Raw genomic sequence first — 144179 nt, forward strand, 5'->3', positions numbered from 1 at the left:
TGGTTCCTTAACTAAGTCGGCCTTATTCGCCGACTGTGTGTGGTATTGTGCAGTGTTGAACAATTTATTTTGATTAATTGTGGTAAATTATTTTTAAAAAAGTGCAGAATGAAGATGGACTTTGCGGATATCCACGAATCTCGAGACTATATATTCGAGACCGGAGTGATCCAATTCCAAAAATTCGTCACTAATTAACCGATAATGCTACATTTTCAAGAATCATTTTAAACCGGGAGTGATCCAATTCAAAAAGTGCGTCACTAATTAACCGATAATGCTACATTTTCAAGAATCATTTTAAACCCGGAGTGATCCAATTCAAAAAGTGCGTCACTAATTAACCGATAATGCTACATTTTCAAGAATCATTTTAAACCCGGAGTGATCCAATTCAAAAAGTGCGTCACTAATTAACCGATCATGCTACATTTTCAAGAATCATTTTGATTGGTTGTTACAGTAGAAAATCGACGAAAATAGACGAACGTCTTAAGACTTTGCTTAAGTTGCGACTGTGAATACGGCCCTTATTGTCTTCATTTACTAAAAATTTGAATTATACAGTAAAATATTACTTGATAAGTAAACATTTCTAATAGAATATTTTTATTACTATATTATTGAACTAAGAATAAAATTAGAGATGGAAAAATGCACCTATTTGAGGTGCATCTTTGTTTAGTTCCAAGTCCTAGTGAAAAAGCAAACTTTCGGGGAGAATCTAGGGTTCCCTATATCCACCTTCTACTCTCCTTAAAAGAAGCAAACAAGTTTATTGGCTCGTAAAATGCCGCGAAGCAAACGAACGATCCGGTTGTATAAGGCAACTTTATAGCCAGTTCTTGTCGAGATTATTTCAGTTTTAGGATCGTATAGCGCATTGTGCGTTAGGTAATATCTAGTTGTTTTTAAATCAAGGCAAATTGGACGGGTAGGAAGGTGTAGAAAATATAAAATCTGTAAAGTAGCCATAGGGAAGCAGCAAGTGGTAAGAGCAGTCTCGTAACTCGTTCGCGAGTGGAGTAGTTTTTCTTTTTGCAGTCGAGGTAGACTTTTTTCTCAGTCCCGATCCGTCGTTATCCGTTGGCTCTCCGCATAACTCGAGGCAGATTCTAGTTGAGGCGCAGATTTATTAGCGATAGAGCAGTTCGATAGGCAGTCGTGCATCACCACGCCCAGTCCCTGGTGCCCGAGCATGCAGCACACACCTGGTACACCTCGATGCAACGATGTGCAACAACACCCCGGCGAGAGAAACGCAACGTAATGCAAGCTGCTTCAATGCTATGGCCTCCAATGCATCGACCGATATCTCTCGCCGCTGGGCCCAAACGTGCAACCGAACGAACCTAACCTCCAAGTTTCTGCAATTTTCTTTTTCCTATTCTTCTTTTTAATTATTTATCGCGAAATATGTTCTCTTCCTTGGAGGTACGAATTGACACGCTTGAAATTATTTCATAGCACTTAGGTTTCATTAAAGTGAGGTGTTAGGAAGGGGTAAGGCGAGGGTTGAAAATTCGTTCAGAATCGAGGCGCTAATTAGAAGGAAATCGAGTGCGAACGAGCGAGCTTATCGAGTATGATCAGGCCGCCACCGCCGAGTACATCGCGAAAGAGATAAAGAGCCAGAGAATCTGTGTCAGAGGTTGCTTATGCCTCGGATTTATGGGTTTGATTACCAGCCGCGCCATACGTGCCGCGATTTTGTATGGTTAAATCGTGATCGTCCACGCCTCCTATCTCTTTCTCTTTCTCCACCCTCTACGGTGTTCACCCCTTGCCCGATCTCAAGTATAAAGTTATCGCATTCTCGGCCTGGTAAGTGTCCATTGTCTACTTTCAGGCCTGCATTATTCCTCGTGCCCGCGTCTCGGGCCACTCTTGCAACTTACCTGCGATGTAATTTCACTTTTACAGCCGCGTCGGATTGACCGACGATAATCTCGATACGCCTCCCATCTTCTACTTCTTCTTCTCCTCCTCCTTCACTGTTTGAGTTGCGATCGTTCGACGAAACCTTCCGACGATTCCTCGCTCGGTTTAATGAAATCGTGTTCGTTCGGTGTAGGCTTAGCTTTTTACGTAAGCCTCACCGCGGGAAGAAGTGTGCCGAGTGCAAAGGGTTAATTTTCGACGCGAACCAGTCATCGTGGGACGGGGGGAATATTGGGTAACGGTAAATATTAATACCGGCACACCGGACCGAAAGAAGAATTAATCTCGCATCGACGCGGGGACCCTGGGACCCCGGGAGGTTCGTGCGTTACGAAACAAGTGGGTCACCGTGCGATTGAATTTTTCAGCAACGCGTACTTACGCGTCGATCTTATCGATCATCCGATCTACCGGTCGGTGTTAATTTAAATAAAACGAGAATCCGTGTTCTCTTTACACAAAATTTGATTTGAAGTATGCGGGTACCCGAAGAGTGGATCGGGAATTTTTTAGATTCAGGGGGATTTTGAAAATTTTTGAGGTGGAGAAATTTTCGGGATTTTGCTCGACCCGACCCGGTCCATTATTACCCGACCCTACCTGACTCGAATTCTCGGGTACTCGACACCCCTATCCATCGACAAACGATGACAAATCATTGTACACGACCAAGAAATGAGAAAAACAGTGTCGGTCCGTGGATAGACAGCAGCAACGAGAGACCACAAGTACTAAACCGAAGCGAAAGGGCTGTGGGCCCGAGGAAGGGCGATCGAGGAGGTAAGGCAGGCAAGATGGAGCGTGAATGAGGCGCTAACGACCAGTGATTACCGAGCTGCAGTGTACACGTAAAAGCGCGTACGAGACGTGGTCGAAGCACGGGGAGGAGGATGTGTAACCGTGCGTGTGGCACCAAATAATCGAGCGTGTAGGTGAGGATGTCCATCAATCCTGGACGGCAGGACCTCCCGCGACGTTTCTCATCTTCTCGCCAACGAACGTCCGCCGTCTGCCCGACACCGTCCACCGTCCCATGGACTTCTGCTTTGCCCACGTTTCGACAGAGTCCGGCCCTCAAGATTGATGCACCCTGGCGTAACGGTGGATCGCGCGGACCACGGAGAGAACGCGACAGTGGGATATCGGTTAAAAATCAACGTAGAACACCGTCCACAGAAGGGTTAGAAAGAAAAATTCTGTGCTAATTATCCTGCTCGGTGGCCTCGAACCGAGTCGAGATAACAAGGCTACACCGTAAGAACGGGTTAAAAGCATCTCGCATCTTCTCAACACCTCATCTCTCACGGGCAAGAAGCGTTGATGATGTTTGAAAACTGGTCGGCTCATTAGTATGTGAAGGGTGGGTGCCACCTACTGGGCGGGGCAGCGGGTCATTGAAACAATGGTGTTGTGACTAGACATCATCGAGCTGGTAGGCCACGTGGAGCAGAGAGTCTGATCGATTCCATCCCGATGATCGATCGATCCGCCATCATTCCACCCCCGTACTCTTTCTACTTCTTCCCTCGAACCATCGAAAATCATGAAAATGAAGATTTTAATTATTCCCGACTATCGTTTGTGAGGTGGAGTCATTAATTCGTAGGGAGACGCGGGGGGGAGACAGAAGCGGTGGATATAAATCAGACGTAGGTAGGATGGTTTTTTAAAATCGAAGCAGGAAGCATCGTTTATTCGATCGATCGCTAATAGATCTCCACCGCGAGAGGATCATTAATTATGCCGTAATACACGTCGAGGATGCGAGCCCATTCTTTTTTCACTTTCGCGTGTCAGCGAAACGAGTCGAAGCCGGGAACGAGTTCAGGTAAACTGGACGGCATTCGAGGTTGGTCCACGGGGCCCTAGCCCTTTCCTCCTGCTCCTTCGAGAAAAGGGTACACCAGAGAGTGCCAGTCATATATTAGAGAACCGTTGGGGACACCTAACAAGCTGGCAGGACACGTTTCCCAGAATCATGGGTACCTGCTGCTGCTGCTGTTGTTGCTGCCGCGCCGCGTCGTTGCGAACAACCCTCTGACTATTTTTCCCCCCTCCTTTATTTTTATTATATCTCGTCTCTTCTTCGCGCCGTACGTTATTTCACGCGTCAACGATTATTTTTCTTCGACCCCCGACCTCGATGCATCATCGACCTCGCGAACGCTGATCCGAACGAATCCGGTCGATCTTTCGGAAAATTTGTCCGGGTGGAAAAGAAAATAAGGACAAAACCCGGGCGGTAAATCCGGGACTGATTAAAGAAGGTCGGGTTAAAGGATGCCCGATACGGGCTGGCCGGTTAAGCAGCAGTCTCTAATCGTAAAAGGAATAGAGGAGCGTGTGAATCGTTTCGAGAGTAATAGTGTTATCAGACGCGAGTCGTGTAGGACACGATGTGTTTCTGATACCAGGACAACGCGCTACCTGAGCCGAAGAGAAGTCCTCGAACGGTTGTCCATTCCGAACAAAATCAACTAACTCGATTTACATTATTTTTCTTCTTTTTATTGTAGATCCTGGAAATGATAGCGTTAATTATAAATTATTTAGTCGTGGGAGGAAATATTGAATTTATTGAAAATTTGCACTGTTCGAAGATCGTTCACGGATTTCTCTGTCGCAGACGGTCCCTACTAAATTCGAAAGCCCGTACAAGTTATCGCGATCGTTTCGTTTAATTAAGACTCGTTTTTATTTCTGTTAAACTCGTCGGGGTATTTTAGGAACTCGCTCCCGCACTGGGATTCCTAATTTATTAACCCAAGCGGAAAATTGCGGGAAAATTGTGTCGGAGAGAAAAACAGCAGAAAATTTCAAATACTACTTTAAGAAATCATAAACTAAATCATTTGAAATGATTTTAGCGTTGAAACATGCAAACTGACATTAGAGGAGAGCACATATTTCTTCTTGTTAATAATAATAATAATTCCAGAACACGTTTAGGCGATGTAAAAGAAAACTACCGGATTAATAATCGCGTCGATGAGCCACCTGGAGAACGGTTGCTCCAGCTACCAGATAATTAGGCTTTCCAGAAATTATTTATCAAATAATTTCTAATTCAAGTCCATTTTATGAAATATAAAAGAAAATTGATAGGTACACAGGTTTTTTGCTAGCCACAAAAGGTGTCTGTTAGGATGGTAATGGAATTATCGGTTGGGACACGTTGTACCAGGTTGATTGACTTGACGGGTGTACAATGGGAAACGTCAATAACAATTGCCTCGATCGCTTCCTTATTTGTAATCGAACGATACTCGCGAGGCCCGTTCCCGAATTATTCCCAAACGTGATCGTCGGCTTTCACGTCCTTCACACCTACCGGGATGAATGTTAATGCGCGCTTAGCTGGAACGTCAGAACCGGCATAGAAATTGTACTGCCACACACGTTGATCGAAAGTATGCTACGGAATTTTTCCTAGATTACCATCGAATGAAATTTCTTCGTTGCAAACGATTCGAACGCTTGCGTGACTATTTACTTGGACATGTAGAATTGCGATCAAATCAGGCTTTTATAGGGAAAATGATGATATAGGGGAAGGAATTATCAGAAATTTTAATTTTTAAATAGGGTAACGTGTACAATTGTTGATCCATATAGAATGATTGATTCCTAGAATGGCAGACCATGAAGAGAACCACAATATTAATTTAATTTTCTATCTAATATTATTTTCTTTCGTTTAAAAATAATATTCTTCTATTATTTTAGTCATGATTAACCCAGGCTCCACTGTTCAAGGGTTAAACAATAAAATATAATTAATAATAATTGTATAGGTAACCCTGTTAAAGGGTTAAAAGGGTTCTGAGCAAAGTTTTGATCGATGACAACATAGAGGCCGAATAGAAACAAAGCAAGAAAGTAGTAGGGTGGTTGAGGGGAGGGAAGAAAGGGTTGGACGAGTCGTAGGGGTCAAGGGTAAGGCATTCCACGAGTTGACACTCGTAGCTGGCCCGAATGTTTCGGATGGTTTTCTTTCCTCTTCGACCTTTTGTCCCCTTTCGGTTGCATCCTCGTCCACGCTGGCTACGGGTTCCAGCTGGATCCAACACGGCGTGTTATGGGCTCGGGTTCAGGCACAGGCACAGTCACAGTCTCAGGCACAACCTCCGAGCAGAGGAGAACCGTGCTGTACTACGGTTCGTGTTCTCGGTTCTTGGAATCGCTAATTAGTGTCCTCCTTGTTTTATTCCCGTGCCGCTCGTCCCTCTGCCTGAAAATCCTTGTCCACACGCTGCCCACGACGATGCTCCTCTCATCCCCTTCGTCGAACCTCGCAGCCAATCTTCGATTGACACGTACCATGACGATTTCATCTGTTTCGCAACCGGCTGTATCTTTTTTCAACCCTTTGTCCTTTTCAGTAGATAAACTCGATAAACGTGGCAACACGAGGGTCGATCAAACGATTCCGCAGAAAATCCTTGGAAAACGAGAGCTCGATCCTCGGAGGCGTTAATTACCAAGGATTTCTTTTTCTTCACCCAACTCGAAGATCGCGCTTGTTCTCAGCTATTCGGAGAATGCCATACGTTCTCGTAACGAGTCGAGATCGAAAGCGTCGAAGGTTTATCGATTTCTTTAACGAATATCTCGGATGCCTTACACTTCTTTACGAACCTTCACACCTCGGACGTATATCGAGGCATCTTCGCCTGCCGATTTGATCCAGCGACTGGATCCCCGCGGCGAAACGGGCCCCTTTCTCGGAATCACTAATTAGTGTCCTTCTCGCTTTCTTCCTTTCCAATCAGCGGCGAAGGGACCAGTCGTCGAATCCGATTCGAAGCAACGCGATTCCTTCACCAGACAGACTGTCGCCCCTGTCCCTACACAGGAACCTTCTTCTTCTTTTTTAAATCATCGATTAATTTATGAATCGATTCAGTGTTTTATATTAAATAATTTGAAGAAAGCGATGAGACACTTTGGAAAAGAGGTTGCCGAAGTGGACGAGGGACATCCTCGGTGGTAGAAGCGCGTGTCGTGCGACAGCCCGAGGAATATCTGCACGTCCTTTGGCAGCAATAAGAACGGCACACGGAATAAAGGAGAAACGTGACCGGCGCTCCTCGCAATTTACGTCAAAAGCGGCGTCGTGGATTCCCGCATACCGAATAACGACGTCGTCGAGAATAATGTCGCCTATGTAGATTCGATCCCGATAGGAAAATACCACGCCGGTATCTCTCGCAGCAGTGCCACGTAGAGAGGCGAAAAAAAGATGGAAAGAAAAAGGAATAAAGGAAAGAAACGGGCGAAACGAACGGAACAGGGTGTTCTTCCACCGGTCAACGAGCTGTTGCAAGATGAAATGAGTGGATAAAGAAAAGGTTCTCCTCTGAGTTCTTCCTTCTCGAATCTCACGCTAATTCGGTTGATTATTCGTTTATCGAGAAACCTTAACCCGAACGGTTTACGTTTCATCCCTTTCGATGGATAATGACAATTTCCCGTCATTGAAGGATTCTAACGAGCGCGGTTTTACCTGTTGCACCGGAGCCGGAGGTCCTGCGGTTGTCGAAAGGATTCAGCAACAACAGCCAGCACAATGCGCCGCCGCGGTTGCGTCCCGGCAACGGATAGCAGTTTTTTGCCCAATTGAATTGAATGTAAAACACGGCCTTACATCAATCTGAGCCGCGAGGCTGAGTGACCAGAGTGATTTAAGTATCTCGGCCTGGCCGCGCTCTTTAGAGCTTTCGTGGAGAAAGAGGACTCCGGGGGCCGGCGTCAAGATTCACCGAGCCTCCCCGTACTCCTTTCGGTATTTCCAGAGAAACACCAACGGATAACTCGGTTCTTCTTCTTCTTCGTCTTCTTCTTCTTCGTGGGTCGTTCAACTTCTTTTACCCAGCGACGGAAGAAAATTCTCGAATAACGTTCAAAGATTCATGCGTTAGATTGAGAGAAGTTAGAGGAAGGATTTAAAATAGTGTCAGAAATGGTTGAATTGTATTATGTTTGGTGGAAGTAGGCAGAGACCACCGTGTTCGTTAACGCGACGAACCGAGTCAATCCATCAGTCTCGTTCCTTCCGATCGCCTAAAACTCGTGTTCTTATACCGCGACCGGGTTCAAGAATAACGTCCACTTCGACAGGGACACGTATCGTTCGGACGCACGTAGAATTTATAGTCGGACGGAGCCGTTCGATTCTTCTTCCATAACCGCGGCCAGCATCTGGAGCGTTTTATGATAATTGGCTGGGTGGTTTGCCGGCACCGGCCGCCACCGCCTTTTGCTCTCGTATGATAGATTTTTTGCCCTACGACCCGGCATCCGCCGTGAATATCAACGATAGCCTCGCCGATTTTCGCCGAAAGTATTATTCCGTCTTTCGTCGAACTATCCCAACTCTTTTATCTTTGTACATCGTTGGAGAAAGATACATTTGTTTCTTGTTTGGTCGAAAATCTTGATTAGACCTGTGATTTTGTCTAAATACCCGGGTAATTACAGGGATAGAGTATTCGAGTAAAACGTATCCGGATATTTTTCGTTGTCCCGGGTATCTCTCATTTTCCCGGGTACCCCTCATTTTCCCGGGTACCCGAATACTCGTATCATAAAAATCGAAGCAAATTCAGATGGCGTTCGCTGCTCGCGTAAATCACCCGGCCTCGTGGCAAATGCGGCACGTAAAACTCGAGGCTCACGGCGTTGATGCTCTAACGCAGCGTTCCACGGTGACAAACTCCACCAGGCGAACAACATTCCCCGTCCTCGATTCTTTCTTTTCCCCGTGGAAGAACGCGCGCCATTGTTCTTCGAATTCCTTCCCCTTCGATCCCTCCTCGTTTCGCCCCCATCTATTTGTCGTCCGCTTCCCTAATATCGCCGTTTAAAAGAAGCCCGATGCATCGAAATCGGGGTAACGATTAACCTCTTTCGGAATACCGACGTACCCGTAGCGTGTATACCACCTATGCGGCAACATTCGACGGCAATTTAAGCTTCCATCGAGAGGCTGGGGCGCACGCAATGCGCCGGTGGTTCGTCAAGAGTACCGGGCCTCGCGAGGGGTGAAACAAAGTGGAAAGAGGTTTGGCCAATGATCAAACGCGATGTTTCGTCGCGTGCGCTCGCGCGATTCGCAATCGTTGCCCGTACACGTACGGCTACACCGGTGGACACACGTACGGCAGGAGGCCGGTGGACAGGGGAGAACGGTGTGAGTAAAGGTGGATACCACGGGACAGAGCCAGGTATATACCTTTGCTATACCAAACCGTTGTCTTAAGGCTACCATATATTACGTCTGATGCCGTGGGTCTCGCAGCTCCCTATCCTCCTCCCACCTGCGCTCACATCTCCGGATCGTTCCTCCTCTCGTGTTCACTTCCGAGATAGACGAAGAGAGCCGAGATAGAACGAGGGGGGTAAAGGCAAGCTCAGCCGAGAGGAGAGTGGCTCGAAGAGGTCCCACAGGCCCCGTGTCGTCGCGGGCATTCCTGGAGCTGATTTTATTTGTAGGATGTCAAGCAGTCAGAGGCACCGAGGGACCAACTGAGGGACGCAGAATGCCAGCCTGGGACTTGGGGGATAGGGAGGGACGGAGAGAGAGAGAGAGAGAGTGGGACAGGTTCGAGGAGGGTGAGTCGAAAAGAGGCGGAGAGGGAGAGACAGTGAGGAGCAGTGCACCGGGCATGGGACCCGGATCGGACCCAGACCGGACAGCACCAAACGGCAATTAATTCCCCTACGGATTTATCGTGTCCAAGTCCGAGTTCGCCGATCGGAGCTCGCGGATCCTATTACCTTCGCGGGCCTCGATCATTTTTACCCGCCAGCACACTGGCAACAGCAGCATCCTAGCTGCCAATCATTTCGACGCTTCCTCGAGGAAAGCGAACGAATTTTCCGAATCCCTCTCCCGGAGATTCCCAACGGAATTTCGCGTTTCCTTAAACGGCCTGGGTCAGCAGGCCAGGATACCCGGTGCGATAACGTTTCGTTTTATGATACGCGTATCCGTGTCTCCGTACGTGGACGGAATCTGTGCCGCGTCCTCTTGGCTCCTGTCAAACGGCAGCGGAGCTGCTCGAAACTCGGCAACATAGTCGGCTCATCGTCCTGTGTCATCGAGTTAATTAACCAAAACGTATTACGAAGGGGGAGGGTCGAACGCGGAGGACGGCTCGAAATTCCTCGCCGAGGTTGGAGAGAACGATCGGACGTCGCTAGACACGGCTACCGTCTTTGATTATCGAGCAGAAGCATTTTTCTTGGCGAAGATGCGGCCGCGTAGATAAGGGTGACCGAGGATGGCTGTCGAGATTCGACGTTACCCCGTCTAAATATCGAGACCCACTAATTTCACTTGTGCGTGGGCAGGGTTAGATTAGAAAGTTTCCAAAATCTTCCAAATCACAGTGTGTCGTTTCGGCAATCTAGCGGGACAAAGATATTGCACCAAAGAAATACTAATTATCGTTAGTTTTATTTGTGGATTTGTTAATATTTATTTTTATTTTTATTTTTAACACAGTACATCTCGAAAACTAAAGCAGTTAGCCCTATAAGACCTATACAATTTTTTGTTCAGTATAAAAAATACTATCAAAAACCATCGTCAAAGGCGGCCAAGTTATCGGAATCGTGCCGCATCGTCGTTGATCGCGACGGGAAAAATTAGTCTGCTCGCAGGGCGTACGTCCATCGAGAGCCGTAATGGTTCGTGGATTCTCGTCACGACCATAGATCGTTGGGTGCCGTGGTAGCCGGGACTGCCCGCTGGGCGTCCCAACACTATCGCTCCCGGATCAGCCACGAATTTCAGAAGCTACCAACTTATATATATCCGCGCCGTTTATGTATGTTTATGCCTGTGTGCGGCCCAGTGTTTACGGACCCCCTGCTGTACACGGCCGCGGCTCTCGCGCTCTTCCATCGCGAAAAGAAGCGAACGAAAGGGTTGTGTATCCTCTCGGTACCCGGGCGGTGTCGATGTTCCAACGGCGGGAAAAACGCGTAATAATTTGCGGCTTGTCTGTCCGTTGCCTTTCGTTCGCTAATCAATTTCAGTACATTGATTGATCATCGTGGCTACACCTTTTTTTATTCCCTTCCCATTTCCCTCCTCTCGGTCCGTTTCACCTTCATTGTTTATCGATCCGTGATCGATTCCCTGGCTGATCAATCGAATGGAAATTTCGTTCGAATGTACTCGTTTTGTTCGTTTATTTTATTTCTTTCTTTTCTTTTTTTCTCGTTCATTCGGCTTGCGATGATTTATGGCGGGGATATGTAAAGCAGCGCTTCGTCGAACGGTTAACCGAGTCGATTACACGCGCTGTCTCGCTACGCGGCCTCGTTTTTCGACGCTGATTTTTATGATAAATTAATCCGCGTTTCGAAACACGGCCGGTCCGGCTCGATCGTCGATAAACGAGTCGTTTAGAATTCGGAGGGAAAGAAATTCCTTACAAAATGCTCCTTTTGAACAATCGCGGGATCGAGTGGTTTCTAAACGCCTACACGAGACGAGATTTAATTACTTGACCAGTTTATTAATACTTAATGTGTCCTGCTGCTCGTCCTCCTCGTCGAAACGTTTTAAAAGCGTATCCTTCGAGGGGGAAGGAATAAAAAGGAAGTCACGATGAAACCCGCCTTTACGACACTGTCGGAATGGCTGGTTCGGCCCTTTTTACGCGCGGATTTTTAATTGAATTAAACGATGATAAATAATTGGACGGCAGGAGAATGGTGGATTTTTCTGGACTCTGCATGCGAGTCTGTTTTTTCATCCGAACCTGGATTTCTATTTTACTTGGACGTGTTCCATTTTCTAGTAAGGTAAAAGCGCCAATAGTTCATCAGTTAAGAAAATTTTTTTCCGTAAATAACAATCAACGTTTGCTTCTTTATTAAATAGAGAGACTCTATATTATCCGAATTTTATTAATCGCGTCAGAAGTTGATCCTACCGCCAATGATGTTTTTTGAGGTTCAGTTAATTATTAATTATTTTTCGCGTTTTCCTGAAAAACGGTCAACTACTGATACCAGGTGAATTACTGGTGCCTTGGTCACCTTAGCGGTCTTCTAGAAAATCGAAGGAATTTCAGGGGTGTTTGGCGACCCCTATCGAGGGATCGAAGATTCGAATGGGAAAGGAGGCGGTTCGTGGTCCGCGAAGAGAGAGGAAGAGAGAAAGGGGGCCCAAGGCCCATTTATCATACAGGAAACAATAGGAACTGGCAAAACACGTGCTTCGCGCGCGCTCCGCAAAACCAGCCGAGGCGCAGCCCTAGAGAGAAAGAGGGAGATTCGAGAGGAGAGGGACCAGATACATAATACGCCGAGGTAGAAAACAGGCGAAAAAGAAGAGCCTGGACCACGAGTCTCTACGAGAGAGAGAGAGAGAGAGCGCGGGGCCAACAGGGTGACCGGTCCTCCCTTCATTTGTTAAAACAATATAACAATTCATTTTTGTCACATCCACTGTCGAAGAGCTTTTATTGTGACGGGGAGCCCCTCGGAATTGTTTCACCGCTGGCCAAACTATTGTCAACCGAGCGTGTTCAGGGCCGGACGAATATCTGAAAACAAGTCGTCCCTTCATCTTTCAGAACATTCGTCAACCCTGTTTAATTTTTTCATTTTTCCAACACGAATAATTCAATGAATAATTCAATCGTATTTTTTAAACACTGGTTTCCTAAACTTTTAACATACATTTTTGAAAGTTTCGATTCGAAACCTGTAAGATTTGATATTTTTTAAACAAAAAATTTTGGTCCCCTAAGACGAAGTGCTGCCTGGAGGTTTAACGAAGTTGCCGTAAAGGAAATAAAAATGAAAGAAAAATTCTAATGCAACGAATGGAGGGCATAATAGAATCTTCGGGGAAGCAACAGAACCGTGTTGCTGAAAGTTTAAAGCGTGACGATAGATTCGCAGCGAGGAACGCCATTATGGATGAAGCGAACTGAGGCCGGTCTTCCTGGTCCGCCGCCATAAGTTAGCTGCCACCGGGTTGAACCCAGGCCGCATGAGAGATACTCGCGGCAGCGCATTATTTACATATTTATACATTAAACGCTCGTCCCCTGAACACCGGGCCGGCCGTGGAGAAAGAGAAGCGATCCTCGGGGATCCCTTGTCGCCCCTTTCGGGGGATACGAATCGGCGAAATTTGTGCGGTGAGCAAGTCGATTCCGCATGCGAGTTTCGTCGATAAAATTCTCGCCAGGTTCCCTTCGCGCGTCCACCTCCACCTCCAGGCTGGAAGGAACGAATAAACGAGCTCTGTTTCGACGCCGCTGTCGCGTGGAAAAGTGGAATTTTATCTTCGACAGGGGGGCATAAGTTCGGCAAGTAACAGGATAGGAGAGGACGTGGAACCGGTGCGTTATTAAATTACTGGCCAACGGGTGTTTCTCTTCCACTCCTCCGTCCGTGTGCGGTTTTGGCAGAGGCGCGGAATTTATCTCGCGGATCCAATTGCAGCTTAGAATCTTTCTCTGGTAAACGTAGCCGAGCGAGAGAGAGAGAGAGGAATAAAAATGAAGTTCGATCAGGTTGAATGGCGAAGCTACGGGGACAGTTTTAACCTGGTCTCGTTTCACGATGCGTTCGAATGGGGAAGCGTGAGCTTGCGATATCGCGGGCTGGAAAGAAAAGCGTTTCCGACGTGTTTCATGCAGGAAAGATAACGGGGGCTTACGGTCACGTGAAACGCGTCAGAAGGAAGTATGAAGATTTATCGCGGGCGGGATCGGTGCTCCGCTACCTCAAACCCGCGCGGCCGGCCGCGCACGAGCGATCGATAATTCCTTGCTCGTTTGCTCCCGCGGCCTAACGCAAGCTTGCAAAGCCCGTTTCGAACGCGATAAAGTCGTTAACGCGCATTATCGCCGGCCAACGTTTCCCAAGGCCAACGGGAACGCTGAATAATACAACGTTCGCTTTATGGATCGACCCGGTGAGCTTTCGCCGCCTGGTAAACAGGCCTAATGCTCCTCGTCTTCTTTAAAGCTGGATCCAAAATTTAAATGGAACGTAGGGGTAACGGTAGAAATTAGCGTCGAGGAGGCTGGCCCGAGCGAAAGTGACGCATAATTTACATGGCTGTCGACGTGCATCCTCGAGCGATAAAACTCGGTCCCCTGGTAAAGCGATCCACGTTGATTTCGTATGCGATCCGCGGGGGCCCGTCAAAACGCGCCGACTATGTCGCGGGATCCTCCCAATAAAACACGCCACTCTCCACGATCCACAGAGATATACAGTCCTCCTGCAAAGTATCACTGTTATCCTTTCGATTTTCCTTCTAAATTGGGACCTTCTTCTTTCTTACTTCACGATTATTCACAGTTGGCTGATTTCTCTCATCTTCACGGTAGAGGAGTAATGAAATCGTAGGTCCTTTCTTGTAGCTAGACGGTAGACAGACGTTACCAGGTCGTAACTCTGTCCAACATTCTCGTTAACATACTTTCGGCCAGGACTGTATGCCCGGTCGAGTATAGAGCGGGCCAGCAGCCTTCTATGAGTAGCTTTTCGACGCTGGAATTCCTCGCGAGGCATCACAAAGGAGCCGCTGCTGGCCCGTTTCTCTCTCGCGACCGTACCAGTTCTGGATCCCCATTTTCGACGCGGCGCCATTTTGGTGAACCGCTTCGTAACGGCGAGTTGCTCTTCTCGGTGTTGCAGGAGAGAAATTTCGTACTCCGTATCCCGGCATAATTATGCAAAAACATGGAGGGGGCGAGGGAAGGGAGCAGCGTTGAAATCGGTCGAGATCAAAACAACGCGGACGGGTCGGACAAATTGTTGGATTTATGGATCGACGACGGGGCGAGAGAGGCCTCTTTCCAGCTCGATCCACCCCGTGGTTATCGTCAAAATCTCCGTAGCTTCCGAGAAGGAGACGAGCGGGAAGCAGAGGGCCGTACGGGAGGACGAAAAAAGCGGAACCGGCTACGAATGTAAAGGCCCTCCAACTCTTGCGATCTCCTAACGCTGTTCCTTTAGAAGGAGAATATTTTTACTTTTCCAAGCAGTTTCGGAATAATCGAGAGGCGCTGCATCAACGAAGCGGATGGGTGCCGTTTCGGGCCGAAAACGCCGCGGTTAGATTTCTATTCGCGATTAGGACGCGTATATACGCGTTCTCCGGCTACGTGACGTGAATGCTCGTCAGACGTGTGCCTCTCGTTGAACGCACGGAATATCGGGTTTCTGGCCTCTAACGACACCATCTGTTCCGTATCCGTGGGCCATTTAACCCACGCCCTGGCGAGCTTCGAATAATTTCTTTCATCGTCGACGATAACGCCGTGTAGATTTCCGCTTCGAAGTAGTCGGTTTACAAATAAGCGCGTTGAATCCGCGACGCGACGCCTTCCGCTTGGACGTCTTCGATTCTGTCAGCGAGAGGCAGGGTCACGGCAGGGACAATGGTAATTACAAGCGGGCCCATTAGGGCAATGCGTCGCTCCGCATGGGGCAGGTGTTTTTAGCCCGTTCTCCCACACGGGATCGACAGCGATGGCTATGAAGATTCCTCGAGATCGATCGAATCCTCCCACATCCTCAGTCAATATGTTAATAATTATTTTATAGACGAGACACTTAAAGTTATTTTTTCTCTACTGCTAGCGATTCTTTCTTACGCGATTACACAATTCCACTTCTGACTCTGATTCGTAATCTTATTCCGATGGAAAAGTGTTCTGATACTGTTTCTAAAAGGTCGCAAGTCTGATTTTGTAAGTGGCGGGAATGAGGATTAGGACCAGTAGGAATTCTTGGATCTTACTGAGGTTCGAGTTTACCTATTCTAACCAAAACTTGAAAAGTAAAAACATTTTCTTAGACTATAACGGTACCCAACACAATGATAAAAACACTCCTATGGATTTTGGGAAACGTTAGGCATTGATGGACTTAGGTTATTAGAATGGAAAATCAATCGTGGCGGTTGGAAGGTTTAGGATTTGGTAGCTTGGATTGGTTCACAGACATCGCTCGACCCGCGAGACGCATCGCGCGCGGTGCCCAGAGGGTGATTCAGCGAATAGTCGACGAGTTTGAGCGAGGAGCGCACCGTGGCCGGCGGCGTGCAAGTCTTATGAGGTCTTAAGGGCCGTTTCTCGCGCATTGTTTCAGACCCCCGCGGGGCCGTAGCCTCGCGAGTCATCCGGGAAAATTAGTTCGTCCGCGGGGGTTCCTTGTTACGACGGAGGCGCCCTTTCCTCCTCTTCCTCCTTCCACTCCTCCTTGCCGGGCCTATCAAGACATGTGCGTGCGACACGTGAGAATCTTTTTACGAACCGCTATCCACCGACCGCATTTCGTCTCTTTACACCTACGGGGGACAATCGATTCTTTGATTATTGCGTTTGAAGTACCCCCCTACTTCTCCCTCCCCACGGGTATTCGAAGATCCGTGTTGGGAATTCTTTTTACCAATTTGATTATTAGAGGATCTGATCTGATTCGATCTTTATTATACTTGATTCAATTATTAGATTCGGGAACCCGAATATCCCTTTCAAATCTTAATAATTGACACTCTTTTTCTTTAATTTTCCAAGTTTTCTGACTTTAGAAAAATGTCCCAACTTTAGGAATTCCTAATTTTACTCGTAGGTTTAGATTTAAAACAATTCCTCCTCACTTTTTCCTCCTCTGAATGAAATACATTCGGTGAAAGTTGGTACCGGCGTTAGAAAGGCCCGCTGGTGTATCTCCGATCAAACTTTCGGCTTGTCCGACTTGTAATTTGACCGTTTAAGCTACGTCTCCTGCGGAGTGAGATCGGTCTCCACGTTTTCAAAGTCATTCCTCTAGCCTCGACTTGTTACGTAACACATTATACCTCTGTTTCTGAAACAACACCCTAATCGTGCACAAACACATTCGAGTATTCTTCCTTGAAAATCCGACGGCGAGCAGTTACCGAACCGACGGGACAGGTCGAGATGAATTATCCTCGACGAAACAAAGAAACACTTGTTTCATCGGCTGGAACCCGGCAAAATACCCGTGTACATGATTATACTTTTTAATGATTCCAATTGACGAATCCAAAGGCCGAGGGGAAAGAGTTGGAGAAGCGACGGTTTAGCCGTGAGGGAAATAAAGCGACACTTGTTTCGTCGCGTCGAGCGGAGGAAGTGGAATGGCCGTACAAGTTACACGCGATAATTACGATTGAAAAGCGCGTTTCGAGGGCCTCGCGAGGCGTGAACGACACGAATAGGGCGTTGATTTGACGACACTCCCATAGGGTCTGCTCGAGACAAGCCGCATGCATAATGCATCGCGAGCCTTTGCGTTTATGCATTGTTCTTTGACACCGAATGCTCTAACGAACGCGTGCTTCCTCGTCTTTTAAAACCACCCGATCCCTTCTCAGACGAATTACAAGAGAATGCACCTTTCTACGCCCGCATTTTCAAGAAAATCACGATCGATCATCCCCTTTCGACGATTCGACCGAGAAGAAAGTACAAATCCGAGGGCGATTTAACAGAAAACATGGAATTTCAAGGAGGACAAAGCCGAGGATCGATCCATCACTGTACCATTGGCAGAGACGATCCGTTAACCGATCGAAGAAGCGTCATTTCTTCGTCTGTTATTATTTCCTGTGCAACCAGGAGCAGCTTATCCCCCCAGGAAGAGGACACCGTCTCGCAGATGGAAGCGGATAAAACGTTGTCTAGGCGATCGAATCTAATTAATTCGCGGCGATTACTAATTGGACGTCTCGCGAGGCTCGATTACCCGTGATCCATGGCGGTTGGATAGAACGCTTTGACCTCTGCGCTTGAAATATCTCCAATTACGGGTCGGCGTTCTGTGTCGGCGAGTTAAAATGCTTGCAAGGTGCCGCCCGTTCTTCTTCTTCTCCTTGCGTCCTCTTAGCCGTACCCTGTGTCAACGAGAGCGTACGACCGGCGAGAGGAAAAGTATCGACGGGAAGAAACAGCCCCTATGGGGCTGCGCTTTTCGTAGCTGGTTTATCGAGGGAACGGTAAGCAATCGGACCGATCGATCGATGCGGTAGCGATGGCGAATGCTGTGCTCACCTACCAGAACATCCCTACCGGCTACTGGCTCTCTCTCCTAAGCCAGATACGCCATCTTCTTCAAAGGGGAGAGCCCGTTCGTACGAAGTCAAGGCTCGATCTGATATCACGAGCCGCCTCCATCGGCTATCCTGCCGATTCTTTCCCTTCCTCTCGCTCCCTTCACGCTTCGCGGACTCTGTCCGACTCGCCCACGGGGTCGGATGCCCGTGATTTTTCGCGGGCAGTCGAGAAAACGCGAGTTACTCCGTGCTGTCGGAAGTTCAGGGTGTTCGGGTCCCGGACCGACCCATCCATCGTTCGGGTGTCCACTCGGCTCGTTAGCGATTCCGCATCAGTTGTCCCTGTTCCCTCGATCTCTCGTCTTTTTTAGTGGACCCACGAGCGAGGCTAGCCGAGCCGCGGGCTCCCCTTGACGCGGGACCACCCCGTCTACCCGACAGGTATCCCCGTCTGTCACGTGACCTGTCACGGATCCTACCCCGTGAGACGCGGCCCGTACCCCCTGCCCACCTCCTCGAGGCGCTAAACGCGCATAACTTTTTCCCTTCCACGTGGGAAAGAAGCAGGTCCCGACTGGCCCTCTCCCTAAGCTCTGACAAGCTCTTGAAATCCGACGCTGAGGTGAAGGGAATTTTCGGATTCCAAGAGGTGTACACTTTCGAGACTCGTCGTCGGAGGTGGACCCGGCTGGCGGCACTTACGAGCTGCGAAAGGGAGCAGCGTCGCGGGTAATTGATTCGTCAGTGCGGTACGTTTACACCGTTTTAAGTAAGGCGCGTTCAGGTTCGCTGCAGACGAGTAGCGACAGTCGGAGTCCTGGTTGGAAGCTGTAAACTGACTGCGGGGAATATTTACGCGGCTCGTAACGGAGACGGGCAGACATCATCGGTTATTGCGCGCGTAACCGGTTACACGTCCGTACCATTCGAAGCGACGTGGCTGCAGCATCGCGGCGCTCAAGGTCTTCGATTTCCCATATTTCCTCCTTCTGCTACGGCCCCGGCGACACCGTGGCCCGTTGGAAATAACAGCGAAATAAATTTGATTTCGTCCCGGCGCGGTAGTACGTTACACGTGTTGGATCCAACCGATACCATCTTCGCCCGGTGTATCGATTTCACAAAAGCCTCCTCTCCTCTCGCCTCGATGCCCCCCCCCCTGGACTTTCGTCCTTTCCTTCCTGTCGACGAGCCATCGAATTACCCGCCTCTCCATCGATAACGAATTTCTTGATCGTTCCTGCATGCTTACATCGAAAAAAGTTCTCTGTTTAATTGGCGTTTGATGTTTGACGCCTTCCAAGCTGATATCGCGCACTCGGCAATTTCGGCTTCCGAAAACGTTTCGCTAGGAGTTGCTTTCTTCGTCGGGCAACAAGAACAGCGGTCCCTAAGAAAGGCAGTGGTTGCCGGAACGCATGTCCTCCGGTTGTTCGACCATTTGCTCGCATCCCGTGTGGTCCGTCGATGTCCCCATTGTTTCTGAACCTGGTCGTCCGTATTCAAATTCGCTCGTTTCGAATTGGGTCCGTCCCTCCGCGACGCAAACAGCAGCAGCAGCAGCAGCAACCCGGTCGCTGAAGGAGTAGGACGGAGGAGAGCCTCCGTATTACGAGCGGGCGAAACACAGCTCAGGGAGCGTGTTCGAGAGGAGAAAGAAGCGTGATGCACGGTGTAACACTGCCGGTGTACAGAGAGAGGGCTTGGATAGGAAGAAGGAGGAGGGAGGGAGGGGGAGAAAGACGACGACTGGAATAAAATATTCACAGCCGCGGCCCGAGCGGGGCCTTAATTGCGATCAGACGCGATCTCGGATTCCAACGGCCGGTGGGCCCACGAACCGAAGCTAAGAAGTCCCCTCGACTTCGTCCCCTCCCTTCTCTCTTTCCTCTTCTTCGAACCGTGCTGAAGCTGCTGCCGCCGCCTCCACCTCCGCCTCCTCCTCCTCTTCTTCTTCTTTCAGCGACGATGCAGCTGCTTCTCGTGGTTTTCGTTGCCCTCTCGGCTACTCCCCACGGCCACTACCGTGTCTCGACTCCTGTTTATCCTGTTACAATGAGATGTATCGACCTGTTCCTACCGGCCTCTCCGCAGGATTATTTAATTAGCTAGGCGATAGATTCAGCCAGGGATCGAGGATTTTCAGCACGGGTCCACGGGCCCGGCGAAACGACGGGGGACCAAGGTGATTTCGTGACACCGCTGACCGGAAGACGAAGACGGAGACTGCTCGTGGGAACGAAGCGAGCGATGATGCAAGAGAAAATTAGTTGATAGGATAACGAAACGGAAGTCGCTAACAGCGATGCTGACGTAAATGTGACAAAATAGGGCACTACCAGACGTTAAATCCGAGATCTCTTCAGGTTGACTGTTCTTGCTCTTCGGAGCCTGATAGGATCTCCGCAAGATTGTTACGTTGAATACACCGTTGCATAACTCGAAATACAGTGGTACCTCGGTATAATACGACCTTAATCCGTTCCTGATGTTTGGACTTATGCCGAATAGGACGTATACCAAACCAACCTTTCCCATAAGAAGTAATGTACAAATGATTAATCCGTTCTTATGTAAAAAAAATCCTATTGATTTTTCTCCTATTTGAATTTTTCCTCTTGAGATAAATATCGAGCAAAATTTGTCACGTCCAAACAAGACGTATACTGAGGTACCACTGTACCCGCGATTAGGTTAATATTTCAGCACAAGGCGGGCTGCATTGTCTTAGTAAAAATCTACTCTTGAAAGTTACCAAATCGAATCGCTGGATAGGATACTGCAAGAAGTTGTTAGGGAAGTGGTGTGCGTCAGGCCACATAGGAAGCTGCTTCCGCATAACTGGCGCGTACACGCGTCTGGGCCAAAGGAGTCCAGTGTGGATCCTGGGAATCTCGTATTTTTTTCCCCTCCTCGCCGCTTTCTCTCCATCCGTTTCTTCGGCTCGTTGGCGGATGTGAACGCGACGATAAGGCCCGGGGCACCGGCGTACATACGTGCGTGACTCTTCTCTCGTCTCTTTCTTCTCCGCTCACCCAACACACAATCCTCCTTCTCCCTTTTTCCTTCTCTTCTAACAGCTCGGATGCATTGTTCCGCGCGATCTCCCGCGTACCTACACACCACGTATATTACATTGTTTCTCGGACTGGAATTCGTTTCGAGCCCGTTACCAACCAGGACTCTGCTAACCCTTTATAGTATTTAATTATTTATTTCAAACGAAATCCATTGCGATGATTGAGTATTATACTTTCTAACAGAGCGTCATGGGTAGAGGTTAGGCTTGCTTTTCGCCTTCGCCGCCAGGGGGACACTAGCGACATCCGCGCCCGCCTTTCTCGCAAGTAGTCGTTCAACTATTCATCCACTGACTCGAAGTATCTCGCTCTTAAGGCACGGCAAGTTAAGCAGAATTCCCTTCCGGTTCTCTGTCCTTCTTCGGAGCCTGGCGCGGATGGGATTTAGGGCGTCGAGGCGAAACGATTCGCGCGGACAGGGCCGATATGCTAACGCGTTGTCATCGATAAAGCAATTTATCTGTTAGTCGTTGGACTACCGTTAGCGAGCAGCTGTGGCCAGTTCCATCCGTGTCTAGATTCGAGGCACCGATGTCTCAAGCATCCAGCAGCATTCTTGAGCCTGCCTAGTCCTCGTGTGCTCCCTGGCTAAAATAAATCGTCCGATGTAGCCTATAGCCCGAGATCGGAGCGTGCGTGCAGTGGCGAGATTGAAATTTGAAAAATTCCTCGCCGTAGAAGGAGAGCCCCTCTGTTTTATCGTCTAGCCTAGCCTGCCTCTCCACTGGCAGGTTCCGTTTAATTGGAATCTCTTGGTTTCTCTCTGGTTTACTTTGAACCAGATTAAGAAAGCCCTTTATTTAAAAAAATGAATCACCAATCCTTGTTTTCATAGCGTGCAAGAATCTATTCAGCCATCTAACGGCACAAACGTATCTGTTTCAAGTCCTCGAGAGGAACGTCGTCCAGGACAGCGCGGAGTCCCGATGAGTTATCTTTCCGGTACACTGTTAAATAACTCGCGCAAAGTGGAACAGGGGGGAAGGTGTCGAAACCGAAGGAAAGGTCAAAAGGGTTTCTAAAGATTCCGTGAACGTGGTAACGGAATGGAAAAGCGGTCCTCCGGCCTCATCTCCGCGATGGTTCGGCTGCTTTCCTCTTGGCGAGTACACGCGCGCAATAGAGGAGAGACACGCGTGACGAGAAGCCGCGGAGGTGGCGAAGCGTCGCGGAGACCAGATAAAAATCTCCTAGTCTCGCGGTGTGACCAGAATTCCATTATTTTCACCGTGGAATAACCTGCTTCTTTTACGAGAGTGTCATTCGTGGATGGTTGTACATTTCAATAAGCACGGGCCAATTACAGTTGGCGCTCGCTAATTCCCCGTTTCATCAAATTCCTTGTTTTTCCATTCGATAATCTCCCATTTCTTTACTCGATAATTCCCCTGTTTTCCCATTCGATAATTCTTCATTTGCCTACTCGATAATTCCCCATTCAAAGGTCTAGTCTACTATAATTTCCTTAATTTTCTTCACCTAAAAGACACGTATGTTTACCTACTACAAGTTTAAGCCTTTCCCCTTAAGCAAACTCGAAGCTAACAAGATTCTAATGGTTAGGGATTCAGAAACTTGTTGTCACAGCTTCATAAACAACACTTTCGTAACACGGAATTCGAATCAACTCCCAGATAAACTAAAATATGTTAAATTAAATTCTTCTTTTTTCCTAACGAATCTGTGGATAACAGAACTGGCTTTTAATGGTGGAACGGTTAAATCAAGGAAAAGCCTCGTGCAGTTTATCAGTCGCGATCTCACGCGAATTGATATATTCATATACTGTGCATTGTGTTTTATCAGCGGACGCGATGGACGGAAGTGTCACGCTATCATCGTCACCGTGCGATTGCACGCTTGCGAATGAATCGCGGCTCTCTCGTGGAAGAAAAAGAAAATTTCTTTCGTGTCGGATCGATCTGGTTTCGCAAGACGTAGGCAGGATCGCGTACGAGTGTCAGCGTGTGGCACGCTGGAAACAGACGTTTCGTGGAACGAGATTAGCATAATTCCAAGGAAATCATCCGCTACAGCTGGCCCAACGGAGTCCACGGTTTTATGTAAAATCTCGAAGAAACCGTTCGTGGAACATCAAAAGGCAGCGCGACGCGATCGCTCAGGCGAATCACGTACAGTCTCCACGGATTTCCACGGATGTTCCTCGTTAGGAGAGGATTTCGGAAACCTGGCTTCTACGAGCATCGGTATGCGTCGGACCGCGCGCATTATGTCATACCGCGCGGACGATTCTTCAGTCTATCACCTGATAATGTTCGAATCCCCATGGGCATCTTGATCGAACCTCCTTCCATTAACATCTTTTGTCAGAAATGCAATGCTCCTCTGTATACCTTGTGTCTTTGGTCTGGCGAGTGATGGATTCGATCGTTAGAACAACTTCCCTAATAGTTAGGTTATGTTGCGTGGCGTCGTTGATAGAAATGGTATCAAACGCGAGGAATTGGACGAAGAAAGCAAAGGATGATGAAAAAGGGAATAAATCCAAAGAGCAGGCTGCCCATTTTCATGCGCACGTATCTCCAGTGAGGTGTGAAGACGTTATTCAAAATGTACAGCCATTAACCATTGGCATCCTACGGAACTGCCGTCCCTGAATTAACAAGTACTCAATGTGCGCCCGTACATCACACGAGGTGTCAGCCAATTCAGAGAATCGTTTCCCCCGATCTCAGAAGCCATTCACGATGCGACCCGTCGCGATTAACATTTCAAATATTCACCGGACGGGAACGGAGCTACTTGGACCTTTTTATTTCGAACAGGCATTAACTCGCCCTTCTCGATACCTCGGATTTTTCATATTTTTCCATTTACTCGATGCTCGTTTAACGGCGTTTCGTTAATTAAGTATGGAAAAAAAAATTTTATAGGTTATACGAAATTTTCTGACGCGCTAATTTCAAGCACTCGGAATCAGTCTCTCGTTTTTCTTCTGGTTCGGCAAGAAAGGCAAATGACGAGCATTCGTGTCATCGCCGTAGCTAGATACCGTGTTAATTGCGTTCACAAATCATTCGAAACATCGGTAGTTTTCGTCCCCCTGGCGGGACACGCGGAAACGAGGGCATTCGTGGCAGTAGATGTATCTCGTATCTGATCAGACATGCTTCGGTTTGCTCGCCAGTAGATTTACGATCGTCTTTCGACGTGGCTAAGCGCGGCCACTCCTAAGTAAGTAGATTAATTCTCTCCTGGTTAGACTGGTAGATTCAGCAACAACTACCTCGAAGAGATTGATTACTTTCCAAGCGGACTGCAGGTTTGGTTAAAGTCGAAGTCCATCGAATTTTCCTGTGCTGCACTTTCGAATTTCCCAAGGATTCGATGCAACAGCATCGCGGTGTACGATTGGACCGGAATGCAAAGGGTTGCAAGGGAGTCTAAATCAAAAGAGTCCCGATAACAGGAAAGTGGTGGAAGAGGAGGAGGAGGAGGAGGAGGAGAGGGTGCGTGCTCGTTAGACCCCGCTGGTCCGTGTCCAGCGATAAGTGCGAACAAGTGTGCGGCTGTCAGAGCTTCTCGCTCCATAGAAGCCACGGGCTAAAAGGGAAAAAGGAGGAGAAAAAAGGACGGGGGTGGGTGAGGTAGGGACACGGAGGTCGAAGCGCAGCGGGAGAGGGCTGCAGCAGTCTTTCGAGCGTCACGAACAAAACAAAGCTCGGGCTACGTTCACACAACACAAACGCATGCACCCAGAGAAAGAGAGAGAGAGAGAGTGGCGAGGCTAGCAGACGAACGGACAGACGGACAGACGGATGGACGGAGAAACACAGGAGGAACGAGCAATGGCCATGGGGGAAGGAGAGAGAGAAAAATGAGTCGCGGGGAGGGGAAGGAGAGAAGGTTGAGTAAAAGGTTTCCACGGAGGGAAACACAGGGGCGACGCGCGATGCCAGGAGGAGGTGCTCGTCGACACGCGATGTAGCATGTTCTCGGCGCGATGCAGCAGGATTGGTTGGCCAGCGACCTGGGCGTCCATGGAAGCACGCCTCCGATTGGCCCCCGGCCTCGCTAACAAGCCTGCTTTCCAACAGACGAAATAATAAACCGCCAGCAGCCCTCCTCTCATTTTTGATCCTCTATTTTCTACCTGCCTGCCTTCTCTTCTGCCTCCTCTTCTTCTTCTTCTTCGTTCCTTGCGCTCTACCATTTCCCTCCGTCGCCCCCGCGACAGGGCTCGGCCGATGATAAAATATAACGTGGCCAACCCTCGCGCGAGCCACGAGTCTCCTGATCCCCCGATCCTACCGAACGTGCCTCCTCCACGCGATTGGAGAACGATTCCTGGAACCAACACGGGCCTGTTCCACGGATCCTCGCATCCCTTGCACCTTCGAGCTAGCTTACCGACCGACCCATGGGAACAAACCAGTTTCGGACCAATGCTTTTCGATTTTCACTCGGTAGAATCAAAGACTGAGACTCAACCATGCATAGACGTCATCCTAAGTCATCCTTCTACAAACCACGGATGAAATCCTCAGGTGCTGAGCTAATCTTCTTCAGAGATACCTACCTATTCACCCGATCAAGTCCCAGGCACTTGACGAGGTCAGTTTTATCCAAGGACCTCGATGTCGTACAACTCAATCGTCTGGAATACACGCTAAAAGTGCCCGTACACGGGGTCGGGTTAACGAATGTAAAATTCCATAGATGGTTTAATCTGGGAATCAGGGCCAGAGGTTCGTTTAATCGCGCATAAAACATCGGCATCGATCTCACTGGCTAGGCGCAAGCCCGCGCTGTTTTCGGGCAGCATTCCAAATGAGCTCTCCTGACACTCACTTACACCCGGAATTAGTTCTTAGCTATCTGGCGAATCGCGTGCCTACCTTAATGGCTATTCGCTGCTGTTAGAAGTTGCATGTAAAGTTGTTTGTAAAAAGGCCACGCGGCTACGGTGTACGGCCGCGTACGTGTGCCCACATGTCTGACGTCGTTAAACACACACACACCGACAGAATGTGTAGGCACAGAACCCCGCGGCACTCGCATCGTTTCCATTAATCAGCTTCCAGATCGTATCTGCCGCTCGAAAAAGTACATTTAAAAAGGAAAACACAACTCCACGAATTAGCCTTCTTTTCTGATGCATTCGAAATCGAGGAAGCAAAGCCGAACCACTATCGTGCATTTCTGTGCAGGAACTTTTCAGAGTGTATTTGTTTTTCAGATTGATACAATCGCTTTTCGCTCGTTTCCATCATCTGAATTCATGTTCTCGGGCATCTGGACAGGTTTATCAAGAAAATTTCGTTGAATTATTAAGTGCGATCAAGCTTTCAATTTTGAGAATTCATGCGTGGAATGATTAATGAGCCTTGTAGCAGTCATTAATGAGTGTTTTTGGTTCATTTAGGAATTATTAAATGGATTTGGGGGTTAAGGCTCAACAGGAGCGACAGTAGCGCCTCTAGCGGAGTGAAACGTGAGACAATAATTCTAACGAGACAATAATTCTAAGAGACTTGTATTAATTATGATATTTACATCCAGGAAAAGTATACTTATAGATTTACAAAGCAGGTTTAGGCAAAATTATAGAAAGTTCTGCTTCCTTGCCTCAGAAATCTTTAACCTACAAAATTGCTAATTTTTTGTCTCCATATTGGAGAGACAAAGATCGCCAAAGTTTCCCAATTTCCCTACAGGAGGCCCCAACATCGATCCTAACCCGAACATTACAATTATCAGAACTTTCAGAGTGATTCCATCGTTCGTTTCTTTTTCCCAACATCCTGCAACAGGGTTTTTGAATTTATTCAACGTTGACGGATCGTTTTCGACGTGTTGGTTCGTGGTTAGGCAGGAAAGCGAATAATTTGAAACGTGTTAGTCAGCTCGTTATCGTTTCCCCGATCGACGGGCGGGCATCGTCGTTGGTCGTGTGGAAATCACGTACGGGCATCCTTCCCACTTATGCTTTTTAATTGTAAAGTAATTTCTGGTTTCATCAGCGTCTCGCTTACCTCCCTTCGTACCGGAGAAACCTGCGTTTCCTACTCCATCGATTTTATCGCGATCTTTTGTTCGCTTTTGTAGCGTCCCGATATTTCAAGCGTTCTTAAACCGCCGCGACCGATTTCGGTTCACGCGCCGTTTACAGCCGTGCAATCGAGCAAAATCCACAGGGTGTCTATTCGAAATTCTGAAAATTAATGTAGCATTTAAATTATGAGAATTTCCGAACGGAACACGTACTAGTTAATTATCCTCTTTTTATTCGCGACGGAAAAGTGGATGTCGACTTTCACGCTCGCCGCGGACGAATTAGCCGCTTGTCAGCGCGAGACCGCCTCGAATCCGCGGTTCAATTGTTCCTCGATTTCACACGCGGTCGCGAAATCCATCGCGGTTTTTTCATTCCTTTCGTTTGTTTCATAAGCGACGGTAACTAATTCACGCGTTGAAACCTGTACGTCGTTGCATTTCCACGCGAGCTTGTTAAGGATCTCCTCGAGAATTCCTTCCCTCCGCCGCGCGCGGCGATTGTAAACAAGCCTTAATCAGCTGGACACGAGTCGTTAAGATTAGGACCGGTTCGTGGATCAGCAGTTTAACACCAAGACTCATCGGACCGATCTTTCGATCGATCTTTCTACGCAATTTCTTCAGCGCTTTGCTTCGGTTAAATATGCAAAATTTGTACACTTACCGGGCCCCGTATCTTTTTGTCCGAAGCTTCGAGGGAATGAAATATCGTTCGGTTAATGGACGATATAATAATTAACCGTTTTGGCCCACGCCTCTACGGAGGATATACGGTTCATCTCTCACCTGGTCCGGCTTAGCGAACGATTTTTGAACGCATTTCGAGGCCCCCCCTGCTGAGAAGCTGTTTCATTTTCAGGGAAGCTCCATTAGCCTCGCGAACAATTATCCCCTCTTTCCTTTCCCGGGAACGATGACGAGGAAAATGCAAATTAACCGAGGTATTTTCTGAAAAGTGCGACAATGGTCTATTGATTGGAAGAAAAAAAATAATGTTCCTTCTGCGCCACCTAACCACGCACTCGGAGGAAGGTATAAAAAGAAGAAGAGGAAGAGGAAGATTCGATCGACGAACAGAGGGGGGGAGGGTGCATCTTCGACGTTGGGGTATTAGCATAAAGCTAATATGCCACGCGAGGGGGACAATGCGTTATTAGAGGAGGCAAGGAGAATGGGCCACCGGCTCCGCCGACAGATCCCTCCTCGTGATACGTCACGGACCACGCATATGCTCTATTTAACATAATATAATTGACCACACGCGATTCAATGGATTCCCTATAAGAAACAAACGGTATTGTTTGCCTTCGCCTTTTCAGGCAGCTCGATTAGCCGTTGCCTGCGAAGTTGAAGCTGAAAATTTACTTCATTTTCCAAGTAAATTGCGTACTTTTAACGAGAAAAAGGAAGAGAAGTTGAAATTTCAAGAAAACAGAAGTAAATCGCTAGGATCTTGAAGTTTGCTGACTGAAAGAAAATAAGAAGAAGAAGAAGAAAAAGAAGAAGAAGAAGAGTGTCGGGAATGATAATGAGAGATTGGCTCGGCGTGATAATCGGCGCGTCTCTCTTCCTTCGCCGCGTACACACAGGTGGGTGTACACTCATACACACCTGGCTTTTTAACGCTTCTCAGAGACGAGCTGCCGGACCCCCCGGCGTGTTAACGGAACCCAATTGTCCGTCAGTTTCGAGGGGGCGAGGAGAGACGGTGTTCCTTGAAATCGTCCTTCTGAACGATTTAACCTCGCCGGCTCAACGAATTTCGAAATACGTTCGATGGAAAACGAATTCGAGGAGTTTAATTATCAGAAACAAGTGTTTCCAATCGATCCGAGGCTTACTTTCTCGATTTATTGCACCCTTTTGCCTCCCTTCGGACGCTCGTCCGCATTACTGTCGCTGCATACATCAAGCGAGAGCGGAGAGGCTGAGCGGTTGACAAGCGCGGACCAAGAAGGAAGGCAGCGTCGAAAGAAGAAGAAGAAGAAGAAGAAGAAGAAGAAGAAGAAGAAACGCGAGGTAAGGGAATGCCCGTTGGGTAGACGGAGGAGGCCAGAAGGAGGCAAAGGTAGAAATGTGGCCCGGTAGAGCCGTGTCCTTAATTGACAGGCCGTGGTCCCGTGTCCTTCGGCTTCGTGGCAGGACCTCGTTAGCGAGGGGCCCCACGAAACGGAGAAGAAACGAGACAGAAGGACTGGATGGCAGTCAGAATGCCATCTGCAGGTATACAGGATCTACCAGGCCGAACAGAGAGACGTCTCTAAATTAGTCGGGACACATTATCCTCGATAACGTGCCGCTACCACCGGTCCAGGCCGTGAATCGGGGAATCGATCGTCCCCGGAATCGAAGCCGCGTGTGCAGCTAATCGTCGTAAATTCAATTACTATACCTCCTCGTCCCCTTTTGACGAGTCGAGGAATCGTTCTACGCGTAGACGCTCGTTAGGATGCCCTTACTCTTTCATCATTCCTAACTATAAAACCTCCCCGTGCAGCCGGGTAATAACAACCGATGCAAAGTGCATTAGCATAAGTTTCTGGATAATAAGGAAGCTGGAGCGAGAAAAGATGGCCTGCTTATCGGGTAGATCCATGACACTGAAAAATCACGTTCCGTTCCTAGGTGTGGTATATTTAGACGTAGGGTGCACGTGGAGCTGATCGGTAGGCTGAAACGAAGTAATTACCGTCGAGCGGGATAAACGGCAGCGAATAGCTCGCGAAACTGCTTTATACTTCCTTATTTCTCTCCTCCGTGCATGCCCGAGTAGTGATTAAACGTTGAACCTTGAATTAAGATTGGGGCTTTCTCCATGGTCCGCCGTCCGTGAGTTAGAAAACGTATTATATTAACCTTCTCACTTCTTTAGGAAAAGGTGTAGTTCTTAAACTGTTGTTCAAAATTAAATTAAAATTGCGGCTCTCTCCAGGGCCCGCGGTTTTGGGGCTCTCTCCATGGTCCGCCGTTCGTTTGTTGAACGCATTTTTCCGGAAGTATTCAGAAATATGATTGCGCACGAGTGTCTGGAAGCTTTTTAGCTAAATAAAGTTAGCTCCGGAGCGTGTAGAACGCGTGTAGACGCGTATCCGTGTCTTACGGAAGGTGGAATGCGGCGAGCACTTAGGCGAGGTGAAGCATTGCCGCATAGCTCGGCTGGTTCTTGCGATCATCGCTCAGCAGCCTAATTACAGGACGATTACTGAATCAACACCTGCTTCCCTGAAGGCCGACTACGCGGTTCGTTCCCATAGTCGACGTTGAAATATGTATTTGATGCGCGACGAATCGCTCGGCTAACAAAACTTGCTGCCGGAACCGGAAGCGGGTCACGTCTGCGGGATTGGACGTTCTTCCAATTACTCCTAGCGACCGATTTCAATTGCTAAAGGGTTGCCATAAATATTTTATGAATCTTACCATTCGCTTCTTATCGAACTTCCGTGGGAGGTACGTCCCTCTCCTGTCTGATTCTTTAATAATAATTCGAAAACAGGTTTATCGAGCAGGGTTATCAAGAAAATGACCCAGTAGCCGTTTGCGTATTCGGGAGAAGGCGCGCTGTCCAATATATTACAATTTGTCCGGGAAACATCGGTGTTCCTTGAAGCCCCCCGCGGCTCCAAGGACCTCCTCCATCGCTTTCCGTATTCGATGCGTCATATCTTTTACCTGGCCAAAGGTCCTCGCGATCGAAACGTTTGTAAAACCCAGCCTCGATGATTTGTAACATGCTTCGAACGTCGTTAGAAGAAGAAACGAAAATGCCCAATTATAGTCGTTTATTTTCGTTTAATTTCCTTCGGAGGAGGAGCGCGCGTTCGAAATTTTTCCAGTAGCAAACATTCGGTCCTCCTCGTTGAACAGAGATTAATATTCCTTCGTAATCTGAAGGATCTTTATCGGCCAATTATACGGGGTGTGTCCGTCCGAGGTTCGAAGAACTACCTGACAGGATCGTGGCTGACCCGTGTAAAGTGGAAACTTTATTTTCCCGTTCCTGGCCCGAGGATTCTTACCTGGACATTTCGCGGCGTGTTCTTTTCGGGAAAACGTCCAGCAGGGAGATTTAGGTGCGGTCGTAGACGTCGTCGATCCTGCCCTGACGACACCTCTTCCCCATCCACATTTTTCCTGGATCTTCCTCTCCCCCGATCGATTTTCGCGTTTAAACATCAGACTTTTTAACGCGACAAATCGTCGACGAGGTTAATCGACGGATTTAATCGATCGTTCAAACGTGGATCCTCTGAGCGCGGGGGCCGGAAGATGAGGAACGTCGAGGACGCGCTGGATGCTCGTAAATGTCGTCTACCTGGAAATCTCCCGTTAGGAATGCCTTAAAACAATGCGACGACGGTGACATTCCTCCCCCTGTGCGCGCAGGGGACGTTTCTCACGACCCCTGTCCTTCCCAGATGGCGACCGCGTGATTTGTGCTCGAGATCGACGAGAAATATGTTCAGGATCTTTTTTTCTGAAACTCGAAACGAAAGGAAACGAACGACCAGGTTCCTCCGCGTTGATTTTTCATCCCCCGGACCTGGTTGACGGATCCCGCCAGCTCGTGGACGCTTATTTCTCCCGCCTCTCTCGCTCGCTGAGTAGCGATCCACTCGGCGTTCGTCTTTTTCCATGGGTTGTTGGTCAGGGTTCAACGTCGAGGGCTCGGAATAGTTCGAAGTATCGCTGCGGAACGGGAGGAGCCTGCGGGAAGAAAGGGGGTGGCTCGGCCACCGAAACGAATGATAATGCGGGGGATATCGTATTAAAATCTGGCGCTACCTAGAGGCCGGCCCCGCAACGAGCGTTGGGCGCCAAAATAGATGGACCTCGTTACAAATGGAATGGAGTTTATAATCAGTATCTCTGCGGTGGCATCTGTGCCCCCCCCCCCTCGAAAGAGGCTGCTAGCGACAAGGATGAAACGCCGGCCCGCAGAAGGGACGAAGGAGCTTGGTATCGAAGGCTGTGCCCGTTGGAAAGAGTAGAGGAGCTGTCGGTGCTTCTCTCCCTCTTGGTTCTGGTTCCTCGGTTCTCCGTACTCGTTTATATCTCTCTAACTGGTGCCCTCTCTGGGTCCCCTCCCTGTTTTCCTCCGTGGCCACGCTGCTGCCACCTGCACACGAGAAACAAGTCCAACAATAAGATTATAATGGCTCGTGGGAATGCGTCGTATTTATCATTGCCCATTGTTTACCAGCGTCAGGTCTCACTTTTTTAAATTGAACTGGTCCCTTCGGTCTGCCTCCTTCGAAAGGTCCGCGCTCCGTGGCCCCTCTTTGGTTGCCCAGGATCTTCCGTGCGGAACGGAAGCGTAGACACTCGGCGACACCGATGACCCGGGACTGATCCCGAAGCGTCAATCAGCAGGGCAGTTCGGTTCAATTAAATTCAATCTCCTATCCGCGTGCCATGGATCAGGTCGGTGTTCCTAGATCCTCCGGCGGAAGGAGAATCGATAGCCCTGAAGAGGAGCATCGAGGAGGAGAAGGAAAGATAGGCGCATCCTTCGGCGTATTTGCATGCCGTCTGCGAGGAGTAAGTTCGAAGGGGGCGTGGGGATCCTCTCCATTGGTTCACCATCCGAGTAATGGTCGCTTGCATTAGCTACTCCGCGAGGGTCCGCCGGGCCCCGTAGGCAAACGAGAGACCCCGATAATTCCTCCCGCGGACTCTACGGGCCCGCTCTTCCCTCCCAGTCCCTCGCATCTAGTTGCCTCTTCCTACTCTCTCTCTCTCTCTCTGGTTGTTGTTGTTGTTTCTACTCCCATCGGTATGTAACGTAGCCTCGACTACGCCTACCGTCCTGTATCGCAGAAACTACGCCTACGTGTTTGCCTGTTTCTCTTTTTCGACGCCTTCACCTTCACCGACAGGTGAGTTCGCTTTGGATCAGGAATTTTCGGAAAATAAAAATGCATCGTGGTTCGCGAAAGATGTTTATTCATTAGATACAGAAGAGCGAGGGGTGCGGATTGTTGTCAGGGTGTAGGCTCGGTTAGGGTGAAGGATCAGTTCGAATTCCAACCGCTGTCATTGCGGACGAAAATTCGGTTCACGGTCGCGCAAGCTTGCTAATTAGTCGAGCTGGCTCGGCCAAATGACTCGGTGGTCCCACGAACGGTCCCATATGCCGACCTCGTTCGGGGTTAGATTAAAATCTTTGCTTCCGTCTCGTTCCATTTCACCGAACCTCTCTCTCTCTCTGTTGGTCACACTAGCTACGTAGACGCTTGCGTGCGTTCACGAGACTCTGGATATGCGTTTTGTGATCCAGATCGAGGGGATCGTTATCTATGCTGGCCCGAGTTGGCCCCGGTTATGCTTGGCTCGTCGCAGAAAACCGTCTCACCTGGTTCCTCCTCCAGGAACGCCCTCCTCACGAACGATCTCTCGTCATTTTATGTCCTTCCTGGACGCGTCCACGCGTCCTCCTACGGAAGTGCTCTTCCTTCTTTTTTGCCGATCGAACGAACCGTCTCTCCCTCTTTTGCACGCACCGCGGCCGTCTCGTCCAGGCCCATTCTCGTCACGATTCCGTTGACGTCTCAATTACCTCCACGATTCCGTTGATTTACACGTACGAACCGATCGGGACATCGAAAGCATCGCTTGTGCGGATGATCTCCTCTCCTCGGGATGCCTGCTATAGAGAGTGTATTTTTTTATCGAGCGCAGTCCTGCAGCGTGGCAGGACATCGTTCCTCTTTTTACGCGAAACACGATCCACCTTGGAAGCCTATAGTTAACGCTCCTAAAAGACCGATCGCGATCGACGTATTCAAATTCGACACCCCGGGTGTATCGCGGGCGTGAGAGCGGCCCTTCGAGTCGTTCAACCTTCGCTCGGACTGCAACTGGAAAGCTTGGTTCTCGAGTCTTGGAAATTTTCAAAAGAAAGGGAAGAAAAGATGGGGATCGATTCGCAGGAGGCGCGAGCGGGCTCGAAGGGAGCCTTGAGTAGGTACCATTATGCAAATTCGTAGTCAATACCTAATACAAGATAATCACAATGATTATACGTCCCAATCTCCCTTCTCACGGGCCCGCGCGTCTTCCTCCACACACGTACACACACGTCCCTATCGTCTTTTTTCCACAGCACACGCTTATCCTTTTCACCCTCTCGCCTCGGTGTCTGGATCGAAGTTGCGAGTGCCTCGATCGCCCCTGGCGGGCTCTCGTGGCAAAAATGCATCGCTGCTTATCGTACAATATGCTCGCGATGCACCTGGAGAGAGGGTGAGGGACTGGAATCTCGTGAAACCTACCCGGCGTCTCAGAAGTACTTTGACCTTCTGATGATTTTTTCTGTTCCTGATTAGAAATTCGGGTTGGACCAAATGCAGTCAAGTTGGAATAGTCTTCGGCAACGTGTAGAGCCAAAGAAACACCAGATAACACGCCAGGAACAGGCTTGATCCTAAATAAGGGTCGATGCGGGCAGGTCCCGGGGGTTCCAGCAACAGACTGTTAAGCCTCGACGAAAAAAGAGGGTGGTACTTCTCGAACACAGTGTACGCCGAGCGGAAAGATATGCCTGCATCGCGCTTACCCCCGGGTGGCGCGTAATATTACGTGCCTGCCTCCCCGTGTGTGTCTTACGGGAGAAGTCGAGCATTCTGTTGGTTCGCTGGTGTTTTCGTAAGCAAGCACACGGGTACCGGAGTTGTTCGCTCTACGCCGCGATGGGAGCCCGCGGCCAATTGGAAATTGTCCCTAATAACAGGGGAACAGGCTGGACCGTCCACTCCTATCGCGGGGTGGATTGCTCCGCTCTGATCCGTTTTGATCCACTCGCTTCTACCGCATACCTCGGTGAAACGTACTCTTACTCCGGGCTGATGTTCCGACTAAATCCAACATCGCTTTCCGCCACTAATTCTTGATAATAATTCTTGAAATAACCGTGTCGACGTGCCAGGACATCTGGGAGGACTCGATACAGGGATAAGGAAAGGAGGAAGCGACGGTGCCGCGTGTGTTCCTTAATGAAACGTCGCGACAAAAACCAGCCACCCTGGTAATGTATTCGCGGCGGAAGTAGGCCGATGGGGTTGGGGAACCTGCGGTACCGAACGGCCAACGAGCCCTTCGGCTAAGACCGTTACTAATTAACGCACACGAGTCTACCTTGTGTCCCACGATCCTACCACTCTCTCCTTTCCTACGTGATTTATCGATCGACGTCGCTTCGAAGCGTGCCTTCGCTTATTTTCCTCCTGTCTCCGTGGATCCTTCGACGTCGCCTAACGTCACCCGATTCATCGAACTGAGTACACCTACCTTAGGACCGATTGAGCGTTTAAGTGTCGCGTCGTTTTAATCGATTTCTCAATTAGCCTGTTTAAAATTATAATTATTCCCAGGTCGGGGACCGTTTCTCCTTTCCCCCTGGTGCCGTTCATCGTTTTTCATCGTCCCTGTTCTTTTTCCCCCGCGCGCGCGCGCACGGCTGACGGCCGGTGTTGCGCGAATTGCCGCGGTAGCGAGACCAGACACAATTCCGTTGCGGCGCGCGGGAATAAGAGAGAAAGAGGATCGGTGGAGGAGACGCGTGCACGAGTGCGTGATATCGCGGACACGCATCTGAGATCCCGCGCCGTGATATCGAGCACGCATATTACGAGGCCCACGGAGCAGATGCTAACTTCGGTTGAACCCGAGCCGCTGCCTCCGTTCCCGGTCGTTGCTTCGACGCGTCGAGAAAGAGGCACGCTAGGAAAGGCGCGCGGAGAACAACGGGAGTGAAAGAGAGGAGTAGAGAGTTTTCGAGCTGCCCCGCGGGAACCCGGCAGCCTGGACTTCCTCCTTTGCTTTCGTTTCGGCCTGCTAACCGACGCGACGTCTTTCCTCTTGCGTTTCTACACAACTTCCATTATTTCGTTGTTCCTCCGTGTAATTCGATTTGCTTGCGATTCCTCGGGTGTGCCTGATTCCCATTCGCCGGGAGTTTCCACCTTGTCCCGCGAATAGTTTCCTCCTCGATTTGCATGCTTCGCGAACGCTTCGATCCTTAAATTAATCGGCACGTGATCGGTGGCTTAAATTTTTCTGCCTCGAATGCTTTTTTTTGCTTCGAGTCTAACGTTTACTTAGCATAAGAGCGTTGGCGTGTAAATTAAGAATTCAATTGCGCACCGGGACGATTCGCAGCTGCGCTCGTAAACTCGAAGTGGAAAGCGTTCGGTAGAACGCGTGGAAAAAGTCTGGAACACAGGATCGGCGAGGAAAAATGCACGCGAACAGGACCGTGTCCGTGTTCTAGCTCCGAGGAACCCGCAGCCCTTGCCCGTTCGCGAGTATTGTGTTACTCGAACCCTCCTATTAACTCTCGCTCGTGGTTCTATCTCGGAGAAAATCATAAACGCAGGGTGTAAAATCAAGATACATACGTGGCTACGTTCTCGTACCGGATCGCGAGGAATTTTTTACCGGTTTGTCAGATTTCAGCCCCGCAGTTTAGACCGGTAATTTATTTAAGAACGTGCTGAAATCGCACGCCCTCGATACACGCTTATTACTACCGGTTAATGAGCAGAAAGAAACACGTTTGCTCACTCCGAACAGAGATAAAGTTGATAAATTAAACCGTTTCTGATAAGCGGCTACGACTAACCGTAAGAATTGCAAGAATCTTGTATCACTTTTAAAGGGCGAAAAAAGGATAATTATGTACTGAGAAGGGATTTCGTTGATTTTAATGATCTTGACATTTATATATTAGGAAAAATTTATGAAGAGAGACAAAAGGGTCAATTGGCCCTTAAATAGGGGTAAAGATTTTTTGTTTCCTCATCTTACAATTATGATTGCGTCCCCGATAAGAGTCCTTGAAATGGACAAGATGGAGCCTGCTTCAATTACCAAAAAAAGTCCTAAAAGGCAAGCGTGGCAGTAAGAAAAGATTACAAAGCGATTTGCCAATCACGGTTGACGAGGCGTTAAAACGCCTGGCATACCTGGACGACAAATGCTCGTGAAGGGTGTAACGGAAAGACAAAAGGTGGTAAGTTAAGGAGGCAGGAAGAATCTCCTTGTTCAGCTACGATCGTATATTTAGCCGGTCGGTGCGGCTCGTTGCGGCGGGCCTGCGGAGGCATTCGCGGAATGAAGGCGTCCGGGGGCTTAAATCCTTTTCGTTGGAAATAAAAAGCGGCATCCTAAAGGGACACGGTCCTAACTCACTGCCAATGCCGCGGTTCGGTCTCCGGGGAGGGTAAGAGGGTGGAACGAGTGCGAAAATAATCGTCAGCTTTGTTGCGAGCCGCCTACACATGCGTCGACACGCTCCACGCGCGCTGCCTGCCTCGCGCTCTCCTCTTTTTCTCATCGGCCATCAGCTAGCTGCTGACGTCGTAATCCATCAACGAGCAACTAGGGATTTAATTAAACATCGCGTGGCGCTAACCGCGATCACGTAGCTCCTTTTATAAATCAGAAACGTTCCTGGAATTTCCTTCTTGCAAGGACTCGTTTGTACGCTTTCGTGAGAAGTAGCTTACCCTTCGCGACCCTTATTCCAACGTCCTCACCCCTTGAAATATACGGGTCAACGCGAAGGTATCATGGCGTACAACAATCGATTTCATTGTAATTTCGAAAGGTGTGTGTGGGTGCGAACAATAGCGTTCAAAATCGTCGAAAGTGTGCGCGGCTTGATTACCCTGGCAATTATCGTTAGCATAAATTAAGCATCGTGTCCGTTTGCCGGCTGAGCCAATTACGGAGGAAAAGCAAGTCGTCATGTAAGCAGACGACTTTGAAATTGAAAATTAACCCGTGGAATCCTTCAGCCTCGTTCTTTATCTCGCGAGCCTTTCCTACTCCGACCTACGATTTCCACAGAACGGACGCGCAATTATTAATTGCCGTAATTACGCAAGCTATCCGAGACTCTCGACGTTGCTAAATTGCCGAACAGCCGAGCGAACGGCGAGGAAATCCTGTTTAGATTTCGCGACGTAACCGTCCAAGCTAAACCGAAACATCGACCGAGCTGTTCTTTTGCAAGCATCTTTTTTTCAAAAGTTTCTAGAACGATACTAGAAAATTCGGGTATCCGAATGGTCCTAAAACCAGAAAGCGTTTTGGTACGTGAGATGGCGATGGGTCAGGTTCCCATCGCGGCCGGTCGAGCACGAAATCAGCGAGGGAAGATCGCTGTTAGTCGCTGGACGTGTTCGACTCGGCTGCTGAGAGTAGCTGAAGAGAAGAGAAGACAGGACAGGGTTCTGGCCGGTAAGTGACGTTTCTGAGAAGCTTGCGAACGTCGCGCAGGCTTGCCGAGCGGCAGCGCGAGACACTCGGACAATCGTTCTCTAAAATCTCTCACGGTTTTGCCCCCTTCTACCTTCGCGGTTCGCCTCCCCCCCATCATTATTCCCGCATCACCCACGCCCGACGGCCATTCTTGGCCCGTGGACAGGAAAGACGTAGCTCCGTTTCACGAACGGAGAAAGAGAATATCTCGGTAGAAGGAAAGAGCTTAAGGGGGCCGAAAGCTGCGCGAATTATCAGTCGCGTGTGATCGCCGGCCAAGCGAGTCGGTCCCCGACAAAGACTCTCTGGCCATCCATAATTCAAGCAATCCGGTCATTGTGTGTCCCAGCGCGGGCGCCCAGGCGCCGATTGCCTCTTTAGCCAACCACCAAACCCTCTTCGCGCCCCTGCGCGCACCGCTTCTGACAACACCTGCGAAACAGCCTCTTCTCCTCTTCTTACGTGTTAATTCTGATACACACACGATGGCCCGCGGCTACAGGCCCTGGCTCCTCTTCAAGTCCCCGACACTTGTATACTTCTACACTATTTGCCTTGTATCCTTTTTTAGCTAGCTTTAGTCTGATGAAGATTCGCGGGCGATCACGTACGGAATAATCGTTTATTTTCTTCTTCTGTGTCGCTTCACGCTTTCGACAGAGCGAGAAAGCGTCGGCACCGATTGAAATGAAGCAATTAGAAAATTACCATACGTAATACCGGCTGTTTCCGAAAGCAGTAAGTAAAGGAGAGGCGCACGCACGTTCGAAGGCAAACGCTATCTGATAGGGACGTTTCCTCGCGTTTAAGCAGAGGCATGCAACACCCGTGTGTTTTGTGCTTATACGCTAGTGTTTGCGCTGTGCTGTGTGCATTCTTCTTTGCGTGGCACAACGCGTCTACACGGAGCCGACCGACTCTCTCATTAAGGATAACCAACGTCTCCACCGCCATTGAGTTTTCACCCTTTCGCGGGTTCAAGGTCCTTCACTCGGTTTCTCTCCTTCCGATATGCTTGCTCGTAAAAAACTCGCATACTCGTTTTCTATCGTTAAGGATCCAAACACCTAATGATAGATATGGTAATCTCCTTTGTTCCCATTGGAAACGTTCTTTTTTCTTATTTTACTATGGACATCCCCCTTTTCCTCCTTTTTAGCCCCGCTCCACTATTGCCTTATTAAACCATTACCATTCTCCATGTTTATTAAATTTTGTATCCTTCATTTTCTTTTAGACTGTTTTTAATAGGCGTTGTTCTTATTTTATTTATTCCTATTTGGCCCTTTAATTATGGGGACCTTTTCCATTTTCTATTTTCCTCATTTTTGATTTATCAGTAAAATTTGTCAATTATCCGCAATATCCTTTTCTTAATCACGGCTCGGTCATAGAAAAATCAATTATTCCTCATCAAAGAAGCACGAAGGAAACTCGGACGAGAACGTCGAAGCGGTGCCTCTTCCCCGGAAGTCCCCTCTTCTATTCCCTTGTTGTAGCTCGTCCAAAATCCTTTTGTATTATAATAGCGGGTCCGGGGATATTTAAACCGCGTGCGGGCCGGTCTGTATTCAAAGCAGCCTTAAACTAATTTGAATAAGGAATAAAGTGCCTTTTTCGAAGTGATATAAGTGAGGGAGCCAGGTGAGGCCCCTCTCGGCCGCTGTTTATCTAATCTTGTCGTGCCATGTAAGGCGGGATGGGACAGGCAGCTCTTAAAAAGTCCCAGCCACCGACGTTATTATTTAAATCAGCTCCACCACTCTTCTTTTCTTCCTCTTTTCTCGGCCAACAGCGCGATGACACTAGCTTCTTTCGGCGACCTCGATACCGAGGAATATCGAGCAATCGAACGACTCCGCTGGACAATGAGAGACCTTCGAGTGGATCGTCGCTCTCGATTACAGTCTTTCTCTCTGTAAAATTTATTTGCATTTTTATGACGTATCCTGATCAAATCGACCAGCCTGTAAAATGAACGACTCGTTGTTCGAGCTCGATGAGAATTAAAATGACAGGAACTCCTCTTTGAGAAGTAAAGCTGTAAAACCCCAATGAAAATCGAGTCTTACGCTTTTCTATTCACTCTTCGTCAAACTTCTACGCGATGCAAGGCAGTGCGATGAAAAAAAAAGAACTTAACTATGCGGTTAGATAGGGACGTGCGATAAAGCTAATGGAAACACGTGCCAATAATATATACGCGCCGAGTAGAATGGAAAAACGTGAAACGCGCGAGTAATGCCTGGATATCTTTCTTTCCGTGAAAATGCATCGCTGACGTTCAATCTCCGATCTCAAACTTTGTTTCAATAAGAAGTGGACGTAGGAGTGGGTTGGGGAAAGGCGTCCAGTCGGACCTGACGCTATTGTCCGCGGTTTAGAAGGAGGAACAGGTGAGGAAACCGTATTAATATGGAAACGATGGACAGGTTGAACGATTTTGTTGATTCAGGCAACCGCAGAGCCGTGGTTACGGCCATTGCGGTCATCCTGTTGGCACCTCGATCTCTTCTTCGTCCTTCTTTATATTTCTATTGAAGCAAATTATATCAGTGATTTCTGACGAGGGGTGGGGGACAGGTGACCTCTCCTTTTTAACCCCTCCTGCTCGCGCTACTGGTTTTAGGAATTAGTTTGATAAAAAGCTGGTCGAAGCTCATCGATCATCGGTGGTGGTCGGTGGGTAAGGGTAGAATGGGAGTAAGGGGGCGGTTTGAAAAATGCCCTGTGGCCGCGTAATCGAGCACGAGCTTGCTCGTCGTCGACGTGGACGAGGACGCTGGCCTACATCGTCGTCGTAGGCCTGGTGGTTGGTGAGCACGCGATCTGATAAACGTAGACGTGGCTCTCGTGCCGAAATAAACCGTCGCGCTTTACATAATGCGCGTCCAGAGGGAGAAAAGAGAGACGACGAGGGAAAACGTGCGGCCGGTCGTCGGGCCGGGTCGAGCGTGGTGTACGTCCGTTTCCGTGCGCGATTGCGCGCTCACTCGATAAGTCATCCTCTCTCGACTGGCGAGCAAAGAAATCAAACAAGAGAGCCAGCCGAGAAAGGCGGCAAGCTCTGCACGAGCCTCGTAACTGCTGCTTTTGTTGCTTCCTCGTTAACCGTATGGAAGCCACCCCTTTGCACGAAACCCGATTGCTCGATACCGATCGTTCCGCGACGGAAGCGGCAAAGTAACGATGCGACGATCGAAGTGACTCGACGATTCGTTTATCAACTTCGTATTAGCTTCGTTTTTCTAGGCGTAGCGAGGGGTGAAGCTTTACTCTTTGAAGCTTTTACGTTTCGAATAGGAAAATAGGAAAATTAAGCTTTATGATAGCGATATGGACGATCTGAAAATTCGAATTATGATAGATTCGGGTTGGGTAATGGTCAGACCGGGTCGGATATTGAGGGGACCAGGTCGGATAATGGTCAGACCGGGTCGGGTATTGGTGGGACCAGGTCGGGTATTGGTGAGACCAGGTCCAGTAATGGTGGGACCAGGTCAGGGCGGAATTTAAAAAATTTCTCCGCTACTTGAATTTTAAGGATCCCATCCAAACTCAAAAAACTCCCCGACCTAAATTTTCGGGTACCCACCCACCCCTAGATATCCAGCTACGAAAGCTCGCTAGTGTTTACGAAAATACTGGACGTAATGGAAATAAAAAGAGGAAGAAATGGAAGCCACCGGGTCGGTAGCGTGTTCGAGGAGCGTTTAAATGTTGCTGCCTCGAGAGAGCCGGGAAGGACCCCTGGAACGAGCTAATTATGAAATTATGATAATTCCCGCGTGGTGGCCGTTCCAGCTCGACGCTCGCCACCTTGTTCTCGCAGTTTCTCCACTTCCCTGTCGATTTTACCATCTGTTTCTCTTTTTCTTTCCTTCCCGTGTCATCGAAAACTGCCTACTTATGCAGCCCAACAATGTTTCTATAAATCCTCCGAATTATTAATACATATTACCTAATTGCCGCAATCGTCGGTTATGCTTCCATTTATCATTTCTTCCAGGACGTTGTATTCGAACATTTTTGGTATCTATCAATCTTGTGTAACGTTGCGTGGGCATGAAATTTTATTTGAAAAGATCTTTCTCATTGCTTTTCGAAAAAGTGCGAATCATCGAAGGGGTTGAATAATGGCGAGGCGAGTCCGGTAGCCAGGGTTACGTTTTCGCGTATCATCCTTCCGGGGGAAAAAATTAGTAGGTTCGAGTAATCGGCCACTTTGGACGTTGTTTTCGAGCCGCGGTTAGATAGGCCATCTCATGAATGGTAATTGCCCGCGGAATCGTAAGAAGCGTGCGCCCGCTTGAAACGTATCTGATAAGGACTTCGGAAAGTCGGAATCCACGGGTTCGTTAAGAGTTATTGCATTGTTCTGTTCAATTCGCGACTGAAACCGACCGACGCAACAGCGAGACCAGCACGGCTTCGTTCGCGTGACCGTCGGTCGCGGCTGGCTAGCTTCAACGCGCCATCCTGACTTCTTCAAACTCTTATCCTTCCTCCTCCGCCCAGGCCGCCATTACTGCCTTTCCAGACAATCCTCGCGTTTTACGCCATTTCCTCTGTTACTTCTTCGCGCATATTTTTACGAAGCAAACTTTCAGTTAGCCTAATCGTAGCCTTCTGAAAAGCTAAGTTCTATCTATATGGTTCGGTCGAAAGACATCAGCCAGCGTGTTCGTTCGCGTGCGGCTGTACGAGGAGACAGGTGGCTGAGAAAATCGACCGATAGTTCGAGGCGGAATTCGAGAGGACGTCGAGCACTTCGGGTGGGCAAAACGTGAGCATTAGCCCGGCCGATTACGTATTTAAATGCGGTTCCGGTGATCAGCTGCTGCTGCCTGCTCTTCCACAATCATTTTCATCCTGTAGCCCGGCGGCGACCACGCGAACGTGATCAATTTTGATGGAAGCCCTGTGATATTGTTTCAACTGAAATTCGTCCGAGTTTCATTTCGTTTTCTTCGAATCGTCACCTTTTATCACCTGGTCAGATTTAGGATCGCGATCGTTTTTACGAGGGTTACGAGAATATTTTAGCAGCGAAAGTGACCGAACGACACGAATTTGAGAATGGCTACGGACAACCGACGCGACGATACATATCGATCCGGTGTCATACAACGATCTTCCGTACGATCGATGGTAAACGGGCTATCGGGCTGCGATCGCAGAAGGGTTCGTTTCGTCCGGATAAACATCGAAATCGCACGGCGAGCCGCGAGTTAACAACCGTAATGACCGTCTTGATCCTCGTGTCCCTCGTTACTCACGGTTGATCGACGATCCTGCTTTTTAACAGTGTCCAGTAAATTGCTTCCCTTTTTTTTTTTACTTACGTTGATTTCCCGCCTCATCTGCTTTGGATCTCGTTAACGACGCTTCCCTGTTGCGCTCACCAGGCGACAACTGCACCTCGAGGAATGTTCGAATTGAACCTAAGAATTTTCTTGGTAATCGGGTGCCCGAGTACCCGAATACTTGGATTGTTACCCGGATATTTACAATTTTTCGAGTAATCTCTGTTTTTAATGATATATCTCATTGTCCCGAATATTTCCTGGGTACTCGGGTACTCGAACTCAATTCCTTCATCCCTATACTATATGCATACACCAATGTACTACAATTTTAGTCAGCATCCCTTTCGACAGAGCCGTTAAGAAGCAAATAAAACCAGCTAAAGTACCAGTAGTTAGAAAGCAGGTTACAATGCGCGGTACAAAATCGTTTACACGGCCGTGTAAAAAGAGTCGGACAACACCGTAGGAGATACAGAAGAAGCGTTTCAGAAGGGCGAGGCGAGGATCCCGTCGAAGGCTTAGACAAGCGGTACTCGCGTTCTGAAACAGGGATCCGGGCGCGTATCTGCATTGACAGGCCGTATAGGAAGAAGCGTGGAGCTGCTGGTGAATTGTCCCCGCGATGGGTGGAGGCCGGTCGAATAGGTGCAGCAACAAACAGCGAGCGACATGCGAAAGAGCGCGGTACGGACAGAGAGGTTTGTTTCTTTGTTCAGGAAGGCGGGAAAGAGAGAGGCGACGGCCGATTGTGCGACGCGTTGATAATTTTAAAACAAAGCCCAGCCGGCCAGCCGGGCATTGTGCAAAAATCACGGGGAAACAGGGAAAAAGGAAGGCTAAAAGAGGGGCGGTCTGCGGGGAGAGGTGGAGGATCTCGTTCGTTCGTTTGTTCGTTCGTTCGTTGGCAAACGACACGAAGCGCGTGCCGATGGAGTGGGTGGCTTTTATCTCGCATTAACGAAATCCCAAGCTGGCCTCGATCGACTAATCGACCGTGTCGACGCCAGAGATTCCCTGAAAAGCTTTCTCGTCGAGTGAAAAGAAGAAAAAAATAAAACGCCTGTCGATGATATGCCTATGCTTACGGTTCACGAATTCTCTGCCTCTGACGCCTGTCCTTCCCTCTGCCTCTCACGGTTCATCGGTGCCTTTCGAATTGTCTCGGAGGCAAAAGGTTTCGTTGGAAAATTGAATAAATTAAACTGGGACATCTCGGGCGATCGAAGGATCTCGAAGTCCTGGACGTGGGAGAAGAACGGGTAGGCGCCGTTTTCGTTCTGCAACGAAACATTGCAAATCACAGCGGCGCGTACAGCGATGCATGTCATAATGAACGGCTGGCGACTTTTTGTTTCGGTCCCGTCGGCCGGAAATATCGGCCATTTTGAATTTTCAATTTTCAACGCTCTAGTAAGCCCCTTCGGCACTCGCAGCCACCCCTTGCCTCCTCCTCCCGGCCCGCCAGCATCGCCAAATGCACGCACACCCGACGAAACATCGTCGCCTCGCGACGCCTCGATCGAAATTGCACAGCTTCGGTTCACTTTTCTTTTTCTAAAGGCTGGTAATTAGGAGTACAACGTGTCCAGGTTGCTGGAAATTCATTTGAAACGTCCACTCGCACGTTTCTTTCCATTTCGATTTCAACTTCCACGAGGAATTCATTTCGTGGCTGGACGATTTTTATGAGCGATCCGAGAGATACGCGGTGTTAAATATTCCCCAGGCTTCGATCGCTCCTGTTCGCTCGAGATAATTGTTTTCTTCGCCGATTCGCAGTGGTTTCTTATATTTCTAGATGATTTCCCTTCGTGCCGATCGACGGAGGCTCGTTAGAGGCTGCGAGTTTGTCGAGGCGACGCAGGTGTATCCTCGCGCACAGCTGGGTGAACGACACCTGCGGAGGCGCTTCAGGCCGGGAAATTATGGCGCGTAGCCGTGGTTCGCGTGTAATATTTATTGCCAGCCCGTTATCGCCGAATCGTCGCTATTTATTCGACCCGTTAGTCTGCCCTGGTCGCAGGGCGTGTTAACCGCGGGTATCGAGTAGCTCGCGGTTCCGTGGCCTCCGGGTCGCAGCAGTGGATGAATGCGAAGAAAATTTCGCTACCGAAATTTTGCTGAATTCGAAAGAAACCACGTGCCCTCGTTAAGGTTGCCTGGCGTGCCCTGAAATCTCTGGTCCCGTCCCATCGAGGGAAAAGGCACCCGTTCCATGAAATTCAGTTCTAAAAAATTCAACCACGTCCTCTTTTAATGGAAGACCAGTTGCAGTCGTTTGTTTCATTGATGCTTCAGCAGTAGCCTTTCCACGAGCCTTCCCGTTGATTCACGTCGACATTCGCTAGATTCCAGTTAACGGTTTATCTCGATCGCGGACATACGTCTCAATTCTCGCGTGCGATGATTTATAACTCCTGCCCGCTGCGTTTCGCAGCGTTCTAGCCAGGAAAACCCACGGACTTTTGTCCGCGAGGTATTTCTTTTCTTTCTCTTCGAGGTTCCCGGGTGTTTCGAAACGCGAACGCCTCGGGCGACTTCGTGCTCGGCCCTGGTAGCGAAAGGGTTAAACGGGGAATAATAAAAAAGCACGAGACACGTTCGGCCACGTCAGCAGATAATCGTGAATTATCTAGAAGGTAAGCTGAAAGCAGATAAACGGTGATGTGTGGCGATGTGGTGGGGAGTTCGCGTGTCGAGCGCTTATGCGCCCTCGGTTTTATCTAGATGCTTATCCGGCCGGTTTATCGGTAATTTATCTGAACGGGCATTAGTTTTTGCCGGCAGATGGCGTGCAGGCCGTTCGCGAATCTAAATTATTCATTATGTGGAGCAATCCTTCGCTACCGACCTCGCTGGCGCCCTCTACCTGGCCCCGATCTCTGGACTCTCTTTAAGGTCCGCGCTTTAATCGCGGACGCTTCTGTTCTTCTTTGAACCTCGCGATTAAGGTGCAGCTGATTTTTTTTTTATAAAAATGATGCTAATAACTTCGAACACAGTGACACATCGATAAGGAACCCTTTCGTGTAATTATACATCATTTCCCTTGGCCCTTCGAGGACTTAAATCATCGGGCCTGCAATTCCTTCGTGCAAAGCTCGAAGTCGCGTGAACTCGCGACGTTTATTAATTACCCCAACGGTGAAATTACGATCCGGGATCGATCGAAACGTAAGGGAAATATGAAAGGACCTATGGATATCTTAATTTTGCCCTTTCACAGGGTTTAACAGGTAGGCGTTTCGCGATCAATCGACGGATTTATTACATTATGCATTCGAACGCGATTAGATGGCCGGCGCGGATAAAAAAGGGAACGATTAATAATTAATTATCCGTCGATTATCGGATGATCGATGTCCAGCGTTATCGATGAAGTCGTCATTGAAAACTCGTTTTCCATTTTTTTACTGCCTGGACACGTTCGTCGATCTTATCTCTGCTTAATTATTCACGATGAAAGATCGATGCGAAACGAGGATTTTTTTCGTTATAACCGATCGTTTTCTTGGAATTTCAATGGGAATCAAATATTGACAGAACGGTCGAGCGAGGAGAGGGCAAGATTTTCATAAACGCCCACGGAGGAGGAAGATTCGCGATGCGGGGCGGAGGGTGGGCACAGCCCGTCGTCCTCGTGAAAGAAATATACGCGTATCGGCCGGTCGATCTAGCGGCCGCGTGCAAGATAATTATTCACGTTTAGATAACGAACGGGCAGCGATGATATCGAGCGGAGGCGTCCATTAGCGGGGCTAAGCGTCGGCCCGAGCAAAGGTGTATATCTATTTATCATCAGATAACGCGGCGGCGAATTATCTCGAAAACTCGCCTCGAACGGCTCGATACCGCTCGCGTGTCGGGGAAAGCACGCGCGCTCCTGGTGGTCGCCTCGCTTTTTTCCCCCCCTTCTAGTTTCGCCTTTCTGAAAATTTCGTCGAACGCCTTAGAACAATGGAGTTCAAATCGCTTCGGGCGTACAGAAAGGATTTTCTCGAGAGAAGCGTCATTGGGGAAAGGGAAAGCGAGCGGATCCCTTTTTTTCCACCGCAAATCCGGAATTCCGAACACGAGAACCTGTCGTCGCCGATTAGTCGCATTGTCTCGCGAGCATTGGCGCCTACCCCGTCCGGGCAGGGCCGGCTTTTTTGCCGGGCAGCGGTCAGACATAGGCAAAGGGACCGTGAAGGTCTAACCCTAAACTCGTGTTCCCTTCCCCCCCCCTGCTTTCCTTTTTTTTCTTCTTTTATTGCTTCGCCAACCTCGAAGACAATGGATCTTGCACCTTGCACGCGATTCTACATCGACCCCCTTCGGCGCGCTGGAAAATAACCAGAACGGAACTTGTATACGTTTCTGCAACAATGGGGTAGAAAACGGGACGAGTCTAATTTTTCAAAGAACCCCTTAAAAATTTCAAGAGTTTCAACTTGATCGCTTTTCTTCGCCGATCGACCGATGGATTAGGCGAATAAAGAGGCTGGGCGTATCGCGAGGAATTAATACCAACTATTAGGGGGTGAAATGTTCGAGCGACGGTCGAAGGGGGTGGTGAAAATAAAAAGCGGCTAAGAATATCGGGCCGCGGTAGCGACCACGAAATCTCGGATAGGCTTGCGAAATAGCCTAACCGTGGTCGGGTAGGACCGTTCCCGTAATGCGAGGCTCTCTCACGGAAAGCTACGGCGCGGCGCGGAGCTCACTTCCGGCCTTGGTAACCGATTATATACGTGTAGCCGACGTGCAGAAGGACGAAGTCGAAGAGAATCAGCCGTTTAAACACGAGCCGGTAAGCTTCCACGGGGCTTGTCCAGTGGCCGGGATCACGCTAACCCCTCGTTAAGTCATAACTTACCCCCACCTACGCCACTTGCACCAGCGGTTTCTTATTTATAACCCGTTGCACGGCTAGACTAATTAAATATTAATTGCATAAACCGTGAATTACAAGTGCTCTTAGAGGCAGACTTTTCGATGTTGGTCTTCAAAGTAACAAGTCGGTTGATGTCTTAAGAGGGAATCGAGGGGGTTAATCGCGTTAAAATCTTTGGGGAATAAAGAAAATTGAACGTTTCCAACGGGAGAGGAATGGCGTTCTAAGCAAATCCCGAGCAAAGTTTCTCCCCTTATTTTCCATGGCGAATCAACGCCGACGGCGGGCAAACGACTGTGACCAGGCTCGTTCACGGGTTATTAAATTCCTACGCGAGTACGGAATACGCGAGATCCGCGTTCGTGTTCGCGAACCCTCGTACCTCTTCTTTCTTCTTTTCCTCTCTGTTGCCCTCGGTGGTGGTAGCCGCGGGCGCTATGCAAACTATTCGACGCTTAAGCGGTGCGGTTGCCAATTATCCTGCGTACTGTTTCGTCTACCGTGTGTGCCGGGTATCAGTTTGATCTACTCGGTGTTTCATGATGCCTGGTTAACGTCTGTGTCCTGTATGATGAATAGAAAACGTCTTATTCCTCTCTAATTAGTGATACATTGTATCAAGGTGCGCTGCCCGTTCAAATGGGAGTTAGGGAATGAGAAGAAACAAGGAAACGACTTTAGTAGTATTTATTTGGTATTTACCTTCCCGGCATTGCGAACGGATTACTTACACTCTTTTTCATGCGATATTTTACAATAATTACCTTTTTACCTGCGTTTAACTTTGGTATTCTTAAGGAATTAGTTTTTCTCCTTCGTACGATATGTTACAGTAATTTTGTGCAGTTTATGTATTTGCTAGAAGTGTGGGAGAAGTCGAAAATTTCGGGCCGGGTCGGGTTGGGTTAGGTCGGGTACTCGGAAGTATAGATAGGCGAGTTGAACCGAACCGATACGAATTAAGTCGAATCGACCCGAATCGCCCCGAATCAACCTTAAGCGAACAATACCGACCCGAATCAACCCGATATTTTCGAGTCTTGCATACTTGCAACATTTGCTCTTTGTTACTGCTTATCTTTTACCATCGCAGCGTATGATAATAATATTTCTCAAGAACGATCGAGAAGCAAGCGTTCGTTTGTTAGAAACACAGACGGTTCGTCGAAGGCCGCGTTTCCTCTCGGTGCCTTGGCGGTAATTTATTTGCAATTACAGGTTACAACAATTACCCTTCCGTAGCCCGCGGCCCGTTGAATAATTCGAGAGACAACCGCGCGTCCGCTTATCTCTTCGACTCCCCTTTCGCCGGATCGGCCTCAATTAACTAAACGAAGATCCGTCGCCGATAAACAAAAGTCGCGCTAATTAATTAATCCGCTCCACCCCACCGCCGCGTTTCCCCGGTAATTTTCTTCGAATATAATAATTGTTCGATCGCGAAGTTTCCCCTTGACAGTGACGGCGACCAACAACGATCGAAATCTTTTTCTCCGTTTACCTCGGATCGTGCGAAAATTCGCGAGGGTCTGAATATTCACGAAACCCTTTCTTCCTCGTGACTTCCTTCTTTTTATTCCCTCCCCTCCTCCCCCCGATCCCTCTTGTCGAAGGTCGGGCAAGAAATCGAGATAGAGAGAGAGAAGGTTCCCACCTCGACTCGACAAACTGCAAAGCGAACAAAAGCGTGCAGTGAAATAAAAAGTGAGAAAGATAGAGGGCGAAGCAAAGCGGTGGTGGTTGGGGGATTTTAACAAGAATTTCGCTTCGAGCTCGCAAAGAGACGAGCCGAGGATCGAGGGGGCAGAGGAGATGTCTGCCCCGAGAAAGAGCTCTCGTTCTCTCCCTCCCACGCGGCCAAGGGTGGCTAACCCATCATTATCGACAATTTATCAATAGCCAATAATATTATATTAAAGCGGTGGCGGCGGCGGTCTGCGTTGCCGCAGCGCCGTGGAAACCGCACGCCTCAAAATCGCGAACTCCACTCGCATCTTCGTTTGCGCAAACGCTATTTTTCCATTTTTCCATCGTTAATAATTCCTTGGTGTTGGCGACGAAAAGGGTGGGTCATCGTCTGGATAAAAGAGATTTTTATAGAAGTTTAAAGAAGATTGGATTAGCATCTAACGGGGGGGAAGGATGATACAAAAATGAGTCGGTTAACTCTCACCGGCACGCTCCGACAGTATTCTAGTCATTACGATATTTACCGAAGCCTTAAAGAGCCCGTAACCCAGCCACCGTCGCGCCTTGAACGACCCTACGGTTTTGCATGTAATATGCAAAATTCGCTTCTGTTTGCCCAGACGAGAATTTTTTAATCTCGATAATTCTATGCCTTTGCTCGCTTCTTTTCCCGTAAGATCGCCTGTTTTGTTCATTTATAAAAGTTTCAAATATACAGGGGTAATGGGAGGTGTGCAGGAATTTGAAAATATCGGGTCGGATTTTCGTAAATCTGTAGTTTTCGAAAACCTGAGAGGAACTGAGCTGAGCCGACGCGACACGACACGATACGGACACGACGATTACCCGATCCAAGTCGATCCGATCCGACTCCACCCGACCCTACTCGACCCCAGTATTTCCGCGCAGTTCAAATAATCAGTAGTAAAATCAGTGTCCTCTGACAGATTACATTTTTAAAAAATTCTTAATCCGAAGCGACGTGGACACGCGTGGTGATCCGAAAAATTGAAAAGATAGAAATCGAACGAGGGAAAGAGAATAGCGGCGTTGTCTGCGGGTGCCTTAATTTACAAGAGCGATCGCGATCGCGCCGATAACCGCTCTTGTCGGGGATATAATTTAGCGGTAGTCCGCTTCCACGGACGATCTCTCCAATCAACCACTTAGTCCGACGATGTATTTACGAGGTGTTTTGTAATTTCCTCTAATTCGACCGACTGTGTGCGGCAGCACGCGACTTTCCGTTGCGCCCAACCGAATCCTATTCCTTAGATCTGGTCTGCACAACTCGATCTACCATAGGGCAAACACAGTAGTTGTATCATGAAACTTACTAACAAATTGCTATTCCCTTTTATTAAACGGTCGAGTACTATGTATAGAGCCTACGTTAGAGAGCCTTATGTCGCGTTATGCTTTTACAGACAAGCCGATTTGTCTTCTTTAGAGCAACCGAGCGGCGGAACGATACGATCTGGCGATAGATCTTCATTTGATGATCGCTCGGATCACGATAAGTATCGAGATCTCCTGGATAGTTGGCTCGATGGATGAGGCTTCCGTGGGTTTTGGAAATTTCACCGTGAACGAGATTACAGTTCAGATCGATAGAGATACTTCCGTTGATACATCTGAATACAAAGTTCGCCGATAGAATGAGCATTCCTGAAACGATGCGATTCCATTTTAGAGGTGTTAATTTACGAGTACATAGAAAGGGGAAGGTGGTACAAGGAGTATGCGAGTAAAATTGAACTGGGAGGACGGAGCGGGATAAAGAAACACGGGTTCCACGGGTTGGATGGTTGATACATATCCGGGGATACATGGAGGCCGAAAGGGAGACTGGTAGACCGCGTGTCTGAAAGGATGCTAACTAGATGCTCGACCCCGAAAAAAGGGTCCCGATCTGGCTGCCTCGCTCGTTCCTTCCTTCCTTTCGTCCCCTCGAGCCCCCTGTTGCTCTTCCTGTTCCTCTTTCACGGCGGCTGGCCGAGGGCCTGCACCAGAGATTAAAAAGTTAATGGGGGGGCGTGCTGTGGGGGCGTGCAACGTGTACGCGGTGCCGGGATTTATGTCCGCACCACCGAGATATCGTTCTTCTCCCAACGCCAATAGGCACTGACTCCTTCGAAATCTCTCCCTCGGTGCCGACACCGAACGACACCCTAACTCACCCTCCGATACTTCCTCCGCAGGGCTGTCGCGATTTCTTGAGAAATTTTCATTTTTCCTCCGCTGATTCTGCATCGAAAGTTAGAAAAATCGTGACGAAGCGATTCAACCAATAGCCCTATCGAATCGAGCCGAGCGTCTTCCGGGATTTTCAACGTCACGATCTCGAAACAGCTCGCGATGCACGAAATCGATCTCGTTCGTTGTAAAAAACCGTCCGTCTGGCAGATACCGAGCGACCGACCTCCGTTGGATAGAGAGTTAATCGCTCTAGTCTGACTTGCATTTGATTTTTTCCCCTTTTAATTGCCGATAATTTATATTATATACAGGGAAATATTAGATTCGTGCGAAAACGTATTAAAATCGGGCTCGGGGATGGAAGATGGAGCACGGGGAGAGGTCGCGAAGGGGATCCGAGCCATCGAAGGCCTGTAATTATTGCCAAATATGAACACCGCGGCCCATAAGATTAATTTTTGCGCGAGATTGATGCCGAGGGATCGAAGGGTATCGACTGACGGAACGTTCGATGGAACAGGAGGGGGGTGAGTTTCAAGGGGGTCACAGGGAAAGGCATCTTCTCAGGGCCCCGATCGATTCCGCCTCTCTTAACAAGATTCCATCCTTCCGTCACTGCTGCAGCGAATAATAACCCTTCGATGAACCAAAGAAAATTGCTGCGGCCCGGAAGGAAGCTTCCTAATTAACGAATCAATGCCATCAGACGATTCGCTTTCGTTTGATATCAAAATCGAGCCTCGCCGATCGATCGATCGTACCGTGATGCAAAGGTGGCTCCAGCGAGGCGCGCTTTACCGGCTTTAATTACCGGGAACCGTGAGAATTTCAAGCTGCACGACGGCCACCGCCGGAGATTGAAGTCTCGAGGCTCGAAGTGGGCCAGACGGCGAATCTAGGTGGGAAAAAATGAAAATAAAAAATGTAAAAGTACAGCCAGTTTTAAAATTAAAAAAGAAAATTTTTAACTGGGATATTTGTGTCAGTTGCAAAATTGATTTTTGTCTCGCTAGATTGGCCAAACGTCACACTGTGCGACGTAACGAATTTTCGGCAATGGAGTTTCTCGTTGAAAATCCTCTTTTTAGCAGAGAGCCGAAGAGAAAGAAAAGAAGGTGGCGGAAAATCGGTGAGTCCCGTCTGACATTCCAGTCGCGCATCGTTGCCTGCGATGACCCTTGTCCATGAATTACACGGTTGACCATTAAGACAAAAGCCGACCTCTGCCATAACTCTCAATAGATTTATAGTAGCCGTGCACGGGCAGCGAAGGAAAAGGAGCCGGCGTTATAATCCTTCTGCTGTGTCCTCCCCGGTACCCGTTTCGTTTCGTTTCGTCCCCTTTCGCGATATAGAAAAGGAAGCTGGTATACAGGGAACACGGTGAGGAAAGAAGAGGAGACACGAAGATGGCCTCGGCGTTTATGCGCACGAACGCGATACATTAGCATCGAGAGACAGAAAGCGCAGAAAACGCGGACTGGTGTGCGCCAGTGTCCACACCGGGTCGAGCTATATACGAAAGAACCACGCGGGCAATAAATATTCCCTTATTTACGGGCGTAGGTCCTGCCGGGCAGCGGGGATAAATCCAACAAAATGCCCGTTTAATTAACACCTTATTTATCGGCACGTCCGATTGGCGTTGCGTCTGACAAAACACCAGTGCTGCGAAGTGCCATTTCGTCCCGAAAGAACATCGAGCGAACTCGAGAGCTTGACACAAAGAAACGCGAACTGTGCAACCCTGTGCCCGCGGAGGGGTTGGTTAACAGTGGGAATAATTTCGAGGGCACTCGTCGAAACTGAAGCGAGTGCTCTTTGTATCCGATTGGAAATTTATTTCTCGTACTGCCCCTTGTACGCGCAGAATAATCGCTGACGGTTCACGGGGTTGTTCGAAGGCGGTTCAGGAAATTAGAAGCTCGTTAAACGATCGCGGCGGTGAAGAGTTTAAAAAACAGCCCCTTCTGCTCCCGTTTTTACCGGGCCGCTCAGGTGCCAGTTTTCTCAAAGATTCAGCTGCTGTCGATGTCTTCCTCTTCTTCTTCTTGCCCAGTTCTAAGGGCTACTACCGGGTGGTAAGGTACACCGGGACACGAAAAAGGCTCGGTAACACCTGCTTTACAAAAGGCAGAGAACGCGAACACCTTCCTTCCCTCGCGCCTCTTGCGGTAGAAAAGAAGCTCGAATTGTTTGAGAAATCTAATTAGGAATGTGAAATTATCCGCCCGATCGAAGCCTGGATATTTACTCGAAACCGACTCCACGCGCAAACGTTTGCCGAAAGTCTTGGCCCGCGTACGCGAGGATAATTTGTTCGGGCCTCTGGCTGGAATTATGCATTAGCAGAAGGAAAGGGAGCATCGATCGAGAGAACGAAAACGGTGTACACGGCTCCCAACTCCCCGAGGATCGTCCCTGTCCAGAAAACCGACTGGATTACACCTGCGCAGCTGCCCGACCGGGCAGGTGAATCCTCGGCTCACCTGAGCACCGTAGGTTCCGCGCACACAAACCTCGCCACCACGTACGTTGACACGTGTAATGAAAAATACCTGGCCGGGCGAGGCAACGGGGAAAAGTGTCTTCGAGGACACGCCGGGCAGGTGATATCAATTGTACGAATTATGCTTGATTGACTTATGACGTCCGCCGGGCATCGATGCGGACTTTACACGCGAGTGAAATTCATTTCTCAACTAACGTCCTTAGATTTATAGCGATTTAAGTTCGGTTTATTTCGGGAGGGATCGGACGGGGAGGCCTCTAAATTTCCGCGCGCAGCTGTGGCCCAATTTTTTTCTCGATCGGCAAATAAAAACTCTCGTATCGATCTATAATTTGGCGCCGGACTACTCGGACCCGGCTCGGTTCGTCGCAGCCACGAGCCTCTTCTTGGTCCGCGCTTATAGTGGGCAATCTTTGTAATTATAGAGCAGCCGCGCGTCCCATTAGCTCGGTACCCCCGGTGCAAAGGCGGTCGCGAAAGAAGAACGAAGAGAAGCCGAAGAACCTCAACGTCGCCCACTTTCCTTCCCGAGTAGTATAGCGTTATTTCATTTTCCTCTTCTTCGGGCCTGAAACGCGTACGGGCAGCCATAGCGGAAGTCGGTTGTAAACCGGTGCTAAGGCCGCGCTAGTAAAAATCGTGTAAAACAGGAGGTTGCGGGTTTACAGCTATGCCAATGAGAGCTTTCATCGCAACGGAGGTGTTCCTCTTGGCGAAAGTACTCGTTACCTTCTTCCCTAATGTCTTATTCCGACCCGAGGGTCCTTCGAGCGTACCGAGTTAAGTATCATTGAACGAATTCAGAAAATCTGAAAGAGTCGAATCGAGGAATGGAAAGGATTCGAATTCGAGTGTCCTCGACAGCGGGATCAGTTATGGGGCCCTGTAATTCATTGGTTCCGCTGCAGGTGTTTTCGCTCCTTTGACGCGTCCGGTTGTAAAAGAACTATTAAATCGCGATTTTATGCCCGATCACCGACTCGTGCCCGAACCTGCCTCGTCCTGATAGTCTTGATCGTTTCGTACGTGGTTTTTAATTAACGACAGCCCTCGCGCCCTTCGCGCTATCTTAATTCATCCGCGTCCTCGGATCAGCCCTTCCAGAAGAATTTCCAGCGGATAGACCTTAGGTGACTGGAATTATTTTCAGCGAGTTCTTCTCTTTCCGAAGAAACAAAACGAGTCGCGTGGCCAGCGAGCAGGTGCGTCTGCGGACGCGTGCTTCGTGTATCGACCTTAATTATTCCTCCAGACGCCACGGATTCCGTAGGTTTCTGTAAAATTTCAGAATCGCAGAAAAACTGTTCTCTGCTTTGAGCTGATTATCGCACACGATCGAGAGATTGCCAACAACTGGGTCGATCCGAAAAAAAAGAAAGGTGACGACAACGCCAATTACTCAGCGACGTTTCAGGTGGCCGAGATATTCATCCATTTTCCTCGAACGAGAGATTTGCTTGGTCGTTAGTCCGGAAGAGAATCGAATAGGCAGACTTTTCCGGTGGCGAGAGACGTTCACCTGCCTCACGGTCGACTTTACATTTATTTCCTAATCGGTCGAAAGTTCGCACCTGCTTTTCACAGACTTTCAAACCGTCTCCCTCTCTGTCGGTTCCTCGGTTCTGCCAGACGCGTCTCGATTAAACCGGTGATCGTTGAAGCTCAATTAACGAGAGCGAAGCGAAAACGTACCGGGTCCCTTTCACGGTTAATCGATTTATCGGGCTCGCGTGATCGTCCGGGATGATACATAATTAATCGTTCCGAGAGAAACTACGAGCACGTCGTTGCGCTGGTGTATTTACATGATAATCAGTTGGAATTACGTTTCATTTTGGCTCGGATGGAAAATGGATAAACTTTGTCGGTTTACTGGCTCGCCAGTACGATCATACTCGATATTTCCTTCCTTCCAGGTTAATACGATCGGTTCATTATTTCAGAACACTTACGTATGATAATTTAAATTGTCTGTGAAAGAATTTGCAAATTTTCAATATAATACTCTTGGAACATTTATGGATCTTCAATTTTCAATGGTACTTTTGTTAAAGGGTATTTATTTGATAATTCAAATTGCAGGAGTACAAAATACTTCTGTAATATTCAATGGTACTTTCGCTAAAGAGCATTTAGGTTGGGTTAAATTGAGTTAGGTTAGGTTTTCAGTAGTAACGCCCTCTAGAAGATGGTGGCGTCCTCAGCGAGAAGGTTAGGCAGTGACTAAAAAGTCGCAGTGACTATAGATAGTAGAAGACTGGACATGCCTTTGTTCTCAAAGAGTCGTAAATTTGTAAATTTTGTAAATTTGTAAATTTTGGTCGTAAACCAAAAGCAGACCCCTGGCGTCCAAATACCTTTGCACGGGGCTCAAGTAAAAACCGACACAGGGTGCGACCCCCGGTGTCGGCCACATACTAGGCATCCGAGATGGGCACCTGTGTGCCAGAGTAATACACATAAGGTTGCGGAGGCCTTCTTTAGCGCCAGTGTCGGTCGCCGTGGGGTTATAGTCAGTAGGAATCTGACACTCTCCCAGGGATCAGTGGGAGAGTGTCCAAAGATCCTTTTCTATTTTTTCTAATTTACAATTTTGCAAAAGGAAGAAAGAGAAAGGATCAGAGTGACGCGTTCTCCGATCCATTAACCGTACCTGTTACTTGGCCGCGGCATCAGTAATTAGTTCAGCTGCAGCTAACGGAGACGCGTGCCCAGTGCTGCTGCTGCTGTTGCTTTGGCTGCTGCACCTGTCGCTCCTGAACGTTGAACGCCTTCATAAATACGATCCACGTAGCATCGAGGAGCGTACAAGTGGTACCGGCGACAGAGAGGCACGATAAAAAGCCGCTATTAAGCTCGATTCCAGACGTCCGGCCCGCCTGTAAATATACACGCCGTTGCAGTTTAAGTTTGATTTAGGAACCACCGTCGACTCTCTCTTTCGTCTCGTTGCATCTGTAGATATATTTTTCGATTTTTTCTTCGTTAACTCTGAAAAAATGGGAGAAAGTGTGGGCGTGTTCATCAGCTTGAAAATAATGTAAATATATCATTTTTCTAATGCAAGAAGTTTCTAAAAAGTTTCCAGATTATTCTTAATTTGCAACAGTAGAAATTCTGAACGACAGAGTAGCATAGAATAAAATGCTCAAAGTAGAATAGAATAAATTTATCGCGTTGTTTAATTCGGCACGCAATAGTTACAATTTATTTAGATCGGTATCGTTTATTTTTCGATTTATATTTTCCGCTCGCTACCTTGCAATTATAATCTGGCATTAATGCTGGTTTAAAAGTGTTTAATTGTATTACATTATAATTGTACCAGCCCCTCGATGTTTCGAGTTGCTACCAACAATGGTCTCGATTTCAAGGCAAATTGCTGAATTAATTTTGCAACTATGGTGTTTATCCGTTGCGCATCGAGGAATAATAAAAAGGAAAGGTATTCTGCATAGAACGGAGGCGTAGGATCGATCGTTTTCTCGAATTCGCAGGTGTTCCGCTGCTGGCGAATCGTAGTCGGTCCTCGGCCCGGCTGCAACTATCGCGACGGCGACGACGACGACGACGACGACGACGACGACGACGGTGCATAGTCGGCGCAGCACGATAAATCTCGGCCACGATAGCTATCTCTGTGACTATGCGAGCGGGGCAGACGGTTTCCTCGTTGGGGACGAGCACGGGACCGTGTGTCGAAGCGCAATCGCAGATTCGAGATCCTCGAGAAACGAGGGAGCCCCTGGAATTTCGATAGCTCCAGACTTCCGCGTGCCTCCGCTTCCTCCGTGGAATTTATTTCAGCTCCCCCTGTTTCACGCTTCTTCCTTTGTCTTTTATTATCTTCGCGTATCGTGCGAATCACTTTTCCTCGTTTAGATGATTCTATGGTTGAAATTCATGGAGCTAGGAAGAGCATTCGGGTACCCGAGCCTCGGGTAACTACTCGATACTTCTACCATAGTTTTATTATTTTTACCAAGTCAATCTTGCACAATTATCTTCTATGACCGTTCGCAGGATATAGGTCAGCTCTCTTTTACTTTCCCTAGTAATTATTGATAAGGATTTGAGAAAAGTTAAAACAGTGTTGTCGCCTCGGTGGTTAGAAAAGAGGGGAAGCAGAGGGAGAGCGAGCCGATCGAAAATGAAGGTCCGGCACGCGACAAGAAGCAAGCTGCAATCGTGAGCGCAAGCTGCAGCCTCTCGAATGGGATCGTGCGAATCGTGTGGAACGCGAGCAAGCTATCATTACCCGGATAATCACGGTCGTTTGCTCGAAATGTTCTAATTGAGAGCCGATATCGGCCGGCTGTGTGTATAAATGCAAAACACGATGTTAACCCACCTTTGCTCGATCCATTGCCCGCTCAGTTTCGTTAATTAAACACCGACGAATTTGCACGTTTCGTTACGAAACTCCATTATCGAATAATAATCGAAGAACTATTAGTTAAAAAGAAAACGTCTGACTCTTTATCCGTATGAACGTACGTCGAAACATTTTGGCGAAGGAAGAAATATACACGCAACGAGAGAGAGAAAGAGTCGAGGGTTAACGATTATTGCCCAGTAAATAACCCCGATCCACCTGTGTACCGAGCGCTTGTAAAACCGACAGAACGTTCCATTGTTTTACGCAGATGATCGTAAAGCATAACGAGGCCGCGGCGATCTCCTCGTCTCTTCCACGAATTTCACCGAGTTACAAGCTTCCACGTCCGCCTTACAGTTATATCCAAGATAGAGCCGCGTCGGACATCGTGGCAGACGTATACCAGGAGATATTCCATTAGTCAAGTTTGAAAATGAAAGGCGCGCAATGAAAAGTATCCTATAAACAATAAAGATTCCCACGGGGTAAGGATCTCGATAGAGGGTGTTACGGGGGAGGTTTTTCTCTGGCGATCGCGGAGAAAGAGCTCAAAGCAATATTATTTAACCGTTAAAGTCAGTCCTCGTTAGGTTGCGGCCGATAGAGGCGTGGGTCGTGTCGTCGTATATTAGTTCGGATACGCCTCCTTCAGGATCGAGGGGGTGATGGCACACGAGATTAATAGCCAACGGGTCAAGTACGCCTGTATATAGACGCGAATTACCTTGGAAAGTTACCGGGCTGGCCAGTCCAGCCCGTTTCGTTACCGATCGAAAATTTTCAAGCTCCTCCGAGTCGACGCGACGGACAATGAATCGTAACAGGGCTCCGGATTTACAAACTCTTCGTTCCCTGTCAATTGTCGAGTTACGTTATGTTTGCACTCCGAGGCACGATGGAACGATATCGTTAAGAGACCGATCAGATTTTTTCCCCGATAACATCTACCCGCGGCAACGCCGACGGAGTAATTGCACGATACTTTATATATTACGCCAAGTAATCGCCGCGACTGTATGCACATTTATGTAACTCGTCGAGCGAACAATGAGGCACGATTAAGATCGCCGCGTAGCGACCGGGATCGTTTCTGAATTGTATTATCCGCTCGCGTTAACGAAACTAGAGCCCATCGTGGGTCGCGTAATTAACGAGGATCGTACGCAGTCAATTTTCCACTGTGAAGAAAATTTACTCGAGTTTAACTGGGGTGAGTGATAGGGAGGTAATGTAGGCGTTTAGTGGAGGGGAGAGTTTCGTCTCCTCGGATTTGGGTCGGGTCGGATAATTATCGGGCCGAGTCGAGTCGAATTTAGGTGGCCATTGGGACGGGTCGAATCGGGTCGGGTAATCGTCGGGTCGAGTCCAATTAAGTCGAGTCTTGGGAGATCCCAAATGTTACACAAACTTTCAGGATCCCCACCCAAATTTTCGAGTATTCGCACACCCTTACTCTTCACCCAACTACCCCCTTAAGGGAGAAACATAGAAACTGAATCGCGACAGGTGGAAAGGTAGGAAGGAAATAGTAAGGCAAGCTCGTGCACCTCGCGAAAATCGTATTTAACAGCATGACCGTTCGCAGTAGCGTAAATTTATCGAGTGGACGTATCGTGGAGCGGGATCGTAACATTTATTTTCGCGTCGACACGCACGATCGACCGGCACCCTCGCGATGACTTCACGGGCGGGTCGGGAAACTGCTGGTAGGAGAGAAAAAGACAAGGTCCGCTCACGTCGCTATAATAGAAAATTATTCACGCATTACTCAGAGTCGTTCGATTAGCTTCGATTGTCTTGTAAACGCGTCCACGCCGGTCTGTGTTTTCCACCGAGGAAATTTACGATCCTCCTCGAAAAGAAATCTCCCGCCGCGGCGGACAATTTAGAAACGTATTCGTGATTTACGAGCCACGCGATCGACGCGTCCGTCTTGTAATTATGTAATCGCGTTTGCAGCTGCTGCGACGACACGAAGAAGGGACTCGTTGCGAGTAGGATGTTACTGTGAAATTATTGCGCTTTGGTGTATTTCTTTCCCCCCCACGATTAATTTAATTAGTCGAACCGCGTAAACATTCCGCGGGAAAGGATCTATAGGCTCATTGTGCACGGCGTAGATTTCATCGAGGATCTTTTGTATGATCATTAATATTATTGTTATTTGTAGTTACACGGTCGATAATTAGAACTTTGTTATTACGACAGAATTGCGTGCGTTTTAATTCTCGGTTACAAAGCGTACGAGCGTGTTCCACATCTATAATATGAGAAAACAGTGGTTAGAAATCAATTTCTTCGGCAAACAATAGATGATCGGCTTCCGTAACTCTTTTCCGCCCCTATATTTAAAAAATACGAGCAAATCCTAGGACGACTCGCCGCGATCGTTCTAATCCCAGCCGCCTAAAACGAGCACGGACCGTGGACGCGATTAGAAAAAGATGTACGAGCGTGCAGAAAATCCTAACACGATTCCGGAGACACGTACAGAAGGGGGGCGGGCGACGAGGTCGGGCAGCAGTAAATTGTCGAACGTTGGCCCCATCCCCAGCCGCCTAGTCCAGTTCCTGGACGCGTCGTGCTGGACAAATGCCCGGATACCAACGGTGGAAGTAATGCGTCTTAACGGCGCTACTCTGCAAGGCGTTACCAGCCTAGCATGGAGTTCCTGCAGGAGATCGTTTAATGCTTCTTGCGCGACGACTAAATGCCGCCAGCCAGCTTCTGCCCTTCCCGTTCCGTCGAGCTTTTTCCTCCCAGGAACAACCTATTATTTACCGTGACTCTCCGTGAAGAATATCTAAGCCCCGAAGGAAGGGAAAAGGAGAGGGCAAGTTTTCACGAAACGGAAGAGAAATTCGAAGCTGAAACCGCGTCGATTACGATTACATTAAGGCCAGATTTCTCCGGATCGGATTAGCCTGGCTGGATTATAGGAGAGATAGAGAGAGGAGCTGGGAGGACCCCTGGCGCGAAACAACAAGCAGTCAGAAAAATGGATGGGCTGCTAACCGTGCCACACATGGAGCCAGCTCGGTTATTTTACCTTTTACCTGACCGTCCCGCGGCGCGAGCCGCGCACCGCGCAACGCGGCTTTTAATAAGAAGCATTCTTAATTACGTTTTCACCTGTGTCGTCGTTGCGCGATCGAGTGTCGAATCGCGAAGACGGTACGGAGTACGCCTCGGGAAAGGTCCAACGCGGCGTCCGCTTGCATCACGCCAGCGATGACTCACTGTAGCGGATTTTTACACTCTTGTGTAACTGGAAATGTGTAAACTACGATTTAACTGCGCTCCAAGTTCACCGATCTAACGATTTCTAGTATGGTTTTTTCACCTACTCGAAGAGGGCTAATAGGAGCGCGGAGGAGGCAGGATAACTGGTCGATCACACGATCGCTTTCCTCGGGGTACAATGGAAATTCCGAGCGTAAAATGTCGATGTTCCAGACGTCAGAAGCCGGCGTGTCTGTATAAGAGCCGGTGTCACGGGGCACCGTGACACCATGATACTCGAGAAAGCCAGCTCGAAGAGAAGTTCTCGTGGTCCTCCCTCTCCTCCACGTTTCTCACTCGCCCGATACACCGTGTAGCAGAGTCCACCGCGTGATTCCTCTAAAGATCCCTGTAAGCGGCCAGTCATGCCGCTCTCATCAATCTTGTTCGATTATTCCATGATGGGCGAAAAAGAGAGCCGCGAACGGGCAGCGAGAGCAGGACAGACGAAACAAAAGGAAGGCACGAGGTGGGTCGTTATAAATGGTGAGGCGATTTGATTTCTATTAGGCGACGTATTGTTCGCTCCTCGCGGGAGACTACGATCCCGCCGGCCATTAATGAATTTGTGCTCGATGCTGAAAAATCCGCCTCCTATTATCCTGCTGAACGATTTACTTATCTTTTTCGACGATGCTCTGTCTAACGTTTTACTCCGTTTAATTTTCCCCTGTGGTATTTGCGCTCGTTTCTAGTTGGAAGTTTCCTTTGGACGACTATATTCGATTCGATGAAAGTTAAACAACTTTCTTGGGCTTGGTCGGCGCACGGCGAGGGCGTTGACGGGAGGTGGACCATCGCAAACACTCCTCGAAGTGTCAGTCTCGCGGATAATTTACGTCGTGGCTTTATGGGGGCCTAACTAGCGGGTAGACTCCCGGCTGCCGATAACCCTTGTCCGACACCTACGTCCACCTCCCGACGGTTCCTCGCGCCGAAGACTTTATAAACTCCGAAGCTGGTACACACTCCTTGCAAAGTACTTGCCAGTTCCATGGAGATTCCTCGTTACGCGGCTAGACGCAAACGCGGTGGCGAGAGTCGATTAGAAGGTCGGATTCCGTTATAAAGGAGAATCGAGTGGAGGCTGGGGGTAACAATAGGGGAGATTAGGGGTGCTCGAACGGATTCCTGGTCGCCGGGTATTCACGTAACAGGATCAAATCTACGCGGACGAGAAGAAGAACGGTCGGTGGAAGGCGAAATTATAGGTGGCGGTGATCCGAAGAGTAAACAGGATAGCTCGGCGTTCCGTAGCAGGCCAATTCATGCAGGAAATCGGTTTCCCAGTCTCTCCTGTTCCCTATTCTCCTTCCTTCCTGTCTGCGCCTTCTTCTCTTCGCGTGTCACTCGGTCCAAGCGGTTTCACGGGGCCATTGTTAATTTTTTCCCCTCGAGAAGATCGCTACTACCCCTCCTACGACACTCGAGATCTCGTTTGCAAACAAGATTTTCCGCTTCTTTTGCGCTTTGTAACCATCGAAATCGTTCTGCAATCGTTAGAAATGCATACGGTGATCGGGAATCAGGTTATAGGGTGTACCTACGATGTTCTTCGAGCCCTACAAGTTCTACTATTTTATGGTAGTATTGGTATTTTAGGTTTTACACTTTCGCTCTAGGAACATTACACATAATCAATTTTTATTTTTATTAATTCTATGTCCTTTTATAATTACCTTTTGGTCGTTTCTTTTTTTATTCATTATCAATTCTATACTGCCCAGAGAGTCAACGGTCGAGAATCCGCGGTCGAGTTAGCTTAACTTCGCTGATCGTACGGCTACCGATAAAGCTAACTCGTCGGCCGTTGACTTGCGATTACTAATTACTCGGTTTACTTGAATGTACGTAAACGAACAATCTGTTAATATTTAGCATGGGAATGAAGGAAGACAGGAAGTAAGCACGATGGTTATCCACGAGACAGCTCGACAAGCGCAAACATTCGAAATATCTGAATAATTCAGTGCGATCGCCGCGGCGTTTAAATGGCCGAACGGGCTAGAGGTTAATAAAAGCACTTTATCCAGCCTTGTAATCGTAATTCCAACCCCAATTAACCGGCAGTCCCTGCTGTTTATATTCCCAAGATGAATCGAGCGTGGCGCGCGAGCGCAAGGCGGGACAACGACCGTGAAGAAAACCTATTACAATCGTCGAACGATTAGCCCGATCGTTTTTTGGCTGGCCCATCGAGGCGGAATCACGAGGAGGGCATTCACTGGCTTTATGAGGCAACAATGACTGGTCATCCACGGGCATTCGGGGATACCCTTCCTTCCTCCTCCTCCTCACCCGCCCTCCGCCAACACTCGACTCTCTCTCGACTCGGTTGGCCGCTCGTACCAGCGATGATTAACACGCGCGCCTACCTTATTCGATCCCGGCGCATATGAGCTGCCAGAATCGAACGATTCGGTAACGGGAGGGCGCCGATAATTGCCGTTATTAAAGTATCTGCCCTATGCGCCCCGGACCCCCTGCCTTTCTTAACTAGTCGACCGTGATTTGTGCGATTTATTATTCGCCAACTGCCCGCTCACCTTTCCTCTTCTCCTTGATTGTCAACGGTACCAACCCAGCCTCCTTTACAATTTCATTCGAAACAGACGTTTCCGTAGAAAATCCATGCGCGATCGTCGACTGCTTCGTCATCCTGTCGATGATTTCTCGAAGCGCCGCGCCGTCAGCTCGAAATTTCCTTATCGGCCGATCTTATCGGCCGAGGAATTGGATTAACAGGATCAGCCGTTGATGCGATTAATCCGGCGGACGTGTATCGTGGCCGATCGAACGACGCGCTTCCCTCTCGATCAAAGAAAAAAAGAACGACGACGCGGTTATATGACGCGGAGAAGGAAGGCGCAGGGTGGAACGAAAGAGGAGGCGAATATTCGAGGGGGGGCAGATTAAAAAGAATGAAACGAGAGTGGCGGGAAAAGGATTCGACTGGGTGGATGAAGGGAGGTGCCAGGAGGAGAGTAGAGTGCCGATCGAGAGGCACGATCTGCCCGCTCGAAAATCGAGCATCGAGGGCGTCGATGGCTCGCCTCGCTGCTTCATGATCAACCTGCAATTAAATCGACCAACTGAATTTCGACGGTGCACGCCGTTTGCTCGATAATTTGCGCCCGCGGACGTTTGTAGATAATTAAACGATAAACTCTTTGCCATCCCTCCGCGCGGACCGTTCCACCCTCTCTGTCTCGTTACGCAACCTACCACCTACAACTAGTAGGTCCCCTGTTCTTTGGTGAAATTCATAGGAACCGAAAGATTTAACGCGGTACTTTGATGAGTTTCGAATAAAAGAATAAGAAAAGACTTTTGTTTCCCGCGAGGAAGAAATGTCCAGGGGGGAGGTCAGTCGACGGGGCGTAGGGGGAGGCATAGGAGGTGGATCAGCATCGTTATTAATGGGTACGATTACTTGGCGAAACTCGCGCCTTTGTACGCCAGCCTACTCCTCCACCTCCTCCTTCTTCTATACGTATAACCCTTTGCCTCTCTCTGCCACCTCCGTCGCCTCCACCTCTGCCAGGACCCATAATACCCACACGAGAGAACATTCTTCTTTTACACCTGTACAAGCCCTTCTCTAACTTATGCATGGGATCCTCCCACAGAAACAATGCACCCGCTGTTCTTCCTTTTTCCTACCATTTCACTCCCCTCTAGTTCGATCAGTTCCATCCACCACCGTCGCTCCTGCTGCTAATTGAGGCTGTTCTGCTGGTTCAGAATCTCTTTTACACCTTTTCGGCCCAACTAAACGATCCTTTCAATTGCTTCAAAGCAAATTGTCCTCGATAACGTTTTATTAATTCTTTGATAAATAGATTGTAGTTAAGAGTGTACTGGTCCGCCGAAATTCGGGCGGACTCGAATGGGTTCGGAAGAATTTGGGCGGAGTCAGAACAGTTCGGACGGGTTCGGAAAAATTCGAGTGGCCTCAGGCGACCTCGGAAAAATTCGGGTGGGCTCGGACGCTTTGGACCTAACCTAGGCAAACATTCATAAGGGTCGGGTACCCGCCGATTTGACACGATTTCCCGGGTACCCGCCGATCCGACTCGATTTCCCGGGTACCCGCCCATCTGTAATTATAATTTTTTATTTTCCAAACATTTATAAATCATCTAAGATATATTAATAGCGTTTCTTCGAACACTTCTCCTCGAATCAGTAGCAAGATTGCAGCAACGTTTTCCGGCGGATCGCGATCGAAGAAATTCTAGTTAGAGGCAACAACGAATTAACTGTGCTTTAAGTGGCCGCGCGCCGGGGCGGTGGGTTTCGTGGAAACGTAGCGCGGAAATCTGGCCGAGTTAACTCGTTTCCCAGCGGACGACGCTTCGTCTTGGAAGTGCGTGACACGTTAAACAACGTTGCGTGCCGGCAACAATAATCAGGACACCAAGATCGCCAAGAGCTAAAGCCTCGACTCTCGGACGTGTCCATTCCGCTTCAATTTCAAGCCCCCGATTCCATTTCGCTTGCAACTGAATTTTCCACTCGGCATTGAATTAATCAAAGAACCTTCGCGTCCGTTGCATCCGAGAAAGATGATATCACGCTCGATGAGGCCGTCGTTCCCGATAGATTGACCAGTGGAAGCTGTCGGTCCTATAAATCCGTTCGATTGATTTCTCCTTCCTTATTTGCTCTGGACAACCTCGAAATCCCTCAGTTTCACACTCGACGTGAGATTGACCCCTCGTGCTTGACCCACGCTGCAGGATACGAGAACAGGGACATGGATTACCCGGTCGTTCGTTCGTCGGACAGGCTGTTTCTCGATTCAGCCGAATTTTCGTACCGTATATAGAGGTTTACAGCGATCGCTCTAGCTGCGGGGATTTCGTGAATGCGTCACTTTAGCCAACTGACGTGGAAACTAGCGCCTGTTCGATTTTCTTCCAGTAATAAAATCTAAGAGAGATTACGTCTGGTCAATCTTTCAACCTGTCCGGCTCGAACTTTTACACAGTCAGCAGCTCTCGATCCCCTCGAATCTTTCTTAGCATTTTCACTCACCCCTTCTCCCCGGGTGCAAACGAGTCATTACACTCCCTGCAATTTCTATGCAAAATGTAAAGAACAATTTTAGCTGCAAAAGTGTTTAAAAATGAATTAAGAGACTTTTATTAACCTGGGGTGTGTCTGCACCCCTGCACACGGAGGAAGGTTAAACGACGGCGTTTATTCGGTGGATTGGGTTCTTTTGAAATGACCACGATTAAAGGATGCTTTTTTTCTGGAGGCAGCTGTGGCGAACCGCGAGGGATTAAAGCGAAAATCTCGTTGACTCGGAGGTGAAGCGAAGCAAGATGATCTTTGCGGAGAAAAGGGAGGCGCTCGTGAGAAAGAGAGAGGTGCCCCGTCCCGTGGAGGCAGAAACGGGATTACGCGAAATCCCGGTCACTTTTCTAGAAAACGTATATCTTGCCCGGGATACGATTATCCGAGCCAGCCTCTTCCTTTCGATTTCGATTTCGATTTCTCTGCCCTCCCCTTTACCCTCGTCTATTCGCCACTCTGTTGAGCCCGGATCGTTCAAACAGTCATTTGCTAGCCAGCTGCCGGCGACTCGGTTTAACCTCGCCTCCTCTGCTCTCGAAAGCTATCCGGATTTAATACGCCGTGAAACGAGGAGCCTTCTTCGGGCAGAATTTTTCGATGCAACCCCTTGTAAAACGCCTGTTCGTGTCCTAGCACTCTGAGTAATTCCAATGATTGTAGAATTATTTAATGTTTCTTTAAAGGTACTTAAATTTCTTTACACGAGGGTGTAATTTTACTGTATGAAAGAAAAAAACTTTGGTTACATAAGTAGGATAACAGTTATTAACCCTTTTCCTAAGAAAGGGGATGGTATAATATGATAAACTATAATTTTGTTGGGGCTAAGAAAGGTAATTATATTTTACAGGGACATTATATTATAGTTGAATGTATAATTTTTAAACAAAGAGTTTCATGTATTGGAAGAATAATTTTTAAAGGAACTGTGTAAAATTTATAAAATGAAAATAATATGAATTACATTAGAATTGTGGCTCTCTCCATAGTCCGCTGTTCGAGGGTTGATAAACACATTATATTATATTTCTAACTTTCTTTACAAAAAGAGTCAAGTATATTACTTTGGGGTGTGTTTATACCCCAATCGGAATCGAATTTCAAAATTCCAATTATACGATAATAATAATTAAAATTTAAATTCTCATAAATTTTTAGGAGAACATAAAATTCTCCAAAAACCTAATATTATTAAATTAGCATATCTACTCTAAACTTGATTCAAATTGACTCTACTAAAAAGTATTATATAAAAAGAATCTTGAAAAACGATTCAACTCGTTCTAAATGTTACAGCATTGAAATAAACGTATCTACAATTTTAAACGAGTCGCGAATGTTAGCGAAATCCATGGAGGATAGTGAAGTAATGGTGGTTCGTTCGCATCGCGATATCTCGTTCGGAAGCTCCTTATTTCCCGGCGTCTGGTCCGGATATCGATAGCTATCTGCTGCCAGGAGGGAATTTATTTGCTTTCGCGAAAGCCGGCGTGCCTTTGATTTACAGGTAAACACCTCGCCTCGCCGCCGATAAGACTTAATTAAGTCGCGCCTGTTAATTAATAAGAGAAGCCCGTTCGAAGTGATCGTCGCGTTGCGCGGTATCCGATTGTAAATTCCTCTTCTTCCCTTTCGCTAACAAAAATAGAAGGGGAAAAAATTTGCAGGCAACAGGTCGGAAGGGATGCTCCTTCAACTATAATCCGATGCACCAACTAGAAATGTTAATGCGTGAATTATCGTTTAATTTATTTTAAGTTAAAACCTTTTTTTACAATGATATCTTACAATGTCGCTTTATACATTCGAAATAATATCGCCACGATACACCTCCTCTGTCCTACTCGTCGATCCTTCTATCGACGACCATATCTGTCCCCAAACTTTCCCCTCTTCTCCTCTTAAAAATCATTTATACCTATGCGGCTGTATACCCGTGTGTATGTTTGTGTGTCTGTCTCGGTTCGTGTGTTTTATACAGTCTACACGCTACTCCCTAATAATACTATTATTAGAATAACCTCCCCCTCCGTTCCCTCTCGCGTTCTTCTCGTTCCTGAATGCGGGGGTGGTTGTTCGCGAATTCCTCGCCAGAAAGCATCCCCTTCCGGCTGGGTCGTAGTCCGTCGTCCCGTTCGTCTAGCTTCTCAGTCTTTTTCGGGAAAAGTCACCCCTACCGCGAGTTCCCCGGGGCCGGCTCGATCGATCGTCGATCCTCTGCCGCCGGTTCAGTTTCGAAACCGTGACGTCCAAAGGCAGGAAGGGTTTTCAAGTTTGAAGGAAAAATTTTGTCCGACGGAAAATGTGAATTTTTTAAGGCGGAGGATCGAGGATCGAGATCGCAACCCTTTACCGAAGCGATCGAACCGATTCAACCCCTCTGCCCTCCCCGCCCCCAATTCCCCCTCCCTTAAAAACACCCTAAACATCGAAAAAAGAAAGGATCACAATGTGGTCTGGACTCGTGTTAACGACCGCGGCCGAGTCAATCCGCGATTAATTAATTAATTAGAACGATTAATGAATAATCGGCGATCGGCCGATCGGCGACGACGATAATAGTAATAAGAATAATAATGATAATCGTCATTTACGGCTATTAACCTTTTCGCTCGCGATAAATCGTTTTAATTACCATCGCTCGACTATCTAGATGCAAATCTTACGATGCGCAATTAACCGCTAATTTATGCACAATCACTTTTACTCCTCTCACCCGGCGCTTAGCCAGCCGTCCTCCACGCCGTTTCTATTTATTTATAATATTTATAATATTTATATTTCCATGTGTGTGTGTGTGTATATATATATATTTATTTCTGTTTATTTATATTCATTCATATAGATTTTGTTCATTTATATATTTATATACTATCATTACAATGATAACGGTACACAATCTCGAAGATACAAAATTTACAACGCCTTCCTCCGTAGCCGAATATCTCGTTTCGTTTTCACTTTATCCTCCTCCGTTCTGCATTTCTGGCTTGCTCCTTAGCTCGCGCCTCTCCCCTGTCCCTCCACCCGTGACCTCCTCCCGCGACAGGACGATCGACCCGATCTGGATTCACCGGAAACTCGATATAATTTACGGATTTACGCTACGTGGTTTTACATTTACTTGTCCGCTGGCTATCCTCTAACCGGTACGACACACGACGCCGCGACGTCTTCTCTCCCTCCACCCTCGAATAAATTAAACACCCCCGCCTGGTCCCGTTCAACGCAAACGCGAGCTACCCGCCTCACTTTACGTTAAACGCGACGGGGGGAAACACGAACGAATCCATCTCGAAGGGAGGCTGAAAAGATCGGCGCGGTTTGATAAAAGATTTTGAAAATTGCACGATGTCTCTCGATTCACATTTAAGACTAACGCGACTGCTCTCCGAAGATCGATTCCGATTCGCGAGGGTTTCATACCCTTTTCTTTCTTTGTTTTCGAATAACCGGTCAACCGATTATGTTCCTAATTTATTCGCTGATAAAGCACCCTGTGAGAAAGAATCGTCCTCGAAGGCTCCGCGTCGAAACAGGGACGGAGGGCGCGCACCGACGTGCCTCACCCTCCCCACATTCACACGTACACGCACATAATATAAACTCTTGCATTTAACCGTATAAGTGTATCTATATGTACAGGCGCGTATAATAAGACTCGATACAAGTTAGCTGACTTCGTTTGTACTTGGGGCCTGGGCTCGATGGCCCTACGATGAAACTTTACATATTTACAGCGACGCGAGACCGCAACAACAGGAGAACAGAAACAGAGAATAGAAACTAGAAGGGCAGACCTGTATGTGTATATGTGTAAGAAAGAAAGAGAGGAAAAAGGGAAAGAAAAAAAGAAATGGTGTGTTCTCAGGGTATACTTCCCTGTTCTCGAAAACCGTCTCCCTTTGTCGCTAGGAGAGAAAGAGAGGAGTTCGACTTCTTTTAAGTTTACGATAGAACAAGAGTGGTGGGCTGCGTCCTGAGCTGCTGATCACTCGCGATTCATGTGTACTCCGATCGCCAACCGGTCTGAAATCACAGAAGAAAAAAAATCCATTGTCTCCCTCTGTGGACAGTATCGACCCCTTCGCAAGAACGTCCGAGTCGTGCACTATTTCCTCGGTAAAAGTTTGCAAGATAGTTGGAGGGATTTTGCAGATTGGGTACTTACCATCGCATTCGTCGTGGCGGCCAACTGGAGACCCTGAAGACTCGTCATGTGGTGGGAATGGGAATGCGAATGCGAGTGGGGGTGGATCGGGGGCGGCGCCGGTGGTGCGAAGCCTTGATGAAGACCTCCGGCCACGCCGACGCCCGTGTGGTACATGTAGTGCTGCATCGCCGGGTGCATCGTGTGGTGATGCTGCGACGTGCCTGTAAAAACAATTGGATCACTCCTTTTGAGTATCTCCCGAAGAAACCTCTATTTAACCCTTGAGCCTGGGTCAGTTATGACCCCAACTTAATAATTTTCAAAGGCACCATATAAAATTTAGAAAATGAAAGTGATATGAAATACGAAAAAATTTTAATTGGGGCTATCTCCATGGTCCGCCGTCCTAATAATCTACCCTAAGTGTCTATAGGCGCTGGGGGCAGCTGGAAAGAATTAAATACCCAAGGGGGCTGTGGAACAGGATCAATAGGACCTGCAGTCCTTCCAAGTGAATTCTTTCCAGCTCTCAATGGAGCGTTCAAAGATTTTTGAATCTATGTCTGAAAGAGGTAGAGAAAGTTGGAGATTGAACTTACTCATTGGTGAACCGAAGCCCGAGTGGAATGGCTTGTTATCGAGATCGAGATGACCACTGGCCTTGATCATATCGCCCATCACGCCGCCGAGGCCTAGGCAGCCGCCGGCCTTCTTCTTCTTGCTCTTCGACGAGAGCTTCCTGTTCCTCGTCTGAATGCCCTCCTTCTTCATCGTGAGCGGCCGGTTCACCTGCAAGAGTCGTAGCCAACAATTCGTTGAGTTGAACGGTATATACCTAACGCGGCTTCCGATCAGTCGGCATAAACGATTAAAACGTTTCACGGGCAGACGTTCGAACAAGCGCGTCGAGTAATCAGGCTCTGTTTAATAACATCGAGCTGCGTTAACGAGGAGGGGAGATTCGAGCGTTAGACGATCGCTGTTCAACGGGTAATTAAGCGGTTTACACAGACTCGCGCGGCTGGCCAATTTGCATGCAAATGAATAACAAGGAAAAGTTGGAGATTCACGGTTTTTCTCCCATGTCGAAAATGCTCGTCCGCTCTGCCAGACGGAACGGTAATTAATCCCCCGGATTCCTGGTAGTCTACGAGACTCTCCGCACTTAACGAATCGACAGGGCAATTTTCGTGCCGCTGCGTCACCGTTGCGAACTCTCAATCTAATATTCGTAGCCGCCTAATGGGGAAGAGAAGCGCGTTTGGTACCCTGGAGACCTTAAGTTGGGTCGGCGGCCGCCAGGTGTCCGCGAGGCTCTGGCGATTCTCACTGGTGGTCGATCGTCGTACGATTAGTATTAATATAGCTTCCGAAAATCTAGTACGCTGGGGTGGGGGTCTAGTATTTCTAAACGAAATTCAACCTCAAGGAATTTCCTTCCCCTCCTAAGAGCCCTACACCCCAGTTTAACCTAGCTTCTTCCCATACTTAACTAAATGAAAAATTGAAAATTGGAAAACTGAACTTGAAACGGGTTGCAATAAAAATAAAAATACTTCGTTGTCCCTACAAGGGAAGACAGAAAGAACGGAATTCGGCGAGAAGGCGAGTTTCGCGCACAAAGGGTCCGACGACACAACAGGGGTCGGGCATAATTCGACAAATTCGAGCAATTGCGTAATTCCGAAAAGTGTCGTTGACCGTCTGGACGCGTTGGCTTGGGTGGCGGTCGAGAGGAAGAGAAGAGCGCGAGTCCCCCGGGGTCTGGGGAGGAGGACGAGGGAGGATGATGCCTCGGCCGCCACCTCCAGAGGCTCGTTCGCGCATCCCGCAATACCAGGAACCTTTTCCTTAAGTTGGCAGTTGCGTCACGTCGCGGCAACTACAAAGCGTACGCCTCCTCCGCCCCCTCCTTGCATTTCCTCCTCCTCCTCGCTGATGCACACCACACTTGCATACCTACTTATTTCGTACTTAACCCATCGTACGCGCGCTCCTTTCATTCGGCCCGATGCTAATTTAAATTCTTCTACTAATCTGTATGTTTATGAAATTGTTCAATTAATTGGCTGGATCGATTGATCGGACGATTGGAAAGGATAAACTGCGATCGCGCAAGGCGATAGATCAACCGCGGCACATAGTTTGAAGAGTGATTTGACATTCAGGTTGGATCGCGGAGATGCACCGTGAATCACGGACAATGAGGCGGCCCCATGAATAAACAAAGGATTATTAAACGCGCATCAACTACGTACACGCACGATTGGAACTTCCTTCTGCTTTCCTTTCATCGTGGCACCTACTACCAGAACCTAAGCCAAAGACCAAGTCAATTTGTAGTTTAATGTTACTCGTGCTGTGCCTTCTAATTTCAACGCCACTCGTAGGTTAAAAAATGAAATTTTGCAGTAGAGAACGGTGGTCCACGCGTGGTTCCTTTGGCAAGGATTAAAATAGGAAGAAGCGCGAAAAGGCACAGTACGTATTTTACAAACGAGTGGACGGATGAAGCTTAATGAGCTCGCGAAAGCTCGATTTGAATACAATACGAACGCGGCTTTAATAGGAACCACAGAGGGACCTGTTGGTGTCCGAAACTGTGCGAGGTGCAAAAACAAAAGAGAATCGAACGAACAGAGGAAGAAAGGGACTCTAACCGATGAGTGAGAGAGAGGTAGAAGAAGGGTTGCCCGGGAGATTCGAATGCAGATTGATGTGGTCACACACGATGCAACCGCACACCGATTGCATACGAAATCGAAGGACCGCAGAACACGAACCAGCCAGGTGGGGTCAATGAATGAAAGATTGGAGACAAACCACGCTCGTTCGAGTTTCCTTGCTCGATCTGCAGGCGGATCGTAATCGATACGGACGATTCCCTGAATTCGACCTGTTTGATCGGTTCACATGTAGAGATTCATTTTTTCGTTTATCTAATTTTAAGTCTCGCTATTAGGATTGAAAAGTAGAAATGAAAAATGATTACAGTTTATAGTATAAGAAATTTCGGGTACCCGACCCGACTAAATGATTACCCGGGTTGAGTTGAGTCTACCCGACACGATCCAACGCAATCTGTCGCGACCTAACTCAATAGTAATTCGATCCGACGGTAATTTGATCTGATACAACCCGCCTCAATGGTAACTCGATCCAATACGACCCGACCTGACTGTAATTCGATCCGACGCGACCCGACCCGATGGTAACTCGATCCGACGCGACCCGACCCGATGGTAATTTGATCCGAAGCGATCCGATTCGTCAGTAATTCGATTCGACGCGATAGTAATTCGATCCGATGGTAATTTGATCCGACGCGACCCGACTCAATGGTAACTCGATCCGATACGATCCGACTCGATCATTACCCGACCCTACCCAGGTCAAGGCCGGGTACCCGCACACCCCTAGAAAAATATGAAAAATTTTACTTTTCATTACTCTTCGATTAGAACGAAATTGTGTTAATTTCAATATCCACACCGATGTTCTAGATATAAACGTATGTACGGCGAGTTAATCTACGAGTAGATTTATAAATTCGCGTGTGTGGGAGTGGAAAGGATGGAGAAGGGCGAGAGGAGGTACGCACAGAGGCAGGGGAATGTCTCGTCCAACGGTTCATCAGGGGCATATCAATTGGCGCGAGCGGCCCTTTGCGTTTCTTCTTCTTCGTAACACGATTTTACAACTTCCTCGCAACACACCCGATGCCGACTGTTCGACGAACCGAGTGAGCGCGCTTTCGCAATCCGTGACGCATCGCGGGATCGAACCGTGATTTATCTGCGAGTTTAACTGTACGAACGTGACCGGCGTGCCGAATAAAAAGGAAGTGTGAGAACCTTCGCGAGGATTATTCAAATTTCCAGAGGACGTATTCCTCGTATTTACACCTTTAATCGTCCCGTATACAAAAGAAGTCTCTTGAAACTTTCTCGATGGAACCACATCGAAACTGTAGAATCCATTTGTGGAAGCCCGAGTAATTTCCTTTACCAGTCGTCCTCGCAGAAGCAGATGCATCTGCCGGTAAGCCGTGTGCCTAAAATTATATTTCCCTTATCGCACGATCGTTGCCCGCGTGCGCCTTTCCAAGCGGCGACCACCGATCGAGATCCATATCGGAAAACACAGTGCGGGGCTCTGTTTAGAAATTCCCTGAGTTCGTTCGCTCTCATCTCCCGCCATTATACTTTTCCATTTTAAATTTAAATCTTCCCCGACTCGCTTTCCTAGCCGCGCGGACCTTGTTTAACGGGTCGCGTCTATTATTCGTTTTCGCGTCGAACGAACCAACGGACACCTCCTTTCCCTCCTTTTGTCCCGGATTTTTACACGAAACGTCCGCGCGATCATCGTCCGGCGATGCGGGGAACCGTGTAACGCTAGAAGGTCGACGTTTCAGGTGCCTCCGGCTGGAATCTAACAATGTACCGAGATGCACGAAACGCAAAGTCCTTCTACGAATCGTTCGCGCGGACAACGTCTCCGATTACGACGGGATCAATCGAACGTCGATAAAGTGGATAAAACGAAATTCCTCGGGGAAGGTTGAACGAAAATTGAAAAGGTAACGCGGGAGGATGGGTACCCATCGCGACGGTTCGGTTCGAGGAATTCGTACGGTGACCCCGGGAACCCGACAGTTCGGGCGACGCGGCGATTAGCATATTTCGAGCACCCGGTAGCTCAGCTCCGAGCACGAATAATCCGTGTATTTTCGAACTAGCCTGGCCCCGTGTTCGTGCGCGAGTTCGAGCATGGACGCTATCGGTCTGCTCTATCTTAACGACGCCAGATCTGTCGTTCTGTGTCTCCCCTGTTCCTGCCTCCGCCCTCCTTTCTCTTTCCCCGGTCCGGCATCTATCTCGGACCCGAGAGACAGCCTCGTAGCCGAGCTACCCGATCTGGTGGCAGGTACAAGAGAAACTGCCGGAGACGTTGCTCTCGAAATGATTGATCTTTGCTCGGTTCCACGGTTACATACTTGGTAGCTGATCGATTTTTCTGTCCGCCCGTCGCGTTCCTTTCTTTTCCATCTGCTCGGTGATCGCTTTAATTTACCAACGATGCTGTTTTCTCTCCGGGTATTAGACATTTTTTTTCTACCGTGACGACAAAGGTCCTTGAACGGTCCAGGGGTTCGAGGTTCGCGTCGACTAATCCTAAAGCGAGTCGGTATCGTCCGATTGTTCGGTCATCGACTATTTCGAGCTGGCATGCTTTACCCGGGACGAAGAAAAGATATTCGGACAGACGCGGTGCCCGAGACTGTAACGTGTCGGCTTAACGTCAGCGAAGACAGTCGCCTATTCCATCCTCTCCGGTCCGCTTACCCACACGCGCCCGCGCCCTCGTCCTGACACACGTCGCGGACCAACGACGGATGTTGTGCGATTATTATAATTTCGAGAAGGAAGGCGCGGAGGCAAGTTTGCGAAACGATTGCTATTAAATATACAAAGTGTAAAATGGTTTGGGTAAGCTGGGAACGATAGGATGGCGTGCACTCGCGAGCAGGGTAGCCGAATTTATTCCCCCCGGAGCGAGTAACCGCGTCCCCGTGTCGCTAGGCATTCGACGACGCCCGGCGACGGAAGGGAGCCGTACGCTTAATTAATGATTACCAGGAAACGTGTCTGGGGTCCGGCCTTTATGCCCGGCATTAACCACCATGGTGTTCTTGCGGGTATCTTGCACACGGTGTTCCTGGCCGTGCGCCATCCCCCATGGTCCTCCTCTACCTCTGCTTACCTTCTCCTACAGATCCACACTCGGATAAACGTCGACGTGCACGAGAAAACGCGAATTAAGTCCGGCAACTTGTCGTTCGTTTAATAGATCACCTGTTTCACTTCGTTCTCTATCAAATTCATGGAAAATAAAGTCGTTGCTGATGGAGATTAATCAATTAAAAGGTGTGCGGGTATCCGAAAATTCAACCCCACCCGACTCGGCGCTACGCGACCCAACCCCCACCCATCCTTATCCAACGCGACTCCACTTTTTCCTACTCGACCCTACCCGACCCTACCCGACCCTACTCGAGCCTCGAGTACCCCCACAACCCTATACCCCACCTATTAGATTCTAATGAAACTAACCACGTCCCATCTCCCTAATTCGAATCTGGACCACTCGAAAGAGAGGCACGCATCTACGAAGAAAATCGGAAATAAAACGCAAGGAGCTGCGCGAAGCGACGGTGGCGAGCATTGCGATGAGATAAACGTAGAGATAAACTGGAAGGAGGGAAAAAAGCCGCGTAAATTCAGACGGACGATTTGCTCGGGGATCGAGCTCATTGAGGGACGCGCGTGCATCGATGCAGGGGGAGGGGGCGAGGAGGTAGAGGACAGTGGGCCTCATTGTCCCCTCGTGACAACGGGAAAAGAGAAACAGAAAGACTTCTGTGACGGGGAGCAAGCGTAACGAGTGTTCAACGGAGAAATCGCGAGCCAATTAGCGCAAGCCGCAAATGAATCGTCCACTTCGTCCGCCTCTCTGCCCCCTTTTCACTCTCCTTATCGAGATCATAAGAGGGAGATCGCACGCTGGAAATCAAGATAGCACGGCCAGACGCACTCGCGGTTAACTTTTCAGCGAGTGACTATTTTTGTCGCGCGATCGCGGATCGGAGGATTTTTTAGCAAATTGTTCGTCACGTTAACACCCTCGCGCAAAAATCAGGCTAAACGACCCACGCCTTTTCAATAGACTCTTGGAGGGGAAAAAAATCACAGCACAAAGCAAGAATTCCCCGCAGAAGAACAGACGCAACGCGTTCCTCGTCTATTAAGGTCGACGCCCACGCGCCGCTAGTCTGGCGAAGATTTCCGCCTCGACTGCACGTCGCGGCGCTCCGTTGGAAGGCCGGCAGCCGCGCGATCTCCTTGTTCCTACGTGAAATACCGAGTTCCTGAGAAAAACTCGTCTACCGACAGGATTTCCTCTCTACGTCGCTGCTCTTCCGCCGCTTCCTGTGTCACACGCCGTTGAGCACGCTCCACCTACTCGTCGCGTACTCGTGTCCTGGGGGATACCGAGCGACAAAGCTCTTCGCACGTCCGGCGACGCGTGGAACACCCTAATTGTTGGCGCAACACATCCTCGAGTACTCTCATTGACCCCCCCGCCGAGTGATTCCCTTCGGGAAACGCGGATAAATTTCTCGCGCAATGGTAAAATTTGTTGGAACTAGATTTCTCCGAGAGAAGGAGATGAAAAAGGACGGAGGAGAGATCGGTTCCATGCTGGAGCGCCGACAATGGATTTCGAGAGGCCGTCAGCGACAATGGCAATCCGATATTGCTGCGACGATCGGTGGCTTCGACGGTGGCCAAAGAAACGACCTTTTGCCTCTGCTATTTACCGACCAAGAGCTTTTATTATGTGGATCTGGTATCCGTCGTTTAATACCGTGCCCTCTCCTTTGTCGGTGTCTCCCTTTTCAGAAACATTGTATCGGGTGGCCTAGCGCAAACGATCTTCCACCTTCCTTTCTCCCTTGCTTTCAATAGCGGTCTACTTCCTCCGATCACGATCGTCCCTCCTCGAAACGGAAGTATCCAGGAACGTCTCCGCGTATCTCTTTCGAGTCGGGTTAGTTTGAATGAGAAATAGAGAAACTCTCGGGAGGCTTGTCCGCGAGGAACGAAACGAAGGCTGGCCGATCGATCGATCGACGGTTACGTGGACGATTATTAATGATCGATTACTTACGTTGTGTAGCTTGTAGTAGAGGCCGCACGCGTTGCAAACTGGCTCGCCGGCCTGATTCCTCCGCCAGAGCGTGGTGGTCGCGGTTTTGCAGTTGGCGCAGCTGGTGCCCGCCCGTCTCGCCGCACTCTGCAGCGACAGTTTTGGAAAAGAAAAGAAACAGATATCACACCCGTAATCGGAACGATCGTACCAATTACGATAATTTACAAGATTAATGGAAAATATAACGGGTGTCCCAATTTCATTTCGGCTACTGGACACTGCTGGGTTTCCGAGAAGGATCGAGCACGAGAAAAAGAATCTGGGTCGAGTGTTCGAACACGGGATCGCGGTCCAGGAATTCCTTACGGTCGACCAGCTTCCAGAATCAAGAAGCCACAAACCGAGACGGGATCGCGTGAAATCGGCCGCCCTTAATCCCCGTTCCCGAGGGATCCCGCTGGAAACGTGAGCCCGTGTTCTTACCTGTGCACCGAGAGCCCCCTATTCTACCTCAGAAAACGGTCTACACCTGTTTCGTGTAGCCGCGTTCTCGGTTAGCAAACACGCTCGACGAGAGCCCCCTCTTCGCCCTAATATTAATCTTGAGTCCTTAAAAATTTTCTTTGCCAGTCGACGACGATTTAAAGATTCCGAACGTTACATTTAGCTCGCTTTTTATTCGTGGACCACTCGAACCCCCGGTCGGAAGGGGGTTGGAAAGAGAGCATACCTGGCTGACGCGTATTGTCGGCGAGTGTACAAGGGGGCTAATGGAAAAGCGATTGAAAGCTGTTTGAGCGAAAACGAAATATCGACAGGACCGAAATTGCACCCCCTTTGTGTCTTCCGTCGGTGGCCGACGTCACAATACGTCTCGAGCGCGTGTCCACGAATATAAAGTGTCCTTGCAACTGTTTTTCTCTTTTCTTCCCTGCGTATTCCCCGAGTATCTTCCTGTTTCTCGAGAGTGCTCTCGAACCGGGCGCCCCCCTTTTGTCGTGCTCACAATGACACGATTCCCGGTGCAGTTACGAAATTTTTGCCTGGCTGCTTCCGATTCAGAAAGAAAAAAAAAGAAACTGATGGGACAAAGGGAATGCAGAATTTTTCACTGTTTACATGGCCGCCGGAGGTGAGGGAGAGGAGAGGGCGCGGGAAGAAAGAGGAGAAAAGGAAGAGAAAGACGAGGGTGGTTGGACGCGGTATGTAATCATGCCTTATCTCACGGATCTTATCGAGGACTGGCGCGTAGCAAAAGGGGTCTTCAGGGTTCTCGGGTGCCCCCGAGGAACCCCTTCGCGTGGAATCAATACACGGAGAGCCACCTCATCAATATAGAGGCTGCTATCTGCTCTAGATCTTTGACACCCTCGTCGTCCAGCCTTTCACCTTCGCGGCCCGGGGGTCGAACGGGGTGGAGCGGCCTGAAAATCGTCCGCGACCGGCCAGCTTCCTCGCCCTAATGGTTATTAAACGAGGGAGAAACGAATTTCTCACCGACGTTCCTCGTTATCGATCCGCGACAAACAGAAACCCAACGCGATTACACGTTTCGAATGTCTCTCTATTAGGGGAGGGAGGACGGATACCCGAAAATATTATTGGTACTGGTCATTACCGAACCCGACTCGATCATTACCCGATCCTACGTGATCCAACCTGATTCAGTAATTCTTTGACCCAACTAAATTATTACCCGACCCGATGCCCGGGTACCCGACCCGGTTTGATACCCGGGTACCCGAATTTTCCCTCACTCCTCTACTCTCTATTTTTATACTTATATGTATTTTATTATAAATTGTCCGTGTGGTTTGGCGAAGGCGACTGGACGAGGGTTCGGTCGGAAAGAGGGAAAGGGGCGAGAAGACCGACAGGAAATAAAAGCACGATTCCGAGCACGGGTGGAAGCGACTCGCATCTCCTCGTGGACAGAGAGAGAGAGAGAGAAAGATCAGGGAGCAAAATAAAATGAAATCCACGGAGAGGAGACGGTCGAGAGGAGAACGGAGAAAGAGAGACAAAGTGACGTGGGCTCGAGGGACGAGCAAAACGAGATAATAAGGGAACAAGACCGGCAGAAAAATCGAATTGAAATAAAAGAAGGACCGCTGAGGGGGATGGGGATAAAAGGAAGGAGAAGAGGAACGTAGATGGCCACGAACTTCAGAAATGTCATATCCGTCAGTGTCCACGGTTCTGTGCCTTCTGAAGGCAACCGGTTCCCGACCACCTAGCGGACCAAGTATTGTCCCCCACCTCGAAAACACCGATTACACGGCCAATCGATGAATTTCTTCGGGTTTAGAAACATTGAAATATTATGTTAAATTAGCGCTGCTTTCTATGAACAACGGGTAAAGATAAACGCAGGGAGTTTGTATATACGAACACCGGTCGGCCGTTTAATCGAGAAGCAATTCGGGCTCGACCAAGCGGTATCCACCACGCGGATATTTCAACGATCTAATCGCCCAGCAATGCGTGCACGGCTGTCCCGGTTGACCACTCGAACGATCCATGGATCCCTTTCTCGGAAGATCCCTTAACACTCTCCGACTGCCACCGATCAAAAACGATCCTGCTATATTATACTATCCGTGCTATTCAAACAGAATTTAATTTATTATTTTTTCTTTGTATTTAAATTGTAATAGAGTTATAGGAGTAGAGGAAGGAGGTGCAGTGTCGCTGTCGACGATCGCGACTCCTAACTGTACTCGATAAATTTCCTCGTTCGATCTCCTCTGCCATTCCGGCCATTAATCACCGAATCGAGCTAATTAATAACGCTTAATAGCCTGACGAACGCATCTTGCGCAGCGTGTGCCCCGCTTCGGCTCGATATCGGTAGCTAACCACCGAGCCACTTCCTTTTCCTCTCGTTATCGTCCCGCTTATCGCGTTAACGGTTCGATACCGAAGGCTCAGCGGCGATAGATGATTTTTCGTTTAATCATCGTATTGGAACATTTGGAGAACGTTAGAACGGTGATTAGAAACTTTGCTCGAGCAAAGTGGATGGAAAATTACGCGAAGGTTCTCGTTTGATTATATTTATCGGGCTGTATCGCGGACCAGCCGCATCGGCATACGAGCAATTTGTATCCCGATGAGAACAATGTTTGTATCGGGCTTGTATCGGCGTACTCCCTTCGCTTCTAGTCACGATTTAGTCAAGGATACACGGAGATCGTTATCGGGTCTACGCTCGTAAAACGATCGTTTACTCGTGGAGTACGGAACCGGCCGGAAAAGTCCCGAGATCTCGACTCCGCTCCGTTCTCGGTAATCCCCCGATTTACAACGATTCCCTTTGAAAACAATGGGTGGGGCATCGATTCGATGCACGGTACCCTTACCCAGGACGACACGATTCTTTGCGTTCGGGCAAGGATTTTGTTTTAATGCCAGAGGGGCCATCGATGATCCTTGCTACCAAATTTCTTTCAGCCTTGCAATTTAGAAACGAAATGGTAATGGTATGTGGATCTTAATTACTGGGGGATGCGAGTACCCGTGTGTGTGTTAAGGCTAGCCGAGACAGTGGGGCTACCCAGTTGAACCCGTTCAATTTTACTCGACCCGACCCGACGCTGAAATTTCGGGTACCCGTCTGACCCGGCTCGATATTCCGGGTACTTATCTGGCCCCTTACAATTTTACCCAAGCTTTAACTGCTGGGTACCCGTCTACCCCACTTACCACCTATCTACATAAAAAATCCCTAGATCTAGTGTCGCCATCTGATCATTCTCTGTCTTAATTAACTTCGAGTCAAATATGTTTACCAGATACCGATATTCCCGTTGACAATTTCCAAAATCCTGAAGTGTCCCGTGGAAACCTGTTCACCAGCAGCAATTATCGTCCATCGGGGAGCAGTCGCGCGGCGTGTACGGGCTGGCAAAGCGGATTCGGGACGAGTTCGATACAGTTGGAGCGTGCGAGGCTGTCGTACGCCTACCTAGCCACTACTCGGTCGCGCGTTGCGCTTTATATATGCAACCGCAGGCCGCATAATATAACGCACCGATGCGGTGCGGTGCGGTGCGGTGCAGAGCGTGCGCGCTTGTGACTGTGACAAGCAGTGGTACCACATTCCTAACACTAGCGCGCACTCGACCCACTCTCTTTCTCTCTCTCTTTTACTTCGCCTCCCCTTTTGTTTCTCCTCTCGTCCTGATAGAGAAGGATACGAACGACGAAAGGGTCCGTGCAAAGAATTCTTGTGAACGGTCTGCCTTGACCGGGTCAGCGTTCTGATTAACGATCCCCCGAGGGTGGCTGACAACAGCTGCCACGAATTCCATTCGAACGACAATTTTCAATATTATTTTATTTAAAGCAAGAAATCGGTGATGGATAAATGGGTCGAGCACTACCCTAGCAGCCGCAGGACGACACCGTTGTAATTGGCTCGGTGTTAATATCGCGGCAATTTGCCTGCTCCTTCGGTTTATTCCTCGATAACGGTGATAACCCTTGGCTGCAACCGCCTACCTCAAGGACGACGCGCAGCTTTTCCAGGAATCGTGGAAAGTAAGGTCGCGGTGGCCGTACGCTTCCATCCGGAGGTTAGCATCTCGACGCGAGTGAATGCCGCTTGTCAAAGTTTACAACGCGTAAATCCCTCGATAAATTCGTGCCCGATTTACGAAGCGTTCTCTGAACATTGTACCACCGTTAGGTGAGACAGCGATTCAAAAGAGTAGCCAATCTATATGATAAACAGCCCAGTTACGCGAATCGTTCCGAGACGAATACGCGGGTCAATGTCACAGATCCAAAGGAAAGAAAGGGGCTCGGATTAAGCCGGAAGGATGAGTCTGAAATCGAGACGAACGGCGAATAATTTTCTATCCAGCAGCCGATGGATGGATCGATTTACTCGACCCCTTAACTCTTGATTACTGTTCGAAACCGGTAGAACGTATCGGGAAGAAAAAAATGAATAATAATAACGAAGGCACCTAATGAACCGTACAGAGAGGGTGAAAATAGAGCAAGAACGATTTCCTCGGTTTCAGGGTGGTGGGAAATTTTCATGGGAAGCCTTCTCTCGTGGTGGATTCAATTAATTCCTTAATTACTTTCTATGAAAATAAATGAACAAGGTAGAGAGGGATTTATAGGACAGGGTAGTGTTAGTGCTCGTTTAATGGCAACGGGCACGCCGTTTTCTACGGTTCGTTGCTATTCTAGACGATAACCGACGAGATGAGACATTGAACAGACCTTGGTAGGCTAAGGCAACCTTTCACTCATCTTCCATCCTCATGGAATCGCGCGATTTTCACCGTGCCACGCCATTCCTTCGCGATCGGCTATCTGCCTTTCTAATAACCGTTACCACCTCGATCCGTCATCGCGATTTCTCTGAATCATCGCGCGCGTCAGCGTTTACGTCGACGCGGACCGAGCGGAAAATAGGAAAATCTTCGCGTCACTTTCCAACGCGAATAGTGACATAACATTGACGCGGGTATCTTAGGAGTTGGGAGTGCGGGTAAACTTTCGAGGTGTCGCCCGACCCGAGTACTACCCGAGTCCTACCCGAGTACTACCCGGGTATTACCCGAAAATTTCAGCATCCCACACCCTTATTTAGAAGATGTCGTTCCTGTCGACCAAGTGGAAAGCTTATTAGCGAAAAACTTCTACAAGCTTTTTGCTTGGACATAGGTAACAAGCGACTAAGGTAGCTGGTTTCTTGGAACAAAAGCTGCACAAAGCAGCAGGACTGGTCCCCGAGAGTTGAGGCGAGGCAGAGAGAGAGAGAGAGAGATGGAAAAGTATGAACCGTTCGAACGGAGTCACGGGGACACGGTGAATTTATTTAAATTGCGAGCAATGTTCCAGCGTGTTCAGCAGCTTCTTCTGGGCCGGCGCGATCGAAATCGAGCAAAAGAAGCAACAAAGCGTAGCGGATCGCCAGTTTATATAAGGCGGGGAGAAGTCGAACGGTGGGTCGTTCCGTGGGACAACGCCACCGAACCACCTCCGCCACCGGATCCTTCTTTCTTCTTCTTCCTCTTTTTACTCCTCTTCTCCTTTCCCTCCTCTTTATTCCTTCACCGATACACGCCACCTTTTTCTTCCCTTTTCGCAAAGCTCCGTGGCTCCGCTTAAACGATATCTCCAACACACCCCCCCCGCTCGTGAGAATTCGTCCCCGGCTTAGAATAGCGAAGATTTTTCACCGTCTAAATTCCCATCAACTTACGCGATTTCAGGGTTACAAGTGTATTATCCTCGTGCACGAAGCGTCCAACGCGAGCGGGTAACGGTAGCAAGGATTTTTGTAAACGGTTCCTCGGTGTAGCATCGTTAAATAGATACCCAGAAGCCATCGAGCCGGTTTCCGGCTTACGCGTGGTGGCCACCGCTTGATTACACCGCTCTAGAATGTATCCGCCTCGTGTAAGTACTGCTGCCCGGCTCACGGCCGATTATTAATCGGACCTTGACGCGGAACTAACAATTACGCGTTCGATTTTTCGTCAAGAACTCGTCGAGCCCTGCCCGAAACGATCCTGGCCGACGAGCTTTCGAGGATCGGGTGGAACGAAGGAAATTGCCACGTAGCAGCAACGGCCTACGTAACGGTACACGCGCGTCTCAGGCAACGAAATAAAGCAACCTGGTAATTAGTTGTACGGAATTCTCACAGCGATAACGAGACGCCTCCTTGCTAATTGCGATCCATTTCGAATCCCCGACGCTTCCTAATTCCTATAGCGACACACGCCGGTAACAAAGGAAAGGCGTTGCTGAAATTCCTGCGGCAGCGAGATGAAAGCAGCGCGAAATAAAGTGGCGTATTTACACGAACACTTTCCTTGCCCTGTAAATTGCACTGTAAATCGTGCCCCTGTTATTTGGTCGCGAACAGAGAGAACCGGGGAGAGCGAGGTTTATGGCGCGACTTATGATTTACGGTACGATAGTTGAAAACGAGTCTCACGGATCGAAGGACGTTTAAATTACTGTATCTTCCATTTGCTAGACAATGGGTTAATAACAATGTGTCTCGACTTGAGGAATCCACTTGAAATTTCTTTCAAATTCTACTGGAAGTTCGAAAACTTCCCTGGAATTTCAAACGATTCCAAATTCCAAGGGTTCTAGGTAGCGTAACGAAAGGACGTCGTAGGAGCGTAGTGGCGCGGCCAGTCGGAGCGCAATTAAGGTCAGCTGTTTATGCAGTCAACGAGGTGACACGAGATTCATTATAGTTTTCCCGAGACGGCGAGAGTTCGCGCGAAGCTCGTTCAGCTGCCTAAACAAACATAAAGCTGGCCAGGTTCGTTAATTATTACGCCAGCAGGAAACGGCTGGCACGATCGAGCGGATTGCCACAATGGTGTAGTTACACCAGGATGCGTTCAAATGCATCTCGTTGCATGCGCGTGTATATGGGACAGGCATTAAGGTCGCATACTAAACTCGATATTAATTTTCACTCGGGAATCAGCAAATTGTTTCGGCCTGTTTCGAAGGAAAAATTAAAGAAAGATTGCTTATTAATCGGATCCCCGATTTCTCAAAACCGCGTTTAAAGTTCCGAAGGCTTTCTCTCCGCGAATGAAACAGCGTGGGCAGTGAATTACGAGGTGAAAGGTTCTTTAAGGGTGTCAACGCGAGAACACGAGCTGCATTTATACGGGAAGGAGTATGAAAAATTAGCAGCACCGTTTTTCTATTTCGAAGGAACAAGAAATAGCGGGATAACGTAGCTGGAAGAGTAGGAGGTTCTTGGTAGCAGCGTTCCCGATGTAAATGCTGAAAAAGAAACAGGGGGGCCAAGGAAAGGGTGAATTATGGCGGGCCACCCCTTCTACGCGCGTACAATGCATAAAGCACGCGTTTCACGTGTGCGTGCCCGTTCCCGTGCTCGCGATTCACCTCTCGAACGCTCGATTTATGGCTCTGCCCGACAGGGGCTGCTCGCAAACGCATGGGAGCCACCTATGCTTTCTCCTCTTCCACCTTCCTCGGCTTCTCGTTCTTTCGGCAATTGCTGCGCCCTACACATCGCTACAAATAACCTCGCAAATTGCTCGAATCTTTGTACTTCCTTAACGATTCTTTAGAAATTAATAGAGGTGAGGGGGGGTGGGAACGAGATCTGGAAAATTTCTCCAGGATATAAATTTGTAATTTTGGGATGCGAATATTACCCGACTCAATCCAACTTAATCTCCATTAAACCCGGGTACCCGCCCGCCCCTAAAAATGAGAAACATCGCCCCCCCCCCCAACTATTCCACAAAGCGGATACGTCTATTATTTTTATTCTCGTTGAAAGAATAGATACGAGAGGGAAAATCTTTCGCTTTCCACAAGGATAGCTATCTATAATTCAAGGCGTTACAAGTAAACGCTCGCGACACGACATAAATCTCCGACGGCTCGATCTTTCAACAGCGAACTTGGTTCGACGCGGATTTCCACGTATTCCCAGTCCACCTTCCTTCCACCTTGATCTTTTCCAGCGAGGAGCAGGTGGAGCTTGCGCAACTAAATTCCAACCGATATTCCAGGGAAAGCTTTCTTTCTCTCCAATACGTAAACCCTTCGGAAACACCCTTGGGAAGAGGAAACAGGGAACGATGGAAAAATTTCCGAGACGTTGAATCCAAGGTTGCGAATACTGTTAACCTCTACCCAGCACCGCCCACTACACGCGGGTTTTTTTAAAATTCAACCTCTTCCGAACAACCGACACGATGGGGCGAGCTATTTGAATAGATAGCTAGCCGTTTCACCGGCGGCGAAATTAGAATATTGAGATCGAACGAATTGTGAAGTGACTGCACCGGTGATTACAAAGTGAAATTCACGGATCACTGTCCCCGCTTGAAATTCTCTTTGAATTGCAAACAAATAGACCGGGGCCACGGGGAAAGCCTTTAACCCTCGTACGTTCTCTATTTCTAGCTATTCCAACGATTCTTTTTATTTCTCCCAGTCGCCTTAGAATTCGATCGATGCAAACGTCAACGTCCTACCATCGTCTCGTTTGAGAATCCGAGATCACGCATTCTCCGCATGTGGGTGATATTTTAGTCATAAGCGACACTCGTGGATACGGATCGAATTCGTCAGCGATCGGCTCGAGACTCTTACCTGGGGAAACGAGCTGAGCGTTCGCGCACGCCAGTCAGCGCGCTAATGATCGGTAAAATCGCGGCTCATTGAAACGCATGAAATTATATAGGCGGCTCGGGATAATTGCGATTCCGCCGACCCGTAATCTGCAGTTAGATAATATACGATAGGAGAGGACGGCTGCCAGGCTGGCCACGATTACCATACAGTCGGTTCTCGCTCGTAGACACGTGTAGACGACACGAGTGTGTGGTCCTCGCGGCGCGCCGCCACCACGGTTACACCCGTCGATGCCACTTTAATGGCATCATCATCAACATCCTCGTCGTCGTCGTCGTCGTTGTCGTTCGCAGTTTCGAACAGCCAGTTACGCGAAACCATTGACTTAACTGATTTCTGTAATTTTGCAATTAACGAGCCGCGTCCGGAGCGGATAAATCGTGGATCGAACGACGGGACGAGGCGGATCGTCTAAACGACGATATCTGTAACGCGCGAATGAGACCAGCGATCGTGAGAAATATTCTATGCTTCTAATTTCCTTGTTTCTTTTTTCTTCTCATATATTAATAGATCCGCGGACATTTGCAAGTGAAATGTTGCTCGATTATGTGGCTCGTAACTGTCTCGAGTATTCGATGTTCTTTATTGATATTCCAGCTAATTGATGTATAGCCGATAGTCTTAAAAAGTCGTTTTAAATACTCGTTCGATACAAGCTTTTCTCTGGACATTCGAGAGTATTAATCGACTTGCTTAACGTTCTTCTGGATATAATTATCGTAATGCTGCTCTTTAGCAAGGCTAATACCATCGAAATCCTTTACAAGTTTGATCGATCAAGTTCGAAGCACACATACAGCTGGTTGGTCCGATGAAAAATGGAGTTTCAGCGATTCTACGGGCAACGAGAGAGGAGAGAAGATCGACAGGGAATCGGTGGTCGCGTGTGCTCGATATGCAAATGACGGTCGAGATGCAAATGAACGCGATATTAATTTTCCCCTCGGGCTGAAAGCAACTCTGAACACGCTTGAAACTCATCGACCAAGCCAATTATTAATTTCAACGGCGATTTCCATTCTTCGGATGGTGAACGAGCCGCGTAGAGGACGATGAGACAAACGCGTTTCCCTTCGAAGAATACCTTGGACCAAAGTGATGAGATTGTTGGAATTCTGCTTCAGAGAGAATGCTTTTTACTGCAGTTTGAGAAGCAGTTTAAGTTTCAGCTAGAACTGGGATTTTCCCCGGGGATTCGGGTACCCGAGTACCCGGGTATTAGAATTTTTCGGGTAATCTCTATTCTCGGGTAATAATGCAAGTGGAGGATCCGGGTATTTACAATTTTTCAGATAATCTCTATTCCCGGGCAATAAATAAGTAAAGTATTCGGGTATTTTTCATGGTCCCGGGTATCTCCCGGGTACTCGGGTACCCGAATGATGTTCGAAAAATTTCCCAAACATCAATTTCACGCGATTGAAATTCCAAGGCATCGTGAAGGGTTAATAAACGAAAGGCGAAGCAAGGAAGCGTGTACCTGTGTATCGGCCGGGAGCGTTCGTCTATCCCGCGGAGAGAAACCGCGCGTTAAGTGTGTTAAGTGTGCTCTAGTGAACTTTTAGTCACGGCCACACCCAGCCTCCGTCCGAGGCAAGGCTGGACCTCTTACACACACCCACACTCGGCCGTGTACTTTCGTCCGGGCGTATCCGATGTAACGGGTGTCTACGGAGAAAGGTGAATCCTATCTCCGCGTTCCTTCACGAAAATCCTTATCGCCGTTACGGGATGTAGTTACTTGCAATTACAAGATCCGGAACAACTGGCGGCAAAGCGCGATCAACGCGAAAGACAAGATCACCGTGGCGAGGGTAATTGAAAATCGTTGCCGTTTACACGATGATTTCCCGTGTGGCCGTCGATCGTGACAAATTGCCGCGATCCAATTAGACGCGTTTTTTGCCCGCAACGGGGCAAGGGAAAAATGATCTTGTCCGCGCACGGTCGAGTAGAACTCGCCATTACTTTCGATCGACCGTTAATCGTTTCGCCTCATTCGCGAGCGTCGTTATCGCGGTATATTAATGCTCCCCTGCCTGCCTTTTCACTGGGAAACACGATCATCGATGTTACTTAAACAAACGACTCCTGTCTAAAAGTAACATGTATACCTGATCGAATTCTAATTAAAAAACAATGAATTTCTCGAGTACCCGAAGGGCAGTTCCAGAGAATAAATCCACGGACAAGACACAGTTCGTGAATAGAATAGCATCCGAACGGTGAACAACAGGGCCACGCGCAATTCGTCGGTATTACACTGGCCTCGACACGAGAAAGTCAGTCTAGCCAGTGCATTAATTACGTCACTGGACAAAACTTCGCCACCGCCGACGCGTACACGTATCTACGTATGTACAGTGGTCTCTGTCTCTCTTGGGCCGTCTCGTGGCGTACACGTGCGTCCTTGTTTGTGCACGTGCTCGTTCGTGTGCGCGAACGCGACACGTAGCCAGGCAAACAGACGAACGAGATTGCTGTCCAGGTGTGTAACGCCGCGTGGTGTGGCATTTAAGTCGTTTTACAACGTTGCTCCTACGGAGACACCTATTTGCCCTGTTCGATTGATCGTTGAAATCACCTAGTCCGAACTGTGACAGTAGAGTCCGTTGTTGTTCCAGGTCCTCTAGGTTCGATTTTAGACATCCTTCCACCTCCCAAAGGATCAAAACGCTAACTATTCTCGGTAGACCGAAGTAATTCAACGCCGGCGTCGCGGGCAAGTGGTTAGAAGGCGCGCGCGTACACGTAAAACCGTGTACAGGTAAATATATCGCGAGTTTGTCGTGCATAAGCGTGCCAGGAATTGTGCAATCGCTCTGTACGCGCGTCAGACAATATACAACACGGCACGCCGACGACGGGACAGGATTGAATATCCTGTTCGGGCTTATTAGGGCAAGGTGGCCAGCCTTGCAACTTTGATACCGGTATCACTGATACCGCAGTCGCGCCGCCATTGCGATTGCAACTTTAACGCGTTCCTTCTTAATCGGGGGCATTCGTCGTTTGTTCTTCAATTTCGTGCGGACGTTATCTGGGGCATTGGTTCGATCGTTGAGAGGTTAGGTTAGGTTTGCAATTGCTCAGCCATTGCAATTGCAACTTTAATACGTTCCTTCTTAATCGAAAGCATTAGTCGTTCAATTCTTTAATTTTGAATGGCGCTTTCTGACACTTTGCTCAATCGCTGATAGATTAGGTTAGATTCGTCCTATCGCCAAAGATTAGGTTAGTTTCACCCAATCACCATTCGCCACGTTTTTCTTTCTTTTTAACACTGATTTATCGGATCTACATTAAAACTCGGAAAGATGTTAATCGAACTTGCGTAACTCGCATTAATATGTTCTACATCCGATTAAAATTTCTAATGGTCTGGATAAAAAAGCTTTTTCGCGCGGATTTCTCGCGGCTTTTCCAACCGGAAAAACACAGAGTAGAGTCGTGTACGTTTCTGCGCGTCAACCATCCATCAACCCCCGATCGTTTTTCTTTTTCCCTCTTTCGGAACGCATTAAGCACACTCGCGGCCCTCTGTTATTTGTTCGGCCAACGATCACGAGATTAGTCGGTGTAATTATTCAACCGCTGTCATCCAACGCGGCTCGTGACAATCCGTCTTAGCTTGTCACGCTCTCTCGCTTAATTATATTAAATTCCGACCCGCGCGCGCCATTCGGTTACCCTTTATCGAGGCACGGATTTTCATTTTCGATTTCCAAAAACCTTCGCCCACGATTCGCCCTCCTTCGAGGGAGAAGGCAATCGCGCCGCGATCCAGGGCAATTATAATCGTCGATGGGAGGAAAAATGCACGTGCATCGTCCTTGATTCCTGCCGTCGGCAAAAACGTTCGATAATTATGTATTCCCGATCGTGGCTCGAGCCGAGGGAGAGAGAGAGGGAGAGGCACGAGGACGAAAGGAGACCCGGTCAACATTTACCATACGCTCGAGCCGCAACAACAATAGAGACAACATAATGACGCTATAAATAAATAATAATGCCACGGTCTAAGCACGGTAGAAAGGCTCTTTGTAACGGCGTACCCACTTGCCTCGGCGTTTATTATTCCGTCGAAGCCTGGGCACGCTCCAATGGATCTCGGAAAAAGAACTCGTCGGTTCCATCGAAAAATCATCATCTCTTTCCACCTCGAGTCACGGAAAATTTCAGAACCAAAGATCCAAAGAGAAAGTTTCGATTCCCCCCTACCCTGATCGTCGATTTATCCCCGTCAGCCTTTCGACCCGTGAATTGCCGTTTTGCGTATACCCAGGTTTTTTGCCCGCTTTCGAAAAGCGGAATCAGCGAGGAAACTCGAAGGAGAACCGTTTGGAAAGGCAAGCGGACAGCGGCGTGAATTTATTCCTCTTAACGGCGAAATAAAAGGCAGCCAGCGGTGAAACAGATTGGCCTGTCTTAATGAGCCACTACTCGGATTAATATTTATCGTAAATGCCTTTTATCGGCCGTAATTTATATCGGTCCCGCGGTTCGCGTGCTTATCGGTACACGTGTTTACCGGAGCAACTGGTATGTACCTAGATTCTGCGCGCCGTTTATTCGCGCCGAGATGCTGGCAGACGTTTTAACGATGAGAACGGGGTAAGTGTATCTCGCAACCGAAGGCCCGGTAAATAACGACACTCGAAATTTGAAATTCTCCTCCGAATCGGTACGGGATCGAAGAAAATATTTCAAGTTTTACGAAAGTGGTAGAGAGGATAATTTTTGCGATTACAAAGACGAACGGGCGAGCGTGTAGATCGTAGGTTCGGTGGGCGAGTTTCCAGCAGGCTCGTCACGCCGTTTATTTAGTCGCGCGACTAATCGCCGGGACAGGCGCGAGCGCGAGCGAGCACGCGCTCGCTTATCGCTGGAAATTGCCCGCTGCGCCTACGCTTCGCGTGTGGATCGGCAACGGAACGATAAATAACCGCCCCGGCGGCCATTACTTGTGTCGCTCACCCTCCGCTGCCACGGTTTCTCCTACGGGCGGGGGTTGCGCGACACCCTGCGCTCCCTCTCGTTTGCGCGCCTTTCCAGCGGAAATATTCGGTAAATAAAATCGATCATTCCCCGTCGCACGATGACTCCCGTTTTTCAGAAAACCTTCTCTTTCTGTTTTTCACTAGACGCCCGATCGCGAAGTGACTGACGCGTTTCAGCGAAATTGGACGAACGCGATTGTGATAAGCGAGAATGAGAATGGAAAATAGAGCAACCGAACGGAGACAGCTTTAATCGAGCTGGTTGCTTAATCGCGGTTCTCCGTCGCTTTTTGTCTTCGTTAATGGCCACTCTATCCCGTTCGCGGCCATTGCATTAGCTGTTCGATAACTGGCGCGCTCCTGTCAAGGCTCGCGAAAGGGGTCGTTGTACTTTTGTCCGGTGAACGTATTATTTCGTCGAGTGTACCGAGTTCCTTCGACGCCGGAGGACGATTTTAATTTTATCAAAGAATTATTTTAGAAAAATTTCAAGAAAATTGCTTTGTACCAGAGTCAGGTTTTCGAGAAAGGTTTGCATCGTGGCGTCAGGCAGATGAAACGACGCCAGCGCCGCGCGGTAAACCGATGGACGCCATGCGTCCCTAATACAGGAGGCCGGTATTGGTCGACGCCGGGCGTCTGCGCGCTTTTCCGCCCGCGTATTGACTTTGCACCCTCTCTCGCTCCCTCTTTTTCCCTCGGAACGCGTCGCCCTCCGCGTTGCTCACGCACACCCACGACACGAGTGCGCAGGAACAAAGAAGCGAGGCGGAAGGAGCGCGCGGGGAACGCGGGGCACACAAAGGAAGGTGACTCGGTTCACGGGTAACGCACGGAACCCACGGGATCCGAGGGGAAACGGAGCCAAAGAGCGCGCGGGGAGGCGAGAAAGATAGAGAGAGAGTGAACCGGACTACACGCGAGGCGAGTGTCTTACAATTGATTTTCACGCCAGTTTGATTTATTCGACCGCGCCACCGGCAGCCGCGTTTTTCGTGCCCGCGGGTCCCAACCGTGGAGCAACCGGCCAACCAGTCGGCCTACACCACCTCCACCTCATCCTCCTCCTCCTCCTCCGCCGCCTCCACCTCCCCTCTGGTCGTGTCCAAGATTTATGGACTTTCAGGACGATTCTTTTTAGATCGACGAGACCCTTTTTCTGGTAGCCGCAACTTCCCTACGATCCCCCACGATTCCACGCCGAACAGACCACGACCCTTTTTTACCAACCCCTGTTCACTTTTTTCCACCACGGCGCACATTCTTCTTCGACGTTCTTGCGAGCTGGTAGTGGCTTCAAACTTGTCCGAACTAAACAGGACACTCGCGATATCGTGTATATACCGAGCGGAAATAGCAGTACTTTGAACCTGACTGTCCTTCGAGATCGATAAAGGAAAGCGGAATTTTCCGTGATAGGTTAATCGTGGAAAGAGCGAACGAGGATTTCGAGGATCTTTCCTCTAGGTGCAATTTCATCCGGGAAGAAGCCCGGAGATCGAGTCCACCCCGAAACAGGGGATCTACCCTTGGCATGGGAAAGACGGGATGGGATTGGTCCTTGATTGCTGGAGGGGTCGTTTCCCGGACTCGGGTGGGATACATCGAGATCGCGACCAATGATAGGGAGCGCAGCTGCCCTGGGGAATCTACGAATCCTTCCTAGCCCGGTTCCCAGCCCTTTTCACCGACGTAGGCCAGAGGGGCGGGTTGACACCTCGAAACGCCGATAGGGCTGAGGATTACAACCACCAGTCGCCCTTTGTGCTACCGCTTCATCCCTAACTGTTACCGTCGCATCAACGAGCGGTTGCTTTAATGACACTCGGTGTACAGGGGAAAATAATAATAACGAGTTTTCTGGGTAAACAATCTGCGATTAATTAGATCTGAAATTAAACTTTACTTCGAACCCCACAAAATTACTTATCTCTTTCTTTATATTTTTAAAATATCCAAAGAAACAATCTTACAGTTTTCTAGATAAATTGGATAAACGAAGAATTTGCGAATAATTAGGTTAAAGTTTTAAAATACTTAAAAAATTTTCGAGAAAAAAGATTCAAAGATACCAATTTTAATTCTAGAAATCCATATATTAAAAAGTGAGTGTTTTTGAGGTTAGGTCGACGCCATATTGATTTCTATTTATAATCTGATTGGTCCCCATTTACCAGCATCAAAATGGCGTCAAATAACCTAACCTAACCCAACCAAACATAACCTAACTCGCGTAAAACACATTTAGATAAACATTTTAGACACTCAAAGAGAAATATTGGTCTAGGACAAGGTAAAACGTCGTCTCGACGACCGCTGAAAAGGATACTAAACACAATTAAAGGAAAAGGTTGCCCGCTCGTGTAAATGGTATTCCAGCATGTAAATCGTAAAGCACACACGATGGCGATCGATCGCGACGCGCACCTGTGTGCACGACAGTGCGCTGACCTCGAAACGATGCATTCTTCGAGCGGAATCGACTTTTCCAGCGGGCACGATTTTCGTGCGACGGCTTTTCGTCCGCGGCCGCCGTTTCTCCGCGAGAAAGCACGCTGAGATCGTCGTAGAAAAGTGATTTTCCTTCGTAATTATTTATTCGCGCGGTTTCTCGGCCGAGGAATATCGTTCGGAACAGAGCGAGACCGGCACGGAAGCGAACGGGCTCACGCGAGAAAAATTCTTTCGCGTACTTTCTCGCATGGTTACGGCCGCGCGAGTTTCACGAGCGCTAAATCCCGGGCTCTCCGTTCGTTTCAGCCACGGGAGACGCGTGTTCGTGGAGAAAAAAAAAAAATTTCACTCGATTTCATTGCAACAATCTATCCCGGCCGATGTAAACGAACGAGTTTTCTTATTTGTATTATCCGTGGAACAATTTCTGTCGCGTACGAAAACGAGGTAAATCAATTTTAAGCCCGTCGCTCGTACAACGCGCACGGTAGTTTATCGAGCGGCTCGATTGTTTCGCTGTGTCGGTGAATGATCGATCGACTTGTCCGACAGTCGAAACTGGTCGTCCAATCGCGTCGTGCCGAATCTTAAGTAGCCCCGTGCTCGCGCCGACCGGAGAGAGAGAGAGAGGAAAAAAAAGACAAGTATTGTTGGAGCTAACGGTGTCCACCGTTCAGCTTCTCTTATTAAACGCAACATCAACGCGTGTATTCAAAAATTCACCAATTATTTAACAGAGTAAAAGCGTTTCAAATTGATACGCGTGGTGGGGGAAAGCGCGGGTGCGCGCGCAGCTTAGATGGCGCTTCGAGCGGGTGTCGCGTGCGAACGGAGGTGTGAAGGCGCCTTTAGGCATCGAAAAAGGGAGACGAGCCAATTAGACGGTCAAACGGAATAAATTCAGACCGCGGAGCAAGGGAGCAGCACGTAACGAATCGTCGTAACCTATTAACTTGTAAATTGCTTCCGACTGTTCTGCCCGAGAGGTACGCAATCCTGGTCGCGCATAAATTCGCGAAATAAATCGCCGAGCGGACAAAACGAAGCCCGGGGATAACTTATCGGCCGGCGTTGACTCGGCTGACGATCTCTCGGGGAAATAAATACGTTTTAGATTAGAGAGAAATTTGACAAAGCTTGTCCTTAAAAATTGCGAATGAACAGAGGTGTTCTATTCAAGGAACCAAGGCGAAGAGTTCCTGAAATCGACGGAGAAACGTATAAAAAGCTGAGATTGAGATACTCTATGGAGTTAGAGTCGAACAGCAGGAGAGACAAGGTAGCGAGAGTATCTCGGCGTGGACAGCGACGTATTCAAAGTGTGAACGGATGCAAATCCCGTCTCTCATGAGCGGAATTTTCAAGGAAGCTGAAAGATGGATGGAGCACGCCGCCGGCACCGGACAATACGACGACATTTGCATCTGGTACATAATTCAGTCGCCGTTTCTGCCCCCGACCACGACTGCGTGTGCTGCTCATAAACCACCGTGGCCGATCTCACGAAATCCAGAAGAGCCTCCTTCTTTCTTTCCTCTTAACCGTCTAGAATTTCAGAATTTTCTAATCTTTCTAGGACCTTCGAAGGTTCGCCACTTTGGAAGCGTAGTTTTAATTAAACGAGGAAAGTTATCTCCTGGCTCGACGAAAGGGTTCGAGGAAACGAATTCGAGGGCAACGACACCCAGCTGGGACGCGTCTCGCGGATCATACGCAGACACAATGCTGCTGAGATATTTATCTGAGATCCCCGACACCTCGCGCGCATTGTACTCGCGAAGGTAAACGACATTTTCTTAATCGAACGCGAGCGCGACCTCTCTCGACTCGTCTAGGACGACGTTCTTTCAATTATTTCTAACGCATCAACCGAGAGAATAAGATTTTCCAAAGGGATTTCGCGAAGGGGCGAATTCGAAATTCCTCGAAGGGATTAACGGGGTCCTGGTGGCTGGCGCTTCTGTTGCCACTGGAATGTCCAGGAAAGGCCGCAGGACCGTAACTCGACGATCGTTGCACGGGTTGGCATGGCGTGGCATGGCGTGGCGCGCGATAACCATCGCCAGGACGAGAAAAGAAAAGGGAGAGCGTGTAGGACAGCCGTTAACGAGCGATTCCACGCAGAAGGTTAACCTCCTCCTCCCTCTTTCACCCTCTCTCTCCTCGAGCCGACGTCCTCGAGGATTCCCGTCAGATTCAACGAGCGAATCCTCGAGGTTCGTGAGTCGAAGGAACTGCACCGGGGTCAGCGTACAACGCCGATAATTATTTACAGTTCTGTCCTCGGCTGCAACGAAATCGTGAATTTTACTGCGCGAAGTATCGTGGAATTACACAAGAACCCAGAGCGAAGGGAAAAAAAAGAAGCACCAAAAACTTGCCAGCTGTTCCAGCCTATCTCCGCGTCGAATCAAAGATGGCGACGGTCGGTCGAGCGTCGACGGGGAACGGGGAGGGAAGGAGGGTTTCAACCCTTGCTATCTGCCCCATCAGGGCTTTCGAGCACGTTAGACACTGTACCCGTTCATAATAACGCTCGGCTGGAATTTCCGTGGAAGAGACACGTCGGCACAATGCGTTTTCACGTGGCTCGATATGTGCCACGACTTTATTATGCCCGGGGAGGGGTTAGGTAGAGACACTGGAGGGGGGGCAGAGTGCACATACCTGGTGGTGGTGGTGCCCTTTGTTTCGCAGATCGTATCGTCGGCCCTCTTTCTCTCCTTTCGTCACATCTGTGACCGGATTCGCTCCCATGCCCGTAAAAATACGACATATTGTGCGAAAAGAAAAAAAAAGCATATGCCCCCATCGCGCTCCTCCTATTCCCGGGGCCCACCGTCGGGCATCGCGCTAAAGGGGGTCCGCAACTGGTTCTTGCCTCGGACTTTTTTACCGACCGATTCGGATCCAACCCCTCTCGTCATTAATTTACGTACACCACGGCGAGGAAGCCTTTCCCCCTTGTGACGAAGTTTCGACGGCAGGGTAATCGATTATTCATGACGGTCAATCGCATAATCGAGGACAAAGTTTCGTCAAACTGGCCGGCAAAAGGTGGTCGCGTGGTAGGAAGAGAAAGGTGTAGTAGCCCCGGGAGAAGGGAGCAAGGAAATTACACCGTGGTCGAAATGTGACACACGTGCGAACGATAAGAGAACCGCCTACCGGGTTAAACCGATACATATTTTATTGGAGGCATCGCGTGAACCGATCCGCGCGAGTACGTTGTCACGAGTGAATGATAGGTGGGCGGGACGACTCATCGCGCTGTCATAATATTTGACCGGCTTTCGGCCGCCTCGACGAAATCGTTCGCCCCCTTCGTTTTTCGGGGAAAAGTTTCACGCTCCTTTCGACGATTTCACGTGAATCACTCTTCTCCACGAAGGATTGAAAAAAACTGGACGGTTAATGAAACTCAAGGCGCGTGAGCAGGGTAATTAGAAGAAACGACGAGATGGCGGGTAGAAAAAGGCTGAATCCATCAGCTTTGCTCTATCGCGCACGGGAGAAAGTGCACGAGAGGGATAGTGAAACGTCAACGACGTGTGAGCGGAGCTATGCGCTTTTGCATCCTAGGAATGTAACTGAAATATTTGCTACAATAGTGATTTCACGGCGCCGCTGCGCTAATCGCCTCATCTAACTTTCCCCTTAAATAAACAACCTTGCATACTATTATCCCGGTGGAACGAAGCGTTTTAACGCGAGATATCTCAAAGAAACTCTCCATAGGGCGCGTCATTGGACCGGTCGACGACGTAGTACTAGCGAGAAAGTAGACGCAGATGTCGCGAGTGTCCCTCTTGCGGCGATTACACGAAACATCAACGTAATTTCTCAGCGAAGGGGAATAAAGAAAGACGAAGCTGATATCGAGTTTCGTGCCGTTATATCGGACCAAACTATTCCGTCTGCGTAGGTGCCAGTCTGCTCGACGAAAATAGATCGAATTCACACGAACTGTACGAGCCGATCGCACGAAAGCCCGTTACCCTTCGCCATATCGATCCGCCTCCTCCTCCTGCCCTCTAATCCCGATTCGATACCGAATTTCCATTTCTAACGCGTTCGAATAATTCGTCGAGACACCTGTGCCAGCGTTAAATCGAAACCTGATCAGGACTTTCCTATCGTTTCTACAGTAGTTACCCACGAAATCGTACCGAGTGTCCCTAGGATCAGAGGGAAGAGCCTGACCGGTAGTATTAATAGTACAGGAAATTAACTTGGCCTTGTTTTATCTTGCATTCTGATGACTGCATCTGCGTATCGCGAGAAACACATAACTCCGTTGTTCCGTGCGCGCGTATTAATTAAGTATGTGCCGCTCGGTGTGCGCGAAGGAAACGATCAAGGACACGGTTTCACGGAGTCAGCCAGGTGCACCGAGCGTATTCTGCGAATCATCGCTGCCCGTTCGCTGGAGGAACACGAACGGTCGGGTGGCAGTTTGCGAAACCCGCCACCCTTACCTTCCCTTCGGGAAGAATTACGCTTCGAGGGTTAAAAAGTGCCGGATAAAGGAGTGGAGAAATTGAAAACCAGTTTCGAGAGAAGCTCCGAGGCATCTCGTCCTTTCGATCCTTCTCGTAAACCGAATAATAATCATCAGCGGGAAGAAAAAAAAGAAAGGTGATTACCAGCTTAGGTACTTACCAGGCGTCGTTTCGGCTTGATGAGCGGTCGATTCTGGCCGTTCATCTTGTAGTAGAGGCCGCAAGCGTTGCAGAGGTAGTGCCCTGTGCCGTCCCGTCTCCAAAGGGGCGTCGATGTCGCGCCGCAGTTCACGCACTCGCGACCCTCTGCACAACGATTACTCGTTAACAACAATTTCAACAAAATATTCTAAAATAAAGCTACGTTCACCGGATGCGATCGATGAAACGGTAGGATACCCAAAGAAATTTATCATTCGTTTTGAAAATCGTTTCAAGGATGCACCTTGGGTGAAAAAGCAACTAAACGTTCCTCCCTCGACATTTTTAAGGCCCGAAGGTAAAATTGACGATGAAAAGCGTCGAGAGAGCAACGTATAAAATGATAATACACCAAGATCACAAAGTTAGGTGATGGAAGTCGCATGCAATTGGCAGACATACCATATCAAGCGATTACCAGAGCAAAAGCAGAGTCTCTTTAGGACCGTGGATCGAACACGATCGTCCGATAGCGGCTTGTTAATAGCTAGGACAACGTTTCTCAGTGAATCGGAAGGGGAAGGAGTAAGAGAGACCTGGTTCGGTTAGTCTAACCCCGACCAAACAGCACTGGGAAGCTGGAGGAACGTCCGAGTGATCGAAATTCTCAAACTTCCTCCATTGTTTCTGAATTTTAATTTTATATTTTCCATTTTATCGGGGAAGTTTGATAATTGTTCGAGGATTCGTAAGAGGGGAGGAGGAGAGGAAGAATAATCGTACTCTCTCGAAATCGTCCTTCGAGCTGCATCCTCCTCGAGATTTGACCGATCGTTGGCCGAACTGCAAAAGAACCCCATGTAAACTGCTCCGACAGACATTTCGCATTCGATTTCACGATATTCCGTCTTTCGGGCGCGACCGACGTGGCCGAAACTTGTTCGCGATTGCAAATAAACGATACACCTGACGATTCCTAACGAGGTTCCTTCTATCTCTCTCGTCGAGATATTTGATATTTCGTTGCTGTTTGGAAAAATCACTGGTGGCTACGCTGGTTGAGATAAATAATAAGAAAAAAAAGGAACGCACGCGAGGCGAAATTTCGATGGAAACCGGCGAGAGAAGCAGACCGCCTCGTGCCACTTTTGCCGTAAACGGATGAATTATGATCCAGGACGAGGAAACCGGCGTTCCGTCACGACTTTGGCCCGGCCACTCTTGTTTCTCCGTTCATTCTGATTCCGAGCGATCGTTCCGCGAGAAGAATCGCCGAAAAATTTCAATAAAAGCCCCTTCTTTTCACGTCAAGGCTACCCGACGGCTGTGAGTCTTAAATGGCGCACGGAGAAACTAGCGCGAAAGGCGATTCGTTCGAATTAAACAGCGGTATTAATTAGCAGGTTAATAAATTTCCAAATTTCTGTACTTTTACTTCGTCGAAACTGTGTCTGGTATTCGCGGAAAAACAGGGGGGGGGGGGCAACCTTAAAGAGGTCGCCGCGCGTCCACGGATTCGTCTGGCTTCACCGAGTGGCCGAGTGTGTCGTAAGTCGATTTAATTAGCGGACTTCCACGCCGCAAAGTCGGGCCATTGTTCCCGGAATTAGGATTTTTACCACGCCGTCCTCGACGCCGACCGGCTATTATTACCGCAATCAACGTATCCGGCATTTTTCAACCGTTCCATTCCCATTCCCCTCTACCCAATCCCTATTTCCATCTCCCATCGATCCCTAGCACGTCCGATGTTTCTTTTTTTTCCAAGCGTTTCCACCAGTGATTTGAAACAAACCTTCGTTTTTTTTTATATTCGCTTTCCACGCTTTGATCGCCACGCTGAATCGTTCGAAACTTTCACCGAACGAGCAATTTTATCGTTTAATTAGCGGCAGTCAAAGGTGCGGTAGATTCGATTGAAAAACAGACGAAACGTTGCTCCGCAGACTCTTATCGAGAGGGAGATTTGCTGTGACAAAACGAAAAAACGGCAGCATGTAGCCACACCACATCGAGGAACAAAAATAGGTACGTGTGTGCTATTTCGCGCTCTCGCGTGTGTACTAGGAGTTCGCGGGTACCCGAAGATTCGAGTCGGGAATTTTTGTTCTAGTATAAGTAGGACTTCGAAAATTTATTCGGGTTCCCGAGATTTCCACTCCCGAACCTACGGGTACCCGAATAAATTTACGTGCTGGACGAAGACTTAGGAAGTACTTTCAAAGTCTCATCTCGACTCGACCCGAGACTCGGGTACCCGCGTACCCCTATTATGTACGTGTTTTACACCTGGTGTATTTATAAAAATATATAGTGTGCGGGACCGGTCGCCTGAAACAAAACCCATCTTCTCCGTCGCTTCTGAAAGATGCGAGAATCCTACGATCTCATAACCGCCTGATTTTCTCTCTTTTTGATTCTAATTAAAGTGTTATTTACGGGAGGATTCATCGCCGATAAGATTCTCGCACGTTCAGAGCGATCGAAGAGATTCGTCGGGTTTCATCTCAGGTATCTCGTGCTTCGCGTCAACGTTCATCGAAAAACAAAAATCAATCAGGTGTGGTGCTGTTCACTCTCGACGTTCTCGCGGGGTGCCACTCAAAAAACACATCAGTGAGGCAAAAATACAAAAAACACACGGTCGGTGTGTCTCCCTCTCGTCGCAACACTTATCGAGAAACAAAAACAATTGTACGTGGTTTTCGTTTTCATCAACGAACTGTTAAGCGAAAGACGACCGCCACCAAAAGCTCGTCAGGGGTAAAATGAACGAAACAAAACGAGAAACACGACTCGAGACTTCATTTATAACAAGAAAATCGTGTTCTTTAGAATCTCTCGATGCTTCGTGAATTTGAAAGAAAATTCAGGGAGCATCGATTGATTCCCAGAAATAAATCTCGAGTCGATATAAACGGAAATGAAAGAACCAAATGGAAGCAAACAGAGGATACTAAAACTAAAAGCGAGTACACCTGGTGTACACCAGAAACCATAGAAAACCAAAGAAACCCAAAGCATAAACCAATAAAACGTGCAATCGTTCCGGAGGCTGTCTGATCATTTTACTGCAAACATATTACTCTAATACTTATCGTATTGCACGCTAAGATGGTTGAAAACCGGAAGCGACTGCACAGAAACGAAGCCCTGCCTCGACCCTCCCGCCATGACACGAGGGGAGGCGTCAAGGCAAGGTGTTCCCAAAACCAAAGTTCCCCGAATGCATAACGAAAGAAACCCGGGAAAACGAAAGAAAGATAAAGAATAAAGAAAAAAGAAAAAATAAAAAGGGAGGAGGTTGGTAGGCGTGCCGCTTACCGGCGGACGTCCTCGACTTGTTCCTCGGCTTTTGCTGCTGCTGCTGCTGCGCGGACGGCGAACTCGGCGTGTTGCCGTGCGTGTGACCGACCAACAACTTCGAGTCGACGTTTACGCCGGCCACGCCGGTCGCGTTGCCGGCCCCGGCGGCGGCGTGGTGGCCGAATATACCGGAAACCGCGGTCCCGTTGTGCGGATTGTGGGACGCGGACGAAGAAGACGACGAGGAGGCGCCGTGAAGATGGTGATGGTGATGGTGGTGGGTGGTACTAGGATACTGCAGGTGCTGGTACATGTTATACGCGCTGGTTGCCGGGTCGTACTGGGATCCGGAGGTGGCATGGTGGGTGTTGGAGGCAGCTGCGGCCGCGGCCGCGGCGGCGGCGGCAGCGGCGGCGGCAGCCGCGTAACTCTCCCTGCAGGAGGGCGAGCTCGCGCCACCGCCACCACCGCCACCGCCCGCCACATTGTTTCCCTGATACGCAGCCTCTTGTTGCTGCTGCTGTTGCTGCTGCTGTTGTTGTTGTTGCTGCTGCTGCTGCTGCTGTTGCTGTTGTTGCTGCTGTTGTTGCTGTTGCGCGGCGCTAGCCTGTTGGCTGCCGGACACGTTGCCCGACTGGTTATTACCTTCGCGTTGCTTCACCTGGCCGGTGCCCCCGGCGCCGCCGTTCGTCCCGTTCCCACCGTTCCCGCCGTTCGTCGTCCCGTTGTGCTGCTGGTGCGGCGGCGACGGTGCTCCGTGGTGGTGGTGTCCCAGCATCACGCTTGGCTTCACGTCGCACGAGCTCGCGCCCGAACCGCCTAGAGCGTCCTGATGGTGCATGAAAGCGCCCATGACCGCCGCGTGGGCCACCGCCGCTTGGTACTCGCTGCTTGCCCCACCTCCGCCCAGACCGGACAGAGGGTTGCTACCGTTGTTGTTGTTATTGTTCGCACTGCTGCTGTTGTTGTTGTTCGTGCTGGAGGTTGTGCTGGCGGTGATGCTGTCGGGGGTGGCGTCCTTCGGAGGTGTCGGTGGAAAGGAGAACAAATGGTGGCCCGCTCCAGCACCGCCGTGACTCGACAGGCTTCCACTGGTCGGCGGTAAAGAGCCTAACGGACTCTGCGGTTTGTCGTCGTTCACCGTGCCACCGGTCGAGCCTGTGCTCGTAGGGAATCCCCAGGGTGTTTTCGACGTGTCCGCCCCGCTGCCCGACAGCCACGGGTGCAGCACCGAGCTGTGAAAGTGCGGCCGACAGACCTGACTTACCGGCCCACTCGTCACACCGCTGCTCGACATCCTTGCTGGAAGAACGGACAGAAAATCGAACACCATTAGACGATTCTTACTCGCTTGCACGTTTCAGCCTCTCGATCCTATTACCGATTCGAGCCAGCATCCCCCCACTGTGAAAGGCGATCGAACAGGCTACGTAATGCCAGTTCCGGACGAACATGGACAGCGCAAGATCTCTCGTAACAACGATCGTTCACCCGTTAAAAGGAAGAACGAACTTGATTCGAGCGCGTGCACGGAATATGACGGGGTTTTACCGAGATCCTAGCGACACCTAATCGCGAGAGACGTCTTAATTACCGACGGGCGCTGTTATTGCTTCCCGATCGAATTCACTTATAGGCTACGATCGATTCGACTGATGTCCAATCACGGGAGGGAAGACTGGGGAAAAATTGCAGGGGTGAAGTTCGAAACGCGAGGAGCGTCGGGACGCGCGTGCAAGTTTGCCTACGACGGCGAAGTTGGACGAGGCACGCGATCGATATATCGAATAGTTCTTGCTCCGCCACCTCGGCATACGCTGATAAGGAGAGAATGTTTTGCCAAATTCCACCTCTGTTGAATTACGAGCATTAATTTCCAGGACCGTAAACGTACCGCCTTCTACTTTTCATTTCTAAGTGTATGCAAGTTTCTGATACGATTCGAATTTCTAAAACCCTGTCGGAAGCAACCTGCGTCCATTCACCACGAGTGCAACTGAATTTCTTTTTTAAGGATAATTATAACAGGGGTCGTGTCGTCGGGGTTGACGCGATTGCACCAGCGAGGCTGCAGAAAGCTCTTCTAAATTTAGGAGCGCGAAACGTAATATCATGGGACGAGCAGCTGCAGCCTCGCGCAATTAATCGAATGCGCCGATGACCCGGCTGTAATTGGATCTAGTGCATTACACCGATGCGACGCGGCAACGGAAAGTAAACAGGCGCCGAGCGAGATCTACGAACTCCACCACCCTCGATAGCCGTCCAATTTGCGAAATTTACGTCTTCATCAGGAAAGTTTGAATTTCTTTTTGATACTAACTAAAAGAGCTGGAGGATGTTGAAGTAAGAAACGAGGAGAAGAGGCCGTTCGCACTCCGTATGCCGCAAAAAACTTCCATGCTAAAGGATATTTATCATCCTGTTGCCTTCTGTTTCCGTTCCTCTCGGACCCTTGACTTTAAGAACTTTTTTATCCGTCGCCTCGTTTTCTTTTTTACCTTCTTCCTCTACTCTAACGCATCGTTATCTCGACGATTTTAGCCATGGCCGACGGCGCGCGCGACCGAATCAATATGGCGATCGATCGTCAGCTGATTTAGGACCTCCACCTCGCTAATTCGTTACGTTATTATAAATTTTTGGTGCGTCTGTTCGAAAGGGCAATGTGATTTTTCAATTTTCTACGTCTGAGAGATTGTATTCTTGTATCTAGATTCCTTTTACGATCGAAAATGTTCAGGTCCATTAGTTATCGGTCGAATATCAGAATGGCTAAAACATCATTCTTAACGTTACTGTGGTTTGACATTCCGAAACATTAGTTGAGAAAATTGACAGTCGAGAGGGCGAATAATCGGCCAACTAGGTTCTATCGAAAACAATCAGGATACATAAATCGCCGGGCGTATGATCGCGGTCGTTCAACGCGGCGCGCGTGCCCTCGTAAATTTCGACGGGGAAGTTGGCAAACGACGCGACGCCGATGGAAAACGGAGAAAAAGCCAGGAGAACGAGGTCTCGTTAAGGCAGGAGGAGCTCCTTAGGCGTCGATTCCCAAGGTGCTCGTTTCGAAACAGGTCGCCTCTAATATGGCGCCGCTTTTCCAACGTTAGCTTTTTTACTTTTTCTTTCACCGTCGCGAACTTCCACCATTCCGATGCTAACGAATTTCTTCCCTAGCCCCTCTCGCTGCCGGCGTACGAAGGTTGGATTCTAGAAAGTGGATCGTTCTATAGCAGGACGCCGTAATAATCTTCCGAATCGTTTCGAACAAGTTGTCGCTGTAATTGAAAACAAAATTCACGCGCGTCCGACGATTCTCGTCCCGGGAAGAACCTGTTTCGACGAAACGAATTTTGCGATGTAAATCAAACTCGTTAATCGCTTACTCGATCGCGACGACTTCGGAACGAGACTTACGCCCACGCTCGCTGAAAATATTACTTCGGACAAGCTGGTGCTACGACATTCCAGCTGTTAACATGATAATCGACCGGGAATATCGAGATCTTGATACCAGACACGAGGGAAAATCTATTCGCTCGTACCACGCGAAAACTGACCTTGAAATTTATCACGCAAGAAAATTACGTAAAATCTTATAATTGCCTCGTTCGATCAAAAGAGTCGCGCTGTCGAGAATAGGGAAGAAGAGTCCCTCATTCATCGTCCGAAATTTTATCTCGCGGTCGAATTAATTCGCGAGTGAATGGAAAGTCGCGCGACACGTGTGGTGGCCAGCGTGGTATCTCCGTTTGGTCAGCATTCGACATCAAAGCGGCCACTCCAAATAATTAGCAGCGTGCCCCGAGCGTCGCCGACTCTGCGACGCTTTTGTGCGAGGCGTCGCGTCGCCCAGCGATTCAAAGGCTCGAAAGGATTCAAAGCGACGGCCAGCTTTCAAAGGACGAGCCATTCGAAACGGGCAGGGAATAAAAAGCGAGAAGCCCTGAAAAACGTCGGGATTCTAATTTCTTCCTAATGTTAATTTTCTATTTAAATTACACTCGGACAATCGTTGATTTTTAAACCGATTCTCGCTAGTTGAAGTCATTTTTAATGCGTCAGACAGTGATCCAGCGATCTTGGAAGATGAAAACTAGCATTACATTTCTTTATATCATGAAAATACATAAACAAACGGCTGAGTCACGAGACCGTCTAGCCAGAGTATGCAGCAAAGTGATAATGTAACTAATAAGTGTCCTTATACGAGGATAATCGTTACCGGTCGCCTGTCTGAACCGAGGCGACGGTATAAATCGAGCTTAAACGCGGCCGTTTCATTCACGTCGAGCGAGCCTCGGAGAAAATCGCGTCGGGAAAGGAAATCGCGTGAATTATGCGCGAGTCGTTGGTATTCCGATGGAACGAGCGTGGCAGCAACGTTTCCAACCGCGTTTTCTAGAGCTGTACGCGTCTAATTATTCTCTCGTTACGTCGCCGGTTTCTTGAGTAAGTCATCGAGGAACAACCGATTCCAACAATTAACCCGAAGCGCGTGCAAAGCGGTCGGGTTTCGAAGTTCGTTGAACGCTACCGAACAACCGATCGACTCTCCTCTCATTAAACACGCGTTAACATTGAACACGGTTATTTTCTTAACGAACACTCGATGCCGCGGCACGTCGTAAATCGTCGAATTACGATGGAAAATAAAAGGCGAGGAGAAAGGGGATACCGAAAGTGTATCGAGCGGATCGAGGAGAATCGCGCGGCTCCGTAATCAAATTCACGACGCACACGAAATTCCAGAAGAAAATAACGTCTCATTTCGTCGACCGCCACTAGCTGCTTTCTGGTAATAACATGCAATTTCATCCCCCTTCTTGTACGCTCCACCGTGGTTTGCTGATTCCAATTTTTTTTTCTTGCCCCACGGCTGTCTTTAGCGGACGACGATTATTTACGAGAGCAAGGAAAAAGTGGACGTAAAAAACCCTCTGAATATCATTAATATTGTACCGACGCGACGGGATCTATTTGCGATCTGTCTGACTAGGTGTCTGCTTTTAATAAGGGAAGATTCGGGTACCCGAGCCTCCAGTCGGGTCGGGTGGAGTCGGGTAATTTTCGGGTGGAGTTGGATACTAGCCGGGTCGTATCGGGTACCCGAGTCTCGGGTCGGGTAATGACCGGGTACCCTAACAAATTTATAAACTGAACAAACTTCCGAATTTAAAAAAACATCCGATCCGAATTTTCGAGTAACCTAACGTCTCATTTACACCTACAGAGTAAACGGAGTCATATGTAAACTAGGTTTAATCACTCGATCGATCCGGTGGTATAAATTTAAGGCAAAGTGTCAGAGTGACTAATTACTGGATCTAAATCGTTCCTGCTAAGACAGCCGACGGAGTAGAAGAACGAAAAATGTCCATATCGCCGGTTGACCTTTCCGCGAAAAATCCGCGAGCGGAGGGCGGCTGCATCGTGACACCGGGAGGAAGCTACCGACTCGAAGCGACCGCGAGAATCGGAGTGGAGAGGAAGGGTATATATATATATGGAAAGGGCAGGGAAGGGCGAGGAGGGTAGGGGAGGCAACAACGAGGAGGAAGATTGATCGCGGTGAAGCAGCATCGCGAGTTGCATCTGCCGCGCGCGCGAGAGCCTCGCGGGGGGGGAGGGAGGGAAGACAGACGGACGGAGAGAAAGAGAGAGGGTGGGAAGATGAACGTACCGAGAAAGAGAGCGAGAGAGAGAGAGAGAGAAAGAGCCCTGGGGAGAGGCTCCGCCTTCGGTTGGCGTGTGCATTTGCGCAAGATGGCGGCGGTCGCGGGTTTTGCACGACCTATGCGCCGCGTTCGAGCGCCGGATCCTCTTCTTGGTCGCGTCGAGCTGCAAGCTGCTCGCGAGACACCGGTCCCGATGAGCGAGCGAGACGGACGCGGCGGGCTCGCAGGGGTTAAGCGTAGAGGGGGGTGAACTTGTCGGGGCGTGGAACGAGGAGAAGGGGTGCGTTCAACTCGATGCCCGTCGCGCGATCACTTATCGCCCGGGGCAATTTTTCAAAACACTGCTTTCGAATTTAGAAAGCGATAGCTGGTGATGGGAGAAAATGTTTCCTTCCTTTTATAGAGAATACAGAAGGGCTCTAATAGACGCTAGAAAGAAAATAGAAAGGGTGGAGAGGCGAGACGGAAAGAGAGGGTAACCTACAAAAGCAGCGCCTCCCGCGTGGCCTGCAATTACGTATGCACCTCTCTGAGAGCCCGTGGGCTTCGCGGTTGGCTGCGCTTCCTTCCTGTCTGCCGCAACCACTCTGTGTATTATGCATCCCGGGCCCCGCTCGCATCGCGTCCGCCCGTCTTGTTTATTTTTTCGCCTCGCTCTCGCCTACCGTCGCGCCACCCTGCTGGATGCCCCCGATCCGGGTCGCACTTTCGTCGATCGATCACACGCGGACAGAAACATCCTCCGTGAATCGTTTGTCCGACGAGTTTCCACGGGGCCAAGCTCCGCGACCTCTCTCTCCGTCGACCACCCTTTCCTATCCTTCTAACCTTTTGTCTCCTAGCTATCCGATTTTCGAGCGTCTTTTTATCGAACACCGACCGGCCGACGCTTCCGTCCCGACGCGAAAAGTAAGCCGCGTTCTCACAGACCGTCGAGGGAATTCCTGAGGACCGGCGGATGTCAGAAGGTCAAACACCGTGGTGAGGCACGAAATAAAGAAAGAGGAAGAGGAGAAGTCGTAAAGAAGTCGCCCCGGGATCGCGGGGCGAGTCGAGCGACAGATAGAGATTTGATTGCGATTAGGGCGCTGCTTTTTTTAGCGCAGCACGAGTTAACAGAGGGCCGAGTATGATCCATGCACGTCGGCGAGAATCAGGGATATCGCGTTCCAAGCTTCGCTCAAGATCCGACCGGCTGTATCGAGTTTCCTGCCTGCTCGGTGCACACTTTTTGGCCCCTTTCCCTCTTGAATCCGGCCCTTTATTCTTATTCCCTCTCACTCTGCTGCCCTCCGATTCTACCTCGGGCCCTCCGATGCTTTTTCATGCTTGGCCAGCGACGGAGAACCGAGAACTATCGGCATTACCTAGACCGTGTACGCGCTATCGCTTTTTCTGCCTCCTCGGTCCCTTCTTTTTCTCCTCCGCGTTAACCGATGGCAACGATCGCGTTAACGAGTACGGGTACACCTTTGACCGGGTACCGATCGAAGGCGCTAATTTTCGTCGAACCACGGAATCCTTCGACGAGCGAAGACTTTCGCGAAATTTCCGGGAATTTTTTTTAGCGCCCCGAACAGCACGACGGCGACGTAATTAAACAGCACCGCGGTAATTAACAAGCTGAACCGAGATACCATTAGCCGACCGTTGAACCGAGTCACGAGAGACACGTGAAAAAAGGAAAACCGAGGCGCGGGTAGTTATCGTGACCGTTCCCGGCTCTTTTTATAAAACATAGGGTGAGAGTCGTCGAGGGCAGTAACCCCCTAGATTAATTCCTAAATTAATAAACTATTTTCGGAAAATCGTGAAAGTCTACTTTTCCACCGATTTCTCCGCAGCCTTAAACCATCTATCGTATTCTCTTATCTTCGTAGATTAGATAACGCGTTCATGAAAATGAAGATACCATTCGTCCGCGTTATGTCCGCACGAATGTACTTATGTAAGAGACGAAAGGGTTAACGCGACTGGTTTCGAACCCCCAGGTTCGAGGGGGTGTACGAAAGAAAATTAGAAAATGGTCGCAACTTACTGTGAGCGTAGTGCGCTGCGGCGGCGGCGGGGTGATGAGCCGTGGGTCCAGCGTGGGGGTAGTAACCCCTGTAATCGGTCGGGTTGCCGACGACTCCGGCCACTCCGGCGCCCCCGGAGGGTGGTTCCAGCGTGGACCTAGGCGGCTCGTACCACCTGGCCGCGCTAGACTCGCTGCTCATGTCCATATTGAGAATCGTCCTCTCGCGAGCTCCTTCGGAGCAGAGGAGCCCTCTGCTCTGCCGGCAGGTGCACCAGGAGTTTCCCGGACCGGTAAACTAGCGTACAGGAAAGTCAGGGACACTGGGACGGGGAGCGGAAAGGGGATTAGGAACGATGCCAGATACGCTTCTTCTGCGGAAGCGTGGTCCTCCTGAGAACGCTCGGGGGAATCATAGGTAAATCCTATCGCTGCGTGGATCACGAAGAAGATCTTACTCCTGGCCCGACTTCTGGAACGAGAAAAAACAGACGCTCGTTAGGTATTAGCTCGGAAAGGTACCTCGATGTTTTTCAAACTATAGCACTTGACGTTCTGTTACGTAACCGCCTGGAGCCAGGTGAGAAGTAAGCGAACACCGACGGAAAGGCGAGACGATTCCAACGAAAACCGCGGAATCCGGTTGCAAACGGTCAGTTTATCTCGTTACACGATTGCAAACGGATACGGAGGTATTTTTCTCTAGAGCCCAACGACGGGCTGACTTGAGAGTCGGTTGAACGAGGTACAGCGAGGATAACGAGACATCGTTGCCCAGGGATTTAAGAACAGGTGGGCAGGGCAAACGCGGTCTCGGAACGATTATAATCGATCGCACGACGGTTTACGAATCTCCTGGATCGACGATAAACGCGCGAACAAACGAAGAAAGTCGCGCGGATCACTGGCCAAGACTCACCCCGTTCCTGCGATCACGATAACCGATCAGCCCGAGAGATCTCGGTTAATTAGCTCCCGATCTGCGCTATACGCCGACGACACTGATGCTCGGCCACTCGACGATCGAGTGCCTCCAAATGATTTATCAATCGGCCGCCGGACATCGTCGATGATCAAGGTCATCGATGACGTAACCACCGGGACAGGAACCACCGTCGATCGGCCAATCGATGGACAGAAATCTGACGGAGTAGGGAAAAGGGAAACGAACCTCGATTTTTCCGACTGGAAAATTTTTCCTTTCAATCGATGCTAATTTCATTGAAATTTGTTGAGGAAGGTCCTCACAATGAGCCGCCTCTACCGATTTAACAGCATATTTATTTTTCGAGAAAAATAGATTTTCCTGGACTCAATGGACACGAATCTTCCAAAATTCCGCGGCAAATAAAATACTCGAGAACAAGATCCGCGATAAGATATACACAAACAGGCTGGTGATAAGATTACGTTCCGAAATTGGCTACAAATGTTCGATTAATTTTTTCCATGTCCACGTGAAAATTTCCATGTCCAACCGTGAATAATCAACCCTTTCGATCTGTTACAATTTCGAGCTGCACGGAGTAATCGTGATAGCGATCCATAGAAAATTCGATGATTATTGGGAGAAAGGAATGGAATAACGTGGTTTAGATTTGTTTAAAGTTCGGAAAGTGTTACCTGGATCGACGGCCGATCACTCTTCGAAATCGTGAGGTGGGCCTGGACGAGATAAGAGGACTGATAAGTGGAAACCACCGACTGTTTTTAAAGGTTCGAGGAAAATTTGCGTCAAATCACATTCGAAATAGAGTCTAAGATTCACCCTAGATGGAGAGAGCCCCGATTTTAATTCAATTTTATATTTTCTTTTGTTTAAAAATTATACGCGGTAACTGTGTTTTCAATTCTCTGACGGCGGACTATAGAGAGAGCAATTTTGTATTTTCTTTTGTTTAAAAATTATACATTTAATTTTCCTCAATTTTCGGACGGCGGACCATGGAGAGAGCCCCAATAATAATTCACACTATTCTTTTAAATTTGGGTCACGATTGACCCAGGGTTGAAAAGCTCGAATTAGGAGATTTTAGAGAAGAAAGCAAAGTTGATCCAAGGTTCGTTATCTATCGATTTCGAGCAGAAGAATATTTCAATAAATCGTTAGAGGATGCAAAGTAACGATAGGCTTATCGCAACTTATCGGATCAGTTGAGATAAGATTCGGAATTTCGGCAGAAAGCCCTAGACGTTTTCCTGTCTCCAGCCAATTTTCCATACTCGTTTCTCGACAATCTGTCCGCGAATTAATCGGGAACCGATCGAATTACGTCACCTGGTCCGAGGATCAAAAAAACACATACACCTCCATCGACGAACGGCGATTGATCACGTATCGCGAACTGTAATCTTATCGAGGCCAGTTAATCTTCGTTCCCGTGTCCGAAAACGGCGTCGCGGCGCACGTGCGAACAAAATCAGCGTCGCGATACTCCGTTCCGTTTAGAAAATAAAAAATCATCACGCCAACGAGCTGGAGCAAAGTCCAGGGTGGAGGATTCCTCGACGTAGAAAGGTTTGATTAGGCGACCCGCGTGGAGGGGGTAGGAAAATTTGGACGAGAAAGTTAATTATGAGAAAGTTTGAGATACAAGGTGTACCAACCCTCTATACGCCATGTTTTCACTCCTTTTTCACTCGACTCTATTCTAGCCTCGTATGCGTTGCTACAAGTTCGTCGTTGAATGGTAATGCAGCAACATTGTTCGAGAATTTTAACATAGGGATATGTCTTCTTCTATGGGAGCCTCGTTAATAATTTATTTGATACTTATTTGGCAGTTACTAGGAGAGATTTTTCTTTTTAAAGAAAAATGATGAAACCCTTGAACAGAGCCTGGGTCAATCGTGACCCAAAATTGCAAGATTATTAGCCTGAAGTTAAATGTATAATTTTTGGAAGAAAAGGTTTTTGAAGAAGTAGCGTGAAATATAGAAAATTGAATTAAAATTGGAGCTCTCTCCATGGTCCGTCGTCGGAAAATCAACTACCTAAGATAGAAAATTATTAATATTTGCTCGAATGGAGATCCATCTGATTTTTCGGGGTTTCATATGTGAAAAATATAATTTCTAAGAAAGCAGTATAAAATTTAAAACATAATAATAACATGAAATAAAAGATTGAATTAAAATTGGGTCTCTCTACACGGTCCGTCATCCGAAAATTAAGTCACTAACTGCCACAGTGAAAATATTATATTACTATTATAATACTAATTGTACTCTTCCTTTCCTAATAATTAACAGACCCCTTTGACAATCAATCCATTAACCCTTTAAGAAAAATTCGAAAGAAGTTCGCCTGTGCCATTAACCCAGATTATCCTCAGCAGCTTTAAACCCACTTATCAGATTCCTCAACTAATTATCCAGAGCATTAATCTATGTCCTTGAAAGTAAATAACAAAGAATTTGAGAAATTCACCGAACAAAACTGAGGAAAGCGTGTTTGAGACGCGGATGACTTGGAAGACATGGCCGTCGGATCGAGGAGGATCGAGGTACCATAGGTGAAACGCGATACCTGAGGACCTTCGGGATTCCGTGAAGGACGAAGGGACGTTGGCCGAGGCACGAAACCGGAAGCGACCAAGTGGAACCAAAGCAACCCCTACAATCTCGAATACGTAAAGTTATCGGGGATTTCAACGACTCGATCGACTGGATCTCGTCGGAATGAATAAGTAGCTCGACTATACGCGTTCCAATTATAGTTGTCTTCTATTTTAGTATTAAAGTATCATAAATAGCCGGGTAAAAAGTTGAGACGAGTGGCGTTAAGATAGAATACTATTAAGCGGTGATCATTGAAGCGGTCAATTAGAAAAATGAATAGAGTTAATACCCGAGCCGTAGCGGTCAACGTGTTAATGATGAATAAAAATTCATTAGACATGCAGTGCTATTAAAGGTATATCAAAGCGGTTTATTACGAGTCACTAAAGTGCTCGAAACCATTAGACTGGCAAAAATAGCTTCGTTGAAAGAGGATGTTAACGTCGATGTTTCTACAATAAGGATGATCTTATGGGATTACCAGATTCGATGATTTCCATTGAAAAAGTGTAACCGGGAATATTTTCTTATCAAATGCGGATCTAACCAATCGTTGATTCATTTCATGACAGAAACGTTGTCGGATAGAGGCAATTAACCTGTCGAACACGATTTTCTGTTTCCAATCAGGAATAAGGAAAAATCCATTCGGCAACCCTCTCGAAGAAAAAGCGGCAAGTTGTGTCTCCGTTCGATTTCAAACGCAACCCGGTGACAGTAGAATGGAAAGAAGAAAAAGCTGGACGGACGGTTGGCGAATGGAAGAAGGGGTTGTTCAACGCGAAGGAACGAGCGAGTCGCTGCTTTTGAATGCATCGTTGCGCTAATAAGCGGAGGCATTTCGCGGCTAATAAATGAAAACAGAAACCGGCGCGGCGGCCGTTTATTATACTTGCAAATTACCAATTATAGGCCACGCAAACTGCCAGCCGATATTCCCTCCCTTTCGCGGCTACCACCCCCTGCCATTTCCCTTCCGAAAACCTCCGAACGACCGCTCTACCGTGACATTTCGCGAACCGACTGCTTGTTTTCCGCTGTAAAACGCACCGTGGAATCCGTCTGCGCGTTTATTGTTAATCGACCATCTATTCCGCTAGACTCTCCTACGACGGAGCAATTACTGTTCTTTTCGACTTTCCTAAAGAAAAAGTCTAAGCTAAGATTCATCGGAACCGAGTTGAAAAGCACTTTTCCAGGAACAGGTTGCTATCGAAATATGCCTCGAAAAGAAAAAGAGGAAGTTGGAGTTGCGATGATTTGAAGAAAAGCCTCCACTTTGAGTTTTCATTTTCTCGGGCATTGATGATCATTTTTACGATTGGAAGAAGAAAAGAAAAGCCCTGACTGACGAAACGTTCTAAAATCCTTCCGGTGAATCGGCCGCTCTACCTGGTCCGTCGGAATCCGATCGACTCGACTCCGACTCTCCTCTTTCTCGCTTTCCGAGAAATCGACCCGTTACGCAATCGAGCGTAACGATTTATTATTCCTCGATCGGTTTCTAATTTCTCATGGAAATCGGTAACTCGAGCCGTCGGGGTCGGGAAAACTGGACTTTCTCGAGTTTCCCTAGGGACTGTCCGAAGCGCGCGCTCTACTCCGTTATAGCGTACGGACGTTTTAATTTCCCAGTGAAACCGACTATCGTCGGCGCCATCTTTTCTCAGCTAACGAATTCCTACGGCCTCTAAACAGGCTTCGAGTCAACGACCTTTCTCAACAAAAGAAAAACATTTCTTCGATTTCAGGGATTCTGGGAATTTTTCACGGAACGTCGGTTGTTGCCTGGAAGTCCGTCACTTTGAGAACGCGCACTCCATGAAAAGGGGAAGGAAAGATCGAGCCCCCCCCCGCCCCACTGAAACGATCCGAACGATCTCTTACCTGGTCTGTTATCAATCCTGGGTGGATCGCGCGATAAATCGTCGCGCGTCGTCTGATCGGTTCGTGGGCGTGTTTAATTATCGTGTTATCACTAAGTTAGCACCAACAAGACACTGCACTGTACACAAACACAGCACATCGTGGGGTTCCGAGGGTTGCTCTCGCGGCGAGGGCCGGCTCCTCAGTCCGGTGTCCGGTCCGTGCGTTGATAAAACAGTACGATCTCTCAAGCTGGTTTCGATTGATGAACAACACGCAAGCTGGTAGTCCCAGCGGAAAAAAAAAATAGCGTCCCGGAAAAACCGTACGCTACTCCGAAACTGTACTCGCGGTACTCGCGTCTGCGTTCCTCCCGCTTTCCTTCTTCTGCCTGTCTGCCCGTTTTTCTCTCGCTCGCCCGTTTCGAGGGAGGGGAGACAGAGAGGGAGAGAGAGGGTAGAAAGAGAGAGAGAAAGAGAGATTTTGGAAACACGCGCGCGCGCGCACGTCAACTCGAGTCGATGCGACTATCGTGGCACCCGGCGCGGAACTAAGGCGAACGAAAACACCGGCCTCGGCGTTCCCCTCGCGTTCACCGGCGTTCGTCACCGATCGTGCGCCGTCGGCTCGACTCGGCCCCGCTCGGACACGCCCACCGCCGCGGACCAGCCTACCAGCGGGCGTACACTCGGCTCGAACCCCCACCACGCGGCACTCGCAACTCGGAACAACCCAGCGGCGTTCGTGTTGTTTCTCCTGTCAACACGACCCTCTGCCTCCCTCCTTCTCCACCCGACACCGCGACCACGACCCGATTTTCTCCCCTCGACGCGTCTGTCTCTTTCTTTCTCTCGCACGCTTCTCGTCGTCTAGCGCGACGCGTGGACGCTTCCCGAGCGATTTTTTCGCCTGGAACAGGAACGCGCGGTTTCAACCCATCGCTCCGCGAATCAATTTTCTAGCTTCCTTCGATCGGGACTCGAGTAACAAACGATTATAGATCGTGTACACACGCGTGAAAGTTTCTATCTCGGAGATGATCTTTGCGCGAGGCACGCGCCGTGGCCTCCCGTTTTTCCTCGATCCGATCTAAATTTGGGTCGACCGATCGTGGATCGCATCTCTTTCGTTGCTCCTCGGCACACGAATGCGACGTACACCTGCCTACGCTGTGCACGACCACACACAGTCGTGAAGAGGGAGGGGAAACGATGAAATCAGCGCACCGATCCGACGGAATTATTCAACACCTCCCTAGCTAGCGGCTAAATCTAGATAATATTCGTCGGTTCGATAAGCTCGATTTCACCGAGGGACATCTTTCGAGGGTACAACAGTCTCGAAATCAACAGACGTTTATCTACACAGTGTACACCTAATTTTCTTCATCGATATCGGAAAATACCGAGATCTGTCCCTTGGCAAAGGAAATTGGACGATGCGTCGCGTCCAGGATTATTTATTCCCGGGCAAACGTTTGTAAATTTTCGCCCGGCTCATTGTAAAACACTTTGCGCGTCACGTTAGACGACTCCGCGCCGGTTATCACGGATCTGAGCAAATTTGTCGTGCAAATATTCCGACTCGCCGGGGGTTATTAATGTATTCAAAGCAGCCTGCACGAGCATACGGCACGGCGCACGGGGCTGATGGAACGATTTGGCAGCGCGGAGGCCGCGGTATCTGCCAATCGGTGGTGAGAACTGCATTAAATCCGCACCGGGAACAGTGAATTTTCCGCTGGCGGACGTTCACGAAATTCGAAATGCCTTCCCGATAATTGGCCGTTTCTCAGGCAAATTAAAGAATCCCTCTGTGTAAACAAGCGGAAACCTGATCGGACTTCGAGCAGGGCAGGGCGTCAATAGAGGCGCGTGTCCGCGTTTCCGTGAGCCGATCTTGATGCCGCGGGCTTATCTAGATGAGATACGACGATTAAGATACACGTCCCTCGGAATCCAAACACCGAAAACCGAGCTGCGAACCGGGCTTACAACTTTGGCCCAGGTCAGGCATTTCGATATCGGGCAGATTTTCCCTGCTTTATCGAAACTGACGACGTCTATCGAGCGTCTATTGACGGCAAAAAGACATTTGATTGGAAAAGCTGGGAAAGACAAAAGAGAAACACGAAAAGTGGGGATACTAGGCGGCTTTTCCAAGTCCGGGACGTCGCATAGCGTCCCGGGAAGGACGGTTGTCCCGCAGCAGCAGCAGCAGCAGCAGCAGAGTTCCTCTCGAGTGTCTCGCTTTCACGGCACTCGCGAGGGTGTTGGTAGGGGTAATCTGGCACGGTGTGCGTGTCGCGGTGACACGCTGGTGGGGGAAAGGGAGGTAGACGGGTCGGCGGCGTTGCCGGGTCGCTCGGCTGGCTCCCCGTGCCGACGCGACGGAGAGTACAACCGAACAATCTGTAGAAGCTTGTTCGGGACGAGAGAAGTCCGTAGATCAGCCAATCAGATAGGCATACCCCCTCTCGTCCATTGTCACAAAATGGCGGCCCTAAATCAGCTTGACTCCGCCTATCGGGACCCCCACCCTCCGGGCGCCTCTAGCGGCGCGTCATGAAAAACTCCGCCTATCGATTCATTTTTACCGCTCTTCTTTCCCCTCTTTTCCCATTCCGTCGCTCGTCCTTCTCGCACCCCGTCTTCCATTTCTTTCTCTTCCACCCTCGCCGAGTCCTTCCAGTACATCTTCCAGCATAAGGAGCCGCGTGCATCCCCGATTTCCTCGCGGTCCTGGCAAATCGATGGCCAACCCTGTCCGTTCGTCGATACGCGGTGAACGACTACGCTCGAACCTACAACGATTTTCCCCATTTTCCGCTTCCTAATCTTTTAAACTACCTTTCTAATTACCTGAACCGTGTAATCCTAACCCGAACCTTCCCAAATTGCTTTTCCCCTTTTCACCCTGTCCCACGGTCCGCGGTCTATCGTACGTCCACTGTGTACTGTAAATTAGAAACAGAGCTGTTCGTTGTCGAAACGACGATTTCGGCAGATAATTTTCTGCGTCCGCGAACGCGTGACCTTAGGTTATCAGGGTTACTCGCACTTTCATCGGCGCGTATTTTAACCCGGTCCATCGTTTATCCGGATTTAGCGAAAGCAGCCTTGGAATAAGCGGCGCGCGAAATAATCCCACCTCTCGTCGGGGTCGAAGCTCATTATCGTTAAACGCGTTCGAAAATCTCATTGCCGGCTCGATCGAATTATTTGTCCGACGCGAGAGTTCGTTTTCGCCCGGCCGGTTCGACGATTAAATCAGTGATCGCTCTCCGGTTCTATTGACTCTTCTATCCGTTCCTCTAATCACCCCGGTGTTTCCCATCGTTCGTATCGTTTGATCCACCGATTCGAACAACGTTTATCCGAGAAGTTCGATCGAGGTTCAAAAGTTAATAAAATCATCGAGGGAAAATCGTTTTGGGGTAAACTTTAGGCAATAAATCGTTGAAATTTGTGACGTCTCGTTTGTTCGATGGTTCAGGTACAAAGACGTCGTAAAACGTAATTTTCCCTCCGTTTCATCTGGCTTCGCTTTCGCGTGTTTGAGAGACACTGGTTGTAAAACAGAAGCCGCACAATTTCCAGCGTAACGAGCTTCGACTAATCGCCTAATCTTCGATGACTCATTCGCGTCCCCCCATTAACAGCCATTAGCCAAATCACGGGACACCTTAAGTAGCTACCTCCGAATACGAGCTTAGCAATTTCTTCGTAAACAAATGTTTCATAAAGTTTCGACACGAGATAGGGAGCGGTGGAAAAAGTTATTATCGTCGCGGGGGAATTTGACTTTCGGTAGGTCAGCCCGCGAAGAAAAAGAAGTCTCGCTATCTGAAAAGGGGACCCCCGAGAGTCCTCCCTTCTACTATTTTCTTAGTTCCTTTTTTTCCTGCACTGCAACGGAACGACTACTTTTCCGAAGAAGGTCTTTTATCCGACAGGATTCTCTTATCGACCGGTGGACCGAGCTTTTTTTCCTCTCGACCGACAAATACCGCTCCCAGTTCTTTCCTCCGCTGTATCTGCGGTTAACTTTCCCGCCGGCTCTTCTAATTTCCCGTTTCACCTTACGCTAAGTATTTTCGTAAAATATTTCACCCCCCGTTCGCTCCGTTTGCGAAAAACAGAGAAGGTATCGTCGGACGAGAAGTCGAGCCGTGCGGTGCCCGGAATCCCGGCCGGGATAAACAAACAATGGGCGACTAACGGAGAAAGGTTCGCTCCCTTGGGAGAAAGGGCCAGCGAGAAAAAAAAACAACGAACGGACTTTCCTCCGAAGGAAAGCTCGCTCGGGCTAATTTACGACTTACGTTTGCTTTTCCTAGCGGGACTCGACTCCGGACATTGTGTAACCCGGACTCGTAAAACACAGACACCTCCGGCCTCTGACCGCGAGATCCAAGGATCCTCGTTAGAAGGACATCGATATCCTGCCCGGAGACAACTGTCCGCTCCGGGAATGCGGCAGGTAAACGAGGAAAAATGAAAGAGAAGGAACAAACAAGATGAATTCTTTTCTTTTCTTTTTTTCCTAGCATCTCGAACGAGTTTCTCTGTGTTTTAATTTAGAACATAGATTTAATAATTATTCTGGTTTAAGTCCGTTTGGAAATTCCAGCGGAGGGTTAATTCATTAATTCATTTTTAATTTTTTACCAATTTTATGAAAATAAAATTTCTGTGAAATTCCTTTTCCTTGGCATCGATTCGACTCGATAGAACTTAAACGTTACTTCCGAACTGTCCGGCAGATTTATAGCCGGCCAACGGAGATTCTTCCTATTTTTCTCAACTTTTATTCCCCCGCCGGCTCGTTCCCTCGACTTTGATCGGGTTGGCAATTAGATTCGCGGCTCGATCGATTGTCCCGGACGAGGCTGATTTGTCGAAGTGAAAACGATAGCGGCTTCTGGGCCGGCGATCGTTTCGATAATCGTCCAGATAAGAGAAGCGAGAGCAGCGAAACATCGTGTCGGACGCGAAAGCTTTCAGTCCACAAAAATCGAATTCCTGCAGAGTCACAGGCCCGTCCCTCCGATACAGAGCGTTCCCAAAGTGATCCTCGGCATCTATTGTCCGGCTGACAATGAAGTTTGAAACATCCATTCGATCGCGAACAATCGACAGACTCTTAGTCCTTTGATTACCGTGTTAAATTTCTTTCGAAATCTCAGAACATAATGAACGATTGCATTTTTAATAAATGCGAGTCGAGATCTTTGCGGTGTGTAATTTCTTTCATGGGGCATTGGATTTTCAAATATTCGGATAAATTATCTGAAATTTAATAAGAAAAATATCGAAAGAATAGGATTGCTTCATTTTTGAGAAGACACTGTAGACGTGAAAGAAGCAAAAGCGAGACGAGAGTGGTAGGTGGATTGATTGTGACAGACGCGTGTCAGGAGCGTGTTGCATCCGGCGGATGGAAGGCACCCGGAAAACGAGCGGTTCAAGAGGAACACAAAAAAATGCCCGGCCCTCTTGGATCTCTGTGATTACGCTAATGCACCGACCACGAAGGCGCCCTCCCTTCGGACGCCCGTTTCGTTGCTCCTCTTCCCTTGAATTTGCCCTCCGAGCCTCGAAATTTCTATTTATAAACCGAGCTTAGAAAACGTCGGTTAATTGCATCGAAGAGTTTGCGATCGGACAAAGATCCTCGAAAGTTCCACGAGACCGAGCCTTGACAATCAATTTCAGCAAGGACAAAGATGTCGGTCGATCTGTTTACGTATGAATCGCGACTGTTCGTGCCTCCCTTTTGTCCCCGTGTATCCCGACAATGGAAACGCTTCGAGGACAGGAACCTGCCCCTTGTGCACTCTTTCGTCCTGTCGCTACGGGACCAAAGATTTTCCTTCTACTTCGAAAGATAACATCTCTTTTTTCAGTCTAAAAAGAAGTGGCAAAGTCTCCGAACGAATATTTCACCGGCTCTCTTCCTGGTCCGCGCTCCGCGGTCGCCGGTGGATCTCCGATTTTCGTGGCTCGGGTCGATCCGCGTCGATTTTCCAGGAAACAAAGGGAGGTTAGGTAGGTTTAGATTAGGTTAGAAAGGTTATATAGCAACAGCTGCGCCCTGAGGAGGGTAAAAAAGGTGGCGCGTCGGAAAGGAGTAAACGCGAGGAGGGAATAAAGGAAGGTATACCAAGAGGACTGAGAAACTCGTTGATGCTGCTGCCACGGTATCTCGAAAAGGGCAAAACATAAAGCACACGCGCGCACACCGGCGTACAATATGTTCCCCGGTTCCTCGCGGAGGTTGGCCCCTCGAGCGTTCCACCACCGCAGCCCGACAGCGTTCTCTTGGAAGAAATACAAAGCCAGAGCGGAGTTATCTTGATGAACCCTAAGTACTACAAGACCTATTTGGAGGAGAGATAGGCCCGGTCGCGTTGCCGAGTACAGTGGGGCAGGGGAGGCAACGAACGAAAGGCGAAGGTGGACGGAGGAAGGTAAAAAGAAAGAGAGACGGTGAGGAGACGAAGGAGGGAAGGGGATGGATAGCGTCCACCTTGGAAAAGAGATCTTTCACGGTTGTCGATGCCACGATGATAAGGGAACGGCATTCTCCATTGCTACTCTTTTTACTACCACTCCGGCCTTCTATTGCTTCTTTGCTTCTCTCTATGCTTTCTTGTCGCTCAGCCGCGCTACTGATCGCTGACAAACCGACTCCGTCCACCGGGACAACGGCCCGAGACGCGACGATCGGAAATCCACCGACGACCGCGGAGCGCGGACCAGGAAGAGAGTCGGCAGAAATATTCGCCACGCACCTGGTCGCCAGGTTTACTCGCCTCTCTGCGAGTAATTAACGATCCCAGGGTTAAGCCAAGCCGGACGGACAATTAGCTTGCGGAGACGCTGGCGTACCGACGTCCTCGAAGGGCGTGACAGCGTCCACCGAGTCCCTCGTTTTCCCGAGGTTAAGGAAAGGGTTCGCGTGGCCACGTGCGGGCATAAATCATGAGAATTTTCCAACAATCGGCCCGCTCGACAACGAGCGTGCGTGTTCCTCCATCTTGTCGAGTCCCAAGAATTTTCCGGCTGCCAGAGAGGAAATTCGAAGCCGGAGACGTCACGCGTTAGCCCGGCACCGATTTGTCCCGCTAGTATTTTCGAATCTCGACACCGGCCGCCGACGCCGTCACGGATTTCGAGCGAGGACCGAGAATAGCCTCGTCTAGGTCGACATTTTCAAAGTATCCCGACGCAACGAGGAAAAGGCGAGCATCGAAAGGGGTTGAGCGATCGTGAATCGATCGGCATCCGTTGAACAGATAACCGGTTCCCTCGCGAGGAACCGTCAGAAAATGAATACGATAAGCGAACAGCGTCGAGTTGACGTCCGTATCCGAAAGGAGATCGAGCTACGAGCCACTTATCTGCTGCTGCTGGTCCCGACAGATAACCGGTACGTGGTTTAACACGGTGTCGGGGCGTGTCGAGGATACATCCCTGGCCAGGGCCCGGCTCTTTCCTCGTTTGTTCGAAATTGAAGTTTATCGATGCGCCCGTTGTCCGTCGCCCTTATCTACGAGGCGTGGCCGTTCGTGGCCGGGGCTTTTACCACCGCCAGCCGGAAACACGTGTAATCTCGCCAATTCGAAAGGGTTTCACCCCCCGGCACCCGAGGACTTTCGAGACTCCCGGGGACCACGGACTTTTCTCTTCGAGATCGTTCCAGAGGGGGTTGTTGCTTTACCGATAAGAAGACAGTTCCTTCGATCAGACCGATAAGCTTCCGTTCCACGGAAGTCTTTCAAAGGAATGTTTAAAAGGTAAACAGACGATCGAGGATTTCGAAGATGTCACCAAGTTTGACGGGTGAATTTTATTAAGAAGTTTTCAGTCGTGGAGCGGAATGTCTGAATGCAAATTCCATTCGAAGGGCTGGGATACTTTCAAGAATGGTCCCAGGGTGAAAGGGGAGACTGTAGGTTGTAAAGCAGGCGCCAGGCCTCGTAACCTTTAAATTCTAAATACTCTCTCCCTGTCCTTTTTCACCCGCTTCAGCTTTCTTCCCAGGGGTTAGTAAACCGATGGCTTCGTCTTCCCTCTCTTTATGTGTTTATAAATTCTCTTTGCGACGAGTACGTCCTACGTGACTCGGCATAATTCCGAATGCAGTGTAATTAAATAGTGCCCGCACGGGAAATTTGAAGGCCTTTAAAGCGACCGTGTCGAAAGGATGTTTCCCTCGAGATTCTCTCCCGACACAATAACCTTCTCGCTCCGTTTCGCTTTATATCCACGCAAATGTCCACGCGTTTACCTGGCAGACCCTACGGTGGACCGGCTGAATGGAAAATTCGGCCAGGAACTCGAGTCTCCTGTCGGATACGACGAGACAGGGGTGACCCAGTTTCGCATTACCGATATTTACGATCACACCGGGGGGTCCGAGTTAAGGTAAGCTAAGGTAAGGTGTACGGGCTGACCGAAGCCCACTGAGACACTTACCTGGATCACCTGTACTCCGCAGACGCGATTAGAAACGGCTCTGTGCTTCCACGTATTTCTTACGAAAATATGCTAGTTACCTACGGTATAACTATTTCCATTACGGTTTCAGAAACAATTGAAACGAGTAGCTTAAGCCGGCCGGCATTATCCGGATTTCTTATTTCGAATGTTTCAATTTAATTTTATACAGATACAGGTAATCTTTACATAGATTTTCTTCACTTTTGCCTAATATAAATTATATTTAAAGAATGAAGATAATATGAAATATAAAATTGAATTAAAAATTAGGCTCTCTCCCTGGTCCGTCGTTCAAAAATTCATCAAAACAAGTATCGAATCGTTTCACATTATCGAACGCCTATCGATTCCTTACCCCTTGATCCGTCGAGGGGGTGATTAGTCGTTGCAATCGTTCCTGGAACATCCAGTTAAGTTTCATCCAGCTTAAGGGCGCAGGTACAAGGGATTTCTCGGAGCCGGTGTCGTCGCTCCAAAATGTCGTAATGTCTTACGTGTTCGAGGCCCATTGTCCTTGTCTCCGGGGCACCCTGCCTGCGCCACCCTTCCTCTCCCCTCGCCCCTCAGCTACAGAAGGAACGAGACGAGACGAGGTGTGCTCGCTATACCTTCGGCGCGAATACCACGGTTTTATGGTCGGTCGTGGCTGATTTATGGACACTGCGAACCCCGTAAAATGTAAAAAGCGTCTCGTGCTCACGTGACTCCCCTGCCACCCCCTTCCAACCCCTACACCTCTCCGTGCTCGATTTATTTCTTCGTGTATTTTTTTTTTTTTTTTGTTAAAAAAGGGTTCGCTGTTTTAACTTTGCTTTTATTTTCTTTTCCTAAGGAAATATGGAAAAGTACGAGGGGTTCGTAAAAGTGTGGCCACCGAATTTTAACTTGACCGCATCGGCCAAGCTATATTGTCATAATTGATTTGCCGGGGTATCGATTTCAGCGGTCGTAAATAACGATCCACCCTTCGATGCGGGGTGTCCTTGTGACTCGAGCTGTTTCGTATTCTTCCCGGGGATTAGGGTAGGCAATACCTTTCAATTTTATGGCACCTCCATGGGCCAGCCTCGATCTTCTGTCCTCCAGCTCGCTCTTGCGTTCCCGATTTTTTCCCTTTTTCCGAGATCACTGAACGAGAACCAAGTCCCGTTTCACGACACGGATCGAATAGCAATTGTTTCCCTTTTTTTTTCTCCCTAGAAATTTAACACTTTTAGCAGCCGAGAGCTTTCTCTGAAATAACTCAATCGGAGTCGCTTAAGTAGAGAATCGAAAGGCGGTAATTGCGGGTAATCGAGGCTCGATTAGCGGCTGACACGTGACGAAGAGGAACACTGAATTCTTCTCTAATAACAGGTCCTACGAACCCTCGATTCTCCCAACGATCTTTCTCCCTTTCTGCTTTCGATTCGCCGATCCGTCGTTATACGGTAGCCGTTTGCTAACAATCGGAACACAGTCGAACACCGGAAGCGGCGATCCTAATTTCTGTTATTACGCCTCGATATTTTCCACGTTCCCGACAGCTCGATTGCACCTCGACCCACCTACGTAATTGCCGGTTTACCCGGGAACACTGGGAGACTATACTTTCGTTGATGGATCGACGCGAAAATTGTACGAGCATCCTTTCGAAAACATCGTCCCGATGTTAAAGTAGCGACGAGTTTTCTCCAGGGAAAATCGGACCACACGTGTTTCTGTCGATGAATAACGAAGGGAAAAGGAAAACGTTCCTAGTAGCAACAAAACACGTGTAAATTTTCAGGAAAGCAAACAGAGAACGAGTTCCCGTGAGAATGGTTAAGTCCACGGTGATTCCGCAGAATATTCTTCGTAGAAGTAGTAGGAGGAGGAAGTTAAACCCCGGTCCTCGAGGGACGCGATTTTCGGGATCCTCTCGAGGTTTTCGCTGTCGCGTACGGAAAACGAGGCACGCCTACCTCGTTATCGAACACGGAAAATGCTTTACGACCTTCTAATGTGCGCTTTTCATTTGTGGCTTCTGACCGAGGGTCTCGAACCTCGGTTCTGTCGTTTTATGGATATCAAGCTCCCTCTCGGAGTGGTCGTAAATTACAGTACATTCGCTAGAAAATTCTCCAAATTACCATAGAAATATAAGTACGCATCGCGAACGTGTCGACGAAGGGAAATTCTTGAATAGATTTCACGTTTTACGCTATACCGGCCTCTCTCCCTGGTCCGCCACTCGGCCGTATCGTTGCATAAACCGTTTGTCGAGAAGCGATGCACTTGTCGAAGCGTATGGGCTCGAGGAGTGGGCTGCATTAAGCGCTTTACCGCACCCTTCGGGGTCTATAGATGTCGATAGGGCAGATCGTGGCCCTCCTCAAGGTACCACTCGACTGGCTCACGGGTGAAAAAGGTAACTCGAGTTCCGCGACGACGTCAAGTAGAGCCTTTTCAACGGAGCCCTGCGAACGGGTTCTAATCTTTTCTCATTGTCGTGTCACGAAGGACCACGGAGGCCGGAAGTGCTGTTGTGCTGCCGTCCAAAGAGTTAGACATCGCCTTCATCACGGTATAACACGATAGTTTACGATGAATGAAAAATAAAATGAATGCTCGATGATTTTGAAAAATTTTTTTAAAAGAACATTGATATCATCAACATCGACGAGAGAAGAAAATCCCTTCTCACCTTTCTCGTCTCATTAATTAACGCCACGGGGCTTAATTAACGCCAAGTCAAAACACCTGGCGCAAATTATCGGCCAATTACACGTGCCATTAGAGACACCAAGCGACTTTGAGCGAAACAGAGATCGCTCGTGAGATCGGGCACGTGCGACGGAGAGAGATAGAGACGAGGATGGGAGAGAGAGAGAATGGCCGATGCGCAATCGTCTAATTTACGCAAATTGCAAATCTGCCCAGCCGTTCTCCGTCGCTCTCACGGCTGCTAACGGCTGCCTCGCTGCGCGAACTAAGATCTAATAAAGCGACAAATCAGCCTAACGAGCGACACGCGGACGCTGGAAATGCGGCTTAATGCGCCACGGCCCGTACGTTGGATTAACAGTCGGCCACTAATGGCTTTCCTATGCATGCTGCACTCCTAGACGCGAGACGCGTATGATTTTCCTTATCTCCCGTACGGAATTCGCTACACTTTCCAGGGTCTATCGCGGACCCACCAGCTGCATATCCACGTTTTCGATATTGAATCAACGATTCCTCGACTTTCGATCGTATCCTATCGAAAAATCGACGCGACATCTCGAAGGGAGGGAAGCAGACCGGTGATAAAATCTATCGGCGAATTTCGAAACGCCAGGCGTTCTCTCTCGTTGGCGAATTAATTGAACGGCGTATTTATGCGTGCATTATGCGACACACCGAGGGATAAGACTTTCGGCCAGGCCTGCGGCTAATTGAAACGCCACTGCGCGCCCGATAAGCCCGATTGCGACGGAGAGTTATGAGACAATATTATGAGGCGTCGTACGTCAAGCTGAAATTAATTTCGGCCATCGCCGAGCCGAGCTGCAGATAGTCCTCTGCCCGTCTCTATACGTCATAGTGCTCGAGTTCCGGTTGGACTTTTCTTTTTGATTATGCTATCGAACAGACTTCGTCGCAGATTGTGCTAATTATTGTTAAGGATTAATTATGCAGCGACGAGCCGGGTATGAGGGGATAATATTTTATTAGGTTTGAAAAAAAGTTGAAAATTTCGGGTACTCGAATGTTATACTTTTTAGTACTCGACCCGAATATCGGGTACCCGACTAGATCCGATAATTACCCGAGCCTACCCGACCCGAATATCGAGTACCCGACCAGACTCGATCATTACCCGAATGAAATATCGGGTACCCGATCCGAATATGCAATCGACCGATGTCTAATGTGACTTTTAGGTGTGATTTTCAAACAGTTACCTAAAGCGATGTTTCCACACACCCAGATGGTGAAACAGCACCCCAGAGAGGCTCGGTAAAATAATTGTGACGTCAACACTGCGTGTATCATCCCTTCGATTGAACGTCTCCGTGCGGGAACAGATGCGTGATGCAGTTTGATCCGGCCAATTGACCGCGACGGGTGGTCTCGTCACCGGGGTGCAATCGAAGGGATCGCGAATGTATGGTAAAGTTTAGCTCCTTAAGCGACTATTAATCGTGGCGAAGAGAAAGGATGTTGGTGGCGAGTATAACAACCGGGCAAACGGCTTCTCCATTCGTTCCGGTTTACCGTCCTCTCCTGGATTTATGTCCGTCGAAACAGGTGAATGTTCATGGCCATACTACTATGTATGTCCCTCGTGAAAACGCCTTGTCGTTGGGGCCGGCTTTTAGCCCGGTGGACTCATTATCGCGGAATCGACGTTCCTTACTCGTGGATCAGTTAAGAATCTTGACACTTGACACTTCCTGTTCACTGCCCGGCGAACATCGCGCCGTCCACGATGACTTATGACGTTACCGTCGAAGCCAATTACTTCATCACGTGGCTCGATAAGGAGAAAAAGAGGCATACGCGTACGCCGATACGGTGGAGGCACTTTATTTCAATGTTTCTTGCACGGAATTACACGAACCTTCCGTCCGTACGCTTTTCATCCTGCTGTCGTTGTTAAATATTAAACCTTGTAATTATTATCGTATATCTCTGAGATCGAAACCTCCGAAGTTGACGATGATAAAAATGAAATTATTTTTGTTAGGGTTAATAACTTGTACATTTTTTTAAACTAACGTAACATCCTTTAGAAATTCGGTTGAAATTATTTTACCAATCCTTTTCTTTCTACGTCACCTGTTTTTGTAAATAATTTCTTTTTTAAGTACACTAACGGGATTTGTCTTTGAAATTAAATATTAATTCGGTCCAAGTAAAATATTTCAATATTTTATAATATAAGAGACACGAGCTCCAAGAAAAGTCGATACAAAAGCCAAGAAGAAGAGAAGGAAAGTTTCAGAGATAAGACGCGCGAGCGCGAAACAAAATTCGTGGCAAGGTGGAGGGTCAGAGGGTCGGAGGGCGGCCAGAATGGAAGCGGAGGAGGCATAAATCAGGCGGGCAGCCGAAGGTACCGCGGAATACAAAACAGAAGAAGGATCACACCCTCCAGCCCTGTTCGCTAGAAGGAGCATCTCAAGAGCGGCCGACTATTTTCCAATAATTTACCCCTGAGGGGGTGGAGCGGGGAGTTGCGCTGGGTGGCGGTTTTCCGGCAGAGGGGTGGCTCCGCTAGCGCTGTGCTCGAGCGCACAGGACTGACACTATCGCGGCCATAAATACTGGGGAGCAGCCTCTGACGTCACCGGCCGAGGGCCCGATATTATACTTTATCTCGAAACTAATTCCCCGCGACCAGATTTATTGCAAGAAAGGGGTGAAAAAATACACCTTCCCGTCCCCTCCATCGCCACGCCGTTCCCACTTATCTCTGTCCGATGGAAGAGTAAGTCTTTTCTGTCCCCTTTTCGTTGTTTAGAATTTTCTTCGATGGAAACCGCGAAACGAAGAAGAAGGAAGGGACGGTGAAGGAGTTTTCGACGTTCATCATCCCCCGGCATGCGACTTATCTCGTTAGCGCGAGCCTTTTTCCTAACCTCGCGAGATAAAGCCGCGTTTTCCCAAGGAACTCGGAATACGTCCACGAGTGACGAAGCATGGAAAATGCAAATAGCCCGGGATCTCATCCCCCGTCCTTATCTCTCGGCTAATTTCCCGCGATAAAATTCCAGCCCCGGCAACAATGAAAGGAGTAGGTTTGAAGAGTTTTAATTTCATCTCGTCAAAACGAATCGACAACGCGGTTATCTCAAACGATAAACCATCCCTCCTTGATTCGTTCGTGTTTCGTTTCCTGGTCTCTCATTTTTTTTTTTGTTTTTAATTCCTCCACCGGTGAACCGGAAATATACGAGCAGAGGAGGAGGTTCTGGAGAGGAAGCCGGACAGGACGGCAGCCATATAGAGGCAGCGATATATGTATATCGGAGATATCGGCGTTATCTCCGGCCAGATATATCGAACTCGTATACTTTGGCAGGAGGACGCGGCCGGAAAGACATTTTTACGAGAAGCCTGCGGGATATGCGTACAAATACCGGGGCGATATATCCTATTGGCCGGCCGGCAGTCATTCTCCTGTGTGAAATATTTTAACCGGAGATAACGATTCCATTACTTTATTCGAGCGTTCGCGTTACGCCGGGTGGAAAAACGGTGTAACGGGTTGATATTTAATTAATCCGAGAACGAGACGGATCGAGTGGAATATTTACGCAGAGGCGGTGAAAATAAGTGGAGAGACACCGGTTTATTCGCAGCCGATGCTGGAAAAGAAGCAGCGTCTCTGAATCGTCGGCGAAGGCAAAAACGAGCGAGACGCGCGGATGCAACCCCCTCCGACGCGGAGGGTTGCATAGAGGGATGCCGGAGGCGAGTCGCATTTTACATTTTTACTCCACGCTCTCCTTTTTTTCCCTGCCAGCCTCCATTGCGAGCCCGGTGAACGAACGAGCACACGATCAACCCTCCACACGCCGACCCACCCCTCGGCCACCCGTATTTCACATTCAAAGCGTCCCTCCGCCAGACTCACCCCCTCGCGCCGCTCCTGGACAAGGTTTCTCGCGTATCTCGGCAAGAAATATAAAAAAAAACGCGTCCGCGTGTGTTCGTGCGAGAGAGGACAAGGGTGCATTCGTGCATCGCACCTGGCTTTAATTTAGAAAATAATTAAACCGCAAAATTAAACGAGTCTGCCATCCCTCCTGTCTCTGCTCTTTCGCCTCCCCTTTCATCCCCCTGCGTTTCGCTTCGTTCCAATTTCTTTGAAATAGAAATTTTTCTAAGACGCGTATCACGTATGTAATTAAATAGATTTAAAATTTTCTCATTGAAATAATTATGAAAAAAATTATTTTATTAATTTAAAATTCAAGTAGATTTTTAGAAAGCAAATTAGTAAATGAGTTTAATACAAATCTTTTGATTCAGAGTTAATAAATTTTAAATATCTCGAAAATTAGAAGGGTTAAATATATAAAATTTTAATTTAGAGATTAAATGTTATTCAATTCTATTGATACCTAGTTTGGAACCGATGTCTCCATTAAGTATTTGCCGATTACTACCTGCACGCTCTCTCTTTATAAAACTCTCTTCCCGATGTAGGTGAAAAAATTGCAAAAATATTCCCTTCTCGTCCCAGGACAAAGGATATTTTGCAAGAAAGATACTTTGAAAAATGTCGCATCTATCCGGCTTAAGGTTGCTCTATATCACAAGATCTCTAGGATATTTCTTTGCTCGAAGGTACGCGTTTTCCACCTTCGTTTTAAAAGAAAGAAAAAAAAATATTCATCTGTATAAGATCCATGGACAATGAGGAAGGTATAAACAGAGGTTGGGAACGTTGGAGAGCATCGAGTCGAAGGCATCAATGTTTACAGAGCTTAACGCGGGCGGCCATTGTCGGAGCAGGTTGCCAACAATGCGCTCGCATTACGCGGCTCTCATTATATCGGCGCCAACTCTTTTTGTTGGCGCGGATTAAGCCTGATCCCTCGCAGCGGGGGTGAACACCCCCCGGACCCGGCTCTAACCCGGGATCCTTCAGTTTTAACGGGCCGAAAGTGGAGCCGCCCACTTGCCATTCTTCTCGCAACGTCTGAGACAATGGAGAGCCAGGGATCACCGAGAGGTCCTGGGCTGCGCAGGATTTCGCGGCAAGGATCGACCGTTACTCGGACAGGATGCATTTGCATAAAGCAGCGCGTGTCGTCTCGATTAAACCCGATTCGACGCAACATCGATAACGCGTATAATGTATAAGAGGAGAACGGATGGGACTCACCGTTGGACGTCAGCAGGAGCTCAGGTGTCCCCGAATCGGCGTGGATGCACCTGCGCGAAGGGTATCACGGCTCGGTGATCGGCATCTGCAAGCAAACGATATCCGATACGATATTACCTGACTGTAGGCTTGCTCGAATATCGCGAAGATAAAAAAAGAAAGGAGCGTTCGTTGACAAAGTTGATCGTGTTCGAATCGGTTGGACACGAACCCTTTCACCGTTTCTTTTTAACCCTTGAAGAGATCCTGGGTCAATCGTGACTTAAACTTACGTTGTATTATTTTTCAGAGTTTCATGTAAAATAACTTGAAATAAAAGATTGAATTAAAATTGGGGCTCTCTCCATGGTCCGTCATCCGAGAATCAGCCGCCCAAAGTAAAAAACAGTTGATATTCGCGCAAATGGAGGGAAGTTTCGCGGGGATATAGCGAACGATTCGGCTAGCCGTGTACGTAGAAATTCCCATGGGAGGATCGGTCGGATATCGGCGAGAAGAAAAACTCGACGGAGCTTCAAAGTTGCATCCTGTTATCGCTTAGCTAGCTCGCCACCCCTCCCGCGTGCCCCGTCGATCACGAAATCGCCGAAAGCGTTGCAATAAGCCATAAAGATAGCACGTTGGATAGCGAGTCGTGCACGCGAGCCCTTCCTTCCGAAGATATCCTGCATCGAGAATAATTATATGGAGGTGGCCGGTGCACCGTGGCCGTGAACCATCAGATTCCTCTTTCCTTCTCCCTTTTTATTCTTTCTTTTTATCCCCCTATCTCTCGTTCGGGTCCCTAACGAAGTCCCGCGGCTGGATCTCGCGAAAGAACTAAATAATTCCGTGGAATCACGAGGGAAGAGGAAGAAACGCGCTACCGGGAGACACACCGAGGCGGGTATAATTCGAGGAGGACGAGAACGGGTAACGGAGGAACGGGTTACAGAGGCGCAAACTCGCGGGAGGAAATCAAAGGGTGGCAAAGAGACGACGAGTCGAAGAGAGAAGAGATGGTGGGAAAGGGAGAAAGGAGATTGTTGAATGCTATCTATATTATCCGAGCAAGGGTTTAGCCGGTCGCGGCTGTTTGGCGTAGATCGAGATTATCTACAGCGGTATCTGAGGCCGCAGCCGCCGCCGAAAAGCAAAGGGCGGAGAGGGTTGAAAAGAGGAGAGACACACAGAGGGAGAGATTATCGCGTGATACGTTTGTGAGAGCACGCACGTTTGCTCTCCAAATCTAATGTGACGTCTGCGTCACGTAGCTCTCCTCTTCTCTTTCCTTCCGCCCCGGCGACCAACGACCAACCCCTATGCTTCCGCCTCGCGGTAATTGTGCCGGACCGGTTGAATGCCGTTCAAATGCCGCGGAATGAGAGACGACATTATTATTTCTCAAATTGATTCGCGAACAACAATTTTTGTCGTAATTTTTCGCAGGATGGCGTTTCGCACCCTCCTCTACAGACGAGGGTGGCGTTCTCTGGGAACTAATCTTCCCATTGTTTTGCCCGTCGCAAAGCACGATGATTAGTCTCTTTAATCGCGATCTAATCCCAGACCCTGTTACCTGAAAGTAGAGCGGATTTTCAGCGCCGGAAGGTACCGAGGATCTGTCACCGAACTATAATTTCCTGCAAATCCGCAAAAATCTACGGCAGGTAGGAGTTTTGAATAAGCAAGAATTGAACTGACGAACCAGCGTTATTCGTACGATTATTACGAGACCTATGATTTTCTGCTTTCGCCAAGAATTATGGACGACAGAGACCTCCGCGTTGTTCCTTGAAAAAACTTTCGATCCTGTTATCGACGCCGGTAGCCTGTGCTCGCCTGACGATAACTCGAAATTAAAGCGGGCAGTGATAAGGAATTTACGATCGTCCCGTTCGAGGTGTGTCGCTGACTCGGCGCGACTCTATACGAAACGGATCAGCGTCGAAGCGAAACACCTTCTTTACTTGTGTATGAACAAGAATTTCGCCGGATCTATCTGCCCCGAAGAAATGAGACGATGTTGTTATTTGAATTTCTAAGCGAGCCTGCCAGCGATACGTTATCACGCGCTGGCTACGTTCTCGAGTGTGGCAGCCCGATGGGAGAATTTCACGGTCCGCGTGTCGCGGTGATAATACGAAGAAGTGAATCGAAAATAGCCGTGAACGAGCGGGATAAATTGGCCGTAGTAAATTTTCTTAAATCGCTCGGAACGTTCGATCTGCCTTAGAAAATCGCGTTTTAAATATTTGTACGATTTGTTGGAAAATTCTAACTTGATCAGATTCGATGAGCTGATAAAACTTATCTACTTGTTTAGATAACGATTCCGAAATACAGAGCAGTGTTTCTTGGAACGTGAAATAAAAAGAGCAAGCTAGAATCTCGATTCTGGTAATTAATTAAACAGGACACTTGATCGACGTCCTGTCGGTAATTCTTTCCGCCTCGCTCGATGCCAATTGCGCGTTAAAAGAACGCTCCTCTTTATCCCTTTCAGGTTTCTTAGGATCGTCTTGTTATGCACGCGTCGACCGGGCCCCCGGGGAATCAAACTTCCTTTACGCGTGTTCCTGGAAAACGACGGTTTCTTTCCGTTCTCTTTTAAATGAGACGTTTCGTTCTCCGCTCCTGGGTGGCAGGGTTGGGCCATAAATTAGCGAATTACCGGTCGATATTTATAGATTCGGAAGATTCTAATTTTTCGGCGGACAATGAAGAGGGACCCAATTTTAATTTATATCGATCTCCTCATTATCCGATTCGATTCTTTGGGCCGGGAACTTTTTAGATTCAGGCGGGTCGACCCGACCCGTGAAAAATCGGGTCGCCAATTTTTTCAGATTCCAGCAAGACCCGACCCTTGGCTCGAGTACCTTCGCAAAATGCAGGAACGGCAACGAGATGACGGGGTGCAAGGAATTCGACGATGGGTCACGGATTTCGGCGCCCCGTTGCCCGACGCCGGGACAACGAGACGCCCCGAAAGGGATTAAGTTTTCCATCGAGACTTCAGGACGCCGACGCGGTCAATTACGTCATTAACGGTAGTCGTCCGAGTTAAACGAGCATTCTGTTGCTCGTAAATCAATTACGCGAAGCCGTCGAATTCTCAGCGTCCCCCGATTCACGGTTGTTCGGACATTTCCATGCGGCTTTGAAAAATAAATTCGCCGATCGAACGCGGGCAGAATAGACATTTCCGAGTAAGTTGGTAGCGGAAGCGCGCGTACACCCAGTCGACTGTAAATCAGATAAATCCGTTTCCGTGTTATCTGGCGGGCTTTTCAAAAATACATTTTTTACACTTCGTATATTTAGAATCACCGGTTGATCTCGAATTAACGCGACCCATAAATCAGTATTAGCCCGAACGATCACAACAACAACGATGAAAAAAAAAAAAAAAGTGGAGGGAAACGCTCGGACAGAGGGCGGAAAATAAAAACGTCTGATCGAGATTAATTCCGCGTGGCCGTTCGACGACAGTCGAGTTTTTTCATAAGCCGCTGCATAATGCCGATAACTTATCGGATCGGTATCGCGAAAACGATACCCCCGCCCACGCTCCGCTGTTTCAACGACACCGCGATCCACCGAAAAAATATAGACATATACTATTTTCAATGCCCTGCTCTTTCTGTCCCTTTTCAGAACGAACCCGGTGATTTTAGTGATTTTTCAAAAAAAAATACAAAATTGTTAACCGTCTATGTCAGAGATATCTGGAAATCGGGTGAAGGAAGAGGAGTTTCAACGAAACCATCATGGATCCAGGTTTTCCATGATTAATAAGGATGTCGGGACGAAAGGTGGGCGACGCTCGCAATCTCGTCATCTAAATTCGCGTCGAATACCCGCTCGGAAGCTTCTTCTCCCAGCACGTGAATATGGACGCGTGGTTCGCGTACATGGGCGCAAACCGCGCGCTCAAATCAGGAGAGAAAGAGAGGAAGAAAAACGGGAGAAGAGAGCGAGGGATGCAGATGAGATCGTATCGGGTCGCCGTAATCGTCGGATCTCCGGGAGCAGGACAATACCGGGTGTTCTCCAGTGTTCGGGAACACTCAAAACATCGCGCGACAATGGCGCAGAATGGGCGACAGCTGCCTGACGCTGCTCCTGATGCCCAGGAACAACGAGACTGCTCTGACAGCCTGGAGAAGCGACCTCGCGAGTATTTTGTCCATCTTTGCCAGATTCGGATGTGTCGTATCAATTCTTAAATGACGGACCATGGAGAGGGTGCAAATTTCAATTAACACTGTTCCTTTAAGAATTATTTCCCTAATATAGGAAATTCTTTCGTTTAAAAATTAGATGTTTTACTTTAGGGTAGGTTTTCTCCTCCGCCCTAGGATGGCGGACCATGGAGAGGGACCCAATTATAATTTATACTGTTCTTTTGAAAAATTATACTTTCAATCTCGTTTAAAAATTGTAGATTTAACTTTAGGGTAGGTCACTCCGACGGCGGACCATGGAGAGAGACCCAATTTTAATTTAAGCACCCTATTCCTTTAAAAATGATTCTTCCAATATATGAAACTTTACTCTTCCAAAATTATACATTCAATTTCAGATTAATATCCTTGCAAGCTCTGGTTAAATTGATCCAAGAATTAATTTTCCCACGATTTCCTAATATAAATAACTGTACAAGATATAAAATAGTTGGAAAAGCGAAGTGCATGGATTTGGCTAAGAAGGCATAGTAAAAAGCATAGTGAAAGTAGCACCCCTACCCCCCACGCGTGGACCGTAAAAACCGAAAATCCGCAGATCGGTGATCAGCGATAACCGAAAATACAGCTGCAGTTTGCGGTCACACGATGCCCGTAGATTCCCGATCGCGATTACCGCGGCAGAAACGTAGGGACGAGGAGGGAGGGGACATATTTTGACTAGAACAGCCGTAATTTGCCGAGCATTGTGGAGTGGCATTGTCGGGAGGGAAGGAACGTCGCGACGACGAATGAGCTAACGGCGAAACGGTGTACGTCTTCATGTATAAAAGGATCGACGGGAGGTGTGTGCCTTCTGTTGGATCCTTCGATCTCCGCGTGACACGCGGAGGACCCTCGACACAATTTGTTTGCGGTTGTTGGTACTGTCCACTGTCAAAGACTCGGGATCGAGACTATTGTGACAATCGAGTATCACCGATCCCACTTCTTTTTTTTCTGTTCGAAAATCTGTGGATTTTTGCCTTTGGAACGATCGCCTCCCCTTGCAATTATTCTACCTTGATTAAATATTTTTTTCACAAAATCGAAGTCTGGGAAAGGATCGTACGTTATTTTCTATGGTGGGATACGTTTGCATCCTGAGGTAGCGCGATCGTTAACTGTAGGAGGTCCTGCCACGTCCTGGGGGTTCCTAGGCTGGGTATCAATCTCCGCACCTGGCCACACTGATTTCCCAACGAACGCAAGTCACTGCCGTAATTTATTTTTCCTTCGCCTACTCCCACGCGCGCTGACAATTCACTCGGGGCCAGCTCATTTTTGACAACGAGCTGCCATCAATGTTGAAATTGATTTCGTGGAAAATGAAACGAGTCGAGGTAGCCTTGTTTGAAAATATTTCGAGAAGAAGAGGAATACCTGGAAGAAAAGTAGAAGGGTGTGGCGTGGTGACGCGACGGTAGCGAAGCGTCCGGAGAATCGTGCGATCCGTCGATGGATCCGATGCCGCGTTAAATATGGGTGTTCCCCGGGGGATAACAGGATGTCCTCTGATTGCTCTCTTGTCCAAGCAGGCCTGGCAGCCACGGCAATCTATCGGCGTATTAGCATTTTTAATATCCCAAACGGTAGCCGCGAGACGGATTTAAATACGATCAAGCACTCTACGAACCACCTGGTTCGTTCCCTCTTCGCATTACTCAGTCCTCGAAAGAGGATCAGGCAAACTGATCTGAATAACTGTCTTCGCGACGAAAAGCGAGTATCTCGGTGCTGAATTTCCAACGAAACACGCGGGTATATTAATTATAATTAATTACAGTTGGCCAAGCGAGGAGATGCAAGAAGGTAGATCCACGAGGAAAAAGGGAACAGTTTCTCAGACAGGCGGCTAATTAAGAGAGAAAGAGGAGGCGGAGGTTCTTTTCACCTCGCATGTTTGTACGAACGCATCAAAGGTTCTCTGGTTTCTTCGTCGAGCTTTGAGCCTGGTCTCAAAAGCGATTCTAACGAAGAAGAAATAAGTATGAATCTCGTGGACTAAACTATTTATCGAAATAAAGAGATATCGTTATCTACGTGTTTAAAGATTGAAAATGAGAGAACGAGGAGATCCGTTGCCAGGAAGAATTTTGAAAAAAAAGGAAGATTGTAAAACGTAGTAATGCAAAAAGAAGAAAGAAAGATGGCGTTGAACGACGGGTAAGGAAGAGGTTGGATTAAGGTAGAGAGAAAAGCTGGTTTCCTATGACGGGGCATGAGCGCAGCCCGTCGTCCTCGTCCTCGTCGTCTATGCAGATACGCCGTGCTGATACGTTTCAGCTCCCGGTCTAGCCCCCACAGATAGAAGCGATATTATTCAGCTAGCCTCCTCACTAATTCCATTCATTCGCTCGAAATGGAGAGAGGAGAAGGTTCCAGCCGGACCCTCGCAGCTCTTCGTTGCGAGCTACGTGCTTTGGCACCCCTCGAATTTACGTCAACGCACCCCCTATCCTCTTTGTCTCTTTCTCTCTGGCCACCGTTACCACTTCCATCAACCTCTCTCCTTTCTACTCTCCTCTGTATTCCCGCTTTTTATTCCTTTAATTAACCCATTTGCATGAAAATCCCAAGTATCCTATGTAAAACGTGAAACTGTACTTTCTTAATCTAGGAGGGAAAAAAAAATAATATTGTCAACTACCTTAACCATGTACGCTTTACCGGTGCTTCTGAGAACTATAGTATAATTAGGGTAAATCAATGTGATAAGAAGTAGGTTAATCTTTATTAGATAGGAAGTACACTCGACTGAGAAACAAGGGGGCAAAATTATAGTGCAATGCAATATTGTTTATATATTTTTGTACATCTAAATATTATATAAATGAAAGTTATTGAAATTTTAAAAAAAATTGGGACTCGTTAGATCACCGAGGTTAAGCTAAATTGAGCGCGGATTTCTCAAAGATGGGTTACCGCTTTATGAATACTTTTTTTTTTATAGATTAACAATAAGAAAAAGAAAAAGAGGGGCGGGGTATCCATTAAGGGCCCAAAAGGAATAAATAAAAGATGAGAAAGTGAAGAAAAAGAGATAGATAAGAAAAATAGCCAAAAAGAATGAAAAATGGAAAATAACAATTAAACTAATTTTATCCCTCCGGTGACAAATAAGAGAAGTACAAAGAAAAGGCCCATTTTCCAACAATAAACAACCGTATGCTATTTCAGGGAATGCAGGGAGAGATCTCAATTAAAACCCGATGCACTTGGTGCAGCGAACAAGTTGCACTTTCCGATCAGGGTAACGCGACAGCAGATGCGCAACGCGAATTACACGGCCGGTTGTAGCGACAGGATCGCCACGGGGTTTCCGTATTATGCTCCGGCCACGTAACCCTCGTTAAGGGGTTTCTTAATGGGGATCCACCCCCGTATTGCGCGTCGATAGTTTACCGAAGACTATTAAACCGACCACCGACACAACCTGCTACCCACAGCCTAATCCTGCCCGTTTAATCTCGATGCACAAGAGTGTGTCCGATGATTCCTTTCTTCAAATTTATTCTCTACGCTAAAATCAATCGAAAGAAAGTAGCGGACAGGAAACTGGAAAGCGTATGATGTAACTTGGCCGATCGGCGAGTGGAAACAACGCGGTGCTCTAATAATAGGGGACGATAGGGTGAATGTGCCGCGTCATCATCATTCTCCTGCTCGCAGAGCTGTTCTCGTATTCGAAAGCCAGAGAGCAAGAAGGTCACACGGTGTTAATGTATTCAGATTCCGTGGATGGGCGTTTATCGAATAAAGTGCTGGGCGTCCACTTTTGTTGGACGTTCGAAATTCCTCCGGCTTACTCAATCGTCCCTTCCCCCGTCGTTTTTCCTTCCTTAAAACTCCTTACCGGCGATTCAGTCGGGAAACGTGGTCCTTTCGCGGGGATATTAACGAGTACGATGTACGGAAAGGGGAAAGGTAATCGAATCGGGAATCGTTTTAACCAACGGAGAACCTAATTGGCCGACTTATCGAACAGCAGCGCCTAAGGTCCAACTAAATCTAAAACATATTCGTCGGTTAAACGAAGCGGAAGGTATATGTTTAGTCGATTTACTCTCACCCCGGGGGTTGCGGAGAGCACGCGTGCAACCCCTCGCAGGCCTGCAGTCCCTCCCTCCGTTAGTTCTACGACGATCAACCCCAGTGTTCCCGGTCGAACCAGCAGTTATTTATACGCTAAAGCAACGCCTGGTTCGTTGCCGAATTTTCAGAATGCTCGATCCTCGTTCCGTCCAGTGCCGTATCAATCCAAACGACGCCAATTTCTTTCTTTCGTTTCGAAACGAACGATCTTGTCGATCGTCGAACACAGTTTTGAAAAGATAGATTCGAGGAAGGTGATGGCGTTGTCGAGAGCAAACCTTATCGATTTTCGGTTAGCCACGAGTTACCCGAAGAAAGAGGTGCTCCCCCGTCGCGTAGATACGAGGCTGAGAGGCCGACATTCCGTCCCCGCGCACCCCCGCTTCGTAAGAATACTGCTTTCCAGAGATAAGAGTTATCTGTCGGCCTCCGATACGATAGAGCGCCCCCCGGGGTGTATTTGGTGGCGCGTGTGCGTGCACACACTCGCGGTACCGGGGCCACTTTTACCCTCCTTTTTCCAGGGACGTGTACGCGGACGGGGTGGCTTCCTCCACGGTGTTATGACCCATTGTTGGCCGTGATGCATCGCCTCGTAAATATTGTATCGAGACAGGAGCTAGCTGGCCGTTTAAACGATAAACCTGCTGTCTGCCCGGAGGACGCATCACCCGCGAATTTCTTCCCTAAATAAACATTTTGTTTTTCCAAAGAACCGATCACATTTTGCAGGTTTCGGTTATCGAAAGTTCAATTATTCCTCGAGGATAAAGAGAGAAATTTTTCGACCGCGATTCGACTGCGGTCTAATGCTCGCGGCTCGCTAAGCGTAAAGCTCAGCCCCGGCAACGGTTTTGTCCCTCTCGTCGAGTAGCACAGGCGTAATCTTGGCCGATGCTATCTCACAGCCAGCCACGGACTATAATTATATCGGATCCCGGAGCCACCGCGTATATTATTATTAATATACTTACTCGAAGCGGTCGTTCCGCGCACGTATGTGTAACACGTTCCAGTACAAGAGACGAGTTTCCACGTTGGACGCGTATGCGTTTCGCTTTCGTGTGTACGTGCCCGTAGCACAATGGACGCCCGAGGACGGGGGTGGAGCTGGAACGAGCGAAGGGAAAGAGGGGCCTTATTTGCATACGGATCCACCCTGTAGAATGTGGATCGGCCGTTCCCCTCCACTCAACGAACTCGCCTCTTACAACGTGCTTTTCGCTCGCCTCCGCTTCGTCGAGAGTGTTTTTCTTCGACCGTGAACCGTCCGTAATTCGTAACTACCCTACGAGTACGAAGAGAATTACGATGGAAATATGCCTCGCGAACGGACTGACAGATTCATTTTCAGCTCGATCGACGCGACGATCACTTCGAATGGAATTCTGTCGTCTTAGAAAATCCGCTTGGATTCGTTTAATAACAAAGTAAAAAGTTCGACCGATTCTTCCGAGTTTCCCGTGTTTGTGAGAAAGAGGGAAGGATCAAAAGAGGTTTTTCGAGAATTCCAAGAAATTTCGAGGCTGAGACAGCCTTACCCGTATCCGAACACTCTTTCCAGCAACGTTTTGACGTTTTTTCCACGTATTTTGACGCATCATTCTTCCCAGAGGATTTCTACGATTCGACAGGTTCGCCACGGACCTGTTCTCCCTTTTCAACCCTCTTTAGCCGCGGTTAATCCTCCGAGTCTCATTAGACTCGTAATATTTCCATTTGCGTCGGAGTGGGTGCGCGAGTGCAGATCGAGAAGGTAGATGTATCGATTTTGTATCGAGTGAAACTCGAGGCAGCCACTTAGTCACGAGATTAACCGATCCCGAAATTCCACGTGTCACCGTCGCCCTCCTCCCGCTCCACCTTTTCTCCCTCGGAGCAGAAAGACGTATCATCGAGAGACGTTCGAATGGGAAGAATGACAGAAACACAGAGGGATGGACGGAGAAAAGGGAATCGTGCTGGACGGTGGAGGCAAAGAAAAGAGAGAAAACCGAGGTCCCGGATCGGAGAGGGATCGCAGGAGCACAATGTTCGTCAGCCAGACAATGAAGTCAGTCTCTCGGACGATGGACCGAGGACTTCGAATATCGATACTAATCGATGTATCGCGCACACTCACCCGTACACGAGCATACGTTACGCATACAGTGTTGGCTAAAAGTTTACGACCCTTCAAAATCCATCGGCTTCCGATTAACCCTCGAACAAAGAACCCAAACTTGAAAAAAAAAATGTAGAAGAAT

The 144179-nt window shown here is 48.6% G+C and overlaps 1 protein-coding gene across 4 annotated transcripts; it reads right to left on the bottom strand.

Annotated features, from left to right (window-relative positions):
• Window positions 1-70545: 70545 nt before the first annotated feature.
• Window positions 70546-117819, bottom strand: LOC114879162 (GATA-binding factor C-like). 4 transcript variants are annotated; one of them, XM_029193803.2, is made up of 8 exons: window positions 117302-117819; window positions 111875-112325; window positions 104798-105454; window positions 100866-101011; window positions 79591-79716; window positions 72456-72645; window positions 71875-72077; window positions 70546-71732 (listed from the first exon to the last, which is right to left on the bottom strand). In XM_029193803.2, the coding sequence occupies exons 2-8, from the start codon at window positions 112059-112061 to the stop codon at window positions 71706-71708; spliced, it is 1536 nt and encodes a 511-aa protein (XP_029049636.1). In that variant the 5' UTR covers window positions 112062-112325; window positions 117302-117819; the 3' UTR covers window positions 70546-71705. The 4 variants fall into 4 exon arrangements, with proteins under 4 accessions (XP_029049636.1, XP_029049637.1, XP_029049635.1 ...); XM_029193804.2 differs by having other exon boundaries at window positions 72456-72621; window positions 79591-79725; XM_029193802.2 differs by having other exon boundaries at window positions 79591-79725.
• Window positions 117820-144179: the final 26360 nt, after the last annotated feature.

This window comes from Osmia bicornis, chromosome 16 (assembly GCF_907164935.1).
Source record: "Osmia bicornis bicornis chromosome 16, iOsmBic2.1, whole genome shotgun sequence".
NCBI classification, from domain to species: Eukaryota; Metazoa; Arthropoda; class Insecta; order Hymenoptera; family Megachilidae; genus Osmia; species Osmia bicornis.

What these genes read in the sequence shown, in the direction of transcription:
- LOC114879162 (XM_029193802.2), bottom strand. Translation starts at nt 112,061, where the DNA reads ATGGACATGAGCAGCGAGTCTAGCGCGGCCAGGTGGTACGAGCCGCCT. An exon ending in CCAGGTGAAGCAACGCGAAG is followed by an intron (nt 101,012 to 104,797) that starts GTAATAACCAGT and finishes ATCGTTGTGCAG; the next exon opens with AGGGTCGCGAGTGCGTGAAC. An exon ending in TCTACTACAAGCTACACAAC is followed by an intron (nt 72,646 to 79,590) that starts GTAAGTAATCGA and finishes CGACTCTTGCAG; the next exon opens with GTGAACCGGCCGCTCACGAT.